This window comes from Terrapene carolina, unplaced genomic scaffold, assembly GCF_002925995.2.
Source record: "Terrapene carolina triunguis isolate 2854851 unplaced genomic scaffold, T_m_triunguis-2.0 Scaffold62, whole genome shotgun sequence".
In the NCBI taxonomy this organism is placed as follows: domain Eukaryota; kingdom Metazoa; phylum Chordata; order Testudines; family Emydidae; genus Terrapene; species Terrapene triunguis.
Window position 1 is genome coordinate 37,876,781 of NW_020664413.1, and position 144,179 is coordinate 38,020,959.

Consider the following 144,179-nt stretch of genomic DNA (forward strand, 5'->3'; position numbering starts at 1 on the left):
ACCAATCAGCTGAGCATTGTTTCAGCATTTCCGCGAGTAGCTGCTGGATAAAGCGTGGTTTCACTAGCACTATGAGTCTAAAAGCAAACACCTGCAAACCAAATATTTGCAGCTGTGCCACCGCTGCAGAGCACTCCTATTGCACACTAGCTGCTTTGCACAGAGAATTGTTGGAGGATTCATTAGAAAGAAAACCTTCTACAACAGGGGTTCTCAAACTGGGGGTCGGGATTCCTGAGGGGTTCATGAGGTTATTATATGGGGGGTCGGGAGCTGTCAGCCTCCACCCCCAAATCCCGCTTTGCCTCCAGCATTTCTAATGGTGTTAAATATATAAATAAGTGTTTTTAATTTATAAGGGGGGGTCGCACTCAGAGGCTTGCTGTGTGAAAGGGGTCACCGGTAAAAAAGTTTGAGAGCCGCTGTTCTACAATAACCAAATCAAGTTTTTTTTCCCTGCCCTAATTGTCTTCTCACATTAGAGATCTTAATTTACTTTTAAATGTAGGTCACTCTTGTTTTCCAGCACTGGCAAACTTGGATAACTTTTTTTCTTAATTCAGAAACAAACCAATCAACCAAACACAAAACGCCCTAGCTGGCTTGCTAGGCAGGTTTTATTGAGTTCCCTCAGCCAGCTACATAAAAGAGCTTGCAGGTCAGCAGAAAGAAACAAGCTTTTTATTATGCCCAAAACATGAAGAAATGCTTCTTAGCATAGATGTGACTGGACAGAGCCTCAGCTGGTGTACACTGATGTAGTTCTAGTGATGTTAGAGTTGCTATCCCAGTTTACACCACCTGAGGATCCGGCCATGCTGGTTTGTTTATATGATATAAAAGAAGCTGAAATGTTTCTACAGAGTTTATCTATAGACAGTTGTGCACATATATGTTAAGTGCAAACTGCCCCTAAATGAACGCAACATTATTGTTGAATTCAGATGCATAAATCAGGAAATTCCCATGGCCATAATAACCCATCCTCCTTGTGCGCATGTAGTCTTTGGTATTAATGTATGTGCTGTTAAATTTATGCCTATGGGATAAGTGCTGTGTGGCTGAGACAGGAGCTCTGGGAACTATCACTTTGAATTCACTGTTTTTTGTGTGGCTAAGTTCTCAATCATAATTTTGTATTAACTGAAGCATGGAAAGCCCTGGATGCAGCAGAACAAACTGGAGTTCAGGAGGCCTGGATCACTGAGTGCTTCAAGGCAGAGCTCTATGGGGAACAGCCTGTGTCCCCAACACACAGATTTTTTTTAAGAGGTGACACAGGGTTGAAGGGTTTAGTTGGTTTGGACCAGTGGATCTGCTACTAGCTGTTCTCCCCTCTGCTAGAAGGGTTATGCTGTGTGTTTATTAGAAAATTCAAATATATGCACTGGGTCAAAATTTTCAAGAGTGATTTTTGGGTGCCTCAGTTTTTGGGTGACCAGCTTTTCAATTCTTGTGTCTGCTTTCCAGGAGTCCTGTGCACCTACAACTCTTCTGGGCCTCAGATGGAGTTGTGGAATCCCAGTGCTTCTTAAAATCAAGTCCAAATAACCTCAAAATCAGATGCCATTTTTGAAAATATTGACCTTAACTTTCATATTGAAAAATACACACACTTTTTTTTTTTTAAGTAAAAAATCCAATAGAAGACACTACAGGGAAAATCTTGTTCATGGCATCTAACCCCAAAAATATGGGCTGGAGAGGCTTCCTGGGGGAAGAGAATTGAGAGAACCCTTCCTTATGCTACATGTTCTACTCAGGACTGCATTATCTCCTACAGCTCACCCTCTTTAGCATGGCAATAGCTAGTGTTGCTGAGTAGTAGCAGATCCACTGGTTCCAGCCCCACTAATCCCTTCTAGACTGCCTCACCTCTCCCCAGTCCCCCACAAAACCCTAAAATAATAACCACCCTGTGTGATGGGATAAAGCTATCCCCCATTGAGCTGCATCACTGTCATTTCAGTGTTTTTATAAATGGATCACTGCATGTTGCAAAGACCACCAACGTTAACTTCATTGTCCAGAGCGCTCTCTCTACCGTATGCACACTCATGCTACATATGTGAACTTCTGAATCTTATCAAACGTCACCAGAAAAAAATCTCATCTTCAGAATTTCTAAAACAATTTTTTTTTAAACCTAAAGACACTTGTCCTCCTTGAGCATTAGGGTCTGATTCAATGCCCAGTGAAATAAATGGAAAGACTTCCACTGACTGACTTGATCCAAAGTGCCTGCTCTCACTAAAGCCCATGCAAGCAGGCGCAGGTCATAAGTTCATGTTTGAATTTTTTTTAATGAGCTATTTGAGGCAACTCAATGCCCCTCCTTCTCAGTCCTCCCTCCCCATTTAAAAAAAAAAAAAAAAAAGCAGCAGCGGGACAGTTTGAGTGCTCTAAGAATACTATGTCTACACTAGAAATGCTACAATGGCACAGCAGCCATGCTGCAGCTGCGCCGCTGTAATATAGACGCTTTCTACAGCGCCAGAAAGGGTTCTTCCATCTCTGTAGTAAATCCACCTCCCGGAGAGGCAGTAGCTATAACAATGGAAGAATTCTTCCATTGACCTAACGCTGTCTACACTGGGACTTAAGTTGGCTTAACGTTGTCTCTCAGGGATGTGAATTTTTCACACCTCTGAGCAATGTAGCTGGGTTGACCTAACTTTCTAGTTTAGACCAGCTCAAAACCCACATTTGTTTTTAAAAATTCAAAAAGCGGGAAGTATAAAATATGGGACTAATATAGAGCCCACATCTTCTCCCATTGATACCAATATGTGAGTTTTGCCATTGGCTTCAATGGAAACAGTATTAGACCCACAGTTAAATTTAGCTAATAAAAAAAGTTAAGAAAATGAAGTAGTTTTTGAAGATCTTGAGAAATCAGAGCTGTAGATTTCTTCTTGGTTTTCCTTCCACAAGGATTGGTTTTACAACCGCCATAAACATAGATTGAAAAAGTAATTCCATTTTAAACCCCTATATTCAGGCCATTTACAAACTTCTAAGAGAAAAATGGACTGAAATTTCGTATGCTTGTCGATAGTACAAATAAAAACTTATTTTGAAAGTTTTAAAAATCATTGGAGCTATTTTGTGATATAGAAAAAGGTAGGTGTTTTTCTTAAAGGAGAGGTTTTTTTTTTTTTTTTAATAACAGTGGTTTTCTAAAAGATGCTCTTGTTCAAACAGGACTTATTTTGGGGAAGTTCTATGGCTGGTGTTAAGCAGGAGGTTAGACTAGATGCTCACAATGGTCCCTTCTGATCTTAAAATCGATGAATGAAAATCAGATCCATTCTTAATTGTTTAGTGTAGAGTGACTTTGATCTATAGGCCTCTGACATCTGAAAAATTAGTTTTATAAATAAAAATTCTAAGTGACCCAATACAGATATTTTGTTCATGTTTACATTTGAAGTTTTGGTTGGCTAGTGCATGTTATTAATAATGAGGACTGTGTTACCACGTAGCATTTTGCTAGCTCACGTGGATTTGTTTATCTTCTTTCAGAATTGTGCAGAATGTTTTCCACTTTCTTTCACAGTTGATCAAACAGAAATGAAATTGACTGGACTCCTTCATATTTATGAGTAAATTTCAGTTACCATGGAAGTTTCCAATACGTTCTTGATCAAATTAGCTAGTTCTAGCATAAATAATAAATAAATACATGGAATAAAAATAGATACAAATGGTTTTGATTGCAGTGATGTTGATTGAACAAAGCAAGGATGAGTGATCTAATTAAGTGGAAGCACTGCATTTATCTTTTGAGATAAAGGAACTGATAGCACTGGTCAGAATCAAATTAGTGGCAAGACAAGTTTTCCTCATGTAGCCCTGCCCATCTTCTGTCATGCTGGGATGAGGGGCGCTCAGATCTAGTGACTGGAGCTGGAGTTGGGAGACAGGTACCAGGAGCTTAGAGTCCAAGGCAGTCCAGAGGGCGAACTGAGAGTCAAGCATCAGGAGGCAGGCAGGGTCAGGTTACCAGGAGATCGGATTGGGTGCCAGGTTACAGACAGCAATCAAAGACCGAAGGTGAGGACAAACCAGGGTCAGAAGCCAGATTCTAGGGCCAATCACAAGCAGGGTCTCGAAGGCAGGCAGGCAGTCTGTGGTGTTGCTCAGACAGCTCCCCTTCATGGGTTCCTGGTTGAAGTACCGATATCGGCCAATCAGGGGGCTGTGTGGGGTCACTACTCAGGTACTTCTGGACAGTACTTCCTGCCTAGCCCACCCAGCCTCGCAAGGTCATCCAACCTAAGCCTGCTGTAGTAATGCAGAGGTGTCAGCAGCCCAGAACCCCCCTGGTCCCAGCCCTGCAGGTTCCAACACCTGTAGTATCTGGGCTGTCTTGTCTACAAACATGAGTTGTACTCTTTTAACTCTACCCATAAAGTAAAAGTGGTTCTGCCCCCTCGTATGGATGCAATAATGCTGGTAAAAAGGTGCTTAATACTGGTATAGCTTCTGTAAGGGGAATAAGTTATACCAGTATAAGGCACCTTTACAGTGATATAACTGCATCCACACTAGGGGTTATATTGCTGTATCTGTTTTGGTAAAAATTCCACTCCCAACTGAAATAGTTATACTGACACAAAAACTGCATGTACCTTTCTCTTGAGCAGATTGCAAAATGTGTTGGGATATGTGATCCCTCTATTTCTCTTCTCACTTTCAATTCTGGATCCATTGTACTAACACATGAAAATAGATGGATTTTTGTAATGCTAAAGCATAGGTGCAAGCTGGTAAATCAGTGGATATACAATATGTTATATTGGAGACTGCAGAACAGAAAAGAGGCCTTTGAGTTGACCATTTGCTTTCTTTCTTATTTTCAAACTTTATCTTTTTCAAGCTGCTTCCATTATTTCTCTTTAGTCAAACTTCTTACAATCTTTTAATAATTTGTTTTGTTGTTCAAATACAATGTGGGGGCTTTTTATTTCAAGAGACATGCTAGAATTTGTGTTTCTTTAGAGCATTGTTCTGGGGACCCTACTCCCTCCAATCACCATATCAGCTAGGGCCCAGCTTTTATAATCTCTTGGCTCTCTTTAAATGCTAAGCCAGCTCAAGGCTGGTTCCTTGAGAGACCCTACTCCCCCCGAGGATTACAATATATTATTATAAATGGTAGGAGGTTGCACACTTTGTAGCTTGAGTAGGCTGAGCTTACTGCACACACCAGGGGCTCCTTGTATCTCTCCCATCCTCCTTCATTTTGGGGACTCCCTACAACAACCCCCAAACTTTCCTCCATACACTCTGGTATGTGCCCTCCCTACCCTCCTCCTCCCATACATAGCAGGGTCCCTCATTCCATGCCTATTCCAGCAGCTCTGTGTACACCCTCCCTGGCAGGGACTCTGTGTGCACTCCCCTTCCTCTCAAGCCCCATTTCTCCCCTTCCTCATAACAGGTCCCTCAATCTCCCCCTCCCTATTCCAGGATCTCAGTTTGCATTCCTTTCTCCCCATGGTGGGTGCTATATTTGTCTGCCATTCCTTCCTTCTTTCCCATGCTAGGGTCTGTGTGTACCCCCGCCTTATAGCAGGATACCTCATTCCCCCTCTTCATACCAGAGGCTGTGTGCATGCCTCCATTCCCTTCCCACCGCTATCATTTGTCTGGGAGATAAGACATTCAGGTTGTCAAGCTGTCAACATGTTAAACTCTATTGGGAGGATGAGCAAAGATGAGATGGGGTATTGTTATGTTGGAAGGCATCAATGGGTGCCATCAATCTGTTGTTTCCTCTGTAGACAATTGCAGAGGTACTTGAAGCTGTGGCTATGTTAATCAGATGGCAGAGGTTCCAGTGGTTCCCCACTTCCCCTTTTTGCTTTCTAATTCCCTGCCCTCCCCCCCAAAATCAATAGGGTTCTGGGCATTTGTTGCTTACAACATTCTCTGAAATTCTGGAATTGAAAAGTTATCATGTTATAGACATACACAGAAATATCATTGAGTTGAATGTAAGGGCTTCACAACTCAGCAAATTATTGTTAATACATAATTTCCGTTTAATGTTTAATCTTTAATTTAACACTTTTCTGTAGCTGAACTGTATCTCAGTGGGAAGCAATAGTACAAAAGGAAGTTTAAAATTCATTTTCTGTCTTCTTTATTTTTCAGTTGTATCTTGTCAAGAGTTTTCATGCTAAATTCTGTGGATGTTTAGCATATGAGTAAAGTGGACTCATTTTTTAAAGAGTAATTTCATGCTCACATGGCAAATATGGGACAGAAATAACAATGGATAGAAGTTCATACAGCACAGAAAGATCATGCACAATTTTTCTCCTTATACAGCTCTTCTACTCCACCTTAGTTTGTGTCTGTAACAGCCCTGATATTTCAGTCCTGAATCAGTCTTGAGCATAGAGAGAGCCAATTATATTAATGTTAACAAATGGTGTACCAACTATGCCTAGCTGTACCAACATGTTTTATAGACTTAAGTGAAGACTAGCAGTCTAGTGTCACTTGAACATGTTTGAGCATGGTTTACCTAGTCCCAATAAAAGATAAAATTCTAGAAGCCCTGCATGGGGCTACTAATTTGAAACTAGATTTTTACCAGGATTTGTGTCTACGCCAAATAGCAGCATTGTATTATCTTTCCAGAAAGTACCACCTTCCAGGAGACATCTTCCAGAAATGGCAACCAAAATATGTCCTAAGCCTTTAGAAGGGGTCATCCAATAGCCACTTAATCTCTCAGGGTATGTCTACACAGCCTGCAGCAGTGTGTCTCAGACCCCACCCCCACTCCCTAGGCTTCAGAGCCTGAGCTCCAGCCCAAACTGCAATGTCAACACAGCTATTTTTAGTGCTGTAGCGCAAGCCCCACACACCTGAGTGTTGACCGGGCTCTGAGACTCGGTGCTGCGGCTGCTTGCTATGTAGATATATTTGTCCCAGGTTTCCAAACATTCGTGGGTTTCGGGGAATATTCCTTACTCTTTTCATCCCTCTTCTACTGAATATTTGCATTTAACTCATTGCTTAGATGTAATACCAATTCTTTTAGAATCAGGAATGAAGATTGATCTTTACACAGGCAAATATAATGTCAGGACATTAAGCCATAGCATCAGTGGGCCTTGGTTGTTATAAAACAGTAAAACTACTAAAAACATGGTTTGGCTCCGTAACAGGTTTGGTAGACTAGTATGTCGTAACATGATTCCTGATGCAATAGTTTGTGCCTGCAATGACCAGGTCTACACTATAAAGATAAGTAGACCCAGCTACACCCCTTAGTGATGTAGTTACGCTGACCTAAGCCTGGGTGTAGACAGTGCTAGGTTGACGGAAGAATTCTTTTGTTGACCTAGCTATCACCTCTCCGGAAGATAGCAATGGGAGAACCCCTCCCGTCACTGTACTGAGTGTGTACACTGAAGTGCTTCAGTGGCGCAGCTGTTTCATTTTAAACGTAGTCAGAGGACTAACCCTAAGGGCTTCTCTACACTGGCAGTTTACAGCGCTGCAACTTTCTCACACAGGGGTGTAAAAAAACACCCCCCTGAGCGCAGTAAGTTTCAGTGCTGTAAAGCGCCAGTGTAAACAGTACACCAGTGCTGGGAGCTGTGCTCACAGCGCTGATAGCTACTCCCCTCATGGGGGTGGGCTTTTTAGAGCGCTGGGAGAGCTGCTGCAGCAGCGCTTTAATGTTGCCAGTGTAGACTAGCTCGAAGAGACTCTTTTCTATATCTTACTGGCTGCTGTTTTGCTCTGGAAGGAATGAAAATGTTACAAGCCTTACATATTCCTCTGCTCTGAGATATTAGTAATAATCTCAGTTAAGCAGTGAAAGGCAGCTAAGGTAATTAGAAACTACTTTATTCTTTGCCTTCACATATTGAGCCTCTTACTCCTCCAAATCTCTCCTCAGAAATCCACTCCATTTGTGAAGCTAAGGCCTTGTCTACACTGGGGGGGGGGTGTCGATGTAAGATACGCAACTTCAGCTACGGGAATACCGTAGCTGAAGTCAACATATCTTATTCCGACTTACCTCCCATCCTCACGGGGCGGGATCGACAGCCGCGGCTCCCCCGTCGACTCCGCTACTGCCGCTCGCTCCGGTGGAGTTCCGGAGTCGACTGGGAGCGCGTTCGGGGATCGATATATCGCGTCTTAACGAGACACGATATATCGATTCCTGATAAACCGATCGCTACCTGCCGATACGGGTAGGTAGTCTGGACGTACCCTTAGTTACTACAATGACCACATACACACATGTTTGTCTTTTTGGTATCTGCATTGTACCTGCTTGTGCTTTTAGGTGCTCAGGTTGTAACCTCTTCAGTGCAAGAACTGCTTTCTTTACTTGGTACATCCTGCCTATTCTGCAGCACTTGTACACTTACAGCACTGTGGGATGGACTTTCAAAAGCGCTCTGCTCCAGAGCAATGGGAACTGCTGAGTGCTGAGCTCTTCTGAAAATCTGGCCATGTAGAGATGAATAATGAGATAACAGTCTAAGGGAAACATGTGGAAAAGATTTAGCCAAATAGAAAAACACCCCTCACACCTTGACACTCTCCCCCACCCTCAACAGAACATTTTTCACCCCCAGCTAAGAATTTATTTCTCTGCTACAATATGATATTTACTACTATTGTCTCCATGGTTTCCCAAGACCTGAGGGCAATCAAGTGCTCTATTTCTCTTACCTGAAGTGTATCAGATTTCATTAGTCGTTAGCAGCAGCCAAAGCTAAAATTAATTTGGAATTAATTTGGAAGTTAATTCTGTGTCTGAGGTTTGGCTAAATACTGACTTTATTGCAGTAGTAAATAGGATGTTTTCCACCTGATTCCTGGCCCTTCCACCCTCACTTTTCAGGAGCAGGATCTTTTTGTTTCCAATGAGATTTGATTTTTCTGCCTGAGCTCTCAATTGTTTAATACCTTTTAAAGTCAACAGTACCTGAAAGATCAGAGAACAAGGCACTAGTTAGGACTTGCCAAATACTTCTTTCATTCTGTCAGAGGTTTCATGAACTGAGACATATACATAACTAAATTAATTTTCATTATAAACACAGCAATTATGAAATATCCAGGAAATACTGTGATTAAAAAGTAACGCTGTGAAATACTTTACAGAAACACCCTGTGATAAGGATTTATTTTCGAGATAGGATTTAACCTAAGGGGTGAGTTTTTCAAACATGTGGTGAGCTAGCATTTCAAACATGTCTGTATAAAAAAAACCAAACCAAAACAATTTTTAGCTCCTGCATTCTTAGAATGGTTCTCTCTTGATAACAACAGCCTGTAATCAAGTGTCTGGACTCCATGGCACTGTCTGTTCAGGTTTAGGTAGAAATTTACATCTAAAATCCAGCTTCAATCTTGCCAAAAAAATTTCATCAAGGAATAGCTGAAACAATCACATCTCAGATTTTCATTATAAAGCATTTTCTTAAAATGTACTCTTTTTATTTGATTTATTTAAACTCAAGATTTCCTTTGCATTGCACATCTATAGACTTTTAAGGGGTTCAAGTGCCATAGTGATGGGTGTGATATAAAAACTAAATGGATAAACACATGCTTATTTCTTGTACGAATGTCAATATTCAGATGCACTCTATATGCATCCGAAGAAGTGGGATGTAGCCCATGAAAGCTTATGCTCTAATAAATTTGTTAGTCTCTAAGGTGCCACTAGTACTCCTGTTCTTTTTGCGGATACAGACTAACACGGCTGCTACTCTGAAAAATATTCAGATGCTAACACATTACAGAGTTAATAAGAAAAATGAAAATAATCTTTCCAGAATATAGGCCATTCTAATTGGAAGATCATGTTTTGTTTTGTTTTTTGTTTGCCCCCCCCCCCCAGTGATCTAGTGTTAGAGTATATAGCAACATCCTGGCTATCACATTTAGGACCTGATCCTGCATACCTTAATTGCATTGACTTGATAGGGGAATTTTGAGTGAGCAAAGAGTACAGGATCAGTTACCCTGATTATCCCTGTGCCATCTGTGAGGAGAGTAAGAAGACTATGTTAATCTGTTGTACAAAGTGATGATCCACTATAAGGGTAAAACCATTTTAACACCTTAATATAGGGATTGTGTGCTCTGGGGCAGGGACTTTGACTTTTTATGTTAGGAAAGTACAGTTTGTGTGTGCTGCTGAAAACCATTAACGAATAGTAATAATCTGCTGCCCTTATTCATGTGTAACTCTGATTACAATTAATGAGAATTTATGTGCACAAAGACAGAGGTCAACCCCTTAGTAAATCTCACACTGGACATCTTATTGATTTGATCTGTCGTGACAAATGTAGTGTAGATTATTTTACTGATGGACAAAATCAAACATTTTCTTAAGAATTACACATTTTTTCCTCAGAGCAGCGATTGCTATTATTTAATCTCTTTATTAATTGCTAAAGTAATACACAAAATTAATCAGATAAATTATTTAATATACAAAGCATTTAACTTAAAACCAAAATAGAATGTGTTGTACTTCTCTGATACGTGTTTCACATCCAGCAAGATCAAGGATGGAATTTACGCTTGGCGCAATAGCTTCAATGCGCTGCATTAAAAGGCCCCCAAAAGCAATAAGACTGGAATCTGCTTATGAACTGTTCAATTAATGAAGAAAATACATTAAGCCACAAAAATATGTGTATACATCTGTGTTTAATGTACAGTTACATGAAGAAAGGTGAAAGAGACTTTGTAAGGAGCTTTTATAGGAAGCAGTAACTGCCTAGGTTTTTACTGAAGACCAGAACTTGAATTAAAATTGGAATATACCGTCTGCAGAAGAGCAACCTTCTTCCCACTGAGTTTAAGGCCTAGCCAAACAGGCCTTCCTTTCTGCAGACTTTATCAAGTCTATAGGTGGTGCAGGGCTAAGGCTTGCAGGGAAAAAGAGCAGGAATGATTGTTCCATTTATTTCACCATCTACAGTATGTGGTGCGCTGCTAGCCCCTAAAATGACTTCTGCCTTTTGATCTCCCTTTTTATTGCAATTACTTTCTCTCCATAAGTCATGTATAAAGAGGTAGCTGGGAGGTTTTGTTTCCAAATGATACATCTTGCTTTCTAGTACAGTTTTTATAACTTTCTCCATCAGAAAACTAATATATTACTGGAACCATATGGATAAAAATGTCTTGTAAGTTTCACAGAAGTCCTCTGGTTTAATTCACTAAGGGTACGTCCAGACTACCTGCCGTATCGGCGGGTAGTGATCGATTTATGAGGGATCGATATATCGCGTCTCATTAAGACGCGATATATCGATCCCCGAACGCGCTCCCCGTCGACTCCGGAACTCCACTGGAGTGAGTGGCGGTAGCGGAGTCGATGGGGGAGCTGCAGCGTCGATCCCGGGCTGTGAGGACAGGAGGTAAGTTGGAATAAGATATGTCAACTTCAGCTACGGTATTCCCGTAGCTGAAGTTGCGTATCTTACATCGACACCCCCCCCTAGTTTAGACCAGGCCTTAGTAGCAAGAGGCTGATTCTTTCACAGTTAAAATATTACAAGTATGTTAATATTCCCTCTTTCCTCTTCACAGCTTTGCTACATGCAAATGCCAGATAGATATATAATCATGAATTTCAATAGCCTGGCTCCAAGATTGTTTATAGTTGAGTACAATTAAGACAGGTCTAATCTTAAAATATGCCTAAATCCCGAATAAATCTAGCATTAGGGTTGCAATGAGTAATTCCTTGCTTTTCAAAAACAGTAATTGAACTCACAAATATTAAAGATCAACCACATGGGGGCCCAATACATCAGATTTCTAATCTACTTAATGAGACCATTTTATATGGTTAGATTCAATTAAAGAATAAATACACCTAGTTTCCTCAGTGTAGGAGCTCATTGTATTTTATATTCAATCCAAATCCTAGGATGCAGTTTAAAACATTTGTCGTGATAGTGATTATTCAAATAAATAAATCTCTCAAAACCTCAAGCTTGCTAAACAAAAATTAGTTGTGTATTTATAAGAACATAAGAATGGCCAAACTGGGCCAGACCAATCGTCCATCTAGCCCAGTATCCTGTCTTCCAATAGTGGCTGATGCCAGATACCTCAGAGGGAATGAACAGAACAGGACAACTATGGAGTGATCCTTCCTCTATTGTCTGGGCCCAGCTCTGGCAGCCAGAGGCTTAGGGACATCCAGAGCATGGGGTTGCATCCCTGACCATCTTAGCTAATAGCCATTGCTGGACCTATCCTCCATGAATTTATCTAATTCTTTTTTGAACCCAGTTATACTTTTGGCCTTCACAACATCCCCTGGCAACGAGCTCCACAGAAAGACTGTGCGTTGTGTGAAGAAGTACTTCCTTTTGTTTGTTTTAAACCTGCTGCCTGTTAATTTCATTGGGTGACCCCTGGTTCTTTTGTTATCTGAAGGGGTAAATAACAGTTCCTTATTCACTTTCTTCACACTATTCAAAATTTTATAGACCTCTATCAAATCCTTCCTTAGTTGTCTCCTTTCTAAAATGAACAATCCCAGTCTTTTTAATTTCTCCTCCTATGGAAGCTGTCCCATACCCCAATCATTTTTGTTGCTCTTCTTTTTTTTTCAAATTCTAATTTACCTTTTTTGAGATGGGGCGACCAGAACTGCACCCAGTATTTGAGGTGTGGGAGTACCATCAATTTATATCAGGACATTATGATATTTTCTGTCTTATTATCTATCACTATCCTAATAGTTCCTAACATTCTGTTAGCTTTTTTTGACTGCCTCTGTACACTGAGCAGATGTTTTCAGAGAACTGTCTTTGTTGAGTGGTAACAGCTAATTTAGACCTTATCGATTTGTATGTATAGTTGGGATTAAGTTTTCAAATTTGCATTTATCAGCATTGAATTTCATCTGCCATTTTGTTGCCAAGTCACCCAGTTTTGTGAGATGTGTGTATATTTCTGGAGGGAGTGTGCAACGGGTTTCCTGGAGTGCAACCTGGAACTGGGGTACCACTGAGCCTCTGTCTTACCAACCTGGACTCCCTCTCACACTGTGATGCTGTGACAAGCTGCAAATTCCTCCAGGTCCTGCACTTGCACAGCTATCCACAGGCAGGGCACACCCAGCTGAGTTACATGAATGCTTTCGCCAACCACTCATGAACCAACAATAAAGAGGCTACAGCCAACTCTCCCCAGCCTAGGACCCCAGAGCTCTACCATCCTGCCCTGGTCAGAAGCCTGATCAGTGTAAGTTTATTATCCAGTTCGTCCCTCCCTCCGTGTGGAGTGGGCTTGCACCAGTTTTGTTCACTGAGCAGATTTCCCATGCACTTCAAACAGCACACTGTTTATATATATATATACAGATTTATTAAATACAGAAAGATAGATTTTAAGTGATTATAAGTAGTAAGCCTACAGATCAAAGTGATTACCTCAGAAATAAAAACAAAAATGCAATCTGAGTTCTATAGACTAGACAGGATTTGAACCAAGCAGTGTCTCACCCTTATAGACAATACAAGCAGGTGACAGATCTTCCATATGCAGGCTAGAAATTCCTTCAGCCTGGGACCACTTCCCCAGTTCAGTCTTTTGTCCTTCAGACATGTTTCCAGGTGTTGAGCTGTGGGGGGGAGTGAGGACAAAGTGATGATGTCACTTCCCCCTTTTATAGGTTCCTCCAGCTTGCTTAGAGTGACCAGACAGCAAGTGTGAAAAATCGGGACGGGAGTGAGGGGTAATAGGAGCTTATATAAGAAAAAGACTCAAAAATCGGGACTGTCCCTATAACATTGGGACATCTGGTCACCCTAAGCTTGCTGGAAAGATCTTTTGCCATGAGATGAGTCAAACAGTGTCCATTGTTTATGTGCCCTCTCTGAGAAGTCTTCATTGTACACAGATCCTGTGATAGTCCTTGGTAGTGTGGATTCCCCTTAATGAGCCATCAACACTGTCTGGCTTCTTCATTGTTGTACATGAAAGGCTGCCTGTGGGTGTTCCCAATGCACAATATATTTAAATAACACATACATAGCAAACTTCACATACAGTGATAGCCAGGGCCGGCTCCAGGCACCAGCCCACCAAGCTTGTGCTTGGGGCGGCACCTGGAGGGGGGCGGCGCGGCGCTCCGGCCGCCGGGGAGAGCGGGGCCACAGCCAGGCTCGCCGCCCGCCCCCCCGCCCTCTCCTCTGCCCCCTCTCGCTGCCCTGCCCCCTGCGCTCTGGCCGCCGGGGGCAGAGCCGAGCCCCCTCCGGGGCTCGCCGCCCTCTCGCCGCCCTGCCCCTGGGGCTCTGGCCACCGGGGGGAGAGCCGAGCCCCCTCCGGGGCTCGCCGCCCTCCCCCCGGGGCTCTGGCCGCCCTCCCCTCCCCCCCCCCGCGGGGGGGGGGGGGAGGGCGGCCAGAGGCTTTTTTGCCTGGGGCGGCAAAAAAGCCAGAGCCGGCCCTGGTGATAGCACATACAATGCAACAAGATATTAATGCTCAACACATCAAGACTTTTAAAATGATACCTCACAAGGCATACTTTGTACAAAACATATAATTATATCATAACCATATAATCATATCACCATGATGAATATGGGAGTGCCAGGGTGTTTCCTAGCGGTACAGAGTGTCACACAGTGATTTTGTATTAATCCATGGTAGCCTAGCGATGTTTACACTGCCACAATTTTCTTGTTCAATAAACAGTATTGTCAATCCCAAATGTTCAAAATTCATGAGTCAGGTTCACCAAAAATCATGAGCTTGGCTTTAAAATCATGAGATTATATAAAAAGAATAGATTTGTTGTTCTTTTTATTTGTCTTCTGCTTTTTGAGCCTTTAGGGTGCACTGGGGTCACATTTTGAAGCTTTCTCCCCACAGCCACAAGAGCTAGAAGCTTACTTTTTCTTTAAGAATGAAGGCTGAAATCATCACATAGTCACTTGACTCCAGGAGCTGGGGCTTTAAGGAAAACAATAATTATCGTGGACGCATGACAAAATCCTGCGAGTTGGCAACACTGATAAAGACCCAGTGTTTGGCTATGTTACACTGTCCCCATTCCACTACTGCTTTGGGCTGGCTGGCTCGATAGTACCATGGAATATTTGGAAGAGCTGATAATGAAATTTCTATTTAAAGTGATAACTCAGATCCAGAAGAGTTAGCTATAAATCTCAGTCTAAATTTTGCATATTGCTTGTCTGCCACTCTAAAGGTCATTTTGCCCAAGGCTCCTTGCTTTCCATTTAATCAGCTGCCTATTTCATGGCCCAGCCCCATTTCAGCAAACATCTTTTCACTGTAATGTGACACACCCTGTGCAAATTCACTGTGTGCATTTTAAAGAAATGCTGATCTGTTACATTTAAAGACAATGATCCAAGTGTTTAAAATGTTCTTAAAGCTCAGCATATCAATTCAGCATTGTTGTAACCCCTTGGTCTTTCTAAACTTGAAATTACAAGATTTAGGATTCACAGCTCCTGTGCAGCAGTCCCTATAGATAATTTGTTGGTCACATTAACATCTAACAAGTTAATTAACATAGCCGTTGAAGGATATGAATGCCGGATAGGCACTTGATTATGAATGCTAAGTTCCAAGGAACTCCTGTCCTAAATACTTGCTTGTTGGACCTTTGCAGGCATAAGCAGTTTTTGGTTATTTCATTGTAAAACAATTTTTGGACAATTAAGAAAATATGGTTGTTGTAAGTACCTGTTAAGCTGTGTAACATATACCAGGAAATACACAATGTATTTACAGAGAGTCCCAGTTCTCTCTCTCTCTCTCTCTCTCTTTTTCCTCAAATGTAGAATCTGAGGGAAAAGAAAGCAAAGTTTGTTGCAGGTACTAGTAAATCAAATGACATTTGATTTAATCATACAAGTGACTCATGGGTCTTCGGTTTTTTTGCCTTTAGAGGATAGAGTTTGTGCCTTAATGTTGGATCCAAGCCCAATAAACTTTGTAGAAGTTCAGATCTGAACTTCATGGCTCAGGACTTTCTTGATAAGGAGACTAACCAGAACACTGGCTTTAAATTTCATGTATCATTGGGAAATCTTGGATCCAGCTTCGAGTTGTGGGTTTGGCCTCTTTTTATTTGCAGGTGGTATTCTTACATCCACAGAAATTATCTACTTACTGCTTATAGTGTTGTTGCTTTATTCCAGATCTAAAGTATACATTATTGACTAAGTAACCAACCATCTTGCTTTGTGATTGTGACTAATGTTGCAGTGATTGTTGCTTTGCATTGTTTTAAATTTTAGAAATTTAAACAAACAATTGTATGGTCCTGAAGGCTATGGGGAAAAAAACATCCTATTTTAGCTTATATGGGTTCCCATGCCTTGTCTACATGGGAAAGCTTTTTTGGTATAACCCAGGCCGCAACTTTAAATAGATATAGTTATCCTTGTGTAATCCCATATGTGCACATTCTTATTCTATCTTAAGAGGGGCTGTTTTGTTTATGCCACCTGGGAGAGGGGTTAAGGGAAGCTGAAAAAAGCCACTCTTTCAGATGGAAATAAGTGTGTTCACATGGGTGGGTCTGTGAGATACTGGTATAATTCTACAAAAACAACAAGGAGTCTGGTGGCACTTTAAAGACTAACAGATTTATTTGGGCATAATCTTTCGTGGGTAAAAACCTCACTTCTTCAGATGCAAACCTCACTTCTTCAGATGCATCTGAAGAAGTGAGGTTTTTACCCACGAAAGATTATGCCCAAATAAATCTGTTAGTCTTTAAAGTGCCACCAGACTCCTTGTTGTTTTTGTAGATACAGACTAACACGGCTACCCCCTGATACTTGGTATAATTCTACACTTCTATAGCTAGCTATATTTGTGTAACTGGTAAAACTTTCCCATATGGAGAAGGCCGTAGCATATGGAAGTTTGAATCAGACTCAAGTCTATTAGCAATTTTACACGTATGTGTGTGGTACTTGAATTGGTCAAGAGGGATTTGTGAGGAAAGCAGTCCTACCATCTGAGATTGACATCCCCTCAGAACAGGAGAAAAAGCTAGAGGGTGAAGGTGGGGGAGAAAGGTATCCATCTACTCACTGGACCTCTCTTCTGGGAAGGCTTGACACCCAGAGAACATCTGCCTCTGGCTCTGTCAATCAGGTGCTGTTCATGATCATAAACATACATGATTGGGTGGGTGGGTGGGTGGTGGTGATGGTGAAGGGAGGTGGAATACTTGGTGAGAACAGGCAATGGTTGGACATCTCCCACCTCCATCCTGGAGGGAGAAGGACTAAGGTATAAGGGCTGGTGGCATGTTCTTCATGGACAATTTCAGTACATCAAAAGTTTTGAAGTCAGATTGATTCCAGAGTTGGATGATGGTTCGGGGGGGGGGGGGGGGGGGAGGGGAGGGGAGAGATTTCACCAGTTTTTTCCACCCCCAGCCAGGTTACACTGAAATAATTACATGGAAGTGTGTATAACCAGTAGGGTGACCAGATGTCCTGATTTTATAGGGACAATCCTGATTTTTGGGTCTTTTTCTTATATAGGCTCCTATTACCCCCACCCCCTGTCCCAATTTTTCACACTTGCTGTCCAGTCACCCTAATAACCAGCTTCTATTCCAGTGTTTCAAGAACGCTTACACTGTAGTGATGAGCCTGAGTTAGTTTGGATCCAGACTTCCACAGACTTCAGGGCTGTGATTTGGGTCCCTTTCTACACCTTTGTAGTTGCAATGTACTTGGAGATATCTAGTGAGAAGTGTTTCTACATGAGTTCATTTTATGCTCATAAATTCCACGTTTTTGGAGCAAAAGCCATACCCAGAAGTTTAATGAATTGGGCCCTTCATTTGGGGCAACTCCAGCTCCACCTATTTTTTTGGCAATGCAACCCAGAGAATTTTAGGAGTTGGTTTACAGCAAATCTTATGGCCTGAGAACTGGAAAACAGACTATCATAATGAGTGCATCTTTCTATATATATATGCGCCTTAGAAAACAGCTTTCTAACACTAAAAAGAAAAGTACTGTACAAGTAATGGAGAGGCATTTTAAAAAAAACTAGTTGTGTATAAATGACCAGAATTTGAATTTCTGGTTTCAAACTTCATTTGTGGTAAGAAAATAGTCTTCAAATTCTGGTTTGATTTTGATCTGGAAGCTTTGGCTTTTAAGATAACACAGGGCAATATTGTCCTTTTGTGATTGTATAGGTATTAGGGACCAGATTTTCAAAGGTATTTAGGTGTCTAAAGTTGCAGATCACTTCTCCTCAATCTCTTTGTCCTCTGTTCTTTATTTCTCTACCTCCTTCCCTAATTTCTTCTACAAGTCTGTGTGCTTTTCTGATTGCCTTGAGCACTTCTTATGTACCTCTATTATCAAATCATCCCTGCTTCTCCATTGTTTTGTCCTCCAATTCACAATCCTGTCACAGAGACTGCTTGCCAGGCCTTGACAAGTTTGAATGATGTAATTTTTCCTGACAGACAGCGGGGAAAAACTTGGTATGCACCCTTGAATTCATACAGTTTTATTCTCTGACTATACAACTACAAGTAAGAAGTAAGCATTTTTATCTCAAAAAAGCATGCTATTCCCTTAGCTTACGCATTCTGCCATCAAACTTCTTCCTGCTGAGAACTTTTCTAAAGGAGTGTGAGTGAATTTTACCTTCCAACTATCCAAAACCTTTTCTTTTTTGGGGGGTGGAGGTGCGGGGGGGGGGGGAGGGAAGGGGGATGGGCAGTTACTGGATGACATGGCAGCAAACTTGCACCCTTCTCAGGCTGCTGAAACCTTATAAAAAGTTGTGCTTCTTCAGACACCAGAATGGAAGATGGACCAATTATTCCAGGCATCAGGGATGAGCCCTTCCATTTGATACCAAGGAAATCTTTGAGTCTTGTTGTGACAGATGAACTGCTAAGTGACTAGACCGAGATTAAATTACAGTGGCAGCAGAGGGAGGCATACCAAGGAATCTAAGCAACTGTCTGGAATTTTTACTGAATGAAAAATTCTATTTTATTACTCTCCAGGAATGGACCGAAATCAGATCAGTTATAAACTGGCTTCTGCACTAGTGGAAGGGTGTCTTAACTTGCAATGATTTGGGTGGCAGCAAGTGCCATTCAGCGTCGTTCACGGTAACTTGCCTTTTGGAGGGGCAGAAATCATCAAATCATAGAAATATAGGGCTGGAAGAAACCTTGTAAAGTCATCAAGTCCAGCCCTCTGTGCTCTGAGACAGGACCAAGTAAACCTAGACCATCCCTGACAGGTGTTTGTCCAACCTGTTCTTAAAAACCTCCAAACTATAGAGTGCTGGTTTGAATTTTTGTTCTACGTTTGTCTGGCACTTTGAATAGTGTGATTGGGAGAGAAAGAAGTAGGAGGAGTGAGGGATGGACTAGTGTAATGGTGCTGCATCCTCTCAGACTGAAGCTGCAGTTAGGATTATAAGCTAAAATATGCACAAAAGTTTTACTGCTTGGGAAGTGGGTGGTGGATGAGCTTAATGGTGCTATATCTGCTCTGAAGTTGAAGCCAAAGCTAGGATTATTGTTGGCTAAGAATCTGCCCAAATATTTTGTATTTTCCTTCATAATAACAACAAAATCGGCAGCCTCCACCTTCCCAGTCTTAGATGCTGAATCCTCCTCTGTTTTTTCTGTGTGGGAAACCTCCACTGTGCTGTGCTCTTCCTGGAACATATAAGGGAACAGCTCCGATGAATCAGAGCCAAGTTCATCTCTGAAGATAGGGCCATTCCTGCTCTTCCTCTTCCTCTTCCTCTTCCATCTCTCCCTCTCCTTGCTGGCTGGCTGGGATGGGCTGGATCAAGCTTTTGCAGTCATCCAAGTTCTGGACCCACACCTGTCTGGCTCTACACATCTGTCCATGCTGAAATGGGGCTCCGGACTCATGTGGCTGCTCAGAATACAGTCCAGAAAGGTTGTTGGTATAGCACCAGCTGTCTTATTCTTCTCTATGTCCTTTTGGTAATTCACTCTGAGCCCCATTATCTTCTCCCTGCACTTCTGACCAGTCTGATTGATCCCAGCTGCTGAGGTACACCTTCACACAGTCCAATGTTCTTCTTTTTACTGTTAATGTTGTGGGTTTGGCTCACTTCAGCCCAAAACTGCACCAAGATTCTGGTGTGTTCATATGGCCAAGTGGCTGAATGTTGATCCACAGGCTTAGCAGGAGCCGTTGTTCTGCTGATCCAAACATCAGAGATGGATGAAACTGGAGAAACTGCAAGCACGGTGGGCCCATGGATACTGAGCAGAGGGATATAAAGGTAGACTACTTCCAGTCAGGGGTCAAAGCACAGGGAGATGCAAGGTAGTACACAGGAATGCGTGCCCATGAGATGGAGGACCATAGTATATAGATTGTTGTGGGTGCCCAGCTCTGCACTCTATTAACCTTGTGATAGCAACATGCATTAAAAGTTACCTCAAGTTCTACCCTATAGTTCAGAGCATGGTGGCTGCCTCACCATGTGGCACTGATGGAGGTGTGTGGGTGTGAGAACATGTACCATGTTAATGGGGAAAGCTAAGCTGAGCACAAGGTTAGTATGCAGTGAAGACAAAGCCATAGGGACAACCACTTCCTTCCCCAGGGAGATAGATTCACTAGAAAAGTATCTAAGGCAGCACTTGGTCCAGAATGCTGACTTGGCACTTTTTGGAGGAGTACTTCTCCAGTACTTCTCTTCTTTTATGACTCAAGAACCCTGGACCCCAATGCAATTGCTCAGTGCTGGACCAACGCAATGGCCTCCTTCCCCTGCCTCTATGAGTGGCATGATCTCTTCTCCATGGTGGGACCTGGACCACAGCAGGGTGATGATATAGGGATATTAAAGAAGGTACTAACAGTGATTCCCCCAAGTGACAGTGACCCCCCCCATAATTTGTCCCCCACACTTTAAAATCCAACAGTTTCACCAAGTACAAAAATCTCTTGGGTCTTCTGTTAAAACTTGTAAGCTACTGTCTGTAAAAACCATTGATTGTATCTGTCCTGTGAAAGATACTTTATCACTATGTAAAACGTACAAACAAGTTAATTGACTTTGTTCTTAAAGTAATTAATACAATGTAAACAAACGCTATAAGCCGTTAAGTGACTTTCACTTCATTGTAACAGCAACGGCTCCTAAAAACAGACCCCCACCCTCTGTGATTAAAGGGCCGGAAGTCTCAAATGAATTAGCACACACCCCAAAAGTGGTGAAGACAGTAAATTAAAATATGGTTAAGATATAAAATGTATGTTAATGAATGCTTAATGTACATAAATGGTTAGGAAGGTGCCAGCCTAAAAAGGGAGTATCCATCGGCCGAAAAATGTGTCAAGTAGAACCACCAGACAACCCCCCCCGGAGGGTAAACTGGGATCCACCCCATCACCTGGAAGGATAAAAAACACAAACTTTAAACAGTGTGAAGCCACCAAAAATGTGCCCCTTTGAACAGAAATGTGCCATCTGCTGATTGAGTCAGCAACAGCAAAACAAAACAGCTCCCATAGACTAACATAGGAATTAATTCCTATAAGGATGGACTCTAAAGACTAAGGACTTTGAGTCTCTGGTTCTGCTGCCAACCTCCAGGAGCATCAGGTGCATCTGACACAAACTCGGCTCCATCCTCATGACCAAGATACCTGGCCAGTAACTTGGCATGAGCAACTTCTAGGCTGGTAACTATAACACCTATACAGAACTTAAATAAATAATTGTGTAAATATATATATGTGTGTGTGTGTGTGTATAAAAAATAAGTAGTAATAAAAATAAGTAGTCAAACAACATTGTTTACTTTTATCTTTTGCTTTATTATATTTACAATAAATGTGGCATCTTTGCCTTATCCCTCTTAATAAGATCCTGCTGGTTTTGATTCTATTGGTATAACCAGGAGCAAGTGGCTGCCCCTGCCCAGCAGGTCTGGGGAGCAGGGACTGGCTAGGCATGGTGGCTTGACACTTGCCTGGTGAAGTGTGCTGCTGAGTTAGAGCCACCGAGCCCAGCACTAGTGGGATGTGGAGCTCTGGGAGCGCCATGTTCCAGCTCCTCTCCAGGGCAAATATGCAGTTGCTGGGGGCCCAAGCTGGACCTCAACAGTTGTCTGCCCTGGGCTGGTGGAGTGTCAGGAGGAGAAGAGCCAGCTGACTGCACCCCCGCAGAGGCAGCTGGGCCTGGTGGGCTCCGGCTTGGGTCATACTGCATGTACTCCTGCTGCACTGGGCTGAAGCACTCTGAGCTGCTGCTGTACCAGCTGCCTGAGGGGTGTGGTGCAGAGCCCAGGCTGCCCAAGGCCAGGACTTGGCATTGCTCTTGCTGTCTGCTGGCACCAGCCTGAGTGTGTGCATTCTGGCAGCACTGTGCTTTGCCTTGCCGGCTCTGGTGCACCAGTAACTCTGGGATCTACTACTCTGGGCTGAGGGCCTGGACAGCCTGTCTAGGGTGTTGTCCTTCACCACGGGCTTCATTGTGGTCTCCTTCCCCTGCAGCTAGGGCTACAGGTATGCAATAAAAAAGTATATGCCATTCTGGCATTTTTTTTGGAAGCCAGAACAGCGTTCTTGTACTTTTTTTTTTTTTTTTTTTTTTAAATACTCAAGTACTGGTCTAAGGAGAAGGGCAGGGAAACTTTCACTGCCATTATCCATGATGTGCCACTTCTGTGGATAAATACAACTATGGGTACATCTACACTTTGAGCTGGAGATGTAAATTCCAGCTTGAGGAGACACATCCATGATAGCATTTTCTGAGCTACGTGCTAAAAATAGAGTGTAGCTTTTCTGGCATGAGTGGCTAACTGCCCCAAGTATGAACCCATCCAAGATGTTTGGTACCTGCTTGGGATGACTATCCCCTCCCCCTTCTCACAATGCTGTGGCTACACTCTGTTTTTAGTGTGCCAGTTTGATCAGAGCTAGTGGGGGTATGTCTCCATGTGCTGGAATTTACCCTTCCAGTTTGAAGGGTAGAGGGACCCTAAATCTGCTCCTATCTCTCCCTCAAAGAGAAGTGATTTCTCAGAAGAAACATAACTAACCTCCTGCCATCAGAATGTTTTTAGTGACAGTTTCTCTATGTCTTAGATGTGGCCTAAAGTAATCAGTGTTTAGAGAAACTATTCCTGTTTGGTATGAAAATTTGCCCATCAGAGTCTTCTTCCACATGAGGTGTGTAAAAGATGATTCACAGTTCAGAGGTATTTCTAAAGAATTTGGAAATACAATACACCTCAACTTGTGCTATTTACTACAGTACTGCTTGTTGATCATGGATCCATCAAATTCCAAAGATGGACAGGAACAGTCCAGTTCAAAAGCAGACTGCCTTTTTTTTCTTTAATATTTTTATAGAAAACCAAAACAAAAGGTTACCATTACCGACTATTTAACTATTTATTTGTTTTGGGTGAATGACAAAGCAAATTTTGTACACAGGAAACAACTGCTTCCCCTCTGTCCTTTTTGGGTACTTAAAAAAAAAAAATCCTTACATAAACAACAGTGTAACAATTATAAAGACCGGCCACACTCCCCTTTATAGTTTTGTTAATGTTTATCTTATATAAGCTACAATAAACACCGCCACAGCTTCTCTTTAGTTTGCTTTGAAACCGTTTATCTAATAGTAGCAGTGTACAATTGTAGAGATACGTTTTTAAACTTCATTACTGCTAATAAAGAAAACATTGTATTTGGAATCTCTTATACAATGTGTCACTAAAATGCCTTAACAAACCTGCTAAATTAATAAAGATAACTTAATGACTATTTAAAGGGCAATTTGTAACTCAGTTTATGCTGCAGAGAAATTGGATCCCCCACACCCCCCGCAGTTCTCTAAATATCATGTTTCTTTTTTGATCTAATAAAAGCATTAGGAATAGTTGATCCTCTTGCTTTTAATCTTTATTATCTTAGGTAGGGTGAACTGATAACAAGTGTAAAAAATCGGGACAGAGGGTGGGGGGAATAGGTGCCTATATAAGAGAAAGCCCCCAAAATCAGGACTGTCCCTATAAAATCGGGACATCTGGTCACCCTAATCTTAGGTGACTTTTGCTTATAGGGATACCAAGATCCATGTGTTTACCATATGTTTAGTATGGAGCTTGTGTGGTTTAAAGTAGTCCACTTAACCCCCATATCAAAGACAAAATAAAATCATTACAAAAACCCCTTGCAAGCCAAATGTGATTGTGTCACCTCTATACTATAATATGTTTTAGTTTCCTTAGTTTCATAAAACCACACACAACTATCTGATTGTTTATATAAATGTATTCTTACACTAACCTCAAGTTTATAGTAGGCATTAAGGTAGGGGTGGGCAAACTTTTTGGCCTGAAGGCTGCGTCGTGTTTCGTAAATTGTATGGAAGGCCTGTTAGGGGAGGGGGTCATGGCCCGGCCCCCACCTCCTATCTGTCCCCCTGGGACTCCTGCCCCATCTGACCACCCCCGTTCCCTGATGGCCCCTCTGGGACCCCTGCCCCATCCACATACCTCCACTCCCTGTCCCCTGACCGCCCCCGGACCTCCGCCGCCCCATCCACCCCCTCCTCTCATTCCTGACGGCCTCCCCCCAGGACCCCTGTCCCCATTCAACCCCCTGTTCCCCCCCAATCACCCCAATCCCTATCCACACCCCTGCCCCCTGACCACCACCCCGAACTCCTCCGCCCTCTATCCACCCCCCCCCTGCCCTCTTATCACGCTGCCTGGAGCACCTGTGGCTGACGGCGCTACAGCCGCATCTCCTGGCTGGAGCCGGGCCACGCTGCCGTCACCACGCAGCATAGAGCAGTGGGTCAGGCCGGGCTCTGCAGCTGTGCTGCCCCAGAAGCTCACAGCCCCGCCGCCCAGAGCATTGCGCCAGTGGCAGAGCGAGTGAGCTGAGGCTGCGGGGGAGGGGGGGCAGCAGGGGAGGGGCCGGGGGGTAGCCTCCTGGGCCAGGAGCTCAGGGGCCGGGCAGGATGGTCCCGCAGGCCGGATGTGGCCCATGGGCTGTAGTTTGCCGACCTCTGCATTAAGGTGATAAAGCATTTATGAGACTTGGGAGACCCTGCTTCTATTACTGTCCCTGCCTGTTGAGTGACGTTAGGCAAGTTATTTCACCTCTCTGTGCCTTAGTGTCCCTGTCTGTAAAATGGGGACAATGATACTGACCTCCTTTGTGAAGTTCTTTGAGATCTATTGATGAAAAACTGAGATGTATTATACTATTATTTGGTAACGTTCTAGGACTTGATCCTGCAATTCATTGTGTGCAGAGTACCATGGGCAAAACTGCTTTGCCAGTGCAGAGCTTTGTTGATTTCAATGGGCTCTGCACAGGTGCAGGACTGAGGCCTAAGCCCCTACTCCTGAAGAAGGGATCTGCACACATGGGCTTTTGACTTAGCCAGACACAGAATTCCTATGCCAGGGAAGGGTCCAAACTTGTGGATATTTTTTGCAGGTTAAGGGCTGGGAAAGATGTCACATGATGCAAGGAAAGTGTGAGCATGTTAGTTGTCCATGCACAAACGTGGTTAACACAATGCTGTGTTGTGGGAAAAGCTGCTGTGTGAGCACAACTTAACCATGTTTGGCAGATAGGTGTCATGATGTGCCTTAAAAAAAAAAGAGAACATTTACTTTATATATAAACAAGTCTTAAGACTATCTAGGTTAAAATACAATTCTCTAACATGGTTATGGAAGCATGTTTCCCAATCACACAAGCAGTAAAACCATGATGCAGAGGCCCCTAATTGTGACAAAGAACTGTACACTAGCATGGTGGTTTTTGTTACGTAGTCAGGGCTTTAGAAGCTGGCAAAGAGAAATTAAAGGCTCAGTTTGTGCTTTTAAAACAGCTTAGGTGAGAGAGTTCAGATTCAACTGTATATTTATTAATAGTCAGTTCCTTCCTTCAGAAGCACAATTATCTCTGTGTTAGACAGAAACTTCCTGCTTGTCTTTACCACCTGTTATCCTGACAGCTGTAAGACACCCACCCTTAACAATAAATTCCAATGGATTTCCCCACCAGATTCCAAGCATTTGCATAACTGATTGGGGGTGGAGTAGCTGCTTGTTGGTTTCTTCCTTTCAAAAAGGCTGCATCCCTGTTTTGTCATGAGAAAGGATTTCCAGCTGGTCCTCAACTGAATGGTGGGAGGAATGCCAAAGGTATAAGGCCAGTTCTCAGTTACTCTGTTTCTGTATTCGGATCAGGAACCGGGAGGGGGGAACTTGACAAATGGTAGCTTTAAGTTACGTTTACACTCCACATATACTGCGGATGTTTATAGCCCTGCCTGGCCCCCAGTATAAGTAGTAGCCCCTCAAACTGCTGTCTAATTTATGCTCTGCTCCTCCTGTCCCTTCTATGGGCTCTGGGAAATGGAGACTAGATTAATAGAATTTAAGGTCCGAAGGGAAAATGGACACCAGATCATCTAGTCTGACCTCCTGTGCACAGGTGTCGACTTTCCAATGTGCTGGGGGGTGCTTGACCCCCAGCTCTGCCCCAGGCCCTGCCCCCACTCCACCACTTCTCCCAAGGCCCCACCCCACCCTGACTCTACTCCAGCCCCCGCCCCGCCTCTTCCTGCCCTCTCCCCGGGGAACGCTGCACCCTTGCTCCTCCCCTCTTCCCCCCAGCACCTCCTGCACACCGTGAAACAGCTGATTGCAGTTGGCGGGAGGCACCGGGAGGGAGGGGGAGGTGCTGATCAGCAGGCCCCCTGCTGGGCGGGAGGCGCTGATGGGGGAAGTTGCTCCTGTGTATCACAGGCCACCAACCCCACCGAGCACACTAAACCCAACAACCAAATTAGATAAAAGTATTACAGCTCTCAGGAGACCCAAATATTATGTGCCACAAGCAGAGAATAGGAGGGACTGAGACCATATCTACACTACAAAATTATGTCGACCTAATTTACGTTGGCATACAGCCACCACAGTTATTAAATTGCTTGTGTGTGTGCATACTTGGCTCCTTGTGTCGGCAATGTGCATCCACACTAGGAGGGCTTGTATCAATTGTATTGTCAATGTAGGGCACTGTGGGACAGCTCCTGAAAGCCAGTAATAGTCGACATTAACAACTAATTAACTGCACCAATCTAATTACATCGAGCATGATTCTATGCTGCTCAAGGAGGTGCTGTTACTAAATCAGCATAGAGAGGCACTTATGTTAGCAGGAGCCAAATTTAAGTGAAGACACTTCCACAGCTAGGGCTTCGCAAGACCGCTTATCTTGTAGTGTAGACCAGGCCTGAGTTGCACCAATAATTGAGACTCCTGCAATAGCAGGAAATTGATTAAGTGAAATATACCCAGATAATTCTGGCAAATGACCTGCACCCACACTTTGCAGAAGAAGGTGAACCGTCCCCCACAAGGTCACTTCCAGTCGGACCTGGGGCGAAATTCCTTCCCAACCATGCCACATATGGTGATGAGTAAGACACTGAGCATGTGAGCAAGAACCAGCCAGCCAAGGACCTTAGAGACAGAATGCTTGGTGCCACCTGAGAGCATCAGCCTTCCCCATCCAGTGTCCCATCTCCAGCCATGGATATCCCTGATGTTTCAGAGGAAGGAGTTTTAAAACAAACACACACACACACACACACACACAAAACAACCCATTCCATAATACATTTTTTGATGGTGGTGAATTCCTTCCTGACCCTGGCAGGTGACCAGCTGAAACTCTGAAGCATGAGAATTTAGGAGCATCAGACATGAACCAAAAGGGACCCCAGGGCTTCCAAGCCCTGTCCCCACCATTACATATCCTACCCCTACCAAAGGTCATTGCAATCTGGACATGCCACCAATTCATTGCCTGTTCCAGGGGGTGGGAGTAGAGCTAACACAAAACCTTTACATAAAAGCCAAGTTTTGTTCAGCTCCACGTGTGCTGTTTTTCATGGATGGTAGGGAGGCACTGATTTTGCCCATACACCTTATCCCATGCAGTGCCAGGGGTAGGATATGAAACTGCACAAAGTTTTGTAGATGAGTGCTGGGTGATATCTGAGGTGGGTCCTGAGATAGACAAGCAGGAGCTATCTGGGAAGCAGGGTTAGCTGGGTGGAGGGTGTGTTTGTGGCCACCCTTGCCTCCCAAACTGCCCTCTCTGCATGCTGCTGCATTGCCTCCAGCTGCTCCTTCCTTGCTCAGTCCACTTGTTGGAAGGCAGAAAGGGTGCCTGCAATGCACATTACAGGGTGGCCCCTGGGAAGAGTATCTTCAGGCCATCACTGCAGCCCAGACGGATGTGTGGGAGATGAATGTATTATTATGTATGTATTACTGATTGCCGAGCGTACTGATAGCCCCTCAATAAATAATTTCAATTTACTTCCCCTTACTTGTCTATCACAGAATAGTTATGTTCTCAAACAATACTGTAGCATAGCAACTGCTCCTTCCAACGCACTGAAAATTCCAGGGGAATTGGCTTGAAAATTGTACCATAATGGCTTTCTTTTCAAAGTAACCTCTAGTGCTCTCCTTTTAAAATTGCACTTTAGTGACATGTCCTTCGGGTTTGCTGTTCACTGTGTATCATGGCTATTTAGTGAGTTTCTTTTAAAATTAGCTCACTGAAATTCCAGTAAATCAGCATTTAAATATAGCTTCCACCTATGGGGGAAGGAGAATGTCAACCCCTCTCCTCCAGTGTCTATTATTTATAACAGATGCCTATTGTAAAATTTGTATGACTTTCCAGCATTGACTTCCAATTAAAGATAATGGCTTTGAAAGCTCTCTGAACCTATATTGTTATGTAGATGAAAAAAAGCCTTTAAAATTAATCTATGGACTCTCAGTAATAAAGGGCAGTTATCCAGTCCCCATTTTACAGAACAAAATCAGTGACGAATACCACAAAAATGTCCGGCTTCTCCTGCTCAAACCCAGAATCTAGTGAAACAGAGCAACCAGTCAGGAATCAGTGGAGTCAAATTAGTGAAGCAGACTGGTGAATCTAAGAACCAGGGTGTGACGCAGGCAGACCAGTCGCCAGCTCATGCCAAAGCCCTAAGCCCCACTGAACATGGACAAATGCATAACTGGAAACCAGTCTGGCTTGCCTGTGTGTTAGTATTATTAAAATAAATATTAGAATTTAAAAAATGCGTTTAGTATTTAGACTTTATAGAATTCTTGTAGGATGCTGCATGTATTAATCCTACTTGTAGTATCTGTACCCCATGTATAAGGTAATGTTTAAATGTTTGATCTGTAACTATCCAGTTTTATCAAACATTTTTAAATTCTCCAGTCAGGGGAGAAGCATTACCACATATAAAATGCTAGTTTACCACAAGAGGTATTATCTCCTCCCCAACAAAACAAGGTCTGCAGACATCAGCCAAGCCATTGTGGACAAAAGACTTGTTGACTGCTCCTCCCACACCACTGAAGAGGATAGGTGCACAAACCAATGGCCCATCACAGCTCAAATGCTGGGGGAAGGGAATAAAAATATCCCTGTGCTGCTTGAAATCTGAGGGGGCAATGATTTCTAAGCATAAGCAAGGAGTCCCCAATTGTTTAGATTGGGTTATCCCTAAAGGACATATAAAGTTTGCTTATTATAGAAGTTTTAATTATGTTTTGGAATTTAAGATTGTGACTCATTGTGTGTGTCTGTTACCTGCTTTAACATTGTAAATAACTCTCATTTCCTTCTCCTAGTTAATAAACTTTTAGTTAGTTAATTACAGGATTGGCTACAAATGTTGTCTTTGGTGAGAAATCTAGGGTACAATTGACCTGGGGCAAGTGACTGGTCCTTTGGGAGTGGGAGCAACCTGAATATTCTTGTAATTTTTGGGATAAGGGGCCATTTATCACAGAGGCAGGCTTATCTGAGGTGGTAAGATAGACCGGAGTGCCCAAGGGGACTCTGTGACTCCATGTTAAGGTTGTTATAGGTGTTTTATGAGTTCACACTTGTTACTTTGTTGCTGAAATCTAATTTAGGGTTGTGCCTTATTTCTGGACAGTCTGCCCTGAGGTTGGCACTCACGGTTGTGAGCCTCTCCAGACAGCATGACACAGGGTTCTAATGAAGAAGTCATTGTATAGTGTAGAAATATAAACAATTTATTGTGAATTAAACTAAAAATGAAATAAAGTACCATAAACAACGAGCGCTGTGCTAGCATTAAGGGGTTTGGCCTGTAATGCATCTTTGAAATTAATTTCCTACCATACAATCATAGCATGCAATAAACTGCTCCTTACTCACTAACCACCTGAGTTAGTCACCTGGGCTTTTATAGAGTGTTTTGTTGTAGTTGGGATGATGCTAGGGATGGCTTTCTCTAGACCCCCTGGAGTTGTGGGGTAAATTTTGCCTTTATTTACACTCTATATGTTGACCTCAGCAGGGTATCACAGGATGTGGCGTAGCACAAAATCTGGCCAATGTGCTTTAATTTGCCTGTCGTGCTCCAAAATGTAAATGAAAGAAAAACAAAACAAAGGTACATTCATCTCAGGTTTGTGAAATCTTGGAGCCTGATTCTCTGTTGCCTTGCACCTTGTGTAGCCAGGTTTGGCAGAGTTTTACACCCAGTTTGCACAGGTGTAAGTGACTACATAAGGTACAACGTAGTGGAAAATCATCCTTTTGTTTCCTCAGTTTAACAAATGCAGTAATATATTGTTATTTGCTTGTTTTATTTTTGAAAAACCTGCAGGATCCTAATATCAAAGGACCAATGTGCTGTTGGGTGTAGGAGAGGCAGTTTGAGTGTTGCTTGGAACAGGGCCCTGCCCACACAGAAAAATACAGAAAAGGATAATGGTACCTATACACATATCTGTGCGTGTATGAGAGAGAGAGAGACAGACAGAGACGGTCAACCTTTAGAAAACAAATACATACTCATTGGTATTACTTAAGGTCCCAGAGGAAAAGTCATTAATATCTTAACTCTTGGTCCCCTGTTAGCCACCCTGTCATATACTCGTTCATTACAGTTTGGAAAAAGCAGTTATGCAAATAGAAACACTAAATATGTCAGCATGCTAGTGTTACACCAAGCAGGGTGGCCCAAACTTGGGGACATTGTGAGTTGTACCTAATTTGCTTAGCTTTGTACCAAAAAGTGGGAGTCAGGGTAATAGTAACCATAAGATTTTACCTGTAATAAATGTACCACTTAAGTAGTGAGGGGTTTGTCAGTGATTTCAACTTTTGTTCATGTGTCTTTGGATGTCAAATTGTTCCTCTGAAGGGGACATGTAGTCATACAGTCACTTGACTGGCATCCACAGACCGTATTTCAGGACTCTGTGGGTCACATTTTGAGCATGCTTGTTCTAAATACACCTCTACTCCGATATAACGCGACCCGATATAACACGAATTCGGATATAACGCGGTAAAGCAGCGCTCTGGGGGGGTGGGGCTGCGCACTCCGGCGGATCAAACCAAGTTCGATATAACGCAGTTTCACCTATAATGCAGTAAGATTTTTTTGGCTCCCGAGGACAGCGTTATATCGAGGTACAGGTGTAATGAGAAGAGAGTAAATTCCTATATTTAGCTGTCTACTAGGGCCTCAATCCTGCAAGCACTTATGCATGTCCTTAACTTATGCACCTCATTAGTACCACTGAAGTCAATGGAACGACTCATACGTGTAAAATTAAGCATCTGTGTGTTTGCTGGATTGGGGCTTAAATGCCCTAGAAGTATACATGTCATATACCAACTGCCCCACTTGTCTCTTTGTGTTCTAACCAAACAACGTGGATGGGCAGTTGAGGAAAAATAAAACTAATAGAACTAATTTTATATTAATCATAATCATATCAGTTATGGCTCTATTTTTCAAAGCATCAAAGTTTGATCTCTTCTTATACATTTAATTTTCCTTACTTAAACACTTTTCACTTCCCCCTGTTTTCCAATAACTAATATTGTACAATGCATGGAGTATTTTTATTTCCATCCCTTATGGTACCTGGTTTGACCCTTATTGACATATGCAGTGATGTTGTAGGCATGTTGGTCCCAGATATTAGAGAGACAAGATGGGCGAGGTAATATCTTTTATTCGACCAACTTCTGTTGGTGAGAGAGACAAGCTTTCAAGCTTAGACAGAGCTCTTCTTTTAAGTCTCCCAGGCCTGAAAAAGAGCACCGTGTAAGCTCAAAAGCTTGTCTGTCTCACCAACAGAAGTTGGTCCAATAAAAGATATTATCTCACCCACCTTGTCTCCCTTATTGACATACACTTATACCAAATGGTAAAGGGCTTTGAAAGGCTAGGTTGGTTGTATCTTCCTTTTTAAGTTTGCAGATTTGGTTTAATAACAGTACTAGAACTGCACAGTTTTCAGGAAAGGACATAATATTTACAACAATCATTGTAAAAGAGGAGGACATAAAAGAAATCTCTTTTCCCTCTGCTCCAGCATTGAGCATTGGCCTGCTAAATCCAGGGTTGTGAGTTCAATCCTTGAGGGGGCCACTTAGGGATCTGGGGCAAAATCAGTACTTGGTCCTGCTAGTGAAGGCAGGGGGCTGGACTCAATGACCTTTCAGGATCTCTTCCAGTTCGATGAGAGAGGTATATCTCCATATATTAACAACAATGGTGGGACCTTGGTATGTATGGCGAGCTCACTCTGTGCATTACTAATCAAACAGTTACATTGTTGAATATTCCATGCTGTGGCTATGTTCTTATAAACACACTATTTTGTTTCAATCCCTTTTATTTACTGCCTTTTTAACACAGGTGTATTTGACTAACTTGACAGCATGAGCATGCTTGATTGCAAACATTAACCTTACCACTTCACTTTATCACTTAAACGAAAATAAATCAATATGGATGCCAACCTCTTTCTTTTCTAATATCAGGGGGATGATGCACATGTCTGAGCCTCTGGTACACCCAAGCCCTGTCCCCTCCCTCCACGTGGATCCTGACCCCGGGGGGGGGGGGGGAAATAGTACTGTGGAGGCCATTGACACCATCCTTCTATTCCCTTGTGGAAGGGTTGAGATCTGTCTCTGGAAGATGTAGGGTGGGTGTACGATCTAGCCCTGATTTCACTAATCATATAAAAAGTCATAGTGCAGCTTGGTTGAAACTTGCCTGCTGCAAGATACTCCGTGGTCTGCTGTGGACTAGAATAAAATAAAATAAAATTTAAAAAAATGATAGATTCAACTAGATATAATCTTAGATTTAACCAAAATAAAGCAGAAAACTGAAATGTAATGGTTCGTGATGCCCCAGTAATTCTCAGAAACTTGACACTCCATTCTTTTTCTGAATCAGGGTGTCTTTGAAGCTAAAGTGTTACAGCTAGTAATATCTTCAGGACACTTAGTGCGGCATAACAGTCATTGAAATAAGTATTATTTTTCCAAACTAAAATGCTATTGAAAGAATATTTTCTGATAGTGTCATTATGAATTATTAAGAATAGCCAAAGTTTCTTTTCAAAAGAATACTGATAATGAGGCAAATTGGCAGTCAGGAAACTTGGTCCTATTCCAGGCCCTGCTATAGATTTCCTTTGCAATATCGGGGAGCCACTTGACTTCATTATACCTCAGTTTTCTCAATTGTAAAATGGAGATAGGGCAATATTCTTAACTTCCAGATGTGTAATAAGAGGTGATTCATTTTTGTTGGGAAATACTTTGCGATAGGATGAAAGGTACTATCAGTGGAAAGTATTATTACTTTAGAAGACTTGCTACACTTTTGTTTTGTTAATGTAAAAGATAGATCCACAGCAAATAGAGGAGATACACCTTTACTGCAAAGAGCAAACATGAATTACACTGACAAATATGGCCCTGCATATCACTTGTACTGTCAGACTGCATAAAATAGACCCTGACCTGCCAGGTGAAACTTCTCTTTTTTTGAAGTCAGTAGGAGATGGGACATTCCTTACTCAAGCAAAATCCCCATTAACAGAAATAGGCATTTTGCCTGAGTTAGGTAAGTAAGAGCAGGTCCAATTTCTCCATAGCCTGTAACTTCCAGAGAACACTGATAATGACAACTGAGCTGGGTCACAATTTTAACTGTGACAAAAGATGCTGGTGAATCCAGTTTTTATGTTATTCTGAAGTCATAAATATTTGAGTGATGAATGTTTTCATATCAGCTTGTTTCAAACATGACCTCTACCGCTTCCTCTTCTCTCACCCTCACCACCACTTAAATTCATGTCAAACACAAATGTGGTTTTGTAATGAGGACAAATGGGCTAGGCTGAGACAAGCAACCAAACTCACTTCCACTTACAAATAGGCAGGGCTGGCGCTTCCATTTAGGCGACCTAGGCGGTCGCCTAGGGCACCAGGATTTGGGGGGGGCAGCATTTTGCCGCCCTCGGCATTTTGCCGGGTCTTTGGCGGCAATTCTGTGGCGGGTCCTTCACTCGCTCCGGGACACCGCCACCGAAGTGCCCCAAAGACCGGGAGCATGGAAGGACCCCCCCGCCGCAGAATTGCCGACGACGACCGGGAGCGCGGAAGGACCCCGCCTAGAGCGCCAAAAACCCTGGCGCCGCTCCTGCAAATAGGCCAGTATTTAAATTCAAGTCTCCAGAGGATAACAAAATATTTTAATTAATAAAATGATACTACTACACGATGCCAGTGACCAATGGGAAATTGGTGTCTTTCTCTTGGAGTTACAGAAGCCATTTAATTTTACTTTTAGAAACTGTACAAGTGACTTAAGTGGTAAAAAGAATTGACTACTTTCATGTTTATATTTGAACTTCAAAAGTTTCCAAAGTGTTTTCATCTTCTCAAACAGAAGTACATATTTATAAAATAAACATGTGGTGTTGTAAATGTGAACACCCTAGGAATATTCCAGAACTGATCATTAGAACATGAAGAACAATAATTTCTCCTGCAAGGGCCAGTCTGGGGTTACTGTCTGAGCAAATCTTCCTCTGAAAATGATCATTACTTCAGTACTCCATACTATATAGGAATTTGGAAAGATGTTTGTAGCTTGTCTGTTATTTTACCAGTGAATATCTTTATCAGTATAGTTTCCAAAACTCTGAAGGCCAGATCCTGATCCCATGGAAATCAATAGGAATTTTGCCATTGCCTTCTCTGGGTCTAGAATTTGCTACTAAAACTACAGAAATATTGAAAAACTGTAAGAAAATTTAATAATAATAAGTAACATCTTAAATCCTGTAAATAACTGTAGCATTTGAAATCTCTTCACTGCATACTTGTTTTCTTTTTTTGTTAGAATTTCACTTCAGTAATTAATTGTCTGGTTTTTTACATCTTCAGCTGTTCTGGAAAACAGTGAATCACTTGAAATCAGTGAAGCCAACACAACTATTCCTATTGTTTACACTGCTCCATGAAACCCTTTTGCCAAACTGATTAGATTTACAGTTCGTTCACTGAGCTTGTCTGCTCATGACAGCATAATGCAATGAATCTTTTCACAGAATGAAACTGGAACTGCAGGGGAACAGTACCCTCATAGATGGATTTTTTGTGTGTCCGTACTTTCCTAGAGTTTCCAGTGACCTTTCACTTTCGCTGGTTGTAAATGTTTAGAGGTTATATAAGAATTAATGCACTTCAACATTCCTCCTTGGCTAGCAAACTGTTGTAACATTTTAAAAATTCCTTGGAATAAATAAGAACAGGAAAGTGACAGCAGATTATTTTAGGGTGTAAAATAGGTATATGAAGTGAAAAGGCAAAAGAAGCCAATGTTTCTGTACAATATAAGTTTAGTTCCTGAAGCCTCCGGAGCTAAACTTATGCCCTGATCCTAAAAAACTTATTCATGTGCTTAATTTTATGCACTGTGAGAAGTCTCATTGAAATCAATGGAACAACTCACAGCATGAGTAAGTGTTAGCAGGTTCAGAGCCATAAATAGAAGCCTAGGTTTAATTACAGTAGATTTTCATATCTTCCCAAAAAGGAACATTAATACAACATGAAGTTATTTTAATGTCACATAATAAAAATGAAATCAAGTATACATCTTCTTTAGGTATAACACTATGTTAGTGTTTTCATAAATGTTGTATAGACTTATATTATGTATTTTAATATTTTCAAAGTAGAGAGTCCACTGAGAGACAACTATACACATTTATCAAGAGAACCCCATACCCCACATTTATCAACAGGAATGTATTGTATGGTTGGAGTTATGTGAACATCCACAATTTCAGAAGCACTAAATCCAGTCACTTCTTTGTTTGTGATGTCTGACTTTGTTTGTGATGTCTTGGTTTTGAAAGCACCGGGTCAAAGAATATGCCTTTATCTAAGAGCTTGCCTTCACTGAGTTGTACCATGTACCTTCAGCTGAGTTTATCTAATGATGTAATATTAAACCAATTTAGTTAAATCAGTGCAAAAAGTTGTGTGCGCACCCTTATTTTGATTTAAATCGGGTTTATTTAAGTTGATTAGGAACAGGTTTAAGCCAAGCCATTCTTGAAACAAAATAAGACTCTCTACACAGAGTTTTGCACCACTTTAACTAAATCAAAGCGAGTTTATGTGTACACAACCCCTACGGTGTGGAATACTTCTACGCTGCTATATAAATGTATTTTTTATAAAAAATATAAATAAAACAAATGCATTTATTAAGAGGTAAATATTACACGTGCTAATGGCTATATGCCAGTTAATTCTTAAATATATACAGTGGGACTTGGTTATGAACAGCTGACATAGTTGGTGCAGGGAGGTAATTTACACCTGATCAATGCCCATTGGTGAGGATTCACACAGGTGAAGGTAGATAGTGTTTCTGCTGCTGCCCTCTCATAGGTGGGCAGGGCTGCTTTAATTTTTCTTGGGGTTCCACCGGCATGAGTCACTGGGGGAGGGGGTAGGGAGAGGGTGCGGAATCATCCTATTCCTCAGCCATGCAGTTCTCTAGCCAGAGCTGCATACCTTCTGGGCAACAGTGGACCTTGATGGCCTTGCTAGTGCAAAGGAGTTTGTGGCCTCTTTGCAGACATTCCACGACTGGGGACCTCTACCGGGTGGGATGCCTTCTAGTGTGAAAACTGTGTAAACTAGCATAGACCCTGAATCTAAGTGATTACCTGTATGTTCAAAATATTGACAGGTTAAAAAATGTAGTTTTTAATGAAGGTTTGAATCACTAAAAGACGAATTTGATGATACACCATGAAAACTTGTAATCATTGTTAATGTAATGTTTCCTGATTTTGCAATGTACATTCCTTTTATATTCAAGGGTTGCATTTATGGTGGTGGTTTTGCTGTAGGAAAAATACCTTGTTGCATAGCAATACTATCTGATCCTGGAACATCCACAGAAAAACTTTCTTTCAGGTTTATACAGCGTGCAATTAACAATTCTTGTCCTCCACACTCCCACTGTTCTATATCTGTTTTTCTTGGTTACTGTGAGTCACACAATGAGTGAAATTTCCAAAGGGACCTCAATTTAGCCTCTATAACAGCACCCAGGTACCCCATTTCCACATGTAATGTTTTGTATATACAACACTGCTATTTACACTTACAAAGTGGTTAGTGCAGGAGGGGGTGCAGGCTTCAGGAGGGAGTTTGAGTGCAGGAGGGGGCTCAGGGCTGGGGCAGGAGTTGCAGGCTCCGGCCAGGCGGCGCTTACTTCAGGCAGCTAGGGTTGGTGGTGCTGCGGGGCTAAGGCAGGCTCCCTGCCTGAGCTGGCTCCATGCGGTGCCCTAGAAGTGGCTTGCATGTCCGGCTCCTAAGCGTATGGAGGGCCACAGAGGCTGCTTCTGCTCAGAGTCTCTAACTGCAAACCCCATTCTTGTGTGAGGCACCTAAGCCATATCAGCTGTTTAGGTAGCCCATGCAACCCCCATTTGCTTTTTATTTGCCTGGTTTAGTATTATGGGAGGGGGTCCAAAATATTCTGCTTAGGACCCTCAATGGGCTAGCACCGGCTCTGAGTCCTGATTTGCAGTCTGCTGACCCAAATGCTGGAGCACTGCCCCGGTGCCGTGGTGTGCTCCAGCTGGCTGCAAGGAGAGGCTCAGTCTGAGCAGGGATCCCTGTGCATGGCCTGAGGGGAGTCTGGCACCAGCCTCCTCCAGCGCAGGAAGGCTCAGGCTGGTAAATCTGCATCTGGGGGGGCACAAATGCTTTGCCCCCCCCCTCCCGCCCCATGCCTGATGCTGCGCATGGGCAGTGTCACTGCGGCCTGCGGTGCTGGGTCTCTGTGGTATCCTTGCTGTCGGGATGGACCGGCCGCAGGGGACACTGTGCAGCGCTGGCTGCCTCCGTCTGAGTTCCTCTTGGCCGCGGCGCCCACCCTTCATTCTTTGGAGCCGGAAGTAGCGACCTGGCTGTGGGTAGAAGCCAGAGGCGGCGGTTCGGCTGGGAGGCGAGTGTTTGGGCGGGGGCCGGCAGGCCCAAACCGCCTACAAGCCAGACCTGCTGCCCACTTCCGGGGTGCCGCGCAGAGCCAGCGTAGGCAGGGAGCCTGCCTTACATTGCACCACCACCAACCGGACTTTTAATGGCCAGGTCGGCGGTGCTGACTGGAGCTGCCAGGGTCCCTTTTCGAGCAGGCATTCCGGTCAAACACCAGACACCTGGTCACTCTAGTCTATCCAATGAAGACAAATGTATTACTAGACGTTGTTCAGAAGCAATATACATTATAAATAAACATCTGAAGGAGGTGAAAATGACAACTGTGTAGCATCTGGTGTCTACTTGGCTGATTTACTCTCCAGAAAATCATAATGTCCATTTAAAAGGAAAAGCTTCATTTGTTTTCTTCTTATTCTGTCTGAAATACTACAACTGTTAGTAGCTTGGAGACTTCTAAGATTAAATACTAATTTTTCAGACCAGCCCTTGAAGATCTCAGCTGCCTCTCCTGGTCTTGTGTACACTGGGCTGGGAAATGAGTCTGAAAGCCCAGCTTAAACTTGTTTTAAACACAGTGCCAGCTGAATCAGTTACTAATGTGGTTTGGCTGGTGCATGCCTGAAGTATCGACGTTTTAACATATAATTAGTCAGAGTGAATATCAAGATTAAATTTAGAAAAAAATACCAAAGTTCAGATCATTATCCCAAACTAATCAGATTTATCAGAATCTTGTATTGGTCCCACCAGGCCCTATGACCTTCCATGTAAGCTTTCCTCTGTCAGTGGGCGCCAGCCTGCAGCTACCTGTTGTGTTGTGTTCTTGGGTGGAGCCTCAGTAGTATGCTCTCTTCCTGTGTCCAGTTTAATTCTTCAGGGGATACCAGGAGCAGTCTGCTTTGTCCCTCCTCAGGGAGCAACCAGGCACCCTGTTCTCCGACTCTGGTGCACAAAGACTCAGTGGGCCTTCCCATTGTTCGGCCACTTTCTGGAGCTTATGTTCTAGGGTACACTGTGGTACTGGGAAACCCAGATAGCTCAAGATCCCTCCCTCCATTCCCATGATAACTGTGAATCTCCTGAGAATGTAGAAAGTACTTCATGAGGGCTCTAATGCAATTGGTGTTTTACAGAATAATGTACAGAGGAGCATTGTTTTGTTTTTAATATTGGAATGGGGCAAAAGAGACACAGCCATTATTCTTACACAACTGTGGGTAAATGTCAAAGAGGTGCATAGTAAATGCACAAATCCCATATGTGGTTGTTGGGTTAGTTGTGCCTACCTCCCCCATATTCTTTGATGATTAACGCTGAGGTGCTTGCTGCCAACTAAACAATGGGAGCAGGAAGAGGAGGAAATACAAAATAATCTGTGTAAGTGAAAGCCCAAGAGTTTTTTAAAAAGCCACCTAATTACACTCCCCCAAAATACCTAGACCAAGTCTCCATTGGTTTTAATAAATAAATAAATGAAATGAAACTAGAGCTATAGTGACAGAAAGTATGGAGGATATATATATTTTTTTACAACAATTCGATAGCTAATGTCCACTACATTAAAAGGTATCAAAGTTATATCTGTTGCCACAAGGCATACTAAAGACAAAGTGAATAGAAGCTGATAAAACTGTGTTTCAAAAAAAGAACCTAAATATTTATTGAACATCTTGAAGCTCAACATGTTCCCAGTCTGAAAGAACTTGAACACCTAAGGCCAAATTCATCCCTAGTGTAATCAGCTGTAAGGTCACTGAAGTCAGTAGAGTTGCACTACTTTATAGCAGGGCTGAATTTAACCTTTAGGCTATAGTTACAAATTCAAAAAGATGAGGTCTTCCAAACTCTCCTCTGACAGAGCACTTAGCATTCCTGCAATCAATAGCAACAAAGAAGGTGTTTTGATTTCATAGAGAAAGTAAACTTTGTCCAAAGCAAAAAGTTGGAGGCTCCATTTACCAACATAAGTATGTGCTGATTTGCTCCCTTAGCTGTTCCATCTCAGAGGAACTGCATCCCATTAGTCTTTTTTGCACCTCCCATCCTTCTGTGAGAAGGAAGAGAACAAGGATAGCGTAAGTTTTATTGTTTCAACTTAAGTACTGAAATGTTATCTTCAGAAAGGACATAAAATGCAGTCATCATTAAGTCTTTACATTTTACATCAATCCTTTATGAGGCAATGGGAAGAAGTAGAGTTGTGCTCTTTGTTGTGGGGCTTTTTTTTTTTTTTTTTTGAAATCTGAAAAAGGCCCAAAGGTATTCTTTTAAGGATTTTTTTTGCTTGTTTTTTATATGCATGATTCCACTACTTCTTGATGATCTCTAGGCCCTGCCTCTGAACAACCTACAATAGGGGTGGACAACTCCAGCACTGAGCTCTTGCTGCTGGCCATGGATTTCTGGTGAGTCCCACGCACAGCAGAAGCTGCTCTAATGTATATACTCCGATTACATGGCCACTAATTTTACTCATGATGAACACAACAAGCCACTTTATAGCTCCTCATAAGATTAACTCAATTAATGGTCTCTTTAGGATCTATTGATACCTGAAGAACCAGAACATGGTGGCCTTGGGTGATTGGATTGTGCACTCAGGCATAAACAAATATTGTGTGAAATTTTGGCTTCACTGAAATCAATGGGAGTTTTTCCACTGAGTTCAGTAGAGCCAAGATTTCACCCACTGTGTGCAAATGTGGTGTACAGCTATTGCATGTCAGCAATGAACTCTGTTGTAAGGTGGGAATCTCATAGGTTCTTTAGAATCTTTGTTTCTGTACATGAGATTTTTTCTCCTATTTGTTTTTTGACTTTTAGGGTTCGGGAAGTGTAGTGAGGCCTCTCACAATTATATTATACATATCTCAGAATCCTATTTTTGCCTCCTTTAAATGTATCCAATACCCTCCAGGAGGCTAGAGTTTAATACTTTATAGCCCCTTTAATACTTTGCATGTTCCCATTTGTCACCACCATTTCTCTGACCTCTGCTAACTCATCAGAAATGATAACTGCCCCAGGAGTATTTACTAATAAGGGTATGTCTACGCTGCCCACCGTTAAAGCGCAGCCACGGCGATAAAGCACTGTCTATACCATCGCTCTTCAGCGCTAAAACATTTGTCACTCAGGGGGGTGTTTTTTCACACCTCTGAATGACTAAAGTTTTAGCACTGAAAGTGGCAGTGTCGACACAACCAAGGATGTTTGCTCTCCAGACAGTTCAAACTGATCATTCTAAAACTGCTTGAAGAAACGTGCCTCAGATCTTGGATGGAAAAATGATCTCTTCTTGTAAAAGATAAAAGTAGATAGCTATTCTGGAAAAAAAGGGAAAGGAGTTGATACAGAACATTGAAAGCAATGTGAATCTAGAATCTGTGAACTGGAATTCTCAACATAAATTTTTCCTTCATCCAGGATATCTTTTAAAACGATGACTGAGAACATCATACAGCAGTAGAAGATTTCAGATCAGAAATACTGTAAGTCAGTTTCTGAATCATTATCTACAAAGGTGGAGTATGTTTTTCCTTTGTAAAGGAATACTAATCTGGTAGAGTGCTACAAATTGTTTTTCATATGTTTAAAAGAAAAGGGAAACTAAATGTTAAAGATTTGCACATCTATTAATCTGGTACTGCCAGTTAGTTTATTTTTAAAAAGAAGGAAAAATCCAGTAGCAAATAGAAAAGTAGAGTTTTAGAAATTAATTTCTAAACAAATAAAGAGAATGATTAGATAATTAGACAGCATCAGCCTTCATTTAATTATTAATGGTTAAAGTTAGAGAGGCCTAAGATGGCCAGTGGAGAATTCTTCATGTGTAGGGAAACTCAGCTGATGTACAGCTGGCAGAGACAGCACAATTGCCTCCTGTGTCAGCCACCCTTGGCCCCTATCTGCCATAGGGGGGCACAGAGTCTTCTATGCTCAATCCTCCACTGGCGTAAGATCCCCGCTGCTCCCTGAAACTCTAATGTGCATTGGGCTCAGGTAGCTGCAAAAAGCTTGCTCACAGCCCCTCTCTCCTGTGGGCCGCTCAGGCCCAGACGGGTGCTAATCACATCTTTAGCTGTCTACACTGTAGGATTTGCACTGACAGTCAATTGCAGCTACAATTTCATGAGGTTTAATGTACAAAAAGAGTAAAATGTAAATTGTAATGTGAAAAAAGAGTCTGGGGAGAGTTGTCTAAAAATCTGACAAACAGGAACCCTGTGTTAGTGGGTTGGGGTAGGAGAAAGTGGAATCAGTCATAGAAATCAAGTCTCAGCAGACTTGTGATCATGGGAATAGTGTGGTGGTCTGATCTGGTGGAGTAGAGAGAGATGAAGGAAACCAGGCGAATTGATATGACTACAAGCCAATGACTAGCAGCAGGGGTGATGCAGACCCCAAGTGCCTGGCAATCTAGATCCTGTTGTTTTCAAGGCCTTTATAAAGTCTTTTTTTGTCTTGTAAGGAGATTAAAATAGCACGTATCTTAATTCTTCACTATTGTTTAGTTTTTGTTTACTGAAACATGGCCTGTGTGCAAATGCTGTCCCTCATTCATGGTCCTGGCCTGAGGCTGTTCCAAACTATGCCAGGGCCAGTCAGCCCCAGACTCCAGTGAAAGTGAAGGTAGTTATAGGCTACCTTTGCCCATCCTCCCTCACAGACTGTTTCTAGCAAAAGTCAACTTTGCAGTTGAGCCTTGTCTGCTATGAGCCTGATCCAACTTCCTTTGAAGTTGATCGGATTCTTTCTCTTGACTTCAGTTGGAAATGACAGGGTCCTGTAGTTATTCCTGAGTTGTTTTATATAAGAATATTTGTGGTAATGTATTAAATTATTATGGTAAAAGTCATTCTACACACTAAGCAGCCAAATCATCATCCCCACTAAGACTGCTTTGCTGTGGTCACCTGGAGATCCCCATTGCATAGAGGAATCCTCCAGTCATGGGACAGAGCTGGCATAACTGGCTTTAAGCCAGCCCTACTTGCAGTACCAGGCATAGGAGGCACGGCCAAGGAAAAGGGAGTGTGGCCAGTGTACTCTTGTGCTGCGGTGATCTCCAGCTGCTAGAAAGGACTTTTGGGGAGTCACTGCTATCTATGCATCTTGCAACTTAGAGCAGCCTGAGGCAGCTTGAAATTTTTCCTTGGGAATAGCTCCGTGCCTAGTACTTCAAGGAGCAGGGAGCTCCAGACACCTTTTTAACCAGCTCCCTCTCCCTGTTCCCAGCTGCATAGGGACTAGAGGGGCTGGTTCTGGGCTATGTGTGCATAGTAAATTTTGATGAACAAGATAATTATTTGTGTTGGTGATAAATTGAAAGAAAAATTTGAAATGTTTATGTATATTTAACAAGTTCATTTCATAAATGTGTTGAATTGGGACTATATTCCTCCACCACCAAACAAACAAACAAACAGGGATCAAATGTAAAACTAGTCAGCCATGGCCCACATATTATTGGACAAAATAATTCCAATGGAGCAGCACTTCTCATTTGAGGCAAGACAGTCCTTATACATTTAGCTGTACTGGGCAAACTTCAGTCTGTTTGGACTCTCCACCCCCACCCACTCTATTCTGCCCCTTTTAAAAAATATATGTTTTTTGCAGTAAGCTTTATATTAATTATACATTTCTTATTGCCACATCATTTACTGAGATTTCTCTGGGTCCTTATAGTCCAATCCCCTGCTTGAATCTCTCTCCACTCCCACTGGAGGGACAGAGGCCCAGATCCACAAAATTCCTGCTGAATCCACTAGGCACCTAAACTCACTTGGTGCCTAAGTTTTCAGTGTAGAAGTTTCCTGGGTGCCTAGTTTCTGTCTCTGAGCAGGTGCTATGATGCCTCACTCTAGGTGTCTGCATGCCTATTTCTCACTGAAGTCCCAGTGGAACAGTCATGGTAGGGTGGGGATGAGAAAGAGAGAGACTGAAATCCAGTGGTTAAGTCACTCATCTGGGAGATAGGAGATCCAGGGTACAGTACCCCTGCCCCAATCACTCTTGTTATTTATCCACAGTGGAACAGCTCAAACAGAGAGACTGAGACATCCCCACATCAGAATATCCAGGGGGTTAGAGCACTCTCCTGAGAGTTATGGGGAGACTCCTGTTAAATACCTTTTTCCCCCTGTGGCAGAGAGGGGAATTGAACCTGGGTTCTCCGCATTCCAGATGAGTGCTCTAACCACTGAGTTAAAAGTTACAAGCTGTGCACTGGCAGCACCCGTTCCCCCCCTTCCTCCTGTATCCAGTTTTGCATGGAAAGAGGAAAGCACCTAACTCATTCCCACAAGAAACTACTTAAGCGCCTAATCTGCCTGACTCCAGGTGGTGGGTTACTGTTTGTGGCTCACTTTGAAGAGGCAGATGCCTCCTTGCAGCCTGGATTTAGGCACTTATCTCTGAGAGAGGGGCAGGGCCTACGACATGCTCCTCTTGTCGGCATCTCCCATTGGATGTTTTAGGCAGCTCCTTACCTAGCATGTTGGCTTTTGTAGATCTCATTGTAAAGTGCCTCTCTCTCCTCATTTATTTATAGGGAGCCTATGCACCGAACTCAGGCTTTGTGGATTTCAGTGTGTTCTTGTGATTGCAACGCCTAAATCCGAGTGTAGATCTGGACCAGGGTGTCTACATTAGGATTGTAAAAAAATATGTTTGTTTTTGCAAAAATGCCCCTTCTTTGCTAGTACACGTTCAACTCAATTGGTAGAGCTGTACCAATGGGAGTGCTAGTGGAGACAGGCCTCCAGGGAGCCACTGGCATTTTAATCACCATGACATCTAATCTGCTCAGAGCACAACATTTTGCTTAAAATGCCAACAGCTGCAGGCATCTTGTCTACTCTACTGCTCACTAGTGCTAACGCTGGTGGAACAGAACTGAAGACAGCAGTAGTGGAAATTCTAGCAAAAATGTGCTAGTGCACAAAAGAGTAATAGTCTATTCAGCTGATTGCTATAGCTGCTGAGAGGCATCCGCTGTATTGAACGAAGTCTGGGAAAGCCAGCAATTCTAAAACCTGTAAAACCATTGCATTAAAGAAATCATTCAGAAGGGTTGATTACATGTATAAATTCTGAACCCCAAAGTTTGATTCGATTAAGAATTTAGAGAACCTTATAATTAGTTTTAGAACTATAGGCCTGGGTCAATTTCCCATCTGAAATTAAATACAATAAATAAGCACACTGAATTTAATTTAAGGAAGAAAAGGAGACATGGCTACATATTTTTGCTTTTCAAGAATGTTTAATGTGCGGCATGAAAGACATACAGCTGTGTGGCCACGTATACCAGTAAATGATCCTCTACTTTTTATGCCAAATAAATGTAAGGTGTTTTTGTTCGTCTGAAAGATAAAGGGTCAACAATGCAAGGCATCGCTCTTTAGAGTTTCTCGAGAATGTAGACTAATGTCTTATCTGGCTTCAGCTCTCCACTTTCGTTTCTAAAAATGAAAAATGAGTTCTTATAATTAAATAAACAATTGTTACATTGAGGAGGAGAGCATTTCTGGCACTGATGCTTCCTCAGTATGTAGGCACAGCAGGCCAATGTCTTGCAGCCCATTTGGCAGAATACCAACATGCCATTAAAAAACAGGCAGCTGAAAATTCAGCTATGGCAGAGCATGTGTTAGAGAAAGGACACATGGCTTTGAGCTGACTGAGACAGTAGCATGGCTATTGCTTCTTTCAGAAACATTGCATTATTATGTGCATTATTATGCATTATTATAGCGGTCAAAGTTAATTGTCTGTCATACCAAATTTTCAACCTCCTTTATACTGGGACAGGACAAAATAAGAAGTGCTGAAGTTTGTGTTGGTTGCTAGATGTCCCATAACATTTTTCTGCAGATGGGCTAATCTCTGCAATATCATGGGCCACTTGGACAAAGAAGGAAACTGACATTTTCAAACTTGCTTTTTTCTCCCCGTAGGACATATTAAAGCAAATAAAGTGACATTTGTATAATAGACCACCTGTAGCTCGAAAGCTTGTCTCTCTCACGACCAGAAGTTGGTCTAATAAAAAATATTACCTCACCCACCTTGTCTCACCTGTTTAAGAGACTATCCCAATGTAATTCTAAAAGTTTTGAGTGCATCTCTGCTCCACCTTATAAACAATCCATTTTTGTTGGTCCTGGGAGAGGTTTTCATGTAACTACATTTTTGAATGTTCATTATTAGTTAGTTCTGGTAATAAGAAAATGTGAAATTGTTTTTCATCTCACCATTGATATGGCTAATAGTGAACAAGTAAAAAATGCCTAGACAGCATTGGCAAGAGGGGTCCAATAAATGTAACAGAACAGCATTGTCCAAACTATTTTCTGGATCCAGTATGAGAGTATTTGAATGACCCCCTCCCTGCCGAAGTTATTCAGAACTATTGCTACTTTTTCAAAGTACTACAGTACGTAGGCTGGATGTAATTGCAGGGAAAATTCCTACTACTTTGATATAAACCTCAAAATTATTTTTAAAGGGCTTACACTTGTTTTTGTTTTCAAGTAATTGCTAATTACCATCAAATTTATGAATTGTAATAAGCTTGCTCCCTTATGAGTACAGTCCTCTCCCAGTCCCTGTGAAATCACAGTCTAGTGTTTGTGTCAACACAAGTCCATGCCATGGGAGTGATTGTGATGTGACTGAACACTGGATTATGGTTTTGAATGAATCAGGCAGGAAGAGAAGGCTTCTCTTAGGAACGAATATCTTGGAGCCTAATTCAACAAATATGTGTTTTGGTTTCCAGGCTACAGAAGCACATTTCTGGAGCGGGTGGGGGGCTTCATAACAGCAACAGATGGTTTTTTTTTTCTCTTTAAAAAAAATGTATTTGCAGTATCAATGACCATAAGAAAATGTAATATGAGGACCTTGGTGAAATGTATTTTTAAAAATCTGCCTGAATGGCATTTCAAGCAGACTCAATTGCTCATATACTAGCACCCAAAATAATTCCACTACAGCAATGTTGTCATAGGCGTTTGGCAAAAGGTTTAGGAGAAAAAAATACAAGCCCATTCAAACCAGTCATGTACAGAACTGACTTGACTAAATTGAACATGTCAGCTTCAAGTCTAGTAGATTCTAATCACAAGCCGTCATCATGTTATAAGAACATTTGGGTCACAATGATACTTGCATTTTGATGAAAGACCTAGAAAAACCCATGCTATGGAAGCACAGGCATCATGACTCCTGATTCACAGCTGTTTGGTCTTTGTAGCTAAAACTTGGTCCGCCCCTACGTTTCAGAGAATACATACTAATGGCCAAGAAGGACTACTGTGCCATGCGGTTTGTTGATTTTTGTAGGTTTTTAAAAAAATTTTACTTTAGGAAAAGAAAATGAATGCAGGATGCAGTGACAAAAGTCAACTGCAAACAAACTAAAAATCACCGCTGACACTCTTTAACCTTCCAGTATGTTATGTACATTACAAAACATCCCTGCAGATGTTTTGTAATGTGATTTGCATGAGATAAAATGACATGGGATGCTTCAGCTGCAGACTATTTAGTAACAATTATAGATTAGGAGTTAAGTAATCTCAGATCTCTTCAGATATTATGGAGGTTTGAGGTTACAGTGCCCTGAAGACAATTTAGAGAAGACTTATGTATATGTAGAGTTTGTTTTCTATGTGCTTTGCAACAGGGACTAAAAGAATCAATACAGATAAGCATTGGTGGTGGGTTTTTTGGTTTTTTTTTTTAGTGTCTTTTGGGGAATATGTAAAGTGAACATTAGAAACAGCTGATGTTCTGGGTGCTGCTGTCCAGAACTGGCTCTTCATCTTCAATGGAGGCAATGGTTTCTGAAAATGTTTCAGAACATGTAGTTACTGTCTCATGACCTGCACTGTATTTACTATTGGACATTTATTGTTATTGCTGGTACATGTTCCATATTAGTTAAATTAGTAAATTAGTAAATCAGTTTTCAGTATTTTATGGTTTACTTCTTTTCTGTGGTCAAGCATATTTGGTTTTTTTCCAGCCCATCATCTTCCACTGGGTCATTTACAGCTTGGTGGTGTTGGGAGATGTCCTTGGTGGAGTTCCGCTTGCAGCATCTTCTATCGTTTTTAGGCTTTGGGGACCAAGAAGGCACCAGAAGAGAGTGAAATCAATGTGCTTGGGCTGCCTTATGTTTGTTTAGTGTTGGTTACTTATTCCCAGCTCCTTATTCAAGGACTCTTAATTTGAATAAGTAACTGGGGTTTGACTGGATGTAAATGACAAAATATCTCTTGGGTCACCCTCAACTCATATGTTCTGCATCTGTCAGAGGGTTCTGAACAGCCTGGGGAAGATCACTCTCTGACACAAAGCTTTATTTCTGTGCAATGTGATATCCCTACTCTAATTTCTATTTTCCCAAACGTCTGATGGACACAAATACACATGATTGGGGTAACCCAGGAGTTATTGTCGCTTATATGTGTTGGAACCCCAGTTAGTTACTCAATTTCAATTTTAGAACCCTTAAATAAGGAACTGGACTCCTGAATAACGTACTAGGAATACGTAACTAGCTGCAGGTTCCTTATAGGTGACCCTTGATTGCAGCATCTGAGCTATGGAGTGCTACAGCAAGACACTGCTGGGGGAATTGTGCAAGGCTGGCGTAGGCTGGTGGAGACAGGGCAGGCTGCAGAGCTGGGATAGGCTCTACATCCTGGACGGTTGCAGAGGCGCTTTTCCGGGCTGGAGGCGCCTCGTGGTGTTGTTCAGGGGCTGGAAGATTGGCAGGGCCAGAACGGCAGGGCAGGGCTAGGAGAGGCTCAGGGCTGGGGCCCGGCGTGGCTGGGGGAGGCGGGGCTCGCCTCTCTTCGTCACTTAGTGCAAAGCCTGGGAGTCTCAGGAGAACAACGGGCTCATTCAGCGTGTGGCAGCGAGGGGAGAGGCTGCGGAGCGCCAGCCGCAGTCGGGCGAAGGGCACAGAGCAGCAGCAGGTTCCCGCTCCCCCCCCTCGGTCCCCGGCCGGAGCCCTGAGAGCAGATGGCCCCCGGGCAGACGCTCCTCTACCTGTCCCTCTTCCCCTGCCTCGCCTCCGCCTTCAACCTGGACACCGACAACGTGATCCTGCGGAAAGGGGAGCGGGACAGCCTGTTCGGCTTCTCCCTGGCCATGCACTGGCAGCTGCAGCCGCAGGACAAGAGACTGTAAGTGCCTCCCCCCCCCCCGCGGCTCCGGGGCAGGGAGCTTCCCCCTTCCCCTCCGCACAGAAACTTTCCCGCTGCAGCGCGGCGCGGGGCCCCCGCCCCTCCCCCCCCCGGGCAGGCTCCTGGGCGAGCAGCAAGAAAGGCGCCACCGGCGCCGCCAGGCTGCCGAGCCCTGGCCCGCTGCCTAGCCAGTGCCACTGCTGGCTGCGCCCAGCCCCGGCCGGGAGCCGCTCTCCGCCGCCTGGGGGTCCCCGGGGGGGGGGACGGGACACACACCGACCGTGGCATCTGTTTCAACTCCGCCGGCTGCGCTGCGTGGAGCTGCGGGCTGGGCGCGGGGCGGGTTTCACGGGCGAGCCCTGCAGGTGGGAGCGGGTTAGTGGCGATGCAGCGCGTCCCCTCCCTCCTGTTCTCCCTGCGTCCGGTGCGCTTGGGTTCAGGGGTGTATTGGCAGCTGCCTCGGCCCGGACGAAGCCAGCGGTTCCTAATGCTGCGGGATGTGAGGGCAGCGGCACCGGTTGCGGTTTGGGTAGCTGGCGGCGCCGCTGCGCTAGGGACGGACTCCCCGAGTTGTGAGTGTTACGAGTTCTCCGCAAGGCGCGTGCGGCTCTTTGGGTGCGGACTTGTACTGGCTTCTGACTGCAGGGCACGAAAAAGAGACTTTTTATTTAGCGGGCGGAACAACCACCTGTTAGCAAAAGTTGTGTAGATGAGGACACCAGATGCTTTTTAGAGCAGGGGAAACCGTGTTGCCGCCGACAGGACCTACTGTGTATTCTCATTGGTTTAAATCAAAACGTCTGAGCTGAGCTTGATTGTTTAAAAACCAAGGGGTAAAGCAAAATCTCTGTACTGGTGTGCACTTGTGCAGCAGCCAAGGGGGAGCTCCGTCATAAATGTCTAGTTGAGAACCTCACCATTTTTTTTCATGTCATAATGATTTAAAACTAAAGAGGTTTCTTCGTGGGAACAGCAAAACTGTAGAGAGACGTGTGAGCCTGGTGGAAAACACTGACCTTGCATTCTTGGTGACTGCGAACAAAGAATTCCGAAGGGGCGTATGACAACAAAAGGACCTTGCCCCCAAAGGACTTCAGTGTTCTTAAATCAAGCCAGCAGCAGCGGCATCAGAATGAAGTGCTCAGGAAAGCAAGTGTACTCACTCCTCTTAGGGAAAAGCAGACTCAAGCAAATGAAGAAACTGACGCATATTAGTAAATCTTTAGTTTTACATCATCAATGTTTACCGTTGATTTTTAAATCTGCTCCCATTTGTGAAGATCACTCTCTATATCATAACCGTACTGATGAGCTGTACTCTTGCTGCATAATCACAAAATGCTGATCCATGCTCTTTGCTGATGTAGGAATTAATCCAGACATTGTCCTGAGATGAAGTAGGCTGTTTCTAATAAAATGTGAATTGAATTTTTGAGTTAAAATAATTTTCCTAGGTTCTCTCTGACTTGCATGATGACTGGATCAAAAGCAATCCAAGTGATGATGATGTGTGTGTGTGTGTATTTCTGCAATAAAATCACTGATGTTCAAGACTGAACCTGTTCCACACTACAGAGGTGAGCTCCTTCAGGAAGGGCTGGGCAAATAAATCCGGTGTTGCCAACGTAACCGTGATAATAAATTCCATTGTTCATGGAAGACCCAACGGCAAAATAAAATGTTCAATTATATGGCTTCAGGGAGGCCCATGCAGTAACTGAATGCAGAAGTATTTGGTCCTGTGTGAAATTGGTCCAATAAAAGATATTACTTCACCCACCTTGTCTCTCTAAATCTGAACACATTTACAGATTTTACTGTATATGCTATCTATGGGTGATACCATACTATGTGAGGATTTATGAAAGACCAAAACTAATATTTTATTTTAATTCAAAAAGAAGAGCATGGAGTCCAAAGAGAATCCATAGTGCATAAGAGAAGAAGTGAAGCCAGCAAGAGTGTTACCCGATAACCTCACTTAAAACTTCCAGGGCCACATTCTGCCCTGACTTGCACCCTATACAATTTCATTGATTTCAGGGAGGTTGCATGGGGTTAAATCCCGAGCTATAAGAATTGCATAGTTATTGAGGACATAAAGTACTCCAATGCTAAAGAATGAAAATCTAACCCCCCAAAATTGCTTTTCTAGAATCATACATCATGGCCCTATGTAAGTTTATGCATGGGATTCTTGAAAGCTTGTCTCATTTTACTTTTTCTCAATAAAAGGATTATCTTACGTTTATTAGAACCCCATGGTACTGGCAATGCTGCTATTAAGTGTATCAGGATGTGCAGGGACAATTGCAGTCATTCATGGGTCACTAGTAATCCCTTGAAGGGCAGTCACAATACTCTGAGTCTGTGAAATTTAACTGAAACTTCTTAAAGATGATTAGCATGAAATTGCCTTCTCCGGACCTGAGAGCAATCCAAATCTGTGGATGGAGAAAACCCATAGATTCTTTCAACTTTGACGTGGCTTTCTGGATCTAAACTTTCATGAAAAGGAAAAAAACAAAATTCTAAAAGAAGACAAACCAAACTGCGGGAGCTACATTCAGAGGCTGCTAGGTACTTTGGGTATGTAAAGACCATTTTGACCACTTTTTCCTCTCAATCTGACTCTCCCAAATGTAGAATAAGGTAGGATGGTCCAGTGATTAGAATACTAGCCTGGAACTCAGGAAGCCTGGGTTCTTCTGTTCCCTGCTTAGCTGCAGATTTCTTGTGTGACCATGAGCAAATCACTTAATCTGTTAAAATGAGGATATAGCACTTCCCTACCTCACAGGGCTGTTGTGAGGATAAATAGGTGAAAGAGTGTGTGGTGCTCAGACAGTAATGGAGACCAGATTAGTATAGATAGAAACCCTTACAAGATGATGATGATGATATTGCCTTCCAGAGGTTTTACATTTTTTAAACTGTCAGGAGCAGGAAAAGTGTTTTGTCTATGGGTCAAATCCTGAACTCCTCCCTCAGGTCCAATTTCTGATGTAACCCATTGAACTGGTGGTGTAACTGACATCAGAATCTGAACCTGTTTTTACTCAGCCCTTACTTAGACAAAAATCTAATTGAAGTTGATGGAGGTTCTGCTGGGGGTGGAAACAACATCCCTGAGAAATTCTAAATGAGGACTTCCAGACTTGATCTTATGTTTGCAAAATTAATGGCACTCATTTTCATAATTCCGTTTGGAATGCCTACTGGGTACTGATTCTAATGGAAACTATGCCAAACATAGTGACTAGTTATAGGCAGGACAAGTTGTGTCTACTGTCCCGGTATTCCAGGGAGGTAGGCCACCTGTGGGAGAGAAGTTGACAGAAATTGAGCCCATATGTTGGTAAAAATGACTCTTTTCACTGTCACAGCTGAGAATAAGGCCATGATGAGAGGGCAGTAGTGGTGGAATACCTGTGAATCCCCAGCTATATTTCTCCTTTTCAGCATGTTTTCCAGCTCTTTTGTAAAGAAGTTTTATACACAGCTGTGACCTCTTCTGGCATGGGCCCTCATTCTAAACTGAAAAACCTTATAAAATGAAAACTGGATACATATGTCTCATGCCAGGTAATTGGCTCTTTAGCAAAAAACAAACAAAAAAACCCCAACAAACAAACCACCCCAACAACCGCCAAGCAGCAAATAAAGAAGCCTCAGGCGTCATCATTTGAATCTAGGAATATATTACGCATTTCAGCCTGTGAATGATGAAGAGGGTGATAAAAGCAAACTACATTTCATTAAAGGCAACCACAGTTATCTCTGTTACATTTCCTTAATCTCTTCCTCCTCTTGCCCTTTATCTGATGAGGTTTATTAAGATAAACGATTTTCATTTCCCTACTGGCAGTGTTTGGGTCAGAGTGAGAATTGTTAAAATCATCAGTAGGATGAGGGCTGAAGAAGTGTAACTGAGATAAAGGGCTAACAGCAGTTGCCTTTAATAAAGCAAAGCATTTGCTTTTGATCATCCTTTTCCTCATTCACGGGATGCAATGGATATATATTTCTAGAGTTAGTTTAATGATAATTAAAGAAAAATTATAATTATAAAACAAGGAATTTATATGTACGTCATAATGATATTTGTAGATAGAGTAAAACGTCACAATTCATGTTGACTGCCATGGAGTTACTTTTGATTTAGTTCTTTGCCAAGTCTCACAGATTGAAAGAATGTCAGCCTGAATGTTGTGAATTAGACTGCCAATCATGTTGAGGACCTAGATGAAAGTTAAACTGTCTGGATGGAGAGCAAAGTCCAGATCTCTGAAATCAATGGGAATTAGGAACCTAACTCACTTAGGCAACTTTGTAAATACCACTACCTATCTGAGGCCATGTCTCCACCATGGGCACTACAGCGGCATAGCTATGGCACTGTAGCTATGCTGCTGTAACTCAACGGTGTAGATGAAGTCTATACTGATGGAAATGGTTTTTCTGTCAGTGTAGAGTAACAGTATGTAGGTCCATGGATTTTTCACACTGAGTGCTGTAACTATGTCAACATAAGTTTTAAATCAGGCCCCAGTCTTTAGGCACATAAATACTTTTGTTAATCTGGCTCGTCATGCCTATATCACTTTTGAAAATATGACTTAAGATCCCTGATCATGTCAATGGTTTTCAAAATTTTGCCCTTAGAGTAGACTCTATGCTCTCTTGATTCTCCTACTGCTCTGACTGTTCTTCCAGTGTCTTTGGTGGGTGATCCCTTTGCTCTGATCCTTTGGGATTTTGTCCTTGTGCCCATAGATGCCGACTCTGTGGGTGCTCCAGGGCTGGAGCATCCATGGGAAAAAATGAGTGGGTGCTTAGGATCCACTGGTAGCCAAGCTCCCTCCCCTACACCCCCAGCACGTCCCACCCACCACAATCAGCTCAGTTCCATGGTGTGCAGGAGGTGCTGGGAGGGAGAGGGAGGAGCAGGGATGGGATGCGCTTGTGGGAGGGGGCGGGAGGGGGGGGGGGGGGGGGGGGAAGGGGCGGGCGGGGGGGGGGGTTTTGGCGGAGTGGGGGCGAGGCCTGGGGCTGAGCATGCCTGGGACAATTGGAAGCTGGTGCCTGTGCCTGTGCCCCCTCCTACACATAAAACTTAGGTCAACCTAGCTATGTTGCTTAGGGGCATGAAAAATCCAAACCCCTGAGAGAAATAGTTAAGCTGACCTAAGTCCCAGTGTAGACACCGCTGGCTCAATAGAAGAATTCTTCCATTGACCTACCTCTAGAGGTGATGGATTTACTAGAGTGATAGAAAAACCCATTCTGTCACTGTAGTGTCTATGCTACCGTGGTGTAGCTGCAGCAGTGCTTGTAGTGTAGACATACACCTACCTGTTCTCTCTCCACATCCTATACTTGGGTATCCTAATCCAGAGGATTCCTTTCCTTTATGTGTGATGGTAGATGGTAGATCAGTTTGCAGCTGCATTCTGGATAGAATAGCGGGGGGCAAGATGAGTGTCAGAGAGGCTGGAGAGGAGAAATAGGGTGTGGAAGTTGAGGTGTGAGAGCATTAGGGCCTGGTGCTAGCAATGGAGAAGAAAGGACAGATTTTGGAGATTAGACTCATAGACTTTAAGGTCAGAAGGGACCATTATGATCATCTAGTTTGACCTCCTGCACAACGCAGGCCACAGAATCTCACCCACCCACTCCTATAACAAACCCCTAACCTATGCCTGAGTTATTGAAGTCCTCAAATCGTGGTTTAAAGACCTCAAGGTGCAGAGAATCCTCCAGCAAGTGACCCGTGCCCCACGCTGCAGAGGAAGATGAAAAACCTCTGCCAATCAGTCCTGGAGGAAAATTCCTTCCTGACCCCAAATATGGCGATCAGAAGGAAAAGTAATAAGGTCATCGATATCAGTGTGATGGGAGAAAGAGAGGGAATTGAAAGTAATTTGGTTTGTTAGCCTAAGTGGCAGGGAGAATTATGGAATTTTCACCAGTGGAGGAGAAAGGGAGGTTTTGCGAGGAAAGATAAAGAGCTCAGGTTTTTTTTCCCTCTGCATTTGAGTTGTCTGTGGCTCATCTCAAGGGACAGTTGAGGATAAGGAACTATATGCTGTAATAAGCATGCCGCACATAGAAAGCAGTCTCTTACCACCATTCCCATTACCTGGCCCAGTCTCTTGACGTGAGTTGCAAAAGGTTACTACTCCTATCATGAGAAAGGGGTCACTATTGACTCCCATTCCTATTACAACAGATGGAGGAGGAGAGATTTTGGAGTCCAAGGACAGAACTCTGAAGGACATTGACATGGGGGGAGTGGTGGGTGTAGGATCATCACCCACTAAAGGAGAGGTTGAAAGAGTGATCAGAGATGTAGGAGGAGAACTGGGAGCAGATGGGGGTCTCTGGGCTCATCTACACTAGAAAGTTGCCCTGGTTTTACAAAGATGTGACTTAAAAAAAAAAGTGATATAGTTAACCTGGGATAACCTGTGGACACCCTTATTTTTGTTTAAATCAAGCTTACTTCAGTTTAGTTTAAATTGACCAGGAACTGGTTTAATCTAAATTGAAACAAGCAATTATTAAACCAAAAATAAGAATGTTCACACAGGGCTATTACCAGACTGGTTTAGAATCACATCTCTAGTTATTTAAGTTTAAAAGTTTAATTTTTAGTTTTTAAAACTGATTCTCTAATTGGCACAACTTTGTCCACTTGAGAAAGCCACTGAAGCCTAGAGCATCTTGAGAGCCTCAAGGCAAAAGGGAGGCTGAATTATGTCAAAAGATTGAGGAGGATAACACTGCAACAATGTATTTCTGCAAACACATGCACCTACTGTACTATGAATTGTAGGACTTGTCATTTTACAGTGGAGAATGTTTAAACAATGTAAAATTGGAATAAGCAACCCATTCATGATCTCAGTGAAACTATTCACTGCAGTCCATTTCTCAGGCCTAGTTTACGCTCAAAAAGTTTTACAGTGTAGTTCTACTGGTAAGGGGTTTGATTTTATTTATTTTGCTGACATAGTTATGCTGGTAAAACCCCTAGTGTAGATGCAGTTACACCTCTACCCCGATATAACGCTGTCCTTGGGAGCCAAAAAATCTTACCACGTTATAGGTGAAACCACGTTATATCGAACTTGCTTTGATCCGCCGGAGTGCGCAGCCGCCCCCCTCCCCCGGAGCGCTGCTTTACCGTGCTATATCCAAATTCGTGTTATATCGGGTCGCGTTATATTGGGGTAAAGGTGTATATCAGTATAAGGTGCTTTATACATCTATAGCTTATTTTGCTTTGCTGAATTGGAATAAGATGCGCAGGTATGAACACTCTTATGCTGGTAAAACTGCATCTACAGTAGAGGGATAGTGCTGCTTCAAATGTGTGAGTAAAGTTAAAGCAGTAAAACTTTTAAGTGTAGGCAAGACCTCAGACTGTACCCACTCTAACTAAGCAAGAGAACATGGTGACATACTTCTTTAGCACAATGTCTTTTAAAACAGCATTGTTAAATATTAGGACCAAACAAAAGAACAATTCATTGCTTTGTTCCCTTGACTTCAGGAGGAGTTTTGCCTGTGGAAGGGCTGTAGGATTTCACCCAGTGTGCATAATGATGATAAATAGCCTCAAATTCAGTCTCCAACTTTCAAAAAACAAGTTAGACCAGCAGCTGCAATTAAAGGTTGTAAAACTTTTTTTTTTAACTATTGGAAGATGCACACAGCCAATCACTCTGCTCCGTTTAATATATTTTCATCTTTAAGTATGTTGAGGCTGAGGGTCAAATACAGTCCTAATGTGAGCCCATGCCATTCCATTTTCTTTGATGGAGTTTCAGTAGCTTATATGGGGGTTGAATCTGGCCTCGACTCTCTGAAAAGAGGATATATGCAGATGGCAGAGATGATGAGCTAAGAAGCAGTATGGGTTGATAGCCTCCATCTTTCTGATTTTTAAAGAGTCTCAGGCAGCTCTATTAGTCTCTCATTAGGTTGGAACAATAACATTGTGTTTAGAACAATAACTAACAGTGTTCTGCAAGCTGAGATATTACTGTGTGCAGAAAACATGGATGTGGCAGCTTTTATAAGAACATCTTTATAATATAACTAGGCTTGGAAGGATTATATTTTTATTAGTAAATGTCAATAAACGTCGATTTCACTGCATGCACCAAACCAACACACAATTTTTCCATCCATGGTAATTGAAATGTACCGAGGCAAAGTGGAAAAAAATGTTGCTTGAGAACTAATTCGAGTTTGATTTAAGGATATTTAATCTGTATATTTTAACATGGGATGCTGACAATTTGTATTTTAACAATTATAAAGCTTTACATTTTTGAATCTCAGTGTCTGCTGTCATTGACCTCCTTTGCAATTTCCTACAGCCTTGAGAATTTAAACAGATAACAGAAAGTCAATATTTATTTTTAAGCTTTATCTGTTAAAATTATAAAAATTGAATTCAGCCAAGCCTAAATATAACTGTTCTTTTTACCAAAATTGCTTTAAGTTCCTACCCTTCCCTTTTATTGCACTCACCCTTTCTGAAAGGGGTGAATTTGTGATTATAGTCTAGTATTCAAGAGAGTTTTTATTAAATAATATTATAGTATATAAATCAACCTTCTGAACATCATATATGGCTAGCTTAGTCAATTCTGATGTGATCAGAGTACAGTATTAAAAATCTCAGAAATAGGAAAGGAATCAGATCTAAAAACTAAACTTGCATATTCCCAGACTGATGGTGAGGGTAGGCCAGTGGAAACAGAACAAAAATTGTACATAGTCAGTGCAAACACGGGCAGACCTTGAACTGGGGAAAGAGGGAGAAGGCAGTTGTCCTTGTTCAATTTAAATTAATATTTGAATGTACAGGTTGAGGACAGAAGGAGAAGAATTCTTTTTGTCAAATGTTCATTCTATCCTTGAGCAAAGGTAGTGAATTATAAAAATCATTGAACTTAAATCCAGTCCAAGAACTATGCATAAAAGTTATTGGAAAAAGAAAGGGCTGAACAATAACACAGCTGTTCTGCTCCTTTCTTCCAGACTAGGCTGATGTAGACATGCACAGACAGATGGGCAGACCTCTGCCATGTAGTCAGACACATACAACACAATCATGCCGCCTACTTAAACTGTAAATCTCGTGTCTTCAATGAAGCTATTGATGAATCATTCTTTTGTCCAAAGAGGTCATAATACTTAACACATCCATTTTAATAATAAGTAAAACATCTGGTACCTTCCAGACTGAGAATCCTAGATGTCAGTGGGATGGGGTAAAGTTTATCTGAAAAGCATGACTGTTACCAGCAAAAGTCTGAGGAGGGAAGAACTGAAGAAGACTCTGTCCCCCAGCCCTCATTGTTCAAATGAAAACTGAAACCAAAGGGGTAATGTTGGCTGTGGCATACTTGCTATTTGTGTGTTTTGCTCTAATTCCAGTCTATACAGAAATGGTGCTTGGAGCTAAGAATTGAGGCTCTGTGTAGAATCAGAACCCTGAAAGCTTCAGCTGGCAGCTTCACAAACACCAATTGCAGCATTAATCTCATTGAGACTGGCACAAGAAGAAATCTCATTGAGACTGGCACAAGAAGATTTGTACTGCTTTTTAGAATGAAACTATGACCCAGTCAGCTGAAGAAAGGTAGAAAGAAAGAAGAAAGGTAGAAAGAAAGAGAAAGCATGGAGCATGTGTGTGTCAAGGTGAAGAGGTTTAAGAAAGTGCCTTCAGAAGCACGTCTTGTGCATAAAACAGGGCCCACAATGCTGTGTGCTGTGTTGCTTCAAAGGAGCAGAATTTGGGACAAACATGCCATTTAGATTTAGAAACCCCTCCATAACAGTAGCAGTTGAAAGAGCATTGTATGGTCTAGTATGCTAGATATTGGAGTCTTAAAACTTCCTATTTATATTTGGAGAAACCTTCTGCTCACAATTTCTGTTCTCCTCTCGTAAATATGCTGAGGAAGAAGCTTTTAGACTGGCCTCTGCAGAGGGAATAACAGTATATTGGGGCTTGGGATGAAGACGCAGATTGGTGGTGGTGGTGAAACAAAGTGGATGATATGTAGCAGTAATCTTGGAGATTGAAGGAATTTTCACATTGTTGCAATTGCACGTCAGGTTTTTATTAGGAAGAGTTACTCCTTTTCCATGCTCAAATTTTTTTTTTACCAATTTAACTATTCTGGTTAGCAGGGGGATTTTTTTTTTTTGGTACTGAAATTAAATAGGTGCAACCACTAGTGTGGATGGAGTTATATTGATTGATATTAAGGTGGCCTTATATCAGTACAGCTTTTTCCTCTTTGCTACAGGAATACACTATATACACCTTTATTCAGATGTATCTGCACCCACTTTTGGGAGGGTAAGCGGTACAGTCTTTGTATGCAGACAAGCCCTAATTCACCCCTTTCTTCCAATCATGATGCCCAGGTAGAAAAAAGTCTCTTTCCTTGCATGGGAGGTATGACAAACAGTCTAAGTTTTAAATAGCTATTTCAGTAGAAGCTTCAGATAAAGTTGGTTGGATCTGGCTCATTTGATGGACTGAATTTGTAATAGGTTGGGGTCATTGTAAATTTGCATAATGGGGTTATCAAAGTGGGGGGGAAAGTCATATTATCTAAAGTTTGTTAGAAACCTGTTTTGGTAATAAACAGTCGTAAAAAACAACTGGCATAGCATCTTTCATCTGATGATCTCAAAGCAATTTGCAATGGTGGGTGTTACCCCCTTTTAGAGAGAGGGAAAATGTGGGAAAGTGAGATTAAGTGACTTGCACAAAATTTTTGTCATAGAAATAGCTGAGCAGATTAAAACGCTGCATGCAATGCATATTTAAAAAAAATACAATTAACCTTGATTTTTAAATAAGGCAAATAACTTGTCATTCAGAAACAGGGCAGGTAGACTGACTTCCCACAAATGGTATTCCATGTGAGGCTAATTACAGAGGAGATTGGTTTCCAGATCTAATTCATTGCTGTCTGGTTTCTCCATCTCGCAAAATAAAACAGAACAGTTCCCAAATCAGTATATTGATTAGATGCCTGGTGTTTTTATAGAAGTAAATCTTTCATCAGCCACAGTGTGTGTGTGTGCCAGTCCGATTTTTCTTTTTGTTAAATTAGGCAAAACTTCACTCCAAATGTGACTGTTATCTGGCAAATTGCTCATAGACATAGCCAGATCCACTGTAGAATAACTGTTGTTAAAATCCATTCTGTGGCACTGATTTTTTTTTTTTTTTTTTTTTTTTTTTTTTTTTACATTTCAAAATCAAGTTGGAACTGGAAAAAAACATCTCTATCCCAGGACTGGTAGAAACAAAGTGGTTTGGGAAGGTGAGATGGAAGGGAATAAAACTAGGCTAAAGGAAAGCCGGCTAGTAGGTCAGTGGACTCTAAAAACAAGCAAGCGAAAATGATCCACACCAAATGGACAGACTGCGTTTAACTTTTTCACTGAAATATATTTTGATATAAAGTTACCATCTTATGGTAGTATGCTTGCTAAGACGTGGGGTATTAAGATGCAAATATACTTAGGGACATTTTGAAAGAAACAAGATGTACAAAATGACATGGGAAATTCATGAGTAATGCATATATTTATTTCTAAGAAATTAAATAATTGTAATTAGTTTTGGATATACACAAGCAAGCTGCTGTACAGTAAATAGCCACATAAGAATCCAGCCTAGAAAAAAGAAAGATTTGTTTAAAGTGTTGTCTTAGTGGATTGTATCTGTCACTTTTGACTGTTCTCTTTAACCTTTATCACCCCATAAAAGGTTATAAACACTTAAAAATAATGGAGCCTCAGGTATCTTAACTTGTGTGTTGTGCTCAGAGCCCTTCTGCACCTTTAGCATAGGATGTGTGGTACTTGTGATAAGATGGAACATCCCCTTGTATCTAAGAAATGAGAGCAATATGTGCCAAGTACTTCTTAGAGGCTGCATACAGGTATTCTTGCTTTGCAAACAAGAGTCCAATTTAGCCATTTTATTTTAATGAGCAACTCAGAAGTATTCTGCTGTAAAATATATGGAAAGAGACTATACTTGTACAACACTCAGGAATCTTAGGCCTGGTCTACACTATGAGTTTAGGTTGAATTTAGCAGCATTAAATCGAATTAAGCCTGGACATGTCCACACGACGAAGCCCTTTTTTCCGACTTAAAGGGCCCTTTAAACCGATTTCTTTACTCCACCTCCGAGGGGATTAGCACTGAAATTGGCCTTTCCGGGTCGGATTTGGGGTAGTGTGGACAGAATTCGATGGTATTGGCCTCCGGGAGCTATTCCAGAGTGCTTCATTGTGACCGCTCTGGACAGCACTCTCAACTTAGATGCACTGACCAGGTAGACAGGAAAAGCCCCGTGAACTTTTGAATTTCATTTCCTGTTTGCCCAGCTTGGAGAGCACAGGTGACCATGCAGAGCTCATCAGCACAGGTAACCATGATGGAGTCCCAGGATCGCAAAAGAGCTCCAGCATGGACCGAACGGGAGGTACGGGATCTGCCCGCCATATGGGGAGACGAATCAGTGCTAGCTGAACTCCGTAGCAGTAAACGAAATGCCAGAACATTAGAAAAAGTCTCAAAGGGCATGAAGGACAGAGGCCATAACAGGGACGCACAGCAGTGCCATGTGAAAATTAAGGAGCTAAGGCAAGCCTACCACAAAGCCAGAGAGGCAAACAGAAGGTCTGGGGCAGAGCCGCAGACATGCCGCTTCTACGCGGAGCTGCATGCCTTGCTAGGGGGTGCAGCCATCACTACCCCAACCCTGTGCTTTGACTCCATCAATGGAGAACCACTCAACACGGAAGCGGGTTTGGGGGATGAGGAAGATGATGATAGCTCACAGCAAGGAAGCGGAGAAACTGGTTTCCCCAACAGCCAGGATATGTTTATCACCCTGGACCTGGAACCAGTAACCCCCGAACTCACCCAAGGCGTGCTCCCAGACCCTGAGGGCACACAAGGGACCTCTGGTGAGTGAACCTTTGTAAATATTACACATGGTTTAAAAGTAAGCGTGTTTAATGATTAATTTGCCCTGGCAATCGCGGCCAGTACAGCTACTGGAAAAGTCTGTTAACGTGTATGGGGATGGAGCGGAAATCCTCCAGGGACATCTCCAGAAAGCTCTCCTTCATGTACTCCCAAAGGCTTTGCAAAAGGTTTCTGGGGAGGGCTGCCTTATCCCGTCCGCCATGGTAGGACACTTTACCATGCCAGGCCAGTAGCACATAGTCTGGAATCATTGCGTAACAAAGCATGGCAGCGTATGGTCCTGGTGTTTGCTGGCATGCAGACAACATCCATTCCTTATCTCTCTTTGTTATCCTCAGGAGAGTGATATCATTCACGGTCACCTGGTTGAAATGGGGTGATTTTATTAAGAGGACATTCAGAGGTGCCCATTCCCGCTCTGCTGAACAGAAATATTCCCCGCTGTTAGCCACGCGGTGGGGGGAGGGGTGAAGTGATCATCCCAGAGAATTGGGTGGGTGGGGGAGGGGGGATAGTTGGGTTTGTGCAGCCCCTCCTTTTACATTGCAAACCCATTTTAAATGGCCAACCCAACGGGTGCTTGGTATGGGAAATGAGGGAGCTGCTGTTTGAAACCATTCCCACATGTTATGAAGGTTAAAAAAGCCAAAAGACTGTGGCTTACCATGGCTGCCTGCAAGCCGAATTCTGTTGCCTGGCACTGCGTGAGTGATCTCTCACACCAAACCGGCAGGCCCTCAATCTAAGAGGAAAAATGCGACCTTGTAACGAAAGCACATGTGCTGTGTAATGTGAACAGCAAAATTTAACGTGAAAGAGTGTACCCATTGTTCTCTAAAATGTGTCTTTTTAACCACCACTCCCTTCTCCTCCACCAGGTGCAAATGTTTCTCCCTCGCAGAGGCTAGTGAAGATTAGAAGGAGAAAACGGCGGACTCGGGATGATATGTTCTTGGAGCTCCAGATGTCCTCCCATGCTGACAGAGCACAGCAGAATGCGTGGAGGCAGACAATGTCAGAGTGCAGAAAAGCACAATATGAACGAGAGGAGAGGTGGCGGGCTGAATCGTGGGCGGAAGGGAGCAAGTGGCGGGCTGAAGAGGATAGGTGGCGTCATCTTGCTGACAGAAGGCAAGAGTCGATGCTCCAGCTGCTGGAGCATCAAACTGATATGCTCCAGCGTATGGTTGAGCTGCAGGAAAGGCAGCAGGAGCACAGACCGCCGCTACAGCCCCTGTGTAACCAACAGCCCTCCTCCCCAAGTTCCATAGCCTCCTCACCCAGACGCCCAAGAACGAGGTGGGGGGGGCCTCCGGCCACCCAGCCACTCCACCCCAGAGGATTGCCCAAGCATCAGAAGGCTGGCCTTCAATAAGTGTTAAAGTTTTAAAGTGCAGTGTGTCCTTGTACTTGTCTCCTCCCCCAGCCCACCCGGCGCTTCCCTCCTCACCCACCCCTCCCGGGCTACCTTGGCAGTTATCCTGTTTGTGTGATGAATTAATAAAGAATCCATGAATGTGAAGTAACTATGACTTTATTGCCTCTGCAAGCGGTGCTCGAAGGGGGGAGGGGAGGGTGGTTAGCTTACAGGGAAGTAGAGTGAACCGGGGTGGGGGGGAGGGGGGGTTCATCAAGGAGAAACAAACAGAAGTTTCACACCGTAGCCTGGCCAGTCACACAACTGGTTTTCCAAGCTTCTCTGATGCGCACTGCGCCCTGCTGTACTCTTCTAACCACCCTGGTGTCTGGCTGTGCGTAATCAGCAGCCAGGCGATTTGCCTCAACCTCCCACCCTGCCATAAATGTCTCCCCCCTTACTCTCACAGATATTTTGGAGCGCACAGCAAGCAGCAATAACAATGGGGGTATTGGTTTCGCTGAGGTCTATCCGAGTCAGTAAACTGCACCAGCATGCTTTTAAACATCCAAATGCACATTCTACCACCATTCTGCACTTGCTCAGCCTATAGTTGAACAGGTCCTGACTACTGTCCAGGCTGTCTGTGTACGGCTTCATGAGCCATGGCATTAAGGGGTAGGCTGGGTCCCCAAGGATAACTATAGGCATTTCAACATCCCCAACGGTTATTTTCTGGTCTGGGAAGAAAGTCCCTTCCTCCAGCTTTTGAAACAGACTAGAGTTCCTGAAGACGCGAGCATCATGTACCTTTCCCGGCCATCCCACGTTGATATTAGTGAAACGTCCCTTGTGATCCACCAGGGCTTGCAGCAGAATTGAAAAGTACCCTTTTTGGTTTATGTACTCACTGGCTTGGTGCTCTGGTGCCAAGATAGGGATATGGGTTCCGTCTATCGCCCCACCACAGTTAGGGAATCCCATTGCAGCAAAGCCATCCACTATGACCTGCACGTTTCCCAGAGTCACTACCCTTGTTACCAGCAGGTCTTTGATTGCGTTGGCTACTTGGATCACAGCAGCCCCCACAGTAGATTTGCCCACTCCAAATTGATTCCCGACTGACCGGTAGCTGTCTGGCATTGCAAGCTTCCACAGGGCTATCGCCATTCGCTTCTCAACTGTGAGCGCTGCTCTCATCCTGGTATTCTGGCGCTTCAGGGCAGGGGAAAGCAAGTCTCAAAGTTCCATGAAAGTGCCCTTACGCATGCGAAAGTTTCGCAGCCACTGGGAATCGCCCCACACCTGCAACAGATGCGGTCCCACCAGTCTGTGCTTGTTTCCCGGGCCCAGAATTGGCATTCCACGGCATGAACCTGCCCCAGTAACACCATGATTTGCAGATTGCTGGGGCCCGTACTTTGTGAGAGGTCTATGTCCATGTCAATTTCTTCATCAATCTCATCGCCGCGTTGCAATCGCCTCCTCGCCTGGTTTTGCTTTGGCATGTTCTGGCTCTGCATATACTCCAGGACAATGTGTGTGGTGTTCATAGTGCTCATAATTGCCACGGTGATCTGAGCAGGCTCCATGATCCCAGTGCTATGGCGTCTGGGCTGAAAAAAGGCACGAAAGTATTGTCGGAGGGAGGGAGGGAGGCGCGAGTGATGACATGGCTTACAGGGAATTAAAATCAACAAAGGTGGCTGTGCATCAGGGAGAAACACAAACAACTGTCACACAGAATGGCCCCCCGAAAGATTGAACTCAAAACCCTGGGTTTAGCAGGCCGTTGATTTCACGGAGGGAGGGGGAAGCAAATGAATACAGAACAAATCTGGTCCATCTATCTTTTACATCTTAGGCTGGCAGCATACGGTGCAGCATGACTGATAGCCATCGGCATCTTCTGGGTGCTTGGCAGAAGATGCTGCATTACGACTGCTAGCCATCATCGTCAAGACGGTGCGATAGGACTGCCGGCAGGACTGAGTCTCCAGGAGACAAAACATGTCTGCCCAGGAGCCTCTGACCGAACTCACTGAGGAGTACGACGACGATGGATACCAGTCATACTGCACCGTCTACTGCCAAAAGGCAATTAGCTGCTGCTGTGTAGCAATGCAGTACCACGTCTGCTGGCACCCAGATGACATATGGTGATGGTGAGCTGAGCTGAGCGGGCTCCATGCTTGCCGTGGTATGTCGTCTGCACAGGTAACCCAGGAAAAAAGGTGCGAAACGATTGTCTGCCGTTGCTCTCACGGAGGGGGGGGGGGGGGCTGATGACATGTACCCAGAATCCCCCGCCACAGTGTTTTTGCCTCATCAGGCATTGGAATCTCAACCCAGAATTCCAATGGGCGGCGGAGACTGCGGGAACTGTGGGATAGCTACCCACAGTGCAACGCTCCGGAAGTCGACGCTAGCCTCGGTACTGTGGACGCGGTCCGCCGACTTAATGCACTTAGAGCATTTTATGTGGGGACACACACAATCGGCTGTATAAAAACGATTTCTATAAAACCGGCTTCTATATATTCGACCTAATTTCGTAGTGTAGACATACCCTTAGATAAACCTTAAAGCGATGGTTCTCAAATTGTGGTTCACAAAGCACTTGCTGATGTGGTCCATGTAGAGCTGGCTCTGTGCATGATGTTGGCTCTCTTACTTGTTTCCAACTGCTAAATCACAGCTAAAAATACATTTTCATAATATTACTTTCCTATGTAAGCAGTTGCTGTAGTTTCTTTAGGGATATTATGATTGGGAAGGGTGGAGGTCCCCAGGATCAACAGTGAGAGATGCTCCATAAGGTGCTCTCTCTGGTTGTAATACACACCATGGAAAAGTGCCTTAGAAGCCCTGTTTTAGTATATGATACAAAACTTGCCATCTGTATTTTACAGTCCGTAATAAGCTCCTCAGCAACCTCTAAGCTCAGGGGAGCTGCAGCTAGGGATGCTGTGGATGCAGAAGCCCCCCTGGCTTGAAGTGGTTTCCATCATATACAGGGTTTACAGTTTTGCTCAATGACTTTCAGTACCCCCACTATAAAAATTGTTCTAATGCCACTGTGTAAGCTAGGCTCGTATACTTCTTTTTGCTCTTACATCTTTCTTTCAAGGAAATGAGGAATCTTTGAGATACCAGGATATACCAAGACAGAGTAAGCATGAACCACCTTTTCTGTAACTTCATCTGCTGACTCAAGTCTAAAGAACATTCTACATTGTGTGAGACTTGAGTGCCAAAATGGATAATAGCTGTGTAAATAGCTGAACTGCTGATGAAGAGTTGGGGCCTGATTTTTTTTTTATCAGAAATGCTGAGTTCCTGCAGCTCGTATAGGCTTCCGTTGGAGTTTTGCGTGCTCAATACCTCTGAAAATCGGGTCCACAAGGTACATCTTGTAAATGCACAGCACAACAAAACTGAAAACAGCCTCTGAATGTCTCATCACACTTACAAAGCAGTGCGCTTGAAAGTAAGCGATGTTTGCACAGCAGCACAAGCACAGGTTGAAGTTGAAAAGAAAATGCATGTTTATTCAGGGAACACCCAAACTAGGCAACCAGGTGTTGCTGCTAGCAAGTCCATTATTGACATGTCTGAGGCTTTCTTGGTTCAATTTTCATAACTGTTTATTTTTTACCATTCTTGATAAAGGACCACTGTTATAATTTTATTTCCCTGTCCTACCATATATGGTGCTAAAGTTTTGTAACTGTTAAACCTATTGGCTGCGTCTCTGGCCTTTGCTTTTTACAGTGAAACATGATGAAAACTGCTCACTGTTCTCCCACTTATAAACTTCTCCATATTCACTTGGTGTGAGCCTTAGTCTCCATGTATGAGAGCCAGGTCCTAGGTGAAGATGACCCAATGCACTCATTTGAAGTGGTCAGAAATAAATAATTTTTTCATACATACCAGAGAGTAATATTGGATGGATTCTGAGCACAGGGGGTAACTGCATAAGCCCAAGTTACATTTTCATCTGCACAAATCGTACTTGGTGAGACTGAGACATTTGTTGATTGTGACTGTGATGTCTCAGAGCATTGATTAGCAATCAGGTTTTTTTCTTTTCACATATTTCCCCCCCGCACATGTAGCAAGGAAACATTAGCTATTGTCAGCTGAGATCCAACTGAGTTCTAACAACTAGAAATGGGAGAACTCCTATTGCCTCACTTTCAGTCTGCAAGAATATCAGGGTCTCAAAAGTTGTACTTGAGCTCCAGCGTTTGCCTCATGTTCTGCTTAAATCAGACTGAAAAGAAAAAAGCAGGGGAGAAAACCGTGTTTGTGTAAGGAAATGGTTTTAACTTTGGAGGCTTAAGCTCTCAATCTTCAGTTAGTTTTGTGAACAAATAAGTTGTTCTGAGACCTTGAAAAACCATGAACTCCATGCAGTTTGTCCGTTCCTACTCACCCTAAAACGTAATACAGTATGGCAGTTTTCCCCTGTCCATCCCACATGTGGAGAAAGAGGGAGATCTGTATCTTTTTATGAATATCTCATGAATTTCAGTTTACCTCCTTGATACTACTCTGTACGTACGTATGGAGTTAAACCAAAGAAGCTGTTTGGGTGTTCTGAATAAACATGCAACTCCTTTTGAACTATGGTCTGTACTACTATAAAACGTTTTAACAGATTGGTGCTCTTCCCAGTGAGGTGACTCTCTGCGTTTTCAGTTTATTTGAATAAACTGAAATCTTTTTGGGTGACTTATCTAATTGCACATTTCCTTTTTGATTAGGCTCGGGATTTAAGGAAAAGTTTTTACTGCAATAGACAGAAGAATTTTCTTATTAAAATTCTGCAAACTTATTATTTGAATTTTTGATAGTAACCCTTTTTGTCCTGCAATCTGCAGTTAACTGAGGGCCATGATGGTTTTATAACTGGAGTCATGTTGTTGACTTGTGTGTATGTTGACTTGACTTTGGCAACTATATATAGTGTTGCCAATAAGCTATTCAGAAGGGACTATTTGCTGCAGAGTTAACAATTATAAGGGGCACAAACTGTTTGCCAATATTTGAGAAAAGTCATAAAAGTACCATCTATAGGACGGAAGTGGTGTTTCTGTCCATTGTAGTAAATTGACACCTTTGAGAAAAGTAGCTAGGTTGATGGAAAAGTTCTTCCATCAATGGAAAAAATTCTTCCCTCAACCTGTTTCTACAGTGGTTCAGTCAACCTAACTATTCTGCACAACGCTGAAATTTTTCACACCCCTGAGTGATGTAGCTAAGTCAACCTAAGCTTTAGCTGTAAACCAGGCCTAAGTCACAGTCTGACAGCAATGTGGATGCTCACCCATGTTTGGCCAAAGAGTGCTATCAAAGCCTGTAATGAGAAATTCATCTGGACAATGCCAGCAGCATATGGTTTTAGAACTGAGATTTATCTTCCCAGCTGCTAAGATTTGCTTCACAGAGACTCCAAAACCCAGAACTGTGAATATAACTGTGGAGTTGGGTAAGGGGTTAAATCAAGAAAGAAAAATCAATAGTTCATTTTCATAGTGAATGTGCGTAGACTGGGTGATCAGAACATAACTAATAAAGCTTTCTCTGCACATGAGAATATAATATAATATATCCAGCAACTAGACATTTTAAGCTTTTTCAAATTGCTTTTGGGAAAGCAGTGCAAGCTGGCCTTTTCCATATTGTAAGTCCTGCCCTTCTGGGTACACACTTCAGAAAAGCAGCCTGGTAGATTATGTACATGGGTGTTGCCTTTTATTTTATCAGGCTCTTGGCTGAAAGAGAGAGGCCTTTTGTAGAGTGTATGAAGAAAAGCTGATGCAAAACCAAGAGCTATAACTGACAGGTTCAGACTTTTCAGGATATCTTAGGTAATAGAAAGTGAGTCTAGTTACAGCATGTTTCTGGCAGATAGGAAGTATGGAACTTGTGAAATCATGATCATTAGAAAAATGAAATGCAATAGCAGGACAAACCTAATCACTAGCTTCTCTTTGACAAATACAGCTCATAATACTGTTGACTTAATTTCAGTGGGATTGCTTGCAGAGTCACCTACTGGCACAGATTCCAGTGCCTCCTTCAAGCTACCCTCTAAGACTACTGTGAGGGAAATCTAAGCCTCTGCTGCTCTGGATCCCTGGGATGTTTCAAGCTTCTGGAGCCACTGCCCATAATCTAGGGGTCTGAAGGCACACTCTCAGGGCACAGACCTTCTGTCTGGCATCCGTTTCTGAGTTTTGGAACCCACTGGCTGGCTGCTCTGGGTGCCCTCCAGACTTCCAAGAACTAAAACACATTCTCTCCCAGAACTCCACCCAAAAGGTGTGAAAAAGTTTAACTCTCCCAGTACTACCGGTTCTTGTGTTTGAATGTTTCTGTTCTAGAAATCTCTCATCCTCTTTCTCATTAGGTGGTCTGTAATAGATCCCTACCATTATGTAATAGATCCCTACCATCCCTACCCCTTTTATCGTTACCCAGAGGCTTTCAGCTGGTCAGCATCTCACCTCCTTCTGGACATCAGAACAAGTGTATAGATTCCTGATGTAAAATGCAGCACCTCTTCTCTTTTTCCCCAGCTGCTGGTCCTTCTTGAACAATAGCTAGCCTGTTCCAAAGTCAGACAGATAGAACTGCACATAGGAAATGGAAACATGCATTTTAAAAGGAACTTTTGAACCAAACAAATCATCTTTGTAGTTTGCCAGAAAAATATAGTTTGTGCCAAAATACTGTATCTGCCAGGTCCCTGCTCTTTGAGTATGAAATACTTAATATTTAACTTAATAGATGGCAATCAAACTTGTTACTGTAGATCAGTGGTCTCCAACCGTTTTATGCCCAAGATCACTTTTTGAATTTAAGGGCAATCCAGGATCTACCCTGCTCCTTCGCTGGGGCTGCGCCCCTTCCATGAAGCCCCACCCACTCCATCCCCCACTCGCTCTCCCCCACCCTCACTCACTTTCACTGGGCTGGGGCAGAAGTTGGGGTTCGGGAGGGGGTGCAGGCTCTGGGCTGGGGCCGAGGGGTTTGCAGTGTGGGAGGGGGCTCTGGTCTGAGCCTGGGGCAGGGGGTCGGGGTGTAGGAGGGGGCGAGGGGTGCAAGCTCTGGGAGGGAGTTTGGGTGCAGGAGAGGGCTCTGGGCTGGGGCAGTGTTGGGGTGCAGGAGGGGATATGGGCTCTGAGAGGAGGGTCAGGGCTGATGCAGGGGGCTGGGATGCAGGAGGGGTTTCAAGGTTCAGGAGGGGGCATAGGGTGCTGGCTCCTGCCGGGGGGCACTTACCTCGGGCAGCTCCCGATCGGCAGCACAGTGGGTCTAAGGCAGGCTCCCTGCATGCCCCAACCCCACTCACGCACATCAGCACCTCCTCCCCATCACGAGCTGGGCTACCCCCCCGCACCCTGCCAGCCAGTAGTGCACCACATAGCCACCCCGCTCCTGGGAGGGGCCAACACGCCTTTGTGGCCCTGTGTTAGCTCACAATGCTGAATTTACATGCCAACAGACAGGCAGGTGAATAAACATCCCTTGTCTCATAGGCAACCTGTTTCCCACTTCTGCTGTGATACAGAATGTAAGAACATATCTTCAGTATACATACATAACTCCTTACCTAGTATTTGTATATGCCTTTCACAGACTATGGTAATGACCAGTGACCCTGGCTTTCATTTAAGACCTCACATGACATTCTTTGGTGAACCAGAATGTACATATCAGAATCAGGATATTCTTGTAACCTTCTGGCCATTTGGCACTGAGGGGTTTTTGGGTAAGAGTGGAGATCTGCAAAAGATCCTTAGAATCCATATGCAATCGGCTCTTTGAATGAATGTGAAGGCGGAGCATTTGTTTTTCAGATTACTTTATTTGGGCACAGAACCATTGGGGTTGACCCTTTCTATACACCAGAACAGAAGCTAGTTTGCCTTCCCTAGTTTTGCTTTGTGGTTACTTACCCTGCCCCTTCCGGTGCTGTCCATTTCTTCTCCCATTCCCTATGACACAATCTGCTCTTTGGAGAGAGCTGTGAAAACCATAATCCTTTAAACACCAGGGCTTTAGAAAACAGGTTAGTGATGTATCTGGGAAGCATCTTTACACTGATAATTTGAAAATACACCCATGGAGTCATAGAATCATAGTACTGGAGAGGACCTGAGGGGTCTTCTAGTACAGTCCCCTGTACTCTAGGCAGGACTTCACATATTAATGACCTAAACATACCCATTGGTACAAACTGTAAATGGTGTTTATCCTTGTAGAAAGAGTCGGAAAGCAGTTCTGCACTAACATAATCACCTGTTGGATTTTTGGAAGATCTTGGGTGTTGAGGGGGGCAGGAGGGCTGATCTCTTGATGATATGCCATATAACTCATGTGCATGTTAACAGGAATTACGCAAGTATACAGAGAGAAGAATGGACCCCACTAGGTATGTAGGCAGTGACCTGTACTGTTTGTTTTCATCACTTCTGAGAGTTGAATTTAATCATAAAGCAGAGATGGTGTCTGTGAAACTAGCATTTCAAATAAAACTTCTGTGTTGTATTGACCAGCTTGTTTTAGTAATGTTGTGTGAGTTGAGCTGTCTACCTTCGTTTTTAAAAAGCCAACAACAGTCAAGTATCAGAGGGGTAGCCATGTTAGTCTGGATCTGTAAAAAGCAAGAGAGAGTCCTGTGGCACCTTTAAGACTAACAGATGTATTGGAGCATAAGCTTTCGTGGGTGAATACCCACTTCGTCAGACTCATGTAATGGAAATTTCCAGAGGCACGTATAAATATGCAGGCAAGAATCAGTCTGGAGATAACGAGGTTAGTTCAATCAGGGAGGGTGAGGTCCTCTGCTAGCAGTTGAGGTGTGAACACCAAGGGAGGAGAAACTACTTTTGTAGTTGGCTAGCCATTCACAGTCTTTGTTTAATCCTGATCTGATGGTGTCAAATTTGCAAATGAACTGAAGCTCAGCAGTTTCTCTTTGGAGTCTGGTCCTGAAGTTTTTTTGCTGTAAGATGGCTACCTTTACATCTGCTATTGTGTGGCCAGGGAGGTTGAAGTGTTCTCCTATAGGTTTTTGTATATTGCCATTCCTGATATCTGACTTGTGTCCATTTATCCTTTTACGTAGTGACTGTCCAGTTTGGCCCATGTACATAGCAGAGGGGCATTGCTGGTACATGATGGCATATATAACATTGGTGGACGTGCAGGTGAATGAACCGGTGATGTTGTAGCTGATCTGGTTAGGTCCTGTGATGGTGTAGATATGTGGGCAGAGTTGGCATCGAGGTTTGTTGCATGGATTGGTTCCTGAGTTAGAGTTGTTATGGTGCGGTGTGTGGTTGCTGGTGAGAATATGCTTAAGATTGGTTGTCTGTGGGCGAGGACTGGCCTGCCTCCCAAGGTCTGTGAAAGTGAGGGATCATTGTCCAGGATGGGTTGTAGATCACTGATGATGCGTTGGAGACGTTTAAGCTGAGGAATGAGGACTGTAGGTGATGGCCAGTGGAGTTCTGTTGGTTTCTTTCTTGGGCTTGTCTTGTAGCAGGAGGCTTCTGGGTACACGTCTGGCTCTGTTGATTTGTTTCCTTATTTCCTTGTGCGGATATCGTAACACAAATTTGCAAATTTGACACCATCAGATCAGGATTAAACAAAGACTGTGAATGGCTAGCCAACTACAAAAGCAGTTTCTCCTCCCTTGGTGTTCACACCTCAACTGCTAGAAGAGGGCCTCGCCCTCCCTGATTGAACTAACCTCGTTATCTCCAGACTGATTCTTGCCTGCATATTTATACCTGCCTCTGGAAATTTCCATTACATGCGTCTGACGAAGTGGGTATTCACCCACGAAAGCTTATGCTCCAATACATCTGTTAGTCTTAAAGGTGCCACAGGACTCTCTGTTGCTAACAACAGTCAAGACATTTATAGGGACAGTGCTCACTTGGAGATAGATGCCTGTAATGATTTGTCTCTGAATGGGTTGGAACAGTGCTTTCACACGCACAGGGCCAATCCTGTTCCTACTGAGGTTGATGCAAATCTCTCATTAACTTCTGGCACAATCTGCTCTGACTATACACAGAATGTTTCCCACTTGACTTTCTCCCTGTGATCTCTTCATGGTTATGGGCTGTTGCCATCTTCTAAGTCAAATTGTTCATAAATGCCTTTAATATAGAATTATTTACAAGTGTTGCAAGAATGTCATTGCCCCTGCTTATGCTGAGAAAGAGGTTTGAACTTGGGATCTTCACTGCTAAAAGCATGAGCATCTACTGCTTGAGCTCAAGGACTAGATTCCTTAATTGGCAGCATTGGCAGACATGCAAACTTAGGGAGACAAAGACTCAGACTCAGTCTCCTGCTGAAGGTTATCCAGATGCCTCAGTCAGGATCAGGGTCATATTGTGCTATGGTAGAAATTGTCTCTGCCCAGAAAAGCTTAAAATTTCATCTGATACGAAACCAGTGAGTGTGGCAAACAAAAGGAGCGTATTGCCGGGGGGAGGGAGAGCGGGTAACACAAATAGGATTAAACTATGGTCTGTAAATTACCAGTAGTCGCCAGAGCTCTTCTTTCTGGTCAAGATAATTAAACTCTTTGAGAACCAAGCACTGGGCGTGTGGGAGAAAAAGGATTCAGAAGAGAATCACTCTCCTCCATCGCGGTCTGTAGAGTGAAAGTTCAGCCACTGCAGCACTTACCTTCATCACTTTCCTAATTTTGTGTTACTTGTGTTTATGCTGCAATTTTTTGAAAAGGACAGTGGGGCACAATATCCTACACTGTTCCTAGTAATAGCAACCTTACATTGGACAGTTGTGGTGGATGAAGGTAACCAAAATTAAAACTGCTGATACCTGTGACTACTTTATTCAGCCTATTTGTAGATGCAGGTAATTTGTTACCCAGAAAACACTTTCAATAATGCCTTGTGGTCCTTTCTAACCCTATCATTCTATGCTTCCTCCAGTCCGCATAATGGTGATGAGGCTGGCATCATTAACATAATCCTGTCACTTTAAAAAAGAGCATGGCAAATACAGGGTGTGTGAACAGGATTTTCTTTCTAGTATGTTAATTGGATGTTTTCCCTTTCAGTTTGTTTCACCCAGTTTAGTGATTGGTCTAAAGTTGATGTAATGAATCACTGAATTTATATTTCTTATAGAAATATATTTATAAAATTTTATTGTCTCTTGGAAAGTACTGAGACATGAGCAAGGTAAAGACATTCACTAGAGCTGGGAAAGCATCCAGTAAAGTTTGGTCAAGATATAAAGTGGTGAGGGGTATTAACAAATAAACTTTTAAAATAATCTCTTTGATATGCGGTTTTCATCTTAACTGCAATTCCAACTTCACAAATGATGGATATGTTTACATGAAAAAAATAGGGGGGGAAACTGAGATAGTTTTGAGTTCTATTTGTGTTACCACAGTTTTCATTAAAGTTATAAAGGATTCTGCAAGCATATAATGCTGCAGTTCCATCACACTCACTTGTTAAGTTTCTCAAGTGTTATTGATGAAAGCAGAAAGAAATGTATATTAAAATAGTCTTCTGGTTAGTATTACATATAGACTGTTAAACTGGAAATCTATTGCTGGTTTGTTTGATTTGCTTGATATTGCAGTGGTTGTTTATAATTTTTTAAGCACTTCATTGGACTAGGTTTGATGAAACTAGGTTGCTTCCATTTATCTATTTGAAATTCAGACTTTTTTCAATGAACAATGATCAGCAACAGTTCCCCCTAATAGTGTCTGGATGGCCAATTCCCACCTCCTCTCACTTATTAGCAATGTATACATACTGCAGATGTGTGTTTAAAAAAAATTAAAAAATCATGGGGCGGATCCTTCTCTAGCTGAAATCAATAGGAATTTTGCTGTTGTCTTTGGCGGTGGGGGGAATAGTATAGTTCCCCATATACTTTTGGAAAAACAAATAAGTTTTGTCTCCATAATTCTGTCTGAATAGAATGATTATTAGTGTTGTACAGCATTACTCTGTAAAGTACTTTTAACCATAATGAGCCATGGCTTCAAGCACACACAAACAACACACTGGTTGGCAGGGATTGAATTTGGGACCTAAGCACTAAGAAACAGGTCTCTTTCATTTGAGCTAAAATGATACCTCGGTAGTGGGATTCAGTTAAATAGGTGTTCTTTCATGCAGACCTGGAGTTAAAACCTTGCTCCTCCAGTGCCGTAGCCTTAAAACATGTATGTTCTCTTCAGATTTGGACATCAGGTTGGGAGAGTGATGGAGCAAATCCATATATTGTAAGCCAGCTGATGATCAGTGTTTGAGGTTGGAGGAGGAAACATAGTCATGACCAAAGGCACCCAGCTCAAAAAAAGTAGTTGAATTATTGGTTCAACTAATGGCACTGTTACAGGGTCTCAGCCCTACCTGTGAGACTGACACTTTGTTCCGCAGATTGGTAAAATGAAGGAGGTCTGGTGACTGTGGCTGGGGAGTGGTGAGGTCAAGTAGTCTGATCAGGCCTGGGTTAGATAAAACAGAGGCCTGTGGAGAGCCAGAGGGAGGAGGCCTGTGGAGAGCCAGAGGGAGGAGGCCTGTGGAGAAGGCAGAGCTCTTCTTGCTGGTCAATATAATTAAACTCTTTGAGAACCATGCACTGGGATTGTGGGAGACAAAGGATTCAGAAGAGGATCGCTCTCCTTCATAGCGATCTGTAGAGTGAAGGTCAGAAGGCCAAACTCTAAGCAAGAAGTCCTGGGAGTTACTGCTGGGAGAGCAGACCGATAGGGCGGAGAGGCTGGGCCCAGCCTGAGATTGGGGCAAAGAACCTTCTTGGTTTGAATTCCATTTGTTTTATGCCCCCTTGTTGGCAGGACTTAATTAATTGGACCCGATAGGGGAATCCTGTTCATGATATCTTGGAGTGTCTGGTATGGAGTAAGGTGCTCTTTGGAGAGGGGAAAAAGAGGCAGGGCTGCTGCAGAGCCACCCCAGTCCATGAAAGTGGAGCTATGGAGGTGGCAACCTGGCCAAAAGCACAAAAGTAATAATTCTCTCCATTAGTTTTAATTTGGAAAACTCAAATTCTTAATTACTGGGCTATGATTAGAGTTAAGGGAGAATAGTAGCCTTGTATTCAGCTAGGAGGTAACAGTTCAGCTTTATTTAGCATAAAGCAAACTATGTCCAATGATCCTTAACAGAAGTTTTGCCAAGGGTGATATGGTAAGACTACTATTATTAGTTCATTTAATTACCTTGCAATTTCATTGGCTAACAGAGTGCCCCGGGGTAGTATAATACACACACAAACCAAATGAATGTAGACTAATGCACCATTGAGTCTGATTCTGCAACACTCTATCCATGTGGAGTAGTAACTTATTTGCATTCACGGTCCCTTTGAGGTTATTTGCCAGTAATCAGCCCTAAGTCTGCACAACTGAAATTGTAAAAAGTTAAGGTTCTGACAGCAGTGCTAACTTGCTATACATCTTATATATTTTATGGCTTACATTTTATGACATAAATGGTAATATATTAAGTAGAAAAATCCGTTACAGAACCTGAACCTTTGAGTCTCTGATGAGCACCCGCATGTTTCTCCTGTTAACTCAACAACCTTCAAAATCAGACTATATTTATGAAGGTGTCTAAATATGGATCTAGAAGCCTGACTGTAGGTACTTGTGTTTGAAAGGTTTAGTCAGAGCCATTGTGCATTGAGGGGGAGCTTGCAATAAATAGGCAAATCATCCTCAGAAAAACTCAAGAACTCACTTAAACTCCATTTTCACAGTAAGCATTTGGTTTTTAATCTTTATTGTTTCCCCTGCCAAAATAAACATCATTATTTTTTTTAAATCCTCTTTTGTTCTGGTTCCTTGGGAAGAAGGGGTTTTGCTCACCAGCAAAAGAGCTAAAATAGACTCCAGAATGCACACAGCTGCAGAAACAATTATATTTCTCAACATAAGCTCACATTTATTTGTTGTTGAAGTTCCTTTTATTAAAAAAAAATGTAGAATAAGTAACAGTCCAATGACTACTCAAATGTAAAAAAGGGATGATCAGTCTGTAATGATACTCACGTGCATCCATCAGAACTCATCTAGGCAACATACAATCTGTTTCATTTGGACTGCCTCAGCCAGGATGAAACTCGTTCTGGTGCATAAGGCCCAGCATCACTAGCTTTGTGTATCTCTCATCGTTAACCAGAGATTGAGCTTTACTTTGTGATGGTAGTACAGTAATTTCTATTATGGACTTCTGCTATTTAAGAATGGTATGCAGAGTGAGTAGAGTGCATTGTTCATGCATTGGGATGCTTGACTTGTACCTTTACAGTAAGTTTTGCTTGATTTATTGAACTAAAGATTAATTGAACGTTATTAGGAATAAAAGAAATTAAAATGTAAAGTTAATTGTTCTCAGCATGTTTACAATGACCTGTGCTGCAGTGCCTGAAACTGTCTTTTATCCCACTCTGCTGTGCTCTACAGGGCAGACATGTAGTGCTGCAGCATAGTTTAGTTCCAGCACATTTTAATACCTTTTTGGGCACTACTTGAAAATGCATTGTAGAATGTACCAATTGTATCGATCTAATCTACACCTGTTTCACTAGAGCCTGTTTATAATGTGCATGATTGTTTAACTGTCTTGTGCATCTGATAAGATTTACAGCACCATTCAGCAGTAATTTATGTAAGATGATTCAAGATTTTTCTTGGTTCATGAACCTGGTACAGTAATAGTCTCGAAGGACAAACAGCAGCTGCCTAGGCAAAAACCATTGAAAAATGTTTAGACTTTTGGGGACTACGCTATTGCAACCACAAGCTGATAGTACTTAGATACTGGATTTTTTAAAAAAAGGTAACCTGGAAAAGAAAATAAAGGTATGCTCTCTTTTTTGCTCCTTTATGATGTGTAAAGAAGACCTGAAGCAATTTTAATAGAGCTGGGAATTTTGTATTGATTTTTTTTTTTTTTTCAGCAGAAAATGCAGGTTCTGAAAAACTGAAATCTTGCAAACTTTTTCCCCATTAGGAAAATCTAAACAAAATATTATGTTTCAGGTTGAACTGAATAGAAGCATTTTAGTCTGAACCAATCAAAACATTTTTGTTATGGGTCAGTTCAACATTAATATATGTGTGCGTGAGTTGCCATGTTGCCTCATGTGAGTTCTAGTTTGGGTGCCATGTGCCCTCATTTTTTTTCTGTGGGCTGGGCTTCCAGGCTGGCCTACATCTTCCATGATTCACCAGGGTCTGACCTCTTGTTGAATTGATATGTGTTGTGGGAATGGCATGAGCAAAGAAACTCATGGGAAATGTAGTCTGGCCGGGGAGCCCAGCCTCTGGACACAAGGCACTCGAACTACAGCAAGTTGTAGCACATTATACCAAAGCAGGTCAGGAGGACACAGATTAATGTTGAGTTGAGCCAAAATTAAGCATTTCAATTCCAGAATGTCAAAATGTTTAGTTTTGATCAGAAATGTCAAAATGAAACATTTTGAAGCAAATTTTTGGAACTCAGTCCTGTGAAAAATTTTCTTTCAATTTTTCATCCTGATTTGGGAAAACAAATTTCCAAATACTGTAACAGAATTTTCCATTGGATGTAAATTCTGATTTTCTACCAGCTCTAGATTTTTAAATTTTCAGGGTTTTTCAAGGTCACCTTCTGTTGAAGCTTAACTAGCCATAAAGAATCCAACTTGATTCTCAGATCTAAGGCTGAATTTGCTTGGATGGCAATTAAGGAAAAATATTTGTAAACTGAGTATATTTGATATGAAATCATTAGATGATAATTGGAGAACCTCAGAATGCCATTGTTGCACAGTCAGTTTTCATAGAACCACCATGCTTTGAGAGAGAGACAATTTTTAAATGATCTACTTAAAAAAAAAAATAGAAAAATTGTCATGGTGTATGCCATCCTCCTTCAATAGTTTACAAATCAGATCTCTACTGACATATGATCAAAATAGCATCCCCTGATTCTACTCTTGTTGCTTCTCTCAAGTCTTAAGTCCCTCAAAATATATGATTTTCTATTTATCTCTCAACAGATTGCTGGTTGGAGCACCTCGGGAGAGAGCCTTTCCATCCCAGCAAGCCAACAGAACTGGAGGGTTGTATAGCTGTGACATTACATCCCCAGAGACGCATTGCACACGTGTCCTCTTCGATGAGAACGGTAGCCTCTTCCATATTTTTCTTATCAGATGTAGGCTTCAGTGGTCTTTCCCACTGAATATAGCATCTTTCTTTTTCTTAAAATCAGTGATCACAAGGAAAACTTAATTCTTATCCTCTTTAAATGCTTTTCTTATTTATTTTTTGAGTGAAAACAAGTCTTAGCTTAATTGCTAAAACAATATTGTTGACTTTGAATCCAGATGTTTTGCTTATGATCATGTTCTTCAGTGAGTGTAAGTTATATCTTAATTAAAAAAAACACACACAACAAAATCCTTTTTCATTGACATAACTAATCCTCCTCATCAATTAAGGTTTTGTTGTATGGGTAAAGTGTATAGACAGTGCCACCTAAAGGCTGTTTCAGGTACTGTATGGAGTTGTTAACATACTGAATTAAAATTAACGAGGAGTCCTTGTGGCACCTTAGAGACTAACAAATTTATTTGGGCATAAGCTTTCGTGGGCCATAACCCACTTTATTTTTCACTCCATGCAGGTGATGAAGTGGGTTATGGCCCACGAAAGTTTGTGCCCAAATAAATCTGTTAGTCTCTAAGGTGCCACAAGGACTCCTCGTTGTTTTTGCTGATACAGACTAGCATGGCTACCCCTCTGAAACTGGAATTAAAATTGTATGTTTATAATCAAAGCACAAAATGTTCTGACAAGAGTTAACCATAGTGTGTAAAACTGTGTTGTGATAATGCAGCTGATCCAGCAACGGAGAGTAAAGAAGACCAGTGGATGGGTGTAACTGTCCAAAGTCAGGGGCCAGGAGGAAAGGTGGTGGTAAGTCTATAGGACTTGAATATTTATTAGTATTTGCTTAGGCTTATGCTGCATGTTTTAAAGTTGTCTGCTTTTCTATACCTTTACAGAACTCTTTCTAGGTTTTGTTGCTATTAGGTTCCTAAACATAAGGAATTAAATTTTTTCCTAGAGGAATGAGGCACTGCAGATAGTCTGAAAGTTTCCCCCCCCCCCCCCCATCATGACAACTCAGAAAACAGCAGAGTTTTTGAATGATTTTCTAATTCTCTGAATTTTGAATTGGTTTGATTTCATGATCCCAGTAATCTAGGGTAGACAGTAGATACTAGTAAAGCATCTCTGTGGCTGGTGTTACTAAAGTGTGGTTTTAAAATGAAAGCATAAAGTACTTTTCAATTTTAAAAAAAATTTTATCCTTCAAATTCTTTTGTATGAGTTCGGGAGAAATGTCACATTTTCTTGGACTTGTTGTCAGTATTAGTAAATACAAACCTCCGTCTGAGGTTCACCATGGGTGAGTGATAACTACAAAGGAATTGATGGCCTCTAACAGTGGATCTGATGATTGTTTTCACTCCAGGATTGTGGAGTGAAATCACTTTTTGGAATTCTGCTTTCTGTTAAAGATGCTAATGATGATGAGTCATATACCCTTATTTTCAGTGGTGCAGAGGGAAGAAACTTGCATAAGATACCACAGAATGATGCCATAGATCTTTGTATCTTAATGCTCTTATTGCTAAATACTCTACTTATGGTAGTACAGTATATCAGCTATGAATCAGAAATGGGGGCATGGCGAGGAACCTTCCCCCATGATGCTATGCTCATGCAAAACTACCACTTCCAACCTTACTACCCTCCAGAATTGTTTGCAGTGGCGTTGTAGCCACCAGTTTCAGGATATTAGAGAGACAAGGTGGGTGAGGTAATATCTTTTACTGGACCAGCTTCTGTTGGTGAGAAGGACAAGCTCTTGAGCTCCACAGAAGAAGAGCTCTGTGGAGCTCAAAAGCTTGTCCTTTTCCCCAACAGAATTTGGTCCAATAAAATATATTATATTACCTCACCTATCTCGGCTCTCCCTTACCTCCAAAACTGTTTGTTAGTTAGTAATGCTGCTGGAGGCAGTATTACCTTGCATGGAGGGAGGGGCAAATTCACCTTATCATCAACAGGGAACCAGTGACAGCCTGGCTTCTGCACAAACCATGCTGCCATTTCTGGGAGAAGCAAGCATGCCCCCCGCCCTCCAACCTATGTGAAATATTGAGTATGTGCATAGTAGTGCTGTGATCTGCAAGGTTTCCAATAACTTTACATGGGTTAGCACAGCCTATGTGGTGGTGGTGTTTTTTCTTCCCGTCAGCATGCAGACGTTACAAGAGGATGTGACTTAACTTCTGAGTCTCTGTTGTCAATGTTCTTTGAGACATAAGTACCTAGTTTGTATGCTTATTGTTGCTAGGGGAGCATGTGGCTTATAGAGAATGGCCTTCTCATTATTTGGCTTTAATGATAATTTTGTAGGAAAAAAATACGGAAGGCATAAAATATTTTGCTTATCTACAGTATCTTTGTTTTTCTTGCAGACATGTGCACATCGCTATGAGAAAAGGCAATATGTAAACACAGTTCAGGAATCTCGTGATATCATTGGAAGGTGCTACCTGCTGAGTCAGGATCTCACTATTAAGGACCCTAAGGATGATGAGTCTGCTATGGATGGTGGAGAATGGAGTTTTTGTGATGGCCGACTGAGGGGCCATGAGAAATTTGGTTCATGTCAGCAAGGTGTAGCTGCTACTTTTACTAGAGACTATCATTATGTTGTATTTGGTGCACCAGGAACTTATAACTGGAAAGGTATGACCCTCTCTTCTCCCATTCTAGATTTTTCAGCATTTACCCCGGTTTTGTATATGCTAAATTATTAGCTCATGTCACATTAAAAACTTGTAAGGCAGAGGTCCCCAATGTATGGGTGCGCCCTCCTGATCGAGGCACAGAGGAACGTTTGGGAGGGTGTGGCAGGGGCCCGGGGCCAGCCCCCATGAGGGGTGGGGAGGGAGAGCCACCCAGCCCCGCTCCTGGCCCCGGCCCTGGCTGCCTGCCTGGGGATCCGCTTCCAGCCACAGCTGCTGGCCCTGCGCCCATGGTCCCAGCTGCTGGCCTTGACCCTGGCCAAGGCTCCGCTCCCGTCCCCTGCCTCCAGCTATGGCCCCAACTTTGGCCCCCTTACCCCGTCTGCGTTCCCCCCCTCCTGGAGTCGTGGCCCCACTCCAGGCCTCGGCTGTGGGCGGGCACGAGATAAAAAATTTGGGGACTAGTGTTTTAAAAAATTGGAATAGCTAATGGACGGATTAGATAAGTTAACATGCTGTTGTAGGAAACCCCTACCTCACTGGTCTTAATTTTCATGCAGGATTCAGTGCTTGTTTCAAAGGGTGGAACTTTCACACTGAGTGTGTATATACATATTTTTAGCATTATTTGGCCAACATCTCATTTTTCTGCATTTGAGCAATTATTCAGACTAATGTCTGCACTAAAACTTTTATCCTAACTGAGATCATTCTTTTGTGTTTGTGACATCAGTCATCTTCTATAGAAATTGGGGGTACCTTTCAACATGTTTAAAACCTGCAGCCGTGAGTCTCAGAGCCTGGGTCTTCAGACTCAGGGTGGGGGAGGGGGGCTCGTGCTATCATGCTAAAAACAGCAGTGCAGAAGTGTAGGCCCAAAGCCCAGGGAGGTGGGTGAGTTTCGGAGTCCAAGCTCCAGCTCGAGCCACAACATCTGGACTGGCTCGTCCGCCTATGTCTGTAGTCAGTCTCTGAAACTTGCTGCTGCAGGTTTTTAAAACTCAGTGTAGACATACCCTAATATATCACACATTCAGTATGGCAGGATCATGGGAAGATGATAGCAGACAGAGCAAATATTTAAACATTCAAGGGCAAATCCTTATGTTTTTACTCCAGTAAAACTCCATTGACTTTAATGGGTGTTTTGCCTGAGTAAAAACTAAAGACTGTGGCAACTGGCACATATCACCTAGCAAATGTTGCAAAACTCAGAAAAATAATGGATAGATTTGTATCCTTTGGTTTATGTTGAGAAATTTTCAAATGCCCGGCCTGGTTTTTTTTTTTTTTTTTTTTTTTTTTTTTTTTTAGGAGATTTCTTTTTGCACATCATTACACCAATAGCTGCAAAATACTTCCCTCCCCCTCCTTTAGAATGCCTGTCTGATTGTTGACTCCTGTTATACAGTGTTCTTTCACACACCTGTGTCTGGCACATGAACCATGCAAAATATTTGAGTTAAGCTCTGGCACAAGGTATACTTTTTGTGAAGACTTAATCTTCCAAATATCTGTTTCTGTCAAGAAAATTTAAACAAGCTGAAAGAGCATATTGAGTTCAGAGATTGCTTTGTTAATTGCAAAGAACTGCTATGGCAGTACATCAGTTTTATGAATATGCTTTCATATCATGGAAAAACATGTCTGTACTTGGCAAACTGTTAAATATGCCTAACTAAAGAGAAGCACCCATTTTGATTAGGTAGAGGTGTGAGATGTAGCTCTTTTTCTCTTTAAAAAAAAAAAAAGGATGTTAACTAATTTATATTATTGGCTGCATTTAGTGATAATTTGATAGTAAAATTACTATCAGTATTTTGAAATCTTGTGGATCTAGAAGCTTTCTCTATAATGCCTTTGCTGAAAGGGTGAAATGATATGCTGAGTGAAGAGGGTTGATGATCAGTTTATTCAGTGTTTTTGTTGACAAATTTAATAATGTATACCATAATTTTCCAGATCATTGCATGGCACCATAAAGTTGCTGCATCATGAGACCCATATGTATACAATACCATGAGATTTTAAAACATAACTTCAGGCTGTGTGCTATTCTTCCTCCCAATTCAAACATGATCACAAGGACAATGTTGCTAATGTCAATCAGGAACCATATATCTATTATTTTTCTCTCTTGTCATTCATCCATTTTTATTTTACCATTTCATTCCTTCAGGGGTGGTTCGTGCAGAGCAAAAGAATCAAACATTTTATGCTTTGGATATCTTTGATGATGGGCCTTATGAAGTTGGTAGTGAGAGTCGCCGAGCTGAGAATCTAGTTCCTGTTCCAGCTAACAGTTATTTAGGTAGGATTAAGCACAGATGGTAAAACTCTTCAGACTTCTTGAACACTCGCTATCCAAATGGTGTGCAATACCATAAAATACAAGCAGAAAACAATTATTTTATGCCCCTGTAAAATGCAACCCATATTTGGTCATTCACATCTTCCTCTACATTTACGGGCTAGCGTGAAGTATAAAATGATACTCCGTTGAGGTACCTATAAGAGCTACAAATGTAATGAGACATTTAAGAGCTGTGATGAGGACCTGCAAATTCTCAGTATGTGGTTATAATCACTCTCTAACAGTAAGTACTGTCTGTGGATTCATACTCCTAGATCACATGGCCACCAGCATGTAGAATTGGGAGCTGTAGTAAAGCCTAAGTTTCTGAGAATAACTGTTAAGTCAACATTGTGTGTGTGTGTGTGTGTGTGTGTGCTGAGAGCATAAACATTGCACCCAACTACCAGTCCCTTAACTCCTAAGGCTTCTTTGTACAGCTAATGGCTGTCTTAAATAACTCAAATACAACATGGCAATTACAGATACGTTTTTAAAAGCTTTAATCATTAGCATGGATTGACACTGATAAAAATGTAGTGTGATTTTCATGATGAAAAGCAAAAGAAAACTGTCCTGCTTAATGCAAACAATGAAGAAGAAAGGCCAAATGAGAGGTGCTATTACAAACCAGAAAGAATAAAGGCTGAATGGGATCTTTGAAAAACTGAATAATGTCAAGAGAAAGAAGTGTCTTTCTGCTCCAAATGCTGATTTGTGTGACACTTCTACACCAGTACTCTTTATGTTTGCAATGGGTTTAAGCACGTGCTAGTAAAATGGAGCCAGAAGAGCTGGTGATGGAAAGAGAGAGGGATTAATTCTTAGTATCATGTTGGGGAGAGAGCATTGCCAAGGAGAGAGCCACTTAGAGTGAAGAAATGAAAGTGAGAATGAGACTTGTTACAAGAAGAAATAGAACATCAGTTGCAGTTAAACAGGAATCAGATCAAGAATTTGTAGGTGCTGGGGACCATAAATAGTGATGGTAGAGAGATGAATTCATAGCATTTCTAAAGATCTAAATGATCCATTTGGATTGAGGCAGGAATGCCAGGGCTAGGGATGTTATGAAGGAGCTTTCATGCTGTTGTGAACAGAATAAGACTGCAATAAGCATGACAATAGTATTTTTGTCTTCCTGTTCATCAGCATTAAATTTTCATAACAAGGCTAATGTTGCATTTATATCCTGGAGGCTTTGTCACTCTAAAAACTCCTTTGCTTGATTTGACACGTCTTTGGAATCAAATTAACTTCCTCTTTCATTGGTAAGTACTGCAGTGCCAGCCTGGCATTAATTGGCAGTTGCTGTGCCCTAGGTTATATGTGATGTGCAGTTATTTTTTACTGCCTAACTACCATATTTTTCTTCTTTGATCTCTTCCCCCCCATATATGTTCACAGGTCTTCTGTTTTTGACAAGTGTGTCTGATACTGATCCTGATCAGTTTGTATACAAAACATTGCCTCCCAATGTAAGGGTGGACAAATCCACTGGTGTGATGATGAATAGCTACCTAGGTTTGTTACCTGAGGTGACAGTATATATGGTCTTGGTCATACCTTCTGTGTGTATGTGTGTGTGTATCCAGACTTTGACATAATCTTTATTTATTTAATTTCCCCCCCATTTCAAATTCATTCAAGTAAAAGCATGTAACAGCAGGGATTCAGATGAAGGATAGCTTATAAAGTAAGGGGCTTTGGAGAGGACTTGATCTGTAATGTAGCTCTCAAAATATACTGTAGCCTTCTTACCAAGCTTATCTGAAACTCTGTCTTATTTTTGTAATTGAGAATCGGAACGGCAGTGGTGAAGGATACCAAGAAAAGGAGACTGGGGGGCTTGATATTTACTTCCCTTCTAACCTAGATTTTTCCTCACAATTTGTATGACTTTTGATATTTAGATTTATAGCACAAATTCATGCATTATCTTAATATATGTATGCAGTAATTCTGTTAAAATATGTAAAATAATAATTCAATGTATTAACTTTGGAATTTAAACTGAATATTTAGGACTGCATGCTTTTTAAAATTTCCTTTATAGACATAATTAGCAAGTTACTGTGGATTTCACCACTACTGTATACAGCAGATTCTCAAATACTGTCTAACATCAACATAAAATACTGTGCTTGTACACTGTTTTGCATGTTTATAACAGAAAATAACATTTGTATGAAATTCATAAGTGTTCATTCTGTTAGAGGCTAAGTACTTAAGCTCTATTAAAGTGGTTAGATTTATTAAATTGGTTTTAAGTTATACATTTCAAAAAAAATATCCACCATAACCATGTGTAGCATCTGTAAAATGTACAGATGGTTGGTGTGTTTGCGTGCATTTACACGCACATTATAGACACATACAAAAACACATCCATAGAGTATCGGATTTGTTTGACCAACCATCTGTACATTTTACAGACGCTACACATGGTTATGGTGGAGATATAGAGACATGTCTGTAATATTAAAAACTTTCACTTAGGGTCTTTTCTTTCTACAGACATTACATGGATATATGCTTCATATCATTCTATATTCACACTTGTGTACTATTCCATTTATAAGGTGTTTATTGTTATAGCTGATTTAAAAGTAAATGAAATTGGTAGCACGTAGTGGATATACAGTATTTGCTAAACTTGGTTTCAGTAGTGCTACCAGGCACCACTTTAATATAGTGCATATATATTATTTTCAGCTCTAAGAATAAAAAACTCTAGCTATTGGTTTTTGTTTTCTTTTGTTCTAGGTTTCTCTTTGGACACTGGTAAAGGTATCGTTTCCCAAGAAGAGACAACTTTTGTATCAGGTGCACCAAGAGCCAACCACAGTGGAGCTGTAGTTCTGCTGAAAAAAGATACCCAAATTCCGAGAGCACTCTCACTTGTACATATATTTGAAGGAGAAGGGCTGGCCTCTTCTTTTGGCTATGATGTTGCAGTTGTGGACCTCAACAATGATGGGTAAGGCTCTTGTTAAGCTCATGCTATTAAATCCTAATTTTGTATTGCTGCAGTGCATTGTATGTATAGCGTACCTAAAGATGACTTGCAAATGGAGGAAAATGTGGAGGAATGGAGTTGTGTGCCCTTCCCCCTGACTTTAGGATGTATAGGGAAGGCTTTCCAGTTTGCTTGTTTTTTCTGCTTGATTTTCACATTAGCAATATAGGGCATACTAAGTCTGGGCTTCCTTTTCAGAGAAGTACACTGGGTGCTGTCTCCAAATTTATTTGAAGGGATGTGACTATTGAATAGTTTAGACTTGTTTTCTACTCATTGTTAGAGCAATCCAGCTAGATGAAAAGTTGACTGAAACTTGAACGGGTAATATGTAAAAGAAACCAAGCAGAGAAAAAAAATCACATTCAAGCAAAAATCCTTTTAGGTCTTCTTTATACAGCACAGAAAAGAGGGGGAAAGCCACAAACTCAATTTGTTTCTTTAATAAAAATTGCCAAGTTAATTTTTCACTATTGAACCAATTTAATGTGCTTCCTAGTGACCTTTGCTCAGCAGCTGCCTCTTTGTCTGACCAACTTACTTACATTATATTCAGCCTGTAGTTTTTAACTTGCCAGGAATTTTCACTTATTTCTCAGAATTCTTTTAAAATTTCTGTACTTTGTTTCATTTAAAGTTGGCAAGATATTGTTGTTGGAGCCCCACAGTATTTTGACCGAGACGGAGAAATTGGGGGTGCTGTGTACATCTACATTAACCAACAAGGCAAATGGGAAGGGGTAAAGCCAATTCGCCTCAATGGAACCACTGATTCTATGTTTGGTATTGCAGTTGAAAATATTGGTGATATTAATCAAGATGGATTCCCAGGTGAGAAAATTGACCAGCGAAGATGAATGTCCATATATTTTTTTTCTAAAACAAGATTCAGAGCATCTTACTTTATCATGACTGTAACCATTCATCAGGATAACATTTAGCTAAATCTCCTAATTCCTTTTCAACAGATATTGCAGTGGGGGCACCATACGATGATTTTGGCAAGGTGTTCATATATCATGGATCCAAGAATGGAATAAATACAAAGCCAGCACAGGTAATTAAACACCCGTTACCACCTGTGCTCAGCCTTGCAGAGCATTATAAGCATCAGAAGTTTTGTTCCACAAAAGTATATAATACTGGGCAACCTCCACAATAGGCATTGCTCTGTGCACTTTCTGCAGGCCCAGATCCTTGGCTACAGCAAAGCTCAAAAAGGTGTCTGCGCAAAAGTGGCTTTTAGCTCCTTTTTCTGCTTCCCCCAATCCTGGACTGGCTGTGTGTTAAAGGAGCCTGAGGATTCCCAGGAAGCCATTGTGGCACACAACAGTCACCAGGGCACAGGGAAGCCCAGCCATATCCTCTTTGCTGGCAGCAGGGAGGGGTGATGGTAGAGGATATATCATGGTGCTTAGATACCACAGTGATGGGAAGCTGCATAAAACCCTGAGATGGACATCTAAGCTACCCAATGATCCTACTACACTGGTACGAACTTCCTGGCTGGCTACCGTGGCTTTAGGGTTAACTTGCACTCCACACAGTGGCCATATTGCAGTGTATGCTTTGTGCCAATCTGGCCTATAATATTTAAGGGCCAAATTCAGACTTTCCTTGCATCTGCCAGACCTAAGGTCTGGAACGGGAGCAAGTGCCACCTGAAAGGAGCACTTCTTCAGAGGCATGGCATTTTGGAAAAGTGCAAGTCATCTGCTGCTTTTACATAACTGAGAACACAGGTTCAAAAGGGAAGAGTGCAAGTGAGCATGTTCTATTCACCAGCCGGTTATATTTTTCTCATGCTGGATTCCCCAAATGGTGGAAACCCAATGCACAAACAGAACAGAGGAAAGGAACATGTGGATTTGTATGCCCCACTTCTCCAGATTTCCTAGATTTTTGGCGTATAAAGCAATGATAATTACTTAAATGTCTTATTCCCAACAATCTGTTTGATTTTAGATTCTTGATGGCAAAAAATCCAGTGTTCAATATTTTGGTTATTCTATTACTGGAAATATGGATCTTGATAGAAACTCCTACCCTGATATTGCTGTTGGGTCACTTTCAGATTCTGTCTCTGTTTACAGGTGTGTACTGTATATAGTATTTTAACTAAATCTAGATTGGTTTTCTAATGAACTGCTTTGAAGAGATGAATGGTTTGATTCAGGTTTGTAATGCATTTTTTTTTTTTTTTTTTAGGTTTAAAATTGTGCTGGGGTAGTATACACACATATGAGTCTGATCTTTTTTGGGGTATGTCTACACTGTACACTTAGCCCAGGCTCTGACTCAGAGTTGAGTCCAAACTACCCTTCCATCCACACACAAATCAATTTGACTTGGATCAGCAAGCACTCAGGGCCTGGTTCCAAGGATCCTGGTAGGGGGGTGGGTCAGAGCCCAAGTCCCGCTGGGACTGAGGTCTAAGCTCTGTCATTTTGCAGTGTGGATGCTCCTCAAGCCACACACCTGGGTGAGAGGATGGTGTAGAGCAGTATAGACACATTAGCATATTATCGCTTATTAGCATGGCTGTGAGAGCCAGATCCAACACTAAACACAGGTTTACAATGTAGTGTGAATGCTCAAGCATAGACTTGGAAACACTGAGTCCACAGGCCTGAGTCTCGCAGACCTGGGCTTAGTGTGCAGTGTAGACATACTCTTCTACAAAACTGGCTGAAAGATAACCTAACATCCCTGAGGTTTAGCTTTTGTTATGCGTTTCTCAAGAAAACGTAGCAATGTTTAAGAGAACTGTAGATTATGAGCTCTTGGAATGATGCATGTAAGGTGGGATAATTATAGTGGCTATTGGGCAAATCCTGCATGCATGCATGCCCACCATGACCAAGTAAGGCCTTAACACTGAGGAATCTGTGCATTTCTGCTGTGTGAGGGGTGAAGGGGCTGAATTCAGAAAGCCCATGTAGGTAGCTCTTAAACCTGTGACATGTGGAGCTCTGATCCATGGGGCTCCCTTCACACCAGTGTGCAAGGAGATATTGTGTGAGCGACAGGGTCAGTGGATCTGCTATTGCCTACCTATCATCCCTTGATTGGGGCAGGGACCACCTTTTACTCTGTATCATGTTGAGCATAATGTGGGACCCCCATGCTGACTGGGGCCTCTAGGTGCTACAATAATACAAATAATTATAATCTTCCCCCCAGGCTCTCTTGCAGATGTGGGTGCAGTAGATGTAGGGTGTACTGAAGCCCTCAGGTTACATTAGTGGCCACAGAACAGTTTGGAATCTGACCTCTTGCTGACCTCCTAAGCCTATAGCCTGGTTACTCAGGCTTTGCACTGGGGATAGGATTTGGCTTCAGAAAGATCTAATTTTGCCATTTAACATAATTCCTGTCGTCATACGGAACCACTAACATAAGTAGGAAGGGGAAACACGGGTAAGACTTTGAGGTCTGAGTCAAGTTTGAGGTCTCAGTCCTTATCTTCAAGGCACTCCTGCCCAAGGCTCAGGATATCTAAAAGATCGCCCCGGGATGAAGATTGTGTTTGACAACTCTGCTTCTCAGGGGACAGAGCTTTCTTGGGGTCGGTCTGAGACTGGAACAAACTCCCAAAGGACCTAAGGACCATCCCATCATTGACTGTGCCTTCTCTAATATAAGCATAGCAGCATGCACATAATTAAAAGTCCCTAAAAATACCAAGAAAAGTACAAAAACAAAACACTCGACTGCACCCACAATTCTCCCCCTTGGCAGAGGATGAGAGCAAAACCCATATGTGATGGACATTAGTCATGTCATACAATACTTGTAAAAAGCAACAGAGGGTCCTGTGGCACCTTTAAGACTAACAGAAGTATTGGGAGCATAAGCTTTCGTGGGTAAGAACCTCACTTCTTGCATCTGAAGAAGTGAGGTTCTTACCCACGAAAGCAGTAGTTGCTTTCTACAGATTCAGACTAACACGGCTACCCCTCTGATACTTGATACAATACTTGGTGTCTCTCAATATTATGCTGATGAGGGCAATCTAAGTACTTATATAAACAGGAGGTGAGGACACGAATCTGGTGTGGTGTAAAAGGGGTGAGTCAGTGAAAGAATTCCACTGAAATAAGCACAGCTGTATTCAGCTTCTAAATATTCAAAAATGTACCTACTGGGCCTGTTCTGCTACAATTAATGGCAAAACTCAGAGTCATTTCAGTGGGAGCAGGGTTAGCCATTCTCTTCATCTGTGTAAACAAGCCTATTTTTAAAAAGAAAAGAAATGCACTCCTCATGTTTAAAACATAAAATAAAATAAAGCTGCTAATGCAGCATTATGCCAGCAATCCTACATGCATGAAAGTCCGGAAGTGAAAAATTATGTTTGTCTCAGCAGCCATAATTCAGCCATCCACACTGCACATTAAAGTTGACAAATATGTTAATCTAAATGACTTCTGCTACCCACTGTACACACACAGGGTCTGAATTACAATTGCTGTGGGAACCATCACATTGAATTTCCTGACTACTTGTGCATGTAGAATGACAACCGTAACATTGCATTAACATAGAGATTTAAAAAACATTAATACAAGTCACGACCTTCGTGGGTTTTCAGGGTTGTTCAGCTTCTCTACAAAATGCTGAAGAAGAGCTCTATTTTAAGCTCCAAAGCTTCTCTCTCTCTCTCTCTCTCTCACCAACAGAAGTTGGTCCAATAAAATATATTATCTCACCCACCTTGTCTCTTCAAAATGCTGTAAGTTTTATTTCTAATCTTTCTGAAACTCAAAACATTTCTTTGAATAGTACTAGGATGTAGGGAATCTTCACAGCAAATCAATGCAAGTATAAGAGTCTGCTGCTTCTGTTAAACTCAGAGTAACATATAATTTATTTTACTAATTGTAACTTCCCCCCCTTTCCCCCCCCCCCCCCCATCTTTTCCCCCCCCCCCCCCCCCCCCCTCCCAAAAAAAAAAGGTCTCGGCCTGTTATAAGCATTAAGAAAACCATCAAGATATCTCCTGACAAAATTGACCTGAACAGAAAGACCTGTTTGGAACCCAGTGGAATCTGGTAGGATATTTATTTTGTTGTAAGCTTTGGCATATTGAGTGCTTCATGTTTTCGGTGTAATGGGGATGGGCATGCGGACCCACTGAGCTGAAGGGAGGCACATGCAGTATGATTGATAGATGTGAAACATATTCTGATCTTCTTGTCCAATAACTGGCTTTGCTTCTGAAAAGTAAGACCAGGAGAATGGGTTTCCATTGGTTGCCATCTATGTGCATTTATTCCCTGTCCTGTAACTTTTATAATTTAGAGCCTGTAACTCTTAAAGCTTTATCCAGACTGGAAAACCTATTCGTTGTATGGCAGATTCTTAATCAAGATCCGAAAAGGCAAAGATTAGGTAAATAGGGGATAGGAGTAGTAGACTTCTTCAAGATGACATCATGTTGGGCAATAATAAAATTTGATGATACTCTTCCTTAGAAACTTACATTTTAAAAAGTTTTTAATATAACTTCAGTGCAAGAATGAAGTGGTTGGTGGGTCATGTATATGTGTATTGGTCCCATGGTGTCCCATGTGATCTATCACTCTCTGTTTCATTCAACATACATGCATATTTTAGAGAGCCTGGGATGGCTTTTAATCACTGGCACTAAATGGAAGTTTAAAGACCAAAAATAAATAACTTTTCAATGAACATTGACACTTTGTAACAAACTAAAAGTGCAAACTACCAGAAGAAAAAGAACAGATCCTTTCAATCTGAGTAATACAAAGAAGGGCTTGATTCTTCTATACTTACTCTTAATGAAATATTGAGGCTGCAGGACCACTGTAAGAGGGTAGAAGGCATGGGGTGTACTGGTGGTAACTTGTGAGTTACATCCACAGTGAAGTATCACATGGGTGTTTTATATTAGGAAAGGTGAAACTGGAAATACCTCCCCATGTATCAGAAAATAAATTAGAAACCAATCTAGTTTTATAGAAAAACAGATCTTGATAAACATAATTTGGTGCTATTATCTCCTCATGCACTGGCTTTTTATAAGGTGCTCTACAAATAGTGACAGTCACAAGAACCAATTATCTACTTTAGATATTTAATAGCTAGAACTTTCCAAGTGGAAGAAGACTTCCGTAGTAAAGACCCATTAGCAGACAGTAAATAAATAAAAAATAAAATATGTTTTACATCCTGCTGCGGCACCAGTGTAAATGACTACACTGGATGCAGCCAATAAAGAATCAAGCCCATTCATGTTAAACAGTCAGACTAAATATTTCCTACCCAATCACTGGCTCAGGTTTCAGTCTCCTGTAGTGTCATAATCCAATTAGTTCTCCAAGAGATCCTCCAGCAAATACAGGAAAGACAAGATTTTTATTTATTTAAATGTGAAAAACAATTTGCTTTTGTAAAAACTTCTTGAAGCCTTTTTTTATTTTATTTAAAATATCTGAAAGAGTAAAAGAGAGAAGCACCTTTTCTTCTGGTTTTGTAATTTACCATTCACTGAGAAGTAAAATGCCAGTTCTGTTAATTCATATAATATGAATCATATTATAAAAGCCAGGATAACGGACAGGTGACTGTATTGTTTAATGAAATATTCAAACTTTCAATCTGTTGGATCATCGCTTCTTAACATTAATTTTAAATTCTTCACTCTTTACAGCATGGCTGTTGAAGCATGTTTTGAATATATTGCTAACCCCAAGGACTTCAATCCAAAAATAAGTAAGTAGTTATGAATGTTTATCTGCTTGTCATGAGGTTTTTTATTTGCTTGTTTTTTAAGGCTATTTAATGTTCTGGAAGAACAAAGTTGTGGTCAATAAAAGTTATCTGCAGAGGCAGGTATGTAAATGATGTAACACACTCACGCGGTGTCTGCCAGATCTAAAATGTAATTCAGTACATGCTGCCAGTACTAGCTGTCACTCGAGAGCTGTAGCCTGAGCTAACAGAAGTGTAGCATTCTGTAGAAATGTAATTAAGTTGTATTACTAAATTGCTTGGGTGAAAGCTAGATTTTGACTGGTTCAAAGCCATGTAGTGTATGCCAACAAACACTCCCAGAAGAACTGTAAAGCCTATTCACACACCAGTGTCACTCCCTAAAATATAAAGTTTTAAAATCCTGTTTGATAAGTAGTATTTGCTGTTTGTCGAGGGACTTTTCCTACAAACTTACTACTAAGGGTGTTCCTCACATGAATCGTTCCTTGGAAGCAGCAATTGGAGTAAGGATTACTTGCATGTGTAAGGATTTGGAGGCCTGTGCAATAAACTTATAAAAGTTTAAGAGACCAATTTCAGATGTTTCCTATTTTTTCTTAAGTGACCAAGATACTGCTTTCGTTGTACCATGGGAAGGTGTGGGGATTGTGTTTTTTTTTGGGGGGGGGGGGGAAATGTTACATGGGAGGGCTTTAAAAATTATTTTTTCACCTGACTCCTTATCTCCAGTCTGTGTTTATTGGGGACAAGCAGCCAAATGCCCAAGGAACTGCTTGAGTACAGCACTCTAATGCTGAGTACGGCCCAGATCCTGCAAACACATGAGTAACTTTATGCTCATTAGAAGCCCTGTTGACTTCAGTGACTATACATACCTAAGCATAAGTGTTTACAAGATTAGAGCCTATCATATCTGCTGCTTGGCCAGGCCCTGTAATATTAATTCAGCTCTGTGGGTACAGGGTAGATTAAAACTGAGCAGGGTCTATATCTACCAAAACCTCACGTGGCTAGAAGGGCACTGACCTGCATGGTAGCTTAGATACCACAGTCTCTATATAAATACCTAACAGTGGATGCTGTTGTCTCATCCAGTCAGGTGCTTGTGGGGCACATCAGGGAAAAAAGAGAAAGTTTATGTGGGGCCTTCACAATGTTTTGTGTTCCAGCCTTGCCTCTGCTGGCTATGCAGTGTATTTACCATTTGTATTGTCACAGCAGTGTGCACATGGGGGACAGGAAACTTTTCTTTATTAAAAAAAAAAAAAAAGGCAGCTTATTAATTGTGAAAGCTTCTTTTGGACATGTGCAGGGAAAGGGAAGCTGGATGTCAAATGGGAAATGGCCAAAACAGGCAGATAATTAAGGTTATGCTTCAAAGATGGCTTTGCAAACAAAGGAGAGTAGTTAATAAGCCCAGTACTGGACAGTGCGTAGTTCTCCTGGCTAATATGACAAGCCCACAACTCATAAATTAGCATTCTTAGTGCTATAATATTTCCTAATTGTAGTTCTGTATTTTCCTTTTATTTTTGATCTAGAACTTAACTATACTTTTGAAGCAGAAAATGACAGGAGGCGGTTAGGCCTGCCATCTCGAGTTCAGTTTTCTGAGCATCTGTCTGATCAGTTCATTGGAAGTATAATTCTAGGAGGACAGAATAGAAAAGAATGTGTGACAACCTCTCTTGTGATGCAGGTAAAGTGATGGGAGAATATTTTATTTTTGATTTATACCCAATAGAAAAACTTCTATCCTGGGCACCAGGTACCTTTTGACATAACTTTAAAGTACGACATACAAGATAAAGCCAGCACCACCTTCTTTCTTCAAATGTGGGGGGGAGGGGGAAAAACAATCAGAAGAAACAAAATCAAGCTCAAACTGACCCTGACTCTCTCACGAATGCTATCTCCTACCTCCCCAAAAGCCTGAATTAAAACATATGAGCCTTGTAGTGTGCCCTGATGATCAACAGACTGAGGCTTTCAGAACAAAGGAGAGGGAGTAAATTACAAAACTGAGGACCCTCATGGAAGACCTGTACACAAGAACAATGGCTACTCCTAGGGGAATTCTGCACCAAAAAAATAAAAATTCTGTGCACAATATTTTAAAATTCTGCATATTTTGTCAAAATAACACAATATAATCATGCCAGTTTCAATTATTTTGGTAATTTATTTCAAAATACCTGTCAGCAAGTATGTCTGTAACAATACAGACCAAAAAAAAAAAAAAAAGATTCAGGAAACTCTTTTTGACAAATAGACTCCTTACTAAGTACATTAATACATAACTTTGAGTAATAATTCATTTAAAGTAGAATACAGAAAGATATTTCCTGCACCCCTCAGAAGCCGAGCAAAGGCTTGGGGGAGTCAGGGGTAACAGAGGAGCTGCGGGAAAGAGAAGGAATCTGGGAGTGAACCTGGAGGGTTGTTGCGTGTGGGTGGGAGAAGTATGGAACAAGTTTATTTGGGGAGAAGGGATTGTTACAGAGTTAGGGCGCCTCCCTCATGCAGACCCTGACTGACCTCTAGCCTCTCCCATTCAGTCAATCACATCTGCCCCCATTCCCTGCTGCCCCTCCTCTCCCTGTCTCCATGTGGCCCTGCAGCTCCCTTCCCATTCAGCCCCTGGCTCAATGCTGTCACTCCACTGGCTCCTGAGTCAGCTCCCCAGTCTGTCCCTCCCACTAGCCCTTCTGAACCCCACTCTGTGATCCCCCAGCAGTCCCATGTGCCCCTCTCTGTCCCTCCCGTGTCTCCTCACCTGACCCCCGTGAGGAATCAACCTTTCAGCCAATGGCTGGCTGCTGTCTCTTCTGGTGCCACAACCACCCCTGGTGGGTGAAAGGCGTAATTGCATTGCATCTCCAGCAGAATCTATATTCTGCGAAGGAAAAAAAAAAATCTGCGGAGACCATGAATTCTTTACATATGCAGTGGCACAGAATTCCCCCCAAAACTAAATAGCCTTGGGCATTTAATGTGGTTCTTAGTGGACGGAAAAAGGATTGTTATGGAGGACGTTGTCCGTTATAAATTTATTTTCCTGGGGGACTCTACCATGGGGCCGAGTGTGAGGGGCAGGAAAATGATCTTTGCACTCCATGCCTAGTCTGCGACCAAGCAACAGCCTTGCAAGTGTCACTGTTGCAAGCCAATTTTTGCTTCACTTTTCCTTCCACAATTGAATGAATCCTTTACAGCTGTGGTTTTCAACCTGTGGTCTGCAGACTCCTGGTGAACTGCAGACTATGTCTCAGGGGTCCGTGAAAGGTTGCCATTACAATAGAACAGTGGTTTTCAACCTGCGGTCCATGGATTCCTGGGAGTCTGCATACTATGTCTAAGATTTCCAAAGGGGTCTGCACCTCCATTTGAAATATTTTAGGGGTCTGCAAATGAAAAGGTTAAAAACCACTGCTCTATGAGGGGGGGGAGGGGAAAGTATGTCCACTGTTTCCTCTTCTAGTGGATGGTTATTAAAGATATGATGCTTACCTCTGTGTTCCCAGATGTTATTCCTAGTGATCATTACCTGTGAGAGAGATCATTCGTGAACCAATGGGCCTGGGGTTCAGATGGCCCTTACCAGCATGTCTGTTGTTAATATTCTTTAAGTCAATGAATACATTCAATTTTTTCCCTTGAGAAACATAGTGAAAGAATCTTGCTTGCACTCTAAACAAAACAGAATATATATTGCTTAGTTACCAAATCTAGTGGGATTTTTTACACTGTGTATTAAATAAGCTATTTCAAATGTTTAATAGGAAAATATCAAAGATAAACTACGTCCCATTCCTGTATCGGTTGGCGTTAAAATCAGCGGCTCAGAATCCAATTTACCATCAAAGAGAAGACAAGGAAGATCACTTCCAGATCTTGTTCCAATTCTAAATTCAAATGAACCAGAAACAGTGAACTCAGAAGTAAGTCTCTTCTTGAATAGATCTTTGGAAGATGATGCAAAGTGGATTGTTAAGCCAACAAAACACAAAGTTTGTATGACAGAAGAGTGGACAGGTTGGGTTATTTGCATAGGTAATTAGTTCCAGTATAGTCTTTAATATTCAACTCCAATTCAGGAATATGCATGGGTGTGTGTGTGTGCATGCATGGCACATGCACTTGTATCAGAAGTCACTGAATTAAAGGCTGTAAAGAACTAAGCTATGACCAGAGAGAAGTAAGTGAGTAGGCACATGACATACAATTAATTTATAACCTCAGCTGTGGGATTATATGGGCTCTCATCACTTGTGGTAGCAGAAATTTAAAACGTGCTCCTGCATCCTCCTAAAACAGAAGTGAAGATGGCACAGCTGGTTAACACACTAACTTTGCACCCCAGAAGGCTCAGGTTGAAATTTAGCTTTGGTCACAAGTGAAAATTAATTGAGTTGTCTCATCCTTGTGAATGCGTCTCCCACATCACACGAGCACTATGCAATTAATGTTTGCAGCGTCAGGGTACCCTGGAACGATTGTCCCTGGAACTTGGGGTTTGTCTACACTTCAAGCCAGGGCTGTAGTCCCCAGCTTGAGGAGACATACCTGTGTTTGCTCAACTCCCATTAAAGTAATGAGCAGGAGAGGCACATATCACTTTGAAATAGTGGGCCCCAAACTGACCCAGATTTTGTATTTCCACATGACATGATGCTTTCACTTAGCAGCAACAAGATAAATTTCCAGCAAAGCAATAGTGTCCCCATCTCCTTACAGCTGAAAAGGTGAAGTCAGACTAAGGCCATGTCTGCGCAATGAAGGGTGTATGAAGTGTCTGTGGATCTGAACTAACTGTAGCATATGTCAGCAACTGTGTTTTGTTTTTTGAACATAGATTTTAGTATTGTCGTATGTCCTAAAATAAACTACTTTTGGCTTTTATATAGGTGCAGTTCTTAAAAGAAGGATGTGGAGAGGACAACATATGTAATAGCAACCTAAAACTTCAATACAGATTCTGTACCAGAGAAGGAAATGAAGGCAGATTTGCTTATTTACCAATGTAAGACTTAATTTATACATTAGCAAAAATTAATGCATTTGGGTGGATGTTTGGAAGGGACATGTGTTGTGTTTTTTTTTTCCTAATGTGTGAGACTTGTTATATTTTGTTTCCATAGTGAGAACAATGTTCCGGTGCTTGTCCTCAAAGATCAGAAGGATATTGCGCTAGAAATAACTGTGACAAATAATCCATCAGATGCAAAAAATCTCCAAAAAGATGGTGAAGATGCCCATGAAGCTAAACTAGTTGCAACTTTTCCAGATAGCTTGACCTACTCTTCTTTCAGAGAGCTGAGGGCTTATCCTGTAAGTATTCCAGAAAACCAGGACAAAGGTATATTACATATATTTAAATACTTACTGTGTTTTGACTTCTGCACATCTTTAATTCAGGAAAAACAATTAACTTGTGGTGCCAATCAAAATGGTTCTGAAGCAGAGTGTGAACTTGGAAATCCTTTCAAGAGAAATTCCAATGTGAGTGGCTTGTTTTTTCTTTTTTTAATTAAAGATTGGCCTAATATATAAAGTTAGATTCTGGACCTAGTCCTGAAGCTTCCCTAAGTTTAAGAGTGTTTATGTCTTTGGGGTTTGGTTTGGGGCCTATCCCTGTTTTCAATGTTTCAGAATTCTATGATATATTTTTTTTCATAAAACAAAGTTTGTGCTTACAAAAATATATTCACCTAACATCATACTGTGTGGATTTTTTTCTTGTTTAGGTAACCTTTTATCTGATTTTAAGTACAACTAAAGTTAACGTTGACACAACTGATTTGGATGTTAATCTGAAGTTGGAAACGTAAGGTTTTTTGTTTTTACCTTTTCTCTTGGTGTTTTCCCATATACTTGTAAACATTAAGGAATGGCTTCAATTTGTTTTGTAAAGGCAATTTTACTGTAATGTGAAAACTGTTAAAATTTAAAATAAACACTGCCATTTCCTTTTCATTATAGAACAAGCAATCAAGTTAATTTGGCTCCAATTACTGCTACTGCTAAAGTGGTTATTGAATTGCTTTTGTCACTCACTGGGTAAGTGTTTATAGTTAGCATAACAAATCAATGTGAGAACGAACCCTTTGCTGCAACCCGTACTAAAATATGATCTTTTTTTTTTTTTTTTTTTTTTTTTTATTTTTTTTTTAATTTTTTTTTTTTTTTTTTGGTTTTAAAAATATTCTTTTTTTTTTTTTTTTTTTTTAATTGAACAGAGTTGCTAAGCCTTCCCAGGTGTACTTTGGAGGTAATGTAATCGGTGAGAGTGCTATGGAATCTGAAGATGATGTTGGAAATGTAATAGAATATGAATTCAGAGTGAGTTGATCTAGATTATTAAGAATTCATGATTGATTTTTTTTTCTGACACTTGTGTTAATATAGTATTTTAAAATCTGGCTGATTCGAAGATGGCTGCCCTAGCACCCGAATCACCACCATTAACCACCTCCCTCTTCACTTCCACAACACACAAGACTGGGGCTTCCTCCAGCCTTGAAAGTTCAGGTTCACACTTCCAAAAAGCATCTTCCATTTGTTTGTGTGCAGTCCCCTGCACCTACAATTTTCCAGCATAAACATCCATGCCTACAGGTAACAAAACTTACATACACAAAACCCATGAATGGTATGCCCAGTCTTAGTGCTCAGAAAGTATGTGCAGATATTTGTGCACATCAAGCCGAGCATCCACAAACAAGCTGTGTTGTGGCCCTTTTTGAAAATATGGCCGTGAGCTCACTCTCTTGGCCTTCTGCCTTTTAATTACTAAGACAAGATCTCATATCCACGCATCTCAAATGGTCTGCAGGTTCCTGAATGCTCCAGTGTTGGCAATGTAAATTTTTGCTCCATGTATTTCCCTCCATCCACACATTCGTGCTCCACACTTGCTCAGTGTAGCCCATTCCTTTTTCTCAAGACTGGCTGCTCTTGCACCAGAACCACCCCCTTGTTCCCCACCTTCCAAAACACATCCTGACTGGCTGTGGTGTGTTTTGAAGCTGGAATCCTGGCCTCCTCTCCTCATACCTCCAGTGGACACATGATGAGGTTGTTAATTTGTGCATTCATGGTCTCTGTTCGAGGGTTGGAGAGAGAGGTTTCAGGGGAAGGGAAAGGAGCATGTCTCAAGTTCAGAAGCACCTAGATCCATTTTCTTTATCATTCGTGTCCCTGCCTTGGGCTCCTGAAGACTTCCTTCTGCAGTTCTCTTTAATTATAGCTGATGCAGTAATTAGAATACTTGTTGTAGTTTCGGTGGCTCAGTGATGACAAAGCTCTAGATATTGCAGCATTGCTCTCTGACTAAAAAAAACCACAACAAAAAACAACTACCATACTGCTGGAGCAAGATGGACAGAAGTGTAATTCTGTGGCACTGTAAGATGTTCCCTTATAGTTTAATCCTCCTGCTTGTCTATAACTGAGCACATTTTTGCTACTGCTAGAACGTTCTGGCTCCTGTTGCTGTCCTACAGGAGAAAGATCCCACTTACGTTTTCAGACACTACTGGCCCAGGGAGCAGACATTCCAATTGTTCCTCCACTGGAAAACATTTTAACACTAAATATGGCTGCTATCAGCCAGGCCAGCCACAGTCTTTATATATGCTTTTGCTTACTTTATCACCTTTGTACTCTGTTCAGATCTCATAGACTAAGTCTTGCAACTACTCTAGTTTTATTTTTATCAATAGAACTTTTAAATAAAATCTAGTTTCTCCTGATTTTGTTATACAGAATTGTATGCTAGATCATCCAGAACATCATGCTGTGATAATTTCTATAATTAGGAAGGTTAGCTACCTTTTATTTCCAATCAAAAGTTGTTTGGCAAATCCCAAATGTATGGTATCTTCGGAATTTGTGTTTTCCTGTGATTTTTCTTAATGCCAGAAAAACTCTTCTTCAACAAGTGTCAGTGCAGATCTGTAACTGTAAATTCCAGTTTATAAGAGAATGTGTGGATTTTATATTCCTAACAGATAACTAACTTGGGTAGACCACTTAAAACATTTGGCACAGCTTCCTTGGACATCCAGTGGCCAAAAGAAATCAACAATGGCAAATGGCTGCTTTATTTGATGAAAGTAGACTCCAAAGAATTGGCGAAAATCCCTTGTGAACCTAAAAATGAAATAAACTTTTTGCAACTTAAGGTATGTTAATGTATTTTCACCTGTTTATAAGCAAGTTCATGTAACATTAAAGCACAACAGGGAGTGTGTTAGTAGGATACTGGTGCCTGCCTTGGAATGCTTTGTATCTTCAGTGACTCGAGAAGTGCATCAATATCCTATGCTAATTTACATCCTGCCATAGCTATTAGACTATGGCTCCTTCATTTTACATTTAAAAGCAAAGCCATTTTAAAACCTAACTTGTATTTTAATAAAGCAGTGTCCCCTTCCATGATGGAAAAACAGTTCATGGTGAAGAGATAAGGAAAAACAGGGCAACTATTTATACTTTTTGAAAGCTGGCTTAGATTGCTTGAACCTCTTTTTTCCTGTTCCTCATGAGCTCAATTGACCTTTTGCCAGCAGCCAGTTTAATCTCTGTCTCACCTTCTGCTGCAGCCCCTCTGGCAAAATTCGTTTTGCCTTCAGAGGAGACTTAGGGTTGGTACCTAAGTTAGATTTTCTAAGAGGGCCACAAAGTGCTGCCTGAAAGAGCTGGGATCCTGAAGGAAGGGAAGTTTTTGAAACTGCTAGACTCTGTTCTCAGCCTGCCCTTCTCTACTCTCCATCATCTTTTCACCCTCTCCAATAGCAAGCTTCAACTGAAGAACTGCCAATCTGCTCCTTAAACTCCAAGTATTGTTGCCAGGCTGTAGGAGAAGCCAGTGAAGAGAGCAAGGATCAGTCCTTTAAAGAGCAACAGCCACATACCCTCTCAGCTCAGATGCAGTGTTCAGCAGCAGTAGAGAAGGGTCTGGGCTTCTTTTAACTTCAAAGTGTACAGAGGAGAAAATGGGCAAGGAAGAGTGGGGAATGGATGGTTTGATATCAGTGGAAGTACTCACATTCTTAGTTTTATAACTGTCCAAAATGGAAAAAAGATTCCCCCCATCCCTTTTATTCTGTCTGTCATAGTAATTTTCAGACACAAAGAATCACACACGCTTATGGGATTTCTTTAACTAGAAAATGTTTTTTTTCTTCTATCATTTATTAATAGATAGATTTCACTTAATCCAATGCTTGCTTTAAAAGAGCTTTCAACAGAATGGGTGAAGAAGGACAAACTAAGTGTCTGCTTTTACGCTAACATGCTCAAATAATTTTACTGAAATTTGGCATTATTTACCCAAGAACAAATGGTAGACAATAATAAACATCCAACCAGATCCTGTGAGCCCTTTGCACACATTGCTTGCATTGAATTCTGTGATAGTTCCACGTGGAGGAAATTGCAGGATTAAGTCCATCTTTTTTTTTTAAAGTGGATATAAACCACAACTCTAAAAGAACTTTTAAAGCTAGGTATATAAATAATCTCTTCACCATCCGAGTAGAATGGGATGCATAATGCATGCTTTGTTTTGTACATGTAATGTACTTCTAAAGTGTGTGTGCCAAATTCTGTCCTCATTGATATCCTTGCAATCCCACTCATTTCAAACTGATTACATGTGTAATGGGTATAACCGAGAGCAGAATTTGTCTAAGGGACAGATTGTGCATGTCTTTCCTTTTTAAAAGCATGACCTGACTTGCCAAACAAATATTAAATTCACATGCTTCTACTAAACAATGTGAACTCTCTACGTGTTTTGTAAAAACTTGCAAGTTTCCCATTGAAACCTAATTAGTAACTCTGGGAGTGTGCACATGCATCTCTTATAACCCACTTTGGCAGGCCTTGCTATACTGGTGAACCAGTGGAGTGTGAAACAGTTTTATTGTACATACCCAGTGAACAAATTTAACAGGAGCATATCTGCCTACTTTGGAATATATGCAGTGTTGTTCAGGATATTAGAGAGACAAAGTGGGTGAGGTAATATCTTTCATTGGACCAACTTTAGAATCGTTTTTTTCCCTTAAGAGTGTAGTAGGAATAGCACACTCACTTGTTGGTGTGTTAAAAAGTGAAATGGCTTTGAAGCCGAGTGCAAGTGAAACACTTTGCCTCACTGCCCTCAGTTTTTGTCTCACTGCCCTCAATTTTTGTTTTTGTTTTTTTTAAGTTACAGTTTAAATCTTAGTAATTGCTGTGATAGCATTCAGTGCTAGCAGGAATGCATAGACATACTATCTGCGGCAGCAGTGCTCAGATATGGAATCCTGGTGGTCATGTGGCAGACACCTACATTTGCCTTGTGTGACACCCGCACTAGCCCTACTGTCACTGTGTTCTTCTTTCATCTCCATATTTTTACTTGGAGGGTCAGGTTTAGGAAATACCCTTGTGATGCCACCAATTAATGGAGGAATGAACGTTTTGCATTGGGGCGAAATAGCTTCAGATTTGTCTGTATTTATTCCTAGGCCTGCATCTTGAAACTGAAGCTCTGTTCAAGTCTAAAAAGGAAAACTTGTTTTTACCTGAGCTATGTTTACAGTATATAAATCCTTGAAAACGGGATTATATTATGAGAACTGCAACTGACACTAAACATGCCTGACTTTTGGCCAATATCTCTACCCTTTAGTACTTGAATTGCTTTTTAACACCTCCAAGAAACTAAATATTTAAATGCCCAATATTCAAAGAGTCTTTTGCACATTTCTATTTTGCTTAATGATCAATTTCGTATCATTTATCAATATATAATTCTTTGTTTTAAAGGAGTCCCATAGGTCAAGAAGGAAACGTGAAGTTGCAGAGAAGCAGACTAATAATGGCAAAAAAATGTCTTTATTTTCAGAAAGAAAATATAAGACCCTGGTAAGCATTTCCATATCAAAACAACAATTTCTCTTCCATCTCTTTACCTTCCCTCTACTCCTACGGAACCCTTTTAGGTTTAGCAGAGTGAAGGAAGGCACTTTGTTGTATAGATCAGGGTTCGGCAACCTTTGTTGCTGGTTTGTTTACCTGCCACATCCGCAGGTTCGTCCAATCACGGCTCCCATTGGCCTGGAGCGGCGAACCGCGGCCAGTGGGAGCCGCAATCGGACGAACCTGTGGACACAGCAGGTAAACAAACTGGCCCGGCCCGCCAGGGTGCTTACCCCCTGGCGAGCCGCGTGCCAAAGGTTGCCAATCCCCGGTATAGATATTCTGTTTGACTTTTATAACTTTTTAAATATTTTTCTCTTCTAAATCTGGCAAGTATATTGGAATAATTTCCAGACAGCTGTAAAAGAACAATTTAATACATCTCTCTAGATTTAATTAGCAATGTATCTAGGTAAGCATTTAGATTTCAGAAATGGACTTTAAAGGGGAGCAGGATAACTAATAAGAACAAAGTAAAGAAATCGTGCACAGACTGATTCCTACATTTTGACAGAGATTTGGTTGACAGTATCCATTCCTATCTTATCATTGAAATTAATAACAGTTTTGCCATTGATTTCAGCAAGCCAAGGATTGGGCCTTCTAAAGGGACCACACCTTTAACTACTGGACATACATCCTCCTGTTTCTTTGCTACAACTATTTTAACCCATCTTGTAATTTTTCAAATATTTTTCTGTAAAATGTGACTTTTGAAGTGTGTGTATATTTATTTATATATATAAATTACAGGACTGTAATGTGAATGTACGCTGTGTGAATATAAAATGTCCCTTGCAAGGCTTGGACAGAACGGCGTTGGTTGTACTGCGTTCAAGATTGTGGAATAGTACTTTCCTAGAGGTATGTTCTATTGCTATTCTTGAGACATTTTTGCACTCTCCTGTCTTTTCTCTTCTAATGTATCCTCATTATATTTTGAAACAGGAATATTCTACGCTGAACTATCTAGATATCCTTGTTAGGGCTAAAATCAGTGTTCCTGCTGCAGCTGAAAACATTAAGCTCACAAATGAAGCTGCTCAAGTGAGTTTTCAAAATTTCTTTAACGTGGGTTGTAGTGAAGTTTCCTGTGTATATAATATGTATTACTCCTGGGGGAATTCTGCACCACTGTGCAAGCGCAGACTAATGTCCCCTGCAGATTTTACTCTTTCCCCACAGTATAATTGATTCATGTGCCCTCCCAGGCAGTGGTCCCAAGCGGTATGGCAGGAGCAGCCAAGGGAGATGTAAATCACCGCCTTAGGGGGTGGGACTGGGCATGCCTGCGAGAGACTGTCCCTCGTCCACTATCCTGGTGAGCTTGGTGCTAGGGAGAGGCAGGGCTGGCCCCAGCTCCCAGCGCTGCGCTCCGCTTCCGGCCGCCGGTGAGTGCGGGGAAAGGATTGCCCCCTGCACTCATCAGCAGCAGTGGGAAGCGGCCCTGGTTGTGTGATATTCAAACACTTAATAAAATGACAGTCCCTGCTTTGAGTTGGGCAGGTTTATTTTTTAGCCCCTCTTTCCCGCAACCTCATCCACAAAAAAATTGTAATTCAGGAAGGGTTCTAGTGAATGTTTAGTTTAATCCAGTACTTTCCCCATAGATTCTTTTCTCATTCTGTCTTTGGCATAGAGTTTTCAGCTAGGGAAGAGTTCAGTACTTCTGGGTTGTAGGTCCTATATGCTTCTGAGCTTCCATTAGTTTGGAAGAATTCACTGGCACACTGGGCTACATCTCACCTGAGTATGTCCCATGGAATCCCCAAGAGCCAGACACCGTCAACTGCTGCTCTTGAAAACTGGGTGGTAAGAAATGCTTCAAGTAGGCATATAAGAATTGTACGAGACATGATGTCCTCTTCAGACTAGTGACTAGCCTCCATAGCTCAGAAAGCTCAAGGAACTGCTGTAGAAGTGAACTTTGGGTTACAATTAGGAACTTGTTAAACTTTCCATCCCCCTTACTCAAAACTTTTTCCCTCCCTTAGGTGCGACTTACTGTCTTTCCTGCAAAGACAGTAGCACTTCATACAGGAGTGCCTTGGTGGATCATCTTGGTGGCTATTCTTGCTGGAATACTGATGCTCGCACTGTTGGTGTTTTTACTATGGAAGGTAAGTTAATTTACAAATCACTCTGATCTTTCCAGGTACAGGTCAACATATGAAATAAGATAGAAAACTAGTTAAGCAACTCCAAAAATGCATTTTCAAAATATTGCTATAGGGACACAGTCTACTTAATCATTAAACAAGTTTCATTTCATGCTATTAGTAAAAACCTTACTGAAAATTAATTTAAAAATCGAGGTTTTTTATTTCTCATCTTGGAAAATGACCAGTGAAGTTGTATTTTTGCTTTGTAGTAAAAATTAATAGTAATTTCAGTTTCTGCAACATTTGGGCTGAAAAAAAAAAAATGCATGGCAATGTTTGTTTAAAACAAATGTTTATGGAACATTTCTGTTTGTTAGATTTTGTACACAAACTTTTATAAATCCTAAATTGGGGGCAAATTTTGGCGATATGTTAACATTATTTTACAATATAAAAGTTATTTAACTTGATTGGTATGTGGATTAGATCTGGTTGGGGTTTACAGTTCAAACCACTTCAAATTGGCCTGTTCATTGAAACTGTCAAAATGCATGTATCACAAATTAGTACTATCTACAGTACTTGGAACAGTAAAGCGTCTTGTTCTGATAAAACATTATTTGGATATATTCTTGTGGCTTGAGAATATTATGAAACATAATAGATGCCTATTAATACCCCAGACAGAATGCATTGTTCCTTTATGTACAATGTGCTGAGAAGTTAATAATGCAGACATTACTGAAAAATGTTGATTGTAGATGTTGCATTATCTTAAAACCTACTTTCTCCCTTTAAGTTAATACGAGATTAAAGCTTTGTTTATAAAGTCAGAAACATAAGCATTTGGCCTTCACCTTATTCTTTCATTCTTGGTGGCTTGGTTCTTAGGCTCAGTGTCCCAGTTGCATATCGCCTAAGAATTCCTTACAGAGCCACCATTGTCAGGGGAAACCAGTAGTGGGGCAGGAATCATTTTAAGTGGAAGAGTACAATCCTCTTATTCCTGATTCCCATCCACACTCCAAAATTCCTAGCTAGACCCTGTTGCTAAGGAAGCAAATTCCTGGATTAGGAAAATCCCTTCAGTTCTTGGTACCATCTGGTGCTCTGACACTTCTACTATGTTTTCAGAAGATACCCTGAGGAACTTCACTTGAAAATAGGTTCTCTGAACAGCTGCTGTTCTTTGCTGACCATAAAAGGTGCTCTTGTTCAGAGTTTCTAAGGTGCTCTTCAATTCCCTTTTGATTGTCCTGTTATGCTTTCTTCCAGTAGGTACATCAGCCTCTGTTGCAAAGTAACAGCACATAACTGCCAAAAAAATTGCTTCTGATTCAATTTTTAATAACTCGAGGAGCTACATTTTGACGGCTAAGGATTATGATTGCACACACGTGTGTGGTTTATAAAAGAGATCTATCATCTATGTATCTTATACTGAAAGAATTAAAACTACTAGAGAAAAGTCAAAGCTTCTTGAGCTAATAGAATATAATATGCCTACCTCACCACAAGGGCAAAAATGATGTGCTTAATTTTTTTATGTAAAAGCAACAAGAACTTTCGCCATTGTGGGAAGTACAGTAGAGTCCTGAAGAAAATAAGTGACCATCTCAAAGCAAATGACATACAAATGACCCTTTTGGGTGAAAGTACAATAAATTCCCACTTGTCTTTTGGGACCTAATGTGACCCATTCGTGTTTCTACCATTTGAGCATTGTACGGATGTCTTAAAATGTGTAAAAATTGTGGTATTCCTTCTCTTACCTGGTGTATTCTTTATTTGGAGCCAATCCATAAACTCTTGCTTCTCAAATAATGTCCTGGTGTTCTGTAGTACTAGTGTTAGTAGTTAATACTTAATCTGTATTTTTGCAATACTGTCTTATATTTTAAAATGCTCGCTAAACAATTGGCTAAGATTTGTGACTCTGGATGCTGTCGACGTCAAGGTGCCCTAGGATGCTGACAGATTAGTCAGAAACTACAACCTGTAACAAAATCTCTCTCTCCTAGAGGAGGAGGTGGTGGTTTTTTTTTTTTTTTTTTTGGTTCTGCATAGAGGGACATGATATCCTGGGAAGTGTTTTGAAATACCTTTTTCCACCCTCACCTATGTTCACAGTTGATGCTCTTGTGAAAGGGATGGTAAGAATTACTGTCCATTCCATTTGATTGTCTTGTGAATTGGCTTTAAAATGGTTTAATAGGCTGTCACTTTTTTCCTTAACATACCAATCCATAAAATTGACTAAATACCTTGCTTCCTTGTAGTGTGGTTTCTTCAAGAGAAGTAAGAAAAATCATTATGATGCCACATATCACAAGGCTGAGATCCATACTCAGCCATCTGATAAAGAGAGGCTTACTTCTGATGCATAGTATTGATCTACTTCTGTAATTGGTAATTGATCAATATTTTTTAATTTCTAGCTGTGGGACATGCTATGGTTGTGGTGGCTAACAATGGGAAGCTTGCTGCTGGGTTTCAAAATATCAATATCTGCTTGCTTACTCTGTTTATAATCACCTTTTTCAGTGCATGAGAAGAGACACAGGCTCTTACATATTACTTTGAATGCTTTTTGTGTGTGTGTGTTTCAACAAAAAATCCTAACCACTACAGTGGAATTCTACACACTGAAATAATAACTTAGTATACAGATGCTCTATAAGTATTTTAAAGTTTCAAACTTTACACATGGTAACTACAGAGAGTAAAGTTTTAAGATGTAAAATAAAGTTTACTGGTTTTGTGTTAGTGTTTCCTGATATTTGGATGTTACATAAATTGCTTTATTAACCTCTTATGCATGCTAAAAGCCTTGTGCTGCTCATGATGAAAAGGCATTTCCTTATAATTATTTTTAATTGTTGTGGAAACTGATAAAGGTTTAATGGGTTTTTGGTTACTTCTTAAGACATTCTAAAATATACTCTGCTGTGATCTGAACATGTTTTTTTTTCTCCTGAAAACTGACAGATGTTTTATGCTTTTCGTAAATTTTGCTCAGCATAGGAAATCATAAATGTGGGGTGTGTGTGTGTGTGATGCTGCTGCTGCTTTGGGATCTAACTAAAATCTGTCAACACTGTGCACACAGTGAAAGGGTAGATAATAGAGATGAGCTTGAACCAAACCTTTGAACAGCCCCAGACTTTGGAATACTGGTCTCAACTTTTTCTCCTACCATTTATCATCTTTAAACTGACTATTTTTTCAGTACTATATAATTAAAGAGCAATATTTCTAACGAGTTTGCAGTAGACTACTGAATTTAAGTATTCTGCTCAGAAAGCTTTTCTAGTAAACTCTCTCTACTCTTTGTCTGCATATCTCTTCATTTCTAAGGCCTTGATCCTGCAAAGCCATTCTCACGTGCTTAACCTTGACCGCAGTGGGACTGTTAAGTGTGTGCATATATAACTGTGAAAGACCAGGGCCTCAATGGTGAACTGTTCATCACAGCTTTTCTTCATTCAGTTTTTAATGGAGAACATCTCCCACTCTGACCCTGCAATCTTGCACTCTTTAAATAGATTTCCCTTAGAGATTTGGAATACCCTGGCCAACTAATCAAATGCAATGCATCCCTTGACTCCTCAGTTTGAGTCTACAGATGAATGAACAAAATAAATTGTACCCTATAATCAGTGAAGCCAATATTTGATTAAAATAAACAAGACTCACTTGATAAAGATATTTGTAGTCACCAAACACATTATGAATATAGTTGTTTGTTTAAGTCTTAGGAGCTTAAATCACTAAATTAGGAGCTCAAAAGCTGAGACCCTAATCTAATGCCTACTGAAGTTAGTGGGAGTTTTTCAATTGACTTCAATGGGAACTGGATTATACCCAGATTCAGGAAGGTACTGCAAGCACACAATTAACTTTAAGAATGTATTTAAATGCTCTCTCAACTAGGAATTATCACCATTTCAGATTAACTGCACCTGTATTCCTGAGGTCACTCATTTAAAGGTTCTGAACTCCCAGCCATCATCTCTTGTGGGCAGCTCTTCTCTTGCCCTACTGACCACGGGTAACAAGGCTTCTCAGTTCCCTCTCTACACTTTGATATTTTGAGCAAGACTGCCTAGACAGGCTAGCATCTGCACTTTGCTTTCTCTCCAAAGGCTATGAACTGTCCGCAGTTCGGTAACACACAGCTCTTCCTAAGCAAACACATTTATTAATGTGAAAGCATTACAGAGAAGACATTAAAAACAATACAAAGCTTACCAGAGGTCACTCCTAGGTCAGGCTCTGATGTGTGTCAGTCCTTCAAAACACACAACTGGATTTTCCATGGTTTACAAATTCAGAAGAACCCATGCTGGGCAGTTCAGCTGTTTCTTTATGCATTTTGGGCTTGGGACCTCATCTCCAGAAACAGGTAATCAGCAGAAAATATCCCATTCCTCTGCACATAAATTTAAAAGGCTAAGAGTTTGTATAACCAAAGGTTGGGGAGTTTGCATTAATCTCTCCCCCTAGGTATTCCCCAGAAAATTCACTTCACACTTCTTGTCCCAGAAGTCCATTCTTGTGTGGCACATTTTCCATATAGTCCTTTGATCTCCCAGGCCTCACATCACATCTCCTTCCTGACCCACACAAACTTTGCAATTAATACAACTGCCTCCAAAGATACTTACTTAATTCGATAAGGATTTTTCAAGGAATTGCCATATTTATCACAGGGATGCTTTCCTGAACCGGGGTTTTAATCTTGCAATGCAAAGGCCTAGTCTACAGATACAAATTAGCTATGTTGCTCAAGTCTGTGAAAAACTGCCCTTTGTGAATTAACTGCCAGTGTAGCTGCAGCTAGGACAATGGAAAAATTCTTCCATCTAATTACCTACTGCCTCTGAGAGAGGTGGGATTAACTACAATGGGAAAAAAAACCCTTCTATCGATGCAGGAAGTGACTACGCTGCAGTGCGATGGTGGTGCAGCAGCAGCACTATAGCATAGCCATACCCACACGAGTAATCCTACAGAAGGCAACAGGAATTAATGCACAGTGCTGCAGGACTGTGCATCTAAAATTAGCCGTACAAAATTAATGGAAGGAATTTGTTTTACACTCTTGAATTGTTGGATTGTGCAGTTTGCTTTCACCTGCTGCTGATAGTTGTAATTTATAGACTTTGGCTCAGTTTCACATCTGTAGACACTTTTTGGTGTGCATTTTTTTTTTTAAACTTTTCAGTTACCTTGCCTGTCACTTCTTTCTTGAGAGAAGCCATTTCTTTTGTACTAATGCAAGCAAAGAGTTTGACATTTATACTTACAGTACTTTGATTGTAATTTAATCCTAAACTGTTCCCTTTCCCAGTGTGGATTCTTCCAGCGCTCCAGGTACGATGACAGTGTCCCCCGATACCATGCTGTAAGAATTCGGAAGGAGGAGCGACAGATCAAAGATGGGAAACATAAAGAGAATCTTGAGAAAAAACAATGGATTACAAAATGGAATGAAAATGAAAGTTACTCATAGGGAAAATTTTCCCCCTCAACTCCAAATTCAGATTTTAATATTTCTTCATTAATGGAATACTGATGGACTCAGACCTACATTCAATATGGACCTATATTTTTGATTGTAGATATTTTTACTTATATTGAAGCTTTTGTTTTGCACAGCTAATTTTTAAGATTGCTTGACTGATTTATCTGCATTATTTAAACTTCCAGATAGTCAGAGACAAGAGGCAAAATTGGTGCATTGAACTGAGCATTCTATGAAATATGCACGTTTAGTTTATAATGATGTCACAAAAGGTCCTTTTCTACATTCCTAAAGTCAATGGATGTGCAAGGAATGCAGGATCTGGTCCCAAATATATTTTCCAAACTTCTATCACAATATGCAATCTATTATAAACACACTGTAGCCTTGACACACTTTATTCAAATAGAATTTCGGGAATCTGTGAATGTGCTATTCTAGTTATAAGAGACTGCAGCTATGGTAGTTAGGGCTTAACCTAAAGTGTCTTAAATTAAATGTGCAATAGGTCATGTTGCTATGTTTCTCACACCAAATATACACAGGTTAAAAAAAAAAAAAAAAAAAGCTTGAAGGTTAGTTGTATGTTTTTGTATATATTTTAGTAATTCTTGTATTTATTTTTTTATCAGCAACCATTTGTCTTTGACTAATTAGGCCAAAGACTTTAAGTGAACTTTAAAATTGGTATGGATGTTCTTAAATAGGATATGAAAGTCCAGTTAGACATGAAGCTTTCACTGCATTTAAAGAGTGCCAGTGCTTTTTTTAAAAAGTAAATTTCAATCACTGACACATCCTTGGAAATATAAACATTCATGCCAGTAGTTTGTGGGGGCATTTTTTCTTATTTCTGTTTATGCAGCAGGATTTAGGAAAGATGTGGACAAATTGGTGAGAGTCCAGAGGAGAGCAACAAAAATGATAAAATGTTTAGAAAACCTGATTTATGAGCAACAGGTATATATAAAAAACAATCCTGGGCATGTATTTAGTTTTGAGAAAAGAAGACTGAGGGGGGAAGGGGGAACCTAATAATAGGTCTTCAAATGTTAAACGCTGTTGTAAAGAGAACAATGATTAATTGTTCTTTGTCTTCTGAAGGCAGGACAAGGAACAATGGGATTAATCACAGCAAGGAAGATTGAGGTTAGATATTAGGAAAGAAAAAAAAATAAAAACCACTTTCTAATTATAAGGGTAGTTAAGCTCTGGAATAAGCTTCCAAGTGAGGCTATGGAATCCCCTCAGTGGGGGATTTTAATAACACCAGTCAGGCATGGTCTAGGTTTTACTTGGTCAGGGCTTGACTTCGAGGCCCCTTGCAGCCCTTCATTTCTATGACTAATTATGTTCCTGTAACATAATGTGTGTGTTAATTGAGAATATTTAAATTTTCTTTTGTACATCCAAAATGTATAGGTTTTTCTATCTAATTTTTATACTTAATACAAAAAGAAAGGTGCTTCTGGAAACAATTTTCCAGCTCTGTATGGATTTCATGTTTAGAGAAAGGTGTGTCTACTACTGAAAATGTTATATAGCACTTGAAAGAAAACATAAGCTCCTATCTGTCCTTAACAATGGATCTGTGCTGATCCCTTTTGAGACTACTGAGTGATGTCCTAAATATATCTAAATGTTAATTGTAAGAATAGTGACACAATGTTGTGCTGCTCAGTAACCAATTGTTGTAACATAAGAGCTATTTAAAGAGTTTATTGGGTTTTTTAACCTACATTCTAAAACGTTGGTACTATTTAAATAAGAATTAGTATTTCTTATTCCATATAAAAAATACTAATGAGCTGTGTGCATAATTGTTTTGCATAGGGATGAGATTTATGCAAAAACTTGTAAAAGTATTTTCTTTACAAGCTGCTGGCTTTACCTTCCCCCAGAAGTCCATTGTTCTAATGCAGACTGCTGGGGTGACTGAAGCAAGCAAGACTGGTCATCAATTGTGTGGGTGGGTTTTGTTTTGTACTACAATTCATTTCTTTCATTCAGTCAGGCTTTTTGAAGCTTTGTTTCTTTAAAAATGTTATTTTAGAAGCTGCATTCTTTTGCTTCAAGGTTTACAGGTCCCATGTATAATTTTCCTCCTCCCCCCATCATATACTTCCAAAATTACATTGTGACCCCTGTTCTGCAACATTTGTGTGTACGTAGCTGTTTACTGCATATTGCCAGTCTGTCTCCCTAATGAGAGCTACAGCAGTGTTTAAAATCCTAGCTCCTTTGCCCAGTGGCTCAAAACCCCAAGAAACTGAGCTCATCAGTTGCTAAGAAGTGGGAATTTTGAGACTGTTGCAGCCCTTATTAAAACAAAACATATGGTTAGGTATGGGGCACCCTCTTATTATAAACAGCAAAATAATAAATGTCTTGGCAGTGTTAAATTTAGGACTATTGAAAATATTGTCTCATGTCATGTCACTAGTATACTATCCTCTCATACACACAACTAGTAATGCTAAATCATTCCAGGATTAGAAATTACCTGTGGATATTTGTATAAAAGTGTGAATTTTTTTAATTAAAATACACATTGCCTTGATATTGCTAGTATATTTCTTCCAGGACAAGTTTCTTTTATCGACTGAATTGTTAATTATGTAACATAAAAGAAGCATTAGCAACTGAGTTTCTGTAAGTGGTGCTTAGATTTCACAGCTCACCAATGTGTTATAACTAAAGCCAGCCTGCTCTATATGCAATTTTCAGCATGAATTAAAGTGAGAAATAGGAACTATACATGATGATGAACCATTTAATTTGTTACTAGTCTACTTAAAAATCACTGATTTTTATAGATTAAATTATCTATAAAAAGGGGAAGGGTTTACATGCTACATTTAGGTATTAATGCCAAATCCTACTAGCCTCACCCCCTGCAAGTAGTCTGATACAGAGGCCTTGTATACATGAGACACTTTGACTTTCTGCAGCCCAGTATCACTCACAGTTCTGTGGCACATGGGCTGTCCCCTTGTCACAGCAGTTTGCAGAGGTGGCTAGCTTGCCCCCGTGCACAGCTGCTGCCTTCACTAGAGCAGTCAATGGTCGATTGCTTTGCTCCCACTCATATCTTTGCAAACTAAGATTTTTTTAGGGCAGTAACTGAGCACCTTTTAATATCTCCTTCCCCATGTAACCTAGGTAGAGGGGAGGTAAGTCAATTTACTTGCCAATTCTGTAGCACAGAATTCCTCTAATTTAAAGAGTTTGCACAGATCATGAATTCCTATCCTTGCAAGAGACTACAGCTGGACTTTCTAAAGGAACCCTCAGAGTAGAAACAATAGATTTCACTTTTTCTCTCTCTTCTTAGAAATCCAGTACTAGTCTTTACCATAAGATAGCTACAGGCATGTGCACACAATTTCAAATTCCTTTTTGTGAATAAACACTCCAAAGATAAACCAGCAGTTATAATGCACCCTAATATCACTAAATGTTATATTCTTTATTTTAAAGGAAAATATCTAAAGAGCCTACACCCAGAAGTACATGTATCTATAAAACCTTACAAAATAAATACAGGGATAGAGATTGGGACTTTTGGAGATCTGCTTTCAGAGAGGCTCACCCTGGGTGTTATACTGATGATTAAACAAAACATTTAGTTGTACTACATCAGGGGCGGGCAAACTTTTTGGCCTGAGGGCTGCATCTGGGTTCCAAAATTGTATGGAGGGCCGGTTAGGGGAGGCGTAGCCCAGCTCCTGCCCCCTAGCTGACCCCGCTTCCCTATCCCCTGACAGCCCCTGGAACCCCGTCACCCCATCCAACCTCCTCTCTCCTTCCTGACTACCCCTGCCCTCTGACCGGCCCCCAGCCCCTTACCGTGCTGCCCGGAGCACCGGTGGCTGGTGGCGCTACACCTGCGCCACCCAGCGCAGCAGGACAGGCAGCTGCGCTGCCTGGCTCGAGCCCGCCACCCCATGCCGCAGCACAGAGCACCAGGTCAGGCCCTGGCTCTGCAGCTGCGCTGCCCCAGAAGCTTGCAGCCCCGCCGCTCAGAGTATTGCGCCTGCGGCGGGGTGAGTGGGAACAGCAGGGGAGGGGCCAGGGGCGAGCCTCCCAGGGCAGGCGCTCAGGGGCCAGGCAGGAGGGTCCTGTGGGCTGTAGTTTGCTCACCTCTGTACTACATAATCAGTTATTTCAGCATCCTCATTACTGAGCACATACAACTTCAAGAAAGAACAAACAACCCCCCACAATAGCTACTATAGGCACTAGGCTCACACAGTGTCTTTGGTTCAATGATGTAATACCTCCACTCTGCAATTCCTCCTTTAGGGTGTTTTACCAGTCTCAATCCCCATTGCCTTCTGTAAAACTACAGGAAATTGTATTGAGATCCAACCCCCAGGTTGAGCCTGGCTTACCCCTGGCAGCTCTATTTCCTGGATTTGACTGGTGCTCAAACTGACTGACGGTTTGTACCCCCAACAGCACTCACTACTGAGTGGCCAGCCGCTTCCAGCTTCTAACTAAGGGGAACATGTATATACATGCAGATCTGCCCTTAATGAAGCATTTGCCAGTACCAAAACAGCTACTGAGCAAGGTTAACTTCCTGCCCTCCCTATAGTGTGCTGAAATAGCAACTACCTCTTTGCAGTCATTTAAGGCCAGGGGTAGTCAAGAGGCAGACCACAGGCCAAATCCAGACTGCTAGATCCTTTTGAACAAATCCCAACAACTTTTTTTCCCCTTTTTAATTATTTTCTCTGGAGTCTGGACCTTGACCAAGAAATTTGGATCTTGACAAAAAATAATTGACGACTCCTGCTCAAGGGTCTGTACAGCCATCTTACCTGGGAACGTTTATATATCAACTCAAGAACAAGTAGAAACAGCAGCTGTGATTAAAGCAATAAGTGTTTCTGGCTGAACACTGAAAGAAGAGAAAGAAAAGGGGGGTACACCAGCATCAGGTAAATTGGTAATTGGATGGCAGAGCACAGAAGTAACAGTCTAGATCCGAGGCAGCTTTCGCAGGCTCTTCCAAAGGCAAGTGATGTCCTCCCTCTTTGCAACCAGCTGTCCCTGGCACAGCCAGGTCTTGGGGCTAAGTTGGAAAGGTGTTTTGAAATATACTCCATCTCTCTCAACAGTGATGCAACCCCAGTGCAGAAAGTCCAATAGTGGACTTTAAGCATCCCTTGGAGAGAGAGTCCAAGGATGAGGACTCCATGTTGGTCCCCAGGTAGGGTCCTCTGCAAGACAGGGAAAAAAAAGCCAATAGAGCCAGGTGGGAGTGGAAGAGAGATAAAAAGGCTAAGAGAGAGTCATCCTTGAATACAGTCTCCGCCTCTTCTTCTGAGGAATGAGACCTGTCTGATCCAGGCCTTAACAGGACAAAGGAGGGGGGAGGAGGGTGAGCTGAAGAACAGGAAAGGTTTTTGCCCCCACCACATTTGTTACAACATGCAAGAATATGGCATTCACTATTAAAATACAGCCTGATAAGGAGGTATTAGATGACAAATGGTGCCAAGGACCACCACTGTTAGCCTTAGACAACATTCACCTGCACCTTCCTTTCGAACAGGGAATCAGATAAGTGAGAATGCTCTGACAAGGGAAAGCGGGTACAGACACACACACTTAAGAAGGTTCTTTGATTTTCCTGCAGGAGACTAGCATCAGTTTGACACCAAATCCAGCTGGCGGTGGGAATGTGGGAGCAGACTGTACTTGATACTGGCCTCTCCACACCTACTGCCAGAGGTTCTGAGGGTTGGCTGAGATGCCAGGTTGCCTGCTGCACCTTTGAGTCTATCTGGAGGGAACCACTTCTCAGTCCTGTCAACATATATGCCCTGAAACAGGTACAGAACAAGTGACTCTACCAGCATCTTCCTTCCTCAGCACATTGGAGGATCACAAGAGAATCATCCTTGGCAGGGACATGACCACCCTGGAGATGCAGGACCAGATTGGGAAAGAGGTGCCAGGCTCCTACAGGGAGATTGTCAACTATCACTCCTTGATGGATACCTGCCATGACCAACCACCAGATGATATGGGCTCCTTCACCATAGTTAGTGGTATGACTAAGCCTCCTCCGCTCTACTAGTTGGACGACATATCCTGATCCAAGATCCTGTGGGCGCACTTCTCCAATATCTAGGTTCCTCCCTAGGGTTAAGGTCCCAAACCCTGGTTAGGGCCAGTACATGGCTCCAGGCTAGGGCTTAGGGCCAGAAGGCAGCTTTAGATTAGGGCTGGGGCCCCAGGAGAGGGTTAGGGTTGGTGATGGTAGGTGGCGCCTAGAGCCAAGTTAGGATTTGGGGTGGAAAACAACTCTGGCCTAGGATTAGAACTCAGATTCATAGGGGACTGTGGGCTGAGGACGGTCAGGTTCCTCAGGACAGGATTAGGGTTGGGGCTGGTAAGAGGCCCCAGGCTAGGCCTACAGTTGGGGAGCTACTGTTACCATTAGTGCCAGTAGCCCTGAAATAGTTAGGGTTGGGGCGAGCAAGCAGCCTCAGGTAAGGCTATGGTTGGGCGTTTGGGGCTAGTCTTACTGTTTAGGTCTGGTAGGCAACTTCAGGTTAGGGATTGAAGCTGGTAGCAGACTATAGGGGAACCTCACCTAGGATAAGTGACAGTAGGTTGCCCCAAGATAGGGTTATGATTTGGGCTGGAAGGGGCTCTGGCCTAGGGTTAGAGATTGGACAGATAGGGGATAGGATAGTGTTAAGGATGGGGATGGTATGCATCCCCAAACAAAGGTTCACTTAGGGCCAGTAGGTGGTCACATGTTAGGGTTAGCTGGTGGCCCTAGGTTATGGTTAATTTTGGGCTTGGTAGGAGGCCATGGGCTAGGGTTGAGATTAGCTGATGGGAGACATGATAATATACTTATGTATAAGGGTAATGTCTAGGAACTTAAACAATGGTACTTTCAGGAAGTGAGAGAGGTCTATATAGGTGGAGAAAAGGCAACATTCATGCTTTTTCTGTTTTGTCTCTTCCTTGAGCAGTGAGACCATGGTGTCAGAAGAGAAGCGAGTCCACAGATACATGAAATAAACTAAGAATATTACAAACGAACCAAAACACTCAGCATACCAGATCCTGTCCCAAAGAAAATGGACATGGGCTGCCATGTGCTCCAACAGCATCTACATATGTCAGCAACAGATGAAGAATTCAAGTAAAAATCTTAGCTGTCCTCCCAAAGATTCCCCTCCTCCCCACAAAAAGTGTTATATATTATAGTTATTTTTTCAACAATTGTGATAAAAAAAAAATCAGGAGAAGCAATAGATCAGCATATTGCCAAACTGTGCAAAATAGCTGACTCATGCAATTATTATTCCTGGGGGAATTATGCACTACTGTGCCTGCACATAATTAATGAGATGCACATACTTTTAATTTTTTGCACAGAAGAAAGCTTCTGCCAAAATGTTGCTGCAGTTCTGCCTTTTGCCCTCCAGAGGGCACACTGGTGCTAGAACACAGCAGCAGCTCCCAGCCAGCTAGCTAAGAGAAAGAGCCTGCCTTCTTCCCAGTACCTGTCAGGCCAGGTCAGGAGATGAGCTATGGGGAGACAGTGTGGGGTGCTGGCGGGGGAGAGGAGGAGAGATCAGACAGAAGCTCATAAGGGCTAGTGGGGGGGGAGGACAGACTGAGGCAGGGGCTGAATGGGAGTGGAGGCACTGGGAGGAGGGAGGTGCAGGACCACATGGTGATGGGAGGGGGTGCAGAGCTACATAGGGACAGGGGAGTGGCTGGGTGGGGGCACAGAACCACAATTGTTTGGGAGTGGATGCCTGAGTGGGGGTGGAGGGACACATGGGGGCAGGGGCAGATGTGCCTGACTGAATGGGAGAGGCTAGGGGTCAGCCAGGGTCTGCATGAGGGAAGCTCCCTAACAATCCCCCACCCCCCAACCTGTTTCATACTTTTCTCACCCAACCCAACAACCCTCCAAGTTCACACCCAGGCTTCTTCTCAGCAATTTACTTCCCTCTCCCTCAGCTCCTCCGTTACCCCTGACTCCCCCAAGAAGCCTTTGCACTGCTTCTGAGGAGTGCAGGAAATACGGTTCTGTATTGTAGTTTACATGAATTATTACTCAAAGTTCTGTATTAATATGCTTAGTAAGGAATCTATTTGTCAAAAAACATTTCCTGAATCTTTTTTGTTCTCTGCATTGTTACAGACATACTTGTTGACGACGGGTATTTTGAAATAAATGACCAAAAATAATTGAAACTGGTGTGATTATAATGTGTCATTTTGACAAATAAAATATGCAGAATTTTAAAATACTGTGTGCAGAATTCCCCTAGGAGTAAATTATCAGTTTTTAAAAGATTAACTAATTTGTGATAGATTAGCAAGAGGGATGAAAGAGGCAGGAGCTCAAATGAGAATGCTCAAAGAGTCCACGCTACTCTACCAAGAGCTATACACATGGGAAAAACTCAAGAACAAACTCACATCTAAATGCAGAGAGTAAGTGGAACAGACACAGGTAATGCACTATGTAACAAAGAAAAAAAAATACACGAAAACTCATGCAAGACCAAATGCACAAAGCAGAGTACATGGAAAAAATTCAAAGGCAGACCTGTGGATACAGTAGAGTAAAACTATGGAAAATGCTCCACGTGTGGGGTCATAAGTAATAATTGGGCAAGAGAAATTATACTAAAGCTTGCAGACAAGAAAACCAAAGAAAAACCAAACCCACCATATTGAGGAAGTAAACAGTGACTCAGGGGATGAGATTTTGCATGTATATGACACTTGTGCAGTGCCAAACAGCAAAAGTTAATGGTTTGTAAAGCTCAGACTAGCACCAGTTGCTAAGAAAGGCAACAAACACACAAACCAGAAATTGAATGCCAGATAAACAGTGGGTCATCAGTGAATGTGGTAAGCTACAAAGACTTCCTCAGCATTATGCAACAAAGGAAAAGCAAAGTCAAATGAAAGTTACATGATGACATGATAAAAAATACCATGAAGACACATAAGTTACAAGTAGAACAAGAAAGTGGTTTGAGCATTGGCCTGCTAACCCTAGGGTTGTGAGTTCAATCCTTGAGGAGGCCATTTAGGGATCTGGGACAAAAATCTGTCTGGGGATTGGTCCTGCTTTGAGCAGGGAGTTGGACTAGGTGACCTCCTGAGGTCCCTTCCAACCCTGGTATTCTATGAAAACGTACACAGGCTGAAATTTCAGGTCATACAGAAGAGACTGCTTTCAGCTAAACAAGTGAATTCACAAAAACCTAGTGAAATTAAACCTGGGACAAAATGACTCATACAACAGACACACAAGCAAAACTAAAAACATATCCAGAGCAGACAATTCACTGTGGCATACCTGCAGCAAACCTACTAAAAGATTACTGTGATGTTTTTAAAAGGACTGGGATGTCTTCCAGGCACATTACACCTGGAAATAGGTAAACCAATTCAGCCAGTACAGAATCTGGGATAGGAAACCATTTGAGTTGAAAGTGACCATAAACCTCTAGAGAGCATTTTTTAAGAGCCACTGCTTAGGGGACCCAAAATGCCTGTAAGCACATGCTGCTGAAATTGCAATGCTACAACTTGTGTGCACACTACAAGAAAGGAACTGAGATGTAAGTAACTGACTTCTTATCCAGAGCAGCCCTGCAGCATGAAAATATGGCAATAAACAAGAATAGGAAATCCTCAACCTGACAGAAATACAGAAAACCTTGATGATATAGAAAGCATCAGCCCAGATAGTTATGTGCCAGGTTCAAGACAGGGGCTGGAAAGAAGCAGAGAACAACTTTCTGACCTTAGAAGTTATGAAACCATAAAGTACAAAGATTTACAAGTGCCCACATCCCCCATTCTGTCAGGATGGGCAGACACCAAGGGAGAAACTCCACCTACCCCTAAGTTTACTAGAACTATTGAGATGAGCATGCATGATACCATCCTATATACAGGTAATAAAATCATAGTACCCAGGATTATGGAGAAGAGAAACTCTCTCAAGAATACATTGGAGCTATTCTGGAATGTATCCAGAAGCCTGTATCCAGAATACATGTGGGGGAAATGCAGACCAAGCAGCATAAAGGGACAATGAAAATACACAGCTTCCCCAACAGACTTGTGTATTTTCTTGTTCCTGGTAAGCTGTCAGAGGCAAAATGCACCCTTCTGGATCCATGACACAAGCTTCTGCTTATGTCTATGCTAGCAGCATTACCTGCATCTCTGGCCCAAACCATCCAGGACTCCAACGCTCTCACTGCACTGGGCAGTTACCTACTTAACTTAGTCTGCTCACCCATCTGGTCTGTGTGTCAAGTTGTAATCACACTGTTTTCACATGTTCTGCCCCAGCTGGCTAGCAATCGCTGAAAGTTAGTGTTGAGGACTTTGGTCTTCTAGTCTCTCTCTCTCCAGGGTAACTCCATTCATATATTGACAGTTCTCGATAGTTCATTAATTTCACCCCAGTCTTGCCTACTTTCTCTGTGGCTCCTACCCAGTCCCAGGAAAGAAGTTAACCCCTTCAATCCCAGTAGGTAGCTATATCATCTTGAGTGGGGAAACAGAGTTACACATCTGTTATAAACATAATACTGAAATTTCCCACATTCTTGATGCTACCACCTCATTACAGAATACTATTTAGACTTCTGAGAACTAAGTGAACTGTCAAACCTGACACAATGACCACTATGGACAAAGCTGTTACATATTCTTCATAGTGATACGATTATGACATCTTGCATAAAATGCATTATAATTAGAAGTCATGTGAGATGTCACTGAAAAGGTTATGATTTGCTGAATGATTATCCTATTTGTATGCATGTATCATTTTTGTATCTGAAGTTATGAACATTACCTATGTCTCTATTTCAAATGTAGTTACACCTGGGGAATGCCCACTAGACAAGATGCTTTCATTCTAGATAGTGGGTGGGGAAGGGCCTATTCAGGGCAATGAGCCATTGGGAAAAAACAATAGGCCCTAGGATGAGCTCATCTCCCATCTGGGGAGCCTTCCGGAGAACGCTACAGACAGCCTCCGAGTAATGGCTGCTATGACTTTACGAAGACATGTGATGTGACCACGTCTCTAGATTCCATCTTTGGGATGTCAGTGTTTTTCCAAAGACCGGTCTGGGAACCAAGCTTTGAAACACAGGGCTACCGCCATATGCAAAAGCTATACCAGGCGGGGAGTGACATCTGGTGTTCTTCGCTCCTCACACAGGACTCCTGAAAACATCTGAGGAATAAAGACTGAACTGGGGGAAGTGCTGGACCCAGGCTAAAGGGATTTTTAACCTGTGAATGGAACATCTGGGGATTTCAAGCTGAAAGGAAGTGCAGCTTGCCCCTTAAGAATCTGCTATTCATACCCAAATCTATTTAGTATATTAAGTTTAGTTTGCGTTTTTTGTCTATTTACTAGGTAATCTGCTTAGATTTTTTTTTTTAAGTGATAGCAAACAGATCAATCTTTTGTAGTTAATAAACTTGTTTTTACTTTATCTAAACCAGTGTGTGGGAATCATAACTTGGGGGCAAAGGGCTGTTGCATATTCCTCTCCACATCCATGTAGGGGGCAAATTTTATGAGTTTACATTGTACAGTTCCCTGTGCAGTATAATTTTGGGTTTATACTCCAGAGGGGGTCCATGCCTGAGGAGCTGATATTTGTGCTAGCAGTAGCCTTCCCATGCAGGGGGCTGGTCAACGAACCTGCATGTAACTGCACCTGGGTGTGTCCCTACCTGTATGTATGCTGGTGAAAGTGCAGGCTGGAGAGGGCTTTGCAGCTTGACAAAGCAGTAGGGCATAAAAGGGAGCCCAGGCTGGTGGGCTGGGGGCCTCAGTGGTACCCCAGTTCCAGGTGGCACCCCGGGGAGAACCTATCACAAAAGCAATGAAACATTTCAGCAGGTCTGGTATCCCAAACTGCATAGTATCAAACAACGGACTTCATTTTACTAGCAGTTTGTGTGATTTACCCACATATCATAGGATATCAAAACCATCAAATGCAAAGTTAGAAGCAGTTAGAATTGCTAAGACTATTAAAGAAAGCTGCAAAAAGCAAAGAAAACAGTAGCTACTTTATTTCCCAATACTGCAGCTATCCCAGGAACCATAAGCAAAGCAGACCTAAAATACTACAGACCTGTGGAGCAGCTAGAGCTACAATGTGATGCCTCAGAGAGAGGCCTAGGAGCAACACTGATGCAAAGCCAGCAGTGTTACCTGTCAGCTCTGTGTTCTTGGGGAACCAGGGCGTAGTACCCAGCATGTCTGACTCATGAAAGACCTTCCCCGCCTCCCCACCGCCTCTGATTGAACCAAAGCTGATCAGAAGAAAGACTTACAAAAAGCAATGAAAAGGCCGTGGAAGACACACCTAAACTCCTGGGACAAGGGTGACAGGATTAAGGAAACTCCCATAGCCTCATTTGCATCAAAGATGGGACAGGGAGGCATCTCCATTAGCATACAGAATGGAGAACAGAGATTCCAAGGCAAGAACCGCACGGAACTCTGGGACCAGAAAAGCAGGGAAGCACTGCATGATGGGGGATCTCTGCTCCAGATGTTAATGAACCCACACCTGCACACACCCAGCTCAGTAGTTATCAGACGAATTTTAGTAATAAATCCTTTATTGGTATCCAAAAGAGCGAAGGTCCCTAACTGCATTGTGGGCTCCCTCCAAGGAACAACGCCCATAGCCAGGAATGATCAGTTCCCACTGTCTAGCCTGAACAAGACAACTTTGGCATACTCCATTGAGCCATCAGTTTACCCATAAACAAATATAGTGTTCTCCCTTGAACCATTGTTGTTTCCCTACAAAAACCCCTACCCATGCTCAAGTGTTCTGATGCCTGGATCCGAAATCTGCACCAGTTCCATTGGGACTTCATCTTCTCCTGACTGATCGTGCTGGGAGCTCTGCCTGTCTCCAGCACTCCGGAACCGCAGCTATTATCACCACCTGGGACCTCCCCATTGATTCAAGCTTCATGGAGTGGTGAGAACCCATCTCTCTCTCTCTCTCTCTCTCTCTCTCGGTATAGCCTTCTGACCCTGACTTGTGTGATCAGTTATAGTTTTCTAAACCTGACTTTTATAATCAAATTTATATTAGATTTAATATTATAACGGTTTTGTTTGTTTGGCTCCCCTTGTATGGTTATTACCTGGCAATAAAATAACTTTCATGGTTAAGCTGGTTGCTTCTCCCCCACCCCCGAGGGTGTTTTTTTTGGCTTCCCCATTAGCTCTGCAGCAACGCTCCTTGTACTTAAGCTAAAGATCCCTGCAGCACCCAAAAATCCTGTGGGGTTTGCTCATCAAGTGGGTTACTACCAGAACTATAACATGAAAGTGGGGATAGGGACATGCTGAACCTGGGACATATAAGGGTGGCAGATTGAAAGTGCTGCACGACCCAGCCTGCTTAGGCATACTCTATTCTGGTGTGGTGCCCATGGCATCAGGGCCGGCTTTAGGAAGTGCAGGGCCCAATTCAAACATTTTCGGTGGGGCCCCGGCAGGGATGACTAACAAAAAATTTTTTTAAAAAAGCCTTTCGTTTCTTCCATGTATTATTTACTTTCCATAACTATAGCTATATAAATAATAAAATTATATATTATGTACATTGCGTCATATATGCTGTTGATCGGTTATTAATGAGCTCCGTTTCACATGTGTGGGTCCCCGCCATTCCCTGGGGTGGTGTGCACATGTGTGGGTCCCAGCTGCTCCCTGCCCCCCTCATTGAAGCAGGTGTGCAGGGTTACTGCCCTGGGAACTGCAGGGCACCAGTGGACATGGGGCTGGCTGGAGGCAGGGCAGGGGCTGACTGGAGGTAGGGTCTGGCTGCAGGCAGGGCAAGGGGTGCGGGGCTGGCTGGAGAAAGGGGTGTGTGGGGTGGGCTGGCTGGCTTCAGGCAGGGTCGCAGGGGGGTGTGGCAGGGGTTGGCAGGGCTGGCGACAGAGAAGTGCGGGACTGGCTGGCTTCAGGCAGGGGGGTGCGGCAGGGGTTGGCTGGAGACTGGCCAGGAGGTGCGGGGCTGGCTGCAGGCAGGGCAGGGAGTGCAGGCCTGGTGCGGGCAGGGGTGTGTGTGGGGCTGGCTGGCTTCGGGCAGGTCCGCAGGGGGGTGCGGCAGGGGTTGGCTGGAGACAGGGCAGAGGGTGCGGCAAGGGTTGGCTGTGGGCAGGGGGTGCAGGGCTGGCTGCAGTCAGGGCAGGGGGTGCAGGGCTGGTGTGGGCAGGGCAGGGCAGGGGGGGCAGGGCTGGTGCGGGCAGGGGGTGTGGGGCTGGAGGCAGGGCAGGGGGTGCAGCAGGGGCTGGCTGCGGGCAGGGCAGGGGGGTGCGGGGCTGGTGCAGGCAGGGGGTGCAGCAGAGGCAGCTGGAGCCCCGGCCCTTTAAATATCCCCCGGAGCCCCCCGCTACCCCAGAGCTAAGGGGGCTATTTAAAAGGCCCGGGACTCCCCTGCTTCTACCGCCCTGGCCCTTTAAATAGCCGAGGGAGCCCTGGGAAAGCGGCGGGGCTCCAGCGGCTATTTAAAGGGCCAGGGCGGTAGAGGCAGCGGAAGCCCCGGACTTTTTAAATAGCCCCCAGAGCCCCGCAGCCCTACCCCAGGGCTCCAGCAGTGGGGCTCTGGTGGCAATTTAAAGGGCCTGGGGCTCCCTAGAAATGCTGTTTGACTCAGCCTACTGAGTCCAGGGACATATAAGGGGTCAGCTTGGGAGTGCTGATTAACCCGCTCCTCTCAGACACGCTTTGTTAATGTGTGTTCATCACATTCTGGGGCTGGAAGAACCCAGGCCTTGCAGGATAGCTCCACTGGGAGGGAACTTGCAGAAGAGAGACGTAGAGCTCCATATGAGAACACAAGTGACACAAGCAGTACATTGATAGAATTACACCCCACCCCCCGAAGAGTAACCCTAATAAACGAGCATATCCAGTGGTGAGCTGGAGCCGGTTCGCACAAACCGGTTGTTAAATTTAGAAGCTGGTTTAGAACTGGTTGTTAAAGGGGTGGGCAATTGGGAGAGGGAGATTTTTCTGTCATTAATCCGGCCCGTGGGACAGTCTTATCCGGCCCACCTGAGCTCCTGGCTGGGGAGGTTCCCCCAGCCCCTCCCCCGCCTTCCCCCCCTCTCGCAGAGCCTCAGCGTGACGCACTGCCAGCACCAGCGCTCTGGACCGCTCCTGCCGCTTTGAGCGGCATGGTAAGGGGGTGGGGCTGCCAGCTCCAGGGGGCTGCACGGCATCCATACACGCTTGGTAAGGGGGCCGGGGCTGAGGTTGTGTGTGTGTGTGTGTGTCAGGGGACGGAGAATGGAGGGGGTTGGGTAGGCGTGTGAGTTCCGGGGCTTTTTCGGGGTAGTGGTGGATGAGGGGGTCGGGGCAGTCAGGGGACAGGGAGCGGGACGAGTTGGGTAGGGGGTGGGGTCTTGGGAGGGGGTGGTCAGGAGACAAGGAGCAGGGGGGGTTGATGGGTTGTGGGTTCTGAGGGGGGCAGTCGGGGGCAGGACGTGGGTGGGGGAGGGAGACAGGCTGTTTTGGGAGGCACAGCCTTCTCTACCCAGCCCCCGGATACAATTTTGCAACCCCGATGTGCAGGGCCGGCTTTAGGAAGTGCGGGGCCCGATTCGAACAGTTTCAATGGGGCCCCGGCAGGGATGACTTAAAAAAAAAAACCCACCACCACGTAAAAAAAACACGTGGGGCTTGTACTCACCGGGCGGTGCTCCGAGTCTTCAGCGGCGGGTCCTTCAGTGGCGAAGACCTGGAGTGAGTGAAGGGCCCGCCGCTGAAGTGCCGCTGAAGATCCGGTAGGGAACCGGTTGTTAAGATTTTGGCAGCTCATCACTGAGCGTACCCCAAAGTAATGGGCAAATCTGGTAACAGCAGACCATAACATTTACAAGTAGAGCCCTGGCAGATACAGAAAGGGGATATGCTCAGATAGAAAAGGAGCTATTAACTGTGCTCTTTCATCACTTCACCTTTGAGCAAAAGGTGGACATGCGGACTGATCACAAGCCATTAGAAAGAAGCGTGAAGCAATCACTGCTGAGTGCACCCAAGCAACAACACATTATTGAGATTTCAGAGCTATGAGGCGAGGATAAGGTTCTGCTCAGGAAGTCAGTAATGTTGGCTGATATACTGAGCAGAGCATACTTCCCAGCGTACAATACAGGACAGGAGAGAGTCTATTAACATGCTCCAACCTTTACATTTCTGATGGGAGGCTCCAGAGAGCAAAATGATTCATACTCTAAGACTTAGCAAGAAGCATCCAGAAGGTTAAACCCTACTACAAGGTGAGGGATGAGCTGTACGTGCAAGATGGAATTTTGTTTAAAGGGGATAAGCAGTAATCCCAGGAAATCTAAGAGCTGATGTCATGAGATGGATACCCACTTCGTACTTGGGGACAAAGGCATGTCTGAGATGAGCCAGAACATATTTCTACTGATCAGGCATGAGTGCCCAATTGACAGCATACATGGAACAGTGTGAGATCTGCAAAGAGTATAGTGATTGACAACAAGGGACTCTGCAGCCTCATGAAATCCCATCCCTACTTAGGGAAAGGTCTGAACATGGTGTCACAGTTCAGGGAAACTGCACCTGTATTTCCCTTTAGTGCTCCAGCAAGGGCACCCACTCTCAGGATCAGGACCGGCTCTAGGCACCAGCAAAACAAGCAGGTGCTTGGGGCGGCTCATTTCCAGAGGCGGCATTCCCGCCATCCTCTTCCAGGAGTTGAGGCTTTTGGGTGTTGCAAGGAAAAGAGAACCTGCCTGTGTGCTTACTCACTATTCACCGGGTTTACTGTACAATTGTCCGCTAGAAAAGAGAAGCTGGGTGCATGGAAAGCTAGAAGGAGCTCAGGTGCTGGGAACAGAGCCCGGGGCTGGACCAGACAAACTTCTGCAGGGTCTAGTTCTCTTTAAGATCTTGCCATCCTTACTAATGGGACTGACCCCACTGGCTCCGGTGGAACAATTTGTGGGGTAAGGATTACTCAGGCTAGGAAGGGTTAGCAGAGCCACTTTCAAAATCCCAATGGAGCTGAGATCAAGAACCGCTCCGAACGCAGACCTCACTGTTTCCAATCAGGTTTGCCTCTCTGGGCTTGAATCCATGTAGGGTTTAAACAGAAATCGGTACCGTTTCCAAGCTAACCAGTTTGCATCAAACTCAGAAGCCCTCAATCCTGAATTTTGGGGGTGTGCAAGGGGCCAGCACATCTGGAAAGAGGAGAGCACATAGGGGCTAGCACAGACGTGTAAACCAATGTAGGGTCTCTTCACTGGGATGCCTTGTAACCGCAATGGTTTGTAATGTAAGAACGCAGTAAGGCACCTGAGGGGAGAGAACAAATAGCTGGTTTATGGATCTCCAGAGTGAAGTTCAGTGTGATAGCTAGATCCCACGTGCATCGACCCTGTACTCTAAGCGAACGTGGACTGGAAGAGGAGAGAGAGAGATTTAGGAGCTGAACTGTCCAGGTGAGGTTTTTTCATGGCTCTGGGACAGACTGAGTGGCACCCCCAGACCCGTTGTCCTAATCACCTCCCCTCCCCCCCCCACTTCCCTTTTGATTTGTAGTATATTTCCCGACCCTAGACATGAGGCATTCGCTACAGGAGCAGGTCACTGAAAGGAGGGTGGTGATGGAAAAGCGGGGACTGGGGGGTCAGGGGACATTCCTTCCAATTAAGGTGAAAGGGAAAGACACTAGGAGCCTTTTACCGAAAGGAGGGAGAAGCGGGGGGAAAAAACACTCGTGCGTTTTAGACTTTGAGTGAAACTCTGATCTCGCTTCCAGTCTGGGTGGGAAGTGAAGTTGGAGGGGCATGCGCTGAAAGAAGAGCAAATGCAAAAGAGATTCTCCTTTAATAAGACAAGTTGCCCCCAGTAAACCAAGTAACGAATACAAGCCCCATCTTTCTTTTGAATCTAAAAGATGCCCTTGGAATGAAGTTAAAGAGCCATCATCAGCCATTGCTGAGCAGAGCGGAAAACAACGCAAATCAGGTGCTGTGCAAACATGTGTAAAAGCAGGGCCGGCTCTGGCTTTTTTGCCGGGGGGGGGGCGGAGCCCCTGGGGGAGGGCGGCGAGCCCCGGCGGCGGCTCCGGTCTCCCCCCCGGCGGCCAGAGCGCCGGGGGCAGGGCCGCGAGCCCCGGCGGGTGCTCGGCTCTCCCCCCCCCCGGTGGCCAGAGCGCCGCGCCGCCCCCCTCCAGGTGCCGCCCCAAGCACCAGCTTGGGTGCTTGGTGCCTGGAGCCGGCCCTGTGTAAAAGCCAAAAGAGGGCGGGGGGGGGGGGGGGAGAGCGGCCAAAAACTTTTTTGCTTGAGGCAGCAAAAAACCTAGAGCCGGCCCTGCTCAGGATTCCAGCTCCCCAGCTGTTGCCTCTTTTGGGTGGAGCCCCACATCTCACTCCTTTCGGACCAGGGTATGTCCAGGCCACACAGTTCCCTGCCTTCACTGTGAATTTCCCAGCAAAGAGAGTCTGCCTAAACAGACCTGCTTGCTTTCTCTTCAGATACTGGTACCAAGGGGATTGCTGAAGATATAAGTTACCACACAGTACTGTCTAAGCAAAAAACTACTTTATTAGTATGTTTCTCTATAATACTTTTAATCTTAGGAATAAACTTACCAGAGTTCACACTAACATGAATTCTGGCAGGCACAGTCCTTCCAACCCTACCCTAAGGATTGTGGCCCTTTGCGGAGCAGGGTCCTGCCAATGTGCTGATTCAAGATGGCACCAAGTCAGTTTAAACTCAAGCTATTTATCCAAGAGTCCTTTCCTGGTCGTTTGGCCTCTGGAGAATCCACTTTGAACAAATATATACACCCATCTCTCCAGGGGAGTTGCTCCAAAGGCTGATAACGAAGGAAGTTAATTAGCATCCCTCTTCCTACTAAAGAAGGTACATACAATGCCATACCACCACATACACAATTGCATTTGTAATACAATGTACCCCAAGGGTATTAAGTTAAACCTTGCTGAATTAGAATTCAGCAAGATTTGTTCAGAACATTACAGCTACTGTTACATAGACCTGTACACTTTTACTGACAGGAACTATGTGGTCGCAGTATAATAGTCCACCACGAGAAATTGGAGTATCTGGAAGAAACTCAGGCAAGAACTGTGTGAAACAAGGCACATTTCGCAAGGTATGGCACACCTGAAACATTCTGCTCTGACAATCTGTGCTCAGTATACTACAACAGAATTCAAAAAATTCAGCACCAAATGGGAGTTTGAGCACAAGACGTCTTCCCCTAGGTACCTAAAAAGCAAATGGGAATGTAGAGTTGGTAGTAAAGTCACAAGATATTTGTTGTGCAGAGGCCTGTATTCTAAGCCAGGGGTGGCCAACCTGAGTCTGAGAAGGAGCCAGAATTTACTAATGTACATTGCCAAAGAGCCTCAGTAATAGGTCAGCAGCTCCCCCCCGCCCAATTAGCTCCCCCACTCTGCTCCCAGCGCCTCCCACCCACTCACAGCCCCGCCGCTCAGCACCACCCCCTCCCTCCCAATCAGCTGTTTTGTGGCATGCAGGAAGCTCTGGTAAGGAGGGGGGAGGAGCGAGGGCACTGCAGGCTCAGGGGAGGGGGCAGGAAGGAGTGAAGTGGGGGCAGAGCCTGTGGCATAGCCGGGGGTTGAGCAGTGAGCACTGCCCAGCACACTGGAAGGTTGGCGCCTGTAGCTCCAGCCCCGGAGTTGGCAGGGGCGGCTCCAGGCACCAGCGCACCAAGCGTATGCCTGGGGCGGTGAGCCGCGGGGGGCGGCCTGCCGGTCGCCGTGAGGGCGGCAGTCAGGCTGCCTTCAGTGGCATGCCTGCGGGAGGTCCGCCGGTCCCACGGTTTCAGTGTCAATTCAGCAGCGGGTACTCCGAAGGCGCGGGACTGGCGGATCTCCCGCGGGCATGCCGCCGAATCCGCGTTACCAGCGGCCGAAAACCGCCTGCCTGCCGTGCTTGGGGCGGCAAAAAACATAGAGCCGCCCCTGGGAGTTGGTGCTATACAAGGAGCCTCATATTAACTTCTGAAGAGCCGCATGTGGCTCGGGAGCCACAGGTTGGCCACCCCTGCTCTAGGCTAGCCAAGGTAACAAAAGTCCAACTCTACCTGTTATAAGCAATTTTATGTAAGTCATCAAAAACTAGAGATAGACAGACAGATTTAATTAGTTCAAACAAAAAGGCCTACTGATACAAATGTAGGATTGTTTACCAGATGGGATCTTAAGACAAGAGAAGTGTGGACTTGAACTCAGTGAATCAGGTGTATCTGAAATTAAGCCTAATTGGCAGACAAAATGAGGGTGTGGCATATTCCACCCATAACTCACTTTTGTAGTTGTTGGTGTCACTAGGCATCACCCTAGGTAACTCGGGGGGTTGGAAGACCCGAGAGTTGATGAAGCCCCCCCGCTCTAGGCCAAAGTGAATCAAAGCCCCTGCATGTTAAACTTTACTAACCTCACAGGCCAGCAGCTGGGAAGCAGTAGTGATAAAGGAAACCTACATGCTTCTAGCTAAAGGGCAAGATTACTTGCAGAAAGAAACAGTGAGAACAAGCTGCACAGCCAAGGTCATGTAATGTAGCCAGAAGGAGAAAGGGGGAGAGGTGGGAATGGAGGGGGGGGGGTGAGAAAGGACGGGGGGAAGAAGGGAAAGGCTTAGTTACAAATTGTATAAAAGACAAAGGCTGCTTATGTTGGTGTGCTTGATTTGAGACGTGCCTGTCTCCTTGCACCACTTTGAGATCTCAAATAAACTTTGATTGCTTCTCCACCCTGGTGTGTTTATTGGCGTGACGCACACCGGGCAATGGACCCCGCTGTTGCTGTCCTCGGGCACTCTGTGCCGGCAACAGTTTTGGCGCCCAACGTGGGGCTCGAGGCTGAAATTTAGCCTTGCCCGGACCCCTCTCGGAGGTCGACGGATTGCGGCGACGACTGACGCCCAGCGCGCACCGGTGACTTCATCGGGGGCCTCGGCGAAGACGTGGTTTGGTTGACCCCGGAGGGCACAATGGTGCAACGCGCTCGAGTAGTGGAGAAGCGGCTGTGGGCGACGGTGGGGAACCGGTCCCGTGGATAGGGCGATGGTGAGGAACCGGTCCCTTGGTTAAGGTAGGAACAGTCCAGTGGTGTGGACTTTTACCTGTTTTGACCTGGGGACGCCCAGTGTCTCCCTAGGGTATGGGGCAGGGACAGAGTACTCCAGGCAGGGCAAGGTGTACGCCCTTAGAATGCATTCTGGTGAACTGGAAAGTGTTTGAATCGGATCCATTGACTAAAAGTAGATTTAAAAGCTTCCGTACAGTAGACTGGCCTCAATATCAGCTAGAGGACCAGGAAAGGTGGCCACCGGAAGGATCACTTAATTATAACACGATCCTTCAATTACTTCTGTTTTGTCAGCGAACGGGTAAATGGAATGAACATATGTATGTACAGTTGTTTATGTTGTAAGAGATAGGTCAGATATTTTGCAAAAGTGTAATTTGACTCCGACAGGTTCAGTAGTAGCTACTGTTAGTCCCCAGAACCCCCCCCCCCACCGCTGTAATGGCAGGTCCGGTGTCCCCTTTGGCTATCACACCCCCACCATATAAAGACAAGGTCCCAGAGATTGCCCCCTCGGTGGAATTTTATCCGTTGATCACCGAGACCGTGGTGTCCAGACATGGCTCGGACAGGAATCAGACCACTACTATGCAGGTCTATACGCATGTGCCTTTTAACCCAGTGGACCTAGCAGCCTTTAAGGCACAGGCAGGGGAATTTTCAATGAATCCAAGCAAGTTTATCTCGGTCTTTGAGGGATGCCTGGCTAGCCATAAGCCTGACTGGGATAACTATAATATCCTCATGAGGACCCTGCTGTTGAAGAGGAGGAAGAAACAAACAAACAAAAAAAGCCAAAAACTAAAAAGGTTAAAAAAACTGGGATTGGGAGCTTATGAACAATATCAAGCCAATTTGGCAGAAACCATCTAAGGAGGTCAAAGATGATGAAATAACCCTCACCTTACCCCCCGAGAATGTGTGGAAATGACCCTTACAATTGAGCCCTCAGCCATGCAAGCCCCAGAGTGGAGCCAGTGGAAGGACAAAAGGAGGGTTAAAAAGCAGCTTTGCTGGACAGTGCTGGCCCAGGGATTTAAAAATTCCCCCACCCTTTTCGGCCAGGCCCTGGCCAGAGACTTGGAGGAGTGGGACAATGAGGACAAGGTCCTCCTCCTGCAATATGTAGATGACTTGTTAATTGCCGCTGTGGGTCTAATCCCTTGCCTTAAAGCCACTGTGAGCCTCCTGAACTTTGTTGGACTCCAAGGATATCGGGTAGCACAGAGTAAGGCTCAAATTGCCCTCACAGAAGTACAATACTTAGGGTTTCACATAAGGCAGGGAGAGCGCCAGCTTTCAAATGAAAGAAAGGAAGCTATCTGTCAAATTCCTATCCCAAGCAATCATAAACGGCTCAGGGCGTTTCTGGGCATGGCAGGCTTCTGCAGAATATGGATCCCAGAGTTTGGACTGTGGGCTAAACCCCTGTACGAATGTGTTAAGGGAGCGGATCACGACCCCTTGCACTGGTCCTCAGAAGCCGACAAAGCATTTAAGGTTTTAAAAAGGAAAGCTATTGGACACCAGAGGTTGTACCGAGTGGAATCCTCAAAAGTGGGTGTGCTTATCCTGGTTTGTTGCTCCAAAGCTCTGTATAGAAGTTATTTTACTGGAAGGGTGTATAATGGCAATGTGTATGTGTTCATTGTTGGGAAAAGGTGTATGAGTGAAGAGTGGAAGTGTCCTTTGTAGGTTAAAAGATGCCAAGAAAGGGAGAAGGAAAAAGAATAGAACAAGTTAACTGGAAAATATAGCTAGCAAACTCAGTCCAAAGATAAGATGCTGGCCCCATCCAAGGACATTGTTCACAGCTAAGACTTGGCTAACAACCAAGAAAAGGGGGGCCTGAATGTGCCCAAGCAACTATGAGATCTGCAAAATACTGCCAGGCATTAATGAAATGTGTTAGGTTTCTTTTCTCACAGATAAAAGAAGTGTTAACCAAAGACCTTAGCAGCCCTGGGTCTGCCGGACTTCACTAAGCCGTTCCAACTGTATGTGCATGAAAGGAAAGTGGTGGCCCTGGGAGTGCTTACTCAGTTATTAGGCACCTGGAAACGTCCCGTGGCATATTTCTCTAAACAACTGGATCAAGTTGCCAAGGGGTGGCTGGCATGTTTACGGGCAGCCGCAGCAACTGCCCTAGTGCTTGGGGAAGCCAAGAAACTGACACTGGGGGGAATTGTGCAAGTGTATACTCCCCATATGGTCCAAGCCCTGCTGGATACTAAGGGTGGTCTCTGGCTTACACAGGCTCGGGTTGCTCGATATCAGGCAAAGCTTGTAGAAAATCCTAAAGTTACCCTACAGACCTGTCCCTCCCTTAACCCAGCCACCCTGTTACCGGAGACAGAGGAGCAGGAACATGACTGTTTGGAGATCATAGATGCCCAATACTCCAGCCGCCCGGACTTAAAAGATCAACCCCTTCCGAATGCTGATTATGAGTGGTATACCGACGGCAGTAGTACTGTTATAAACGGACAAAGGAGGGATGGCTCCACTCCATGGAAGGAAAAATCCTCCTACCAAAGAATCTAATATGGCCAGTGCTACAGAAACTACATCAGACCACCCACACTGGCAGAGAGGCTTCCCTACGGTGGCCTGATGCTTTGCCCCTTGTTTTGCTCCGAGTTTGCGCTCTCCCTAAGGGCAGATTAGGGCTTAGTCCCTTCGAGATTATGTTTGGAAGGGCATGGCCTATGAACAGTACACCGGTTCTGGCAGGGGAGTGGGAGGTAGGCTGTGGCTTTTTATCTCAGTATATGTGCTCTCTGTCTGCTGTTCTCTGTTCTCTCCACAGGTATACCAGAGATTTGCAGCCTCTCCCGCTGGATGCCCCTGTCCACTCCCTGCAACCTGGTGACTCCATTCTCGTTCGGACCTGGAAGGACGAGCCTCTCCAAGAGAAGTGGAAGGGACCCCACACCATCCTGCTGGTCTCCCACACGGCAGCAAAGGTCGAGGGACACAAGAACTGGATTCATCACTCCCGTCTGAAGGCAGTGCCCGCTCCTGAACGGTGGACCGTCCAGCCTATGGAAAAGACTACCAGCGACGATCTGGGACTTAAACTGTTATTCAAAAGACAATAAGGTCTACTGGAAATACCCTGTGACCTCTTTGGACAGCCACAACACACTCCCCGCAAAAACTCTAAGCATTGGTTGTATTTATTTTCACAGGGCCGGCCTATCCTGGTGGCTTGGTCCCTTTGGTTTTTACTCTGCCTGCTATTGGTAATTGTTATTTTGTGGGTATTGGGGGAATTGTAATTGTTAAACCCCAGGGTCACCTGCCCCAAAATGAAATCAGGTCCAGGGTCTGCCACTGTGTTACTCTTTGCCATAGGGGCACTCTTCTCATTGACTCCCGTTTCCCCCCAGGCACATGCGGGATGGAGAGGAATCCCTAAAATCTTAGAAACAAATACGTATGAGGCCCTGAAGGTTTGCTTTGCCCAAGAGTTTAACCTCTCTAACTGCTGGGTATGCTCCCAAATCCCGCACCACGTGGCAGGGTTACCTTGGAGGGTAGTCCCCAAAATTTGGTCAGATATCTGTTGGGGATGGTTCAGTAGGGGAAGAAATACCTCGGGTACCCCCTTGTCACAAAACTGTACCATTAAGGGATGACCCCTGGAAGCCGCAGGCCAACTCAACGCATCTCCCTTCCCCTATTAGGCTGCGGTCAGTGGCCCCCGGGTTGGTGTGCTATCGACAGTTCAAGTCTAGCAATCACACCTGGCCCGCTGGAAATAGCGCCTGTCAGTATTATTTATCCCCTGACAGTAACGCTTCCATCCCTGTCTATGTTAACGGCAGATCCGACTCTACCGCCCGGTTCGGAACATTTAGTGACACCCAAACAAGTAGGTGGAGTAGTGGTTATAATGGCTTGGTAGGGAATGGCCACTCCTTTTACATTTGTGGTACCTCCGCCTATAAGTGGCTACCGCATCGGTGGTATGGAAGCTGTTATCTAGGATATCTTGCCCCTCCCCTTCGCGTCCTCCCTAAACTGCCCCCTGGCCGCCCCAGACAGCGTAGATCTTTGTATGCCACCCCAGATCACATTAAAGAAGGAGACAGGTTGGGTATGATTCTCCTCCCATCCTATGGGGTGGGACGGCTAACCCAGTTTTATCGTAGGCTCTCTGTGTTTCTCACCAAGTATGCCAATGAGACCTTAGCCATAGAGAAGAGCTTAACTCAGGGCTTTACCAGCTCCGGTTGCTGTCCCTGCAAGAGAGACAGGCCTTAGATTATGTTTTAGCCTCCCAGGGCGGGGTATGTGCCCTTACTGGGAGTGAATGTTGTACTTATGTCCCGGAAAACTCACAGGACATTAACAAGCACGTCCTATCAGCCGAACAGGCTTTCAAGCAGTGGAAGGCCCAGGAACAGGAACCCACTCTATTTGATACCCTCTGGAGCTGGCTCCCTAGCCTAGGGGGCTTGGGAGGTGGTATTGTCCGCCTCCTGCTTACTGGTCTCGTACTTTGTTTCCTCACCCTAGCTCTCTTCTCATGCCTGAAATGTTTAATGGTTAAAGTATATACCATCTCTAGAAGTCAAGACACCTCCTTTTTCCCTTTAATCAATGATCCTAAGACCATGGCCTTAAATCGTATCTTGTCCACAGAATATGAGAAAACTCAGCCAAAAGTTTGAGTAGTCTCAAAGAAGGGAGTTGTTGGTGTCACTAGGCATCACCCTAGGTAACTCGGGGGGTTAGAAGACCCGAGAGTCGATGAAGCCCCCCCGCTCTAGGCCAAAGTGAATCAAAGCCCCTGCATGTTAAACTTTACGAACCTCACAGGCCAGCAGCTGGGAAGCAGTAGTGATAAAGGAAACCTACATGCTTCTAGCTAAAGGGCAAGATTACTTGCAGAAAGAAACAGTGAGAACAAGCTGCACAGCCAAGGTCATGTAATGTAGCCAGAGGGAGAAAGGGGGAGAGGTGGGAATGGAGGAGGGGGGGGGGTGAGAAAGGACGGGGGAAGAAGGGAAAGGCTTAGTTACAAACTGTATAAAAGACAAAGGCTGCTTATGTTGGTGTGCTTGATTTGAGACATGCCTGTCTCCTTGCACCACTTTGAGATCTCAAATAAACTTTGATTGCTTCTCCAACCTGGTGTGTTTATTGGCGTGACGCACACCGGGCAACGGACCCCGCTGTTGCTGTCCTCGGGAACTCTGTGCCGGCAACATAGTCCTTAAAACAAGACTGCTGGGGGAGAATCAAGCAGGCTGGCTGGGAGTTGGGCAATCAAGGAGTGAGCTTCACCATCATGACTACCATCCTCACAATCTCTTGGGGTCACAATGCATCATGACACCATTGGGCCTTTGTCATCCTGCTCCTGAGAGAGATTCTGCCCAGACTGGGCCAGAGAGGGACCTAGATGGTATCACCACTGACTCTGACTTAATCCCGAGCATCGCCTGGCATGAGACACTCCGGTTCCTGCTGTTACCCCTTCCTTTGTGTGTTTTTCCCCCTTCTCCACCTGATTTATCTTTCCTATCCCTCTTCTGTTTAATAAGGGTCTGACTTAGCTGGCCAAGACTGCATACACTGCTGTAAGGCTGTGACCAGAAAGATCACTAAAAGCAATGCCCTCAACAGCCTGATGCTGGTACAAGTTTGCCAAGTCTCCGGGTGCTGGGCCTGTGTTTCCTCTAGAACAGTGATCCCCAACCTTTTTGTGGCCAATAGTACATTCATGTTTTCAGAAGAGTGTGGCGGGCACCATCAATTTTTCAAGGGTTATTTTGTATTTGTACATTAAATAATACGAAAAATATATTTAATATTACATAATACGCTTCTACCCCGATACAACGCGACCCGATATAACACGAATTCTGATAGAACGCGGTAAAGGGAGGGCAGGGCTGTGCACTCCGGCAGATCAAAGCAAGTTCGATATAACGGTTTCACCTACAACGCGGTAAGATTTTTTGGCTCCCGAGGACAACGTTATATCAAGGTAGAGGTGTATATGAATCCATAAGATAAAAAAGGTAATTTTACATGTAAAAAGGTATTAATTAAATTATTCAGCAATGACTTTCACCTTACCATGTGAATTTGCTCTTTTTTATCTACCTGTAAGAAAATTAAGGAGTTTTTACAAAATAAATATCAAACAGTTTTCATCTTATTTATTTTTAAAAAGTAACACATTGTTGAACTGCTGGTCCAAATATATTTATTATTCTTACTTTAACATATATAGCCAGTTATGGTTAATTAAAAAAATATTCCTTGTATTGTTACTTGTATCTGGATTTCAATAAAACAAAGAAATATTAAAAAAGTTAAAACACAAGTTAATCATACGCACTCATCAGCACTTAATGGAAAATAGGTATCATTAATTCACGTGGTTTTTCTAATAAAGTCAGTGTGATTTTTGGCACTGCATTTCTTCAGCCAATTTTTCGTAGTTGGGAGAGTAGGATGATATTCCCGTTTGTAAGCAAGATGGGCATCTATAAGCCGAGATCTGTATTTTGATTTTATGATGTTCGTTTTTGAAAACAGAACTTCGCATAGATAAGTGGAACCGAAATAAAAAATATAGCATACAAAATAAAATCTTAAGGCAGGAAACTTTTTTCGGTCAACCAGATTCCAAACGTTTTCACCTGTTGCGCAGCATTTTAGAACAATATCATTTTGAAGGTCCAAAATCTCCAGTTCCACGTCTTCTGTTCTTACTTGAATGAGACTCGCAATTGATGTAGCCATTTCTGTTACCTCTATTTGGCAAGTAAAAGGATTCACAAGAAAGGCAACTACAGGCTCAATGATAGTGAACTGTTGAAATCTCTTTTCAAATTGTTCCAGAAGTGTTTGATGTGGATAATAAATGGTGATGGGTTAAAATCACCATCGCATACCATTTTCTTCATACTTGGGAAATGTACGAGAGACTTCGTCTTCATATGTGACATCCACAAGATCAGTTTTGCTTTGAATGATTTTACATGAGCCACATGTTTGTCTTTTCCCTTGAGCTCAAGATTTAAAATGTTCTATTTGTCAGTGATGTTGGCAAGAAAAGCCAAGTCCATTAACCAACTGGAATCTTTTAGTTGCTCGAAGTTCTGATTTGTGGACTTCAGAAATTCTTTGATCTCTTCAATTAGGCTTAAAAAACGTGCAAGAACTTTACCTTTGCTCAGCCATCGTACTTCTGTGTGCAAGATAAGATCAGATTCTTTATCATCAAAATCTTCCAACAGGGCCTTAAAAAGTCAGTGTTGCAAAGGTTTCGCTCGAAAAGAGTTAATTATTTTAATAACGACATTCATGACATGTTGAAAAGAACGAACTTTGACGCACAAAGCTTCTTGGTGGATAATGCAATGATAAGACAAAGTTTGGAAAGGATTCATTCTTCTTGCAGAGTGCAATGAATCCATTGGCGCTGCCCATCATTGCTGGTGCCCCATCAGTGGTGATCGCAGACAGCTTGTGTAGTGGCATACTAATTGATGTTGCATATGATTTGAATAAATTATAGCTGTCCTCACCCTTTGTTCGCCCTTTCATAGGCAATACTTTTAGTAACTCTTCTTTTACGGTGAAGTCACTAAATACCACCCTCACCATAACTGCCAACTGCGCTGTATCCGATATATCTGTCGACTCATCGAACTGCAGTGAAAACCAGTCACGTATTTCCAAATCATCCTTTAGCTGAGTTTGCATGTTGCTTGAAATTGCATGTATCCTCCTCGTAACTGCGTTGTCTGATAACTGCAAGTCTTGTATTGCCAACAAACTCTCACGCTTGTTAGGAAATCCTTGAAACAGGCAATCAGCACCAGTCAAAAATGCTTCCTTCAACAATTCACCATCTTGAAAGGGTTTTTTCTTCTTTGCGAGCAGATGAGCAATTTCAAAGGAAGCAATAGTAGCACTTTTAGACTTTACCACTTGTCTAGTGAAAACAGATTGCTGGGCAGATAAAAGAAAATTAATCAACTCAAATCAAACCTTTCTCAACTCAGATTTAAGTGGATGGCTAATGTCAAAAGAGCCATGACTAGTTTGGAAATGGCGTTCGACATTATGTTTTTTCGGCACTGCAACAGTACCACCGCACAATAAGCAAACACATTTCCCTTTATTTTCAATAAACCAATAGGATTCTTCCCACTCTGCGTTGAAATAATACATATGTTGTCTTATTTGAATCACTCATTTTGGGGCAAAATGTTAAAAAAATAATAAATCACAAAGCACAAGAAAACAGCAGTATCAGTGCAGCAGAAGAATACTCACATACAGGGCCGGCTGCAGGCACCAGCGGAGCAAGCATGTGCCTGGGGCAGCACATGCTACGGGATGGCAGTCAGTCCATTCTTAGGGTGGCAGAGTCCAAGCGGGTTTTTTCCCCTCCCCCTGCTTCAGCAGTTCGGGTGGGTTTTTTTGCGTGCTTTGGCAGTTCCGGCGGCGGCAGTCCGAGCCGTTTTTTGGGGGGGGGGGGGGGGGGGGGGGGGGGGGGGGCCAGTTCTGGGCAGCGCGGAGAGAAGCCGCGGCCCTGCGCCTGCCGGGGACAGAGAACACCGGCGCCCGCAGCCCCCCCGGTTTCTCTCGCCTGCTGGGCACTAGGCGGGCGCACATAAATGTCCCGGTGGGTGCAGGCACCGCATTGGGGACCACTGCTCTAGAAGTAAGGTTGCAAGTAGGAGTCAGCACTAGAGAAAGAAGCTGCATTTCTCTCTTTCGTCTGGTCTTTTCTCCTCTTGTGCGTGGCTTTGTCTTCTTTTCTAAGACTTTAAACAACAGCAACAACCACCGCTCCAGCTAGGGTGACTAGGTGTCCCGATTTTATAGAGACAGTCCCGATTTTTGGGTCTTCTTCTTCTTCTTATATAGGCTCCTATTACCCCCAACCCCCGTCCCGATTTTTCATACTTGCTGTCTGGTCACCCTAGCTCCAGCTCATCTCAACTAACTTTCTCTTTCAACTCCCCTCCCTTCAAAAGGGCAATTATTACACCATCTTCTAATGCCATGTAAGAAACTTTAAGACAGAGGCTTTTTCCTTAAAAAAGTTCTATAGCTAAAAGGAATCCAGGATATTGTTAAAATCAAAGCCTTACCTACTCCAGCCCAAAGGAGGAACAACGGACAAGAGACTGCCAAGCTAAGAGTTAAGCAGCCTGCTACAATCAAGGAGACAAGGACTTGAGGCTACTATGCACAGGTAAATATGTCTGGGTCTAACCATCAAATAGTCACAAAGCAATGGCAAAAGGCAACAGTCCAC

General features: G+C 42.8%; 1 protein-coding gene across 4 annotated transcripts; it reads left to right on the forward strand.

Annotated features, from left to right (window-relative positions):
• The first annotated feature begins 49,347 nt into the window (after positions 1 to 49,347).
• ITGA6 (integrin subunit alpha 6) lies at positions 49,348 to 114,244 on the forward strand. 4 transcript variants are annotated; one of them, XM_024210457.1, is made up of 27 exons: positions 49,349 to 49,678; positions 80,193 to 80,320; positions 81,035 to 81,114; positions 82,689 to 82,962; positions 85,141 to 85,272; positions 86,722 to 86,838; positions 88,081 to 88,294; positions 88,971 to 89,164; positions 89,302 to 89,390; positions 90,299 to 90,426; positions 93,292 to 93,387; positions 95,010 to 95,071; positions 96,616 to 96,773; positions 98,857 to 99,015; positions 99,982 to 100,097; positions 100,216 to 100,405; positions 100,493 to 100,576; positions 100,822 to 100,901; positions 101,057 to 101,134; positions 101,314 to 101,416; positions 103,087 to 103,260; positions 105,896 to 105,994; positions 106,802 to 106,912; positions 106,997 to 107,095; positions 108,043 to 108,168; positions 110,430 to 110,559; positions 113,504 to 113,591. In XM_024210457.1, the coding sequence occupies exons 1-26, from the start codon at positions 49,515 to 49,517 to the stop codon at positions 110,535 to 110,537; spliced, it is 3,363 nt and encodes a 1,120-aa protein (XP_024066225.1). In that variant the 5' UTR covers positions 49,349 to 49,514; the 3' UTR covers positions 110,538 to 110,559; positions 113,504 to 113,591. The 4 variants fall into 4 exon arrangements, with proteins under 4 accessions (XP_024066144.1, XP_024066225.1, XP_024066305.1 ...); XM_024210376.2 differs by lacking the exon at positions 110,430 to 110,559 and having other exon boundaries at positions 49,348 to 49,678; positions 113,504 to 114,244; XM_024210621.1 differs by lacking the exon at positions 86,722 to 86,838 and having other exon boundaries at positions 49,350 to 49,678.
• Positions 114,245 to 144,179: the final 29,935 nt, after the last annotated feature.

Bases quoted from the DNA above. Each gene is read 5' to 3' on its own strand.
- ITGA6 (XM_024210376.2), top strand. From the start codon at position 49,515: ATGGCCCCCGGGCAGACGCTCCTCTACCTGTCCCTCTTCCCCTGCCTC. The intron at 95,072-96,615 runs GTAAGTAGTTAT...TTTTTGATCTAG, and splicing joins GGACTTCAATCCAAAAATAA to AACTTAACTATACTTTTGAA. The intron at 107,096-108,042 runs GTGAGTTTTCAA...TCCCTCCCTTAG, and splicing joins TCACAAATGAAGCTGCTCAA to GTGCGACTTACTGTCTTTCC.